Raw genomic sequence first — 144,179 nt, 5'->3', positions numbered from 1 at the left:
ATGTGAGATACGACCTGTAATTTCACTTAAAACCACAAGAAGTGATGGACATAACCACCACATCAGATTTTTGGGAGTAAGGGATTCTCTCCCATTTGGCCATCCATTTCTAAGTCATTTATCATGTATTCTTGGGGGATCAATTAAGAGATTTGTGCTATAGCTTCGTGTGTGCAGCGCTATTTCTTGGTTCTTATTTTAGTGTTTTGGCCTCATTTTTCTTTATCCTTCAACATTGTCAAAACCAAGCTGGAGTCGCCGTTCAACCCACTTTGTTTGGTTGGTCTGCCCCTCAAATTGAGCAAAATACATAGTATCTAAAGGAAAAGTATTTCGTATAGCCGTGGCTTTATAGGGCCACGCCTCAATATGGTTGAAAAACAAAGTATCGATACCAGAAAACATGTAAATGGATTGTCTTCATCTCGACAATCAAGGATCTAAAGAAGATGGATTGATGGATTTCAATTATGCAGCTTAATTGTCCATTTCTTTACTTGATCATTTTCGTTCCTTTAAATTCTACAATTAGGGACTGAAATGGATATATAGGCCAATCATAGGGATTTCCCAGTGCGTTTGGTTTTGCCTATAAGGTTTTGAGCATAGTTACTGGGATCTCCTACTTTGGTAGGCGATCCCTTCTAGAATCTCGAATTTGTTGTTCCCGAAACGGATCTCTAAAGGATTTCAAATTTTAAATTTTGGGATCTTGTACCTCATAGAAAAGGATCTCGATTTTTGCTGTTAGGGATTTGGATCCCAACCTTAAAAGACTAAAACAACAAAAAAACTGATGATTTTTTTTGTTTATGGTCAACTAGTAACAAAAATATTGCTTGCTTGATATAAATAATGAGATTCTTATTTTAGAGAATATACATAATCTTTGATTATAATACACTTTACGGTTGGTATCAAGATCCTCAAAAAATTGGGATCAAGATCTCAAAAAAGTTGGAATCTTGATCCCTAACATATGAGGATCTCGATCCCTGAATGGTGTTCCCAACTCTAGGGATCTTCAGTCATTTCACGATCCCTCGCTCCTGATCTTGATACCATTCCCGCTCTTGATCTTAGTACCATTCTTGTTTTCGATCCGGTTTTGAGGTGCGTCCTTCCTTAATTTGTAAAAGCCACAGCCTTACCCGAACCTCAATTAAAACATAGTTTATATCCAAATTTTAGACTTGTGTCGAAAGTATGTCAGTTACGTTTTTTTTATTCTTGAATGTGATGAACTAGTTGGGACCAGCAAATGTCAATCGAATAATGCGGGTTGACTTATGAGCGTACATTTCAAACTTCCATGACTGACTCGATTGCGGGCACATTGATGTCCTGAGATTTGGCTTGTAAGCCTTTTGTTTCTGCAATCCCTTTCACGGAAAGGGAGTGAGATGGTGGGTTGCAGTGGAACTAAAAGCAGATGCAATTTTGATGTTGGGTGTACTGAATTGCTACCATCATCGCTTTTTTGTTCCTTTTGAGTGTGTAAGCTGGGATTTTAGGTGCCGACCTCTTGTGCTCTAAGCACTAAGCTAAGACTCCTACCTCACATTCACTGGGGAAGTGAGAGGGCACAAGGTAACTCTGATCTCCACTGGTTTTGAAATGACAAAAAATGAGAAGAGATCCCCTCCTCTTATGGGTTTTAATGGGTTAGGATTTCTCTCTCATTCCCTTCTTTTCTTATGAGTTCTTATGGGTTGGACTCTCTCACTCAAAAATTCCAGCAATGATGGCCCATGAGGGTGACAGAAAGGATAATTACATTCATGTTTTCATGACCTCGTGGTGTGCTTATCAATGTGTTACTATATAGGGAACATTTTCCGGCATAAGTTCAATTATAGTCCCCAATCCGGACCCCTTTGTCATGTATTCAAAATAAATACATGAATCTATAACAAAATAAATGAATAAACAACCTAAACAAATAAGATAAAGTTTCAAATTAGGTTGAATCTCATATTTCAACCTATTTCTTTATAATAATCTTCCCTTTGGATAGCAGCCATCTCTTTCAGTAAAAATCTGTACGGGGCTAACATGTAATGCCTATTCTAGCCTCAAGAATGGAACATGCCTTAATGGGCAATATTGGGGGCCTTTTGCAATTATTATTTTTTCATTAAAAAAGACATGCTGCCAAGATAACATGTCCAGGGGCAATGCACCTAGTGGAGAAGCTAAATCTAGGAAATTTTTTGCTGGGTCCTTAGACCCTAGAAGTGGTGGTGGGTCCTAGTTTAGGGTCCCAATGTAGGGTCCTTAAGCCTCAAAAGTGATGGGGAAAACAAGGCTTAAGGTCCCTTGTATAGAGTCCCTAAGCCCCAAGAATATACCTGTATCAGTACAAGCAATTCTTATCTCAAGATTTCTTGTTTGACCCTAAGCAAGTTGATGGTGAAACTAGATATTCATGTTCTCGTGTTGGGTCCTTAAACCCAAGTGGGGCTGGGGGAATATTGACTAGAGGATCATGATGTATGGTACCTAAGTTATTAGAAGTTGTGGAAATTATAGAAACTATTATTTATTTTTTGAAACAATATTTTCTTTCTTTTTATGTGTACTCATATTAGAAAGGTGGTTTATTGCATATGTTATTTTCTTTAGTAGTACACAACTTTATAACCCTACAAATTGAACTCTTGTTCACATCTTTTATAAGAAGAAATACATTTTTCACGGGGTTTAAGGCCCAAATATATAAAATTACAATTTCTTACATGGTATCAAAACAAGCTTTGAGGTTTGTTTTCATGCATGACCAAAGTCCTTTGCCAATAGTTCTTCAAATTACGTAACCCATCAATTTTTTGGTCATTGTTAGTTATCTTCTCCCGTAGGTCTTTGCCTCTTATGCTTTCTCTCTCTTGTTATATGTTGGGTTTGGAGATGCCTTTGAGTTTTCTTTCTCTATTCACCTTGCAAATGTGATTGGATGATCCGTTTATAGTGTGGTTTTGGGTTTCATGGGTTGTTGCATTGTGGTCGGTTGCAAGGTTGGTTGTATCCTTCGGATTCTATTGGGACGGCATTTTGTTATGATGTAATGGTTGGTACAATGTTGGGTGTTTTAGAGGATCTATTTATGTTCTCTTTATATTACTACTATGAACTCCGAATTTGAAATCCGCTCTAAATCCACCTCTGAAAATGGCCTATGAAAACGGCCGATTTGCACCATGTGCAAAACAATTACCAACTCGTGTTTCAACTATCTGATTTGTCTCTGTTGAGTAGTGTTTCACCTCTCTGATCTGTTTCTCTATTGGGTCGTGTTTCGACTCTCTTATCTGTCTCTCTAACGAATTGTGTTTCGACTCTTTAATCAGTTTTGAATCTTACTGTTCTCAACTCTAAATATTAAGTCCTACTATGCTTGATTATCCACTGTTGATTTCTGTTGACTCTTCCAAGGGCCTCCTATTTGATGATTGAATATTTTGATCATGTTTGATGATCAAGTTTTATGTTATTCAATCATGTTTAATGATTAAGTTTTCCATTATTCAATCCTATTGGATGATAGAGTTTTTCGTTACTCCATCATGTGTGTTCTGGACACTTGTTGAAGTGTTGTTATGCAAGACTGCTCTGTTCGGGGCATCAGTTTCTGAGGATCGTTAATTTGCAGATGCTCAAGCTTCTTATGCTCATACTTGGTTTCTAAGGTCTGCCTTCAGTTGTCCAAACTCAAGTTGCTCTCTCTAAACTCAATAGAGTTTGAGGGGGAGTATGGACATTATAGAAACGTGTACTTATTTTTTGATACAATATTTTCTTTTTTTTTATGTATACCCATATTAGAAAGGTGGTTCATTATATATGATTACTTCCTTTAGTAATCACAGCTTTGTAAGCCTATAAATTGGGCGCTTGTTCACATCTTCTATAGGCCCTGAAATACATCTTTTATAGAAGCTTAAGGCCTAAATATACAAAAATCTAATTTCCAGCATAATCGATGTGCTAGATAAAGCATATGGTCCTTATATAATGTTCTAGGTTTCACTAGAAGCCATTTGACATTTCCTAAGGTAACATGTTTAAAATCCACACAAATTGGTGCACAAACTTGATCTAGAGATTCTAGTTCGGAAAAATATTCCGTCAAGACAAATCTCACCCGAAAAAAGAATCCAGCCACTAAGAACTTCGTAAATTTGTCATATCCACCTTGACCAACAAAGATGTGGAAAAAAAAAAGTTGATTTCAAACCGTAAAAATGATGACACTTTCTACAGACACTGCTAGTTTCAAGTTTAAACTCCCAAATGTGCATCATAGTTCCAAGTTTAAACTCCCAAATGTGCATCATTTTTGGAGCTGTCAAATTCCACATTCAAAAGGCAGAAATGGATTTGCAAACCGTACTATTGATTTCTAGGGCCGGATCTTTATTTTTTTTTTGGCAGGGTTTTGAAGTGTGACTGCATGACATCGCGGCCTTATCAAAACCTCATCCTTCAATCATAGAAAGTCGAGGTAATCTTGTGACGGTTCCCAAATCAAAATAATATGTTTGAATCTTGTCGGAGTGGTGGGCAAAATAGATTTAGAGATTTTTATTCTGGATCCACAAAACCAAAGAAATAGTGACGGAACCACCACCATCTCCAACCGCAAGATAGACGTTTGAGCCCAGTCCAATTGTTGGGTAACCTAACCTAGATCTAGAGATTCTCATGTTGGGTCCTCAAAACTTATTAAGTGGTGAGAGAAACAAAGGTCTAGGGCCCCTTGTGTGCTTGTCTAGCCATAGTAGGACATCATGATCCACAAACAGAGGAAAAGCAAGGGTTTTTCAAGGGTCAACCCTTAAAAAGTCAAACATAAAAGATGTCCAGGGCCTACATATGAAACATAACCACATGTTTAATGGCCTAGTGGGGAAGAGAACCGGTTGGCCCAAAAGGGTACTGCCTTCTTGACTACTCAAGGCATATTTGTTCTTTATGAAATCTATTTTCTGATATAGAGCACACATATCAAGACCAGATTGAAGCAGTTGTCTGACTGGTTAGACTGCAGATTGGTGACTTTGCTAGTTTAATTCAGTAAAAATATCAGTTAAAATCAATGTTTGATTAGTTTTGACTTATCAGACCAACCAATTTTATCAGACCAAACCAAATGATATTAACATTTTGACAAGCTAAATGAACTTTTGCAAATTGTTTGAATATATTTTTATGTTTGAAACTATTATATCCATTTTTTTTTTCTTTATTCCAAAATTCAGTCCAATTAATTGGACCAGTTTTGTCTAAACCAGATGCCTCATCAGTGCATTAATTGGTGTCCAATCCTAAAAAGATTGATGGAGAGAGTTTTTCTTCAAATTAGAAATCTATTTCATACCTCTATTTATATGAGATAGATTTCCATCAAAGTTATGCTATCAACGCTTTACAAAGCATATTGATAGAAATTAGATGGAGGGAATTATATACTATGAGACCATTTTTGTGAAACGAGTTCATATTACACCAAGTGTTTAGATGTCAAATTAGATGGCTTGGGGTGTATCAAGAAGTTCTTTTTTTTTTTTTTTGAACTTCAAGTCTAATAAGTAACACTCTTATAATCACCCCATTTGAAATTTGACAGATAATGTCGATTATGACCTACTTGTTCCAAGAGTAAATAGTCTCTTTTGTATATTTTTCCAACTTTATGTATTGGTAAACCAAGAAGTTAGTATTATATGTGTTTCGACCTAAAAGAACAGCTAAATCGAAAAAAAAATAGGAGCATGCTTAAAAGAAGTTTTAACTTTCATTTGGCTTTCTATTCACTGGATTATGTTAAAGGAGTTAACATTTTCTTAGCTGCGAAGCTCGAAGGACTTATATTTCAGTATGCCGCGACTAATTAACAATAAATAAATAAATTTAATGAAATTGTGTCTTTATGCTTTGCTGATAAATTATAGAATATGGTCATCTTTTGTTTCTTCAAAAAAAAAAAAAAAAAACTGATAATTTTTTATAAGTTATTTCGAAATCATGCCTTTCAAAATGTTTTGAGAAAAACAAGAGTACTAGAAAAAATAAACAGAAGAAGCTTGTTTTAAACTGAAATTTTGCCAAGTATGGATGGAATAAACCTAGGCTGTTTTCTACCCAATTAGTTTAACACTATAAACCATTTCCTTTCCTTCAACTTGGGTTGAGAAAATCTACCATTTCTATTTCAAATGTTAGGTATAGGAAGGTGGTCATAAGCATCAAATATGATTTGATGATGGTTAAATTTTGTCTAACCAAACAGGAGAACAGGAGATTTTAGGTAGCAGGGTCCATACAGTCATCAACTTTGACAAGTAGCATTTGGTGGAGGGGGGGGGGGGGGGGGGATTTTTAGGGATAGGAAGATCCTTCTGCGCATGCAATACTTTTTGACCACGGTAGAAAGTGAGAGAGAAAAGGGGATGCGGTTAGCATGCTGCAAGCCCGCATATTGTAGAAATACGGGCTTGGTAATAAATATGTTTTTAAAATATAACTTGGTTTTAATTTTTTCAGAATATATAATCTTTAACATGGAGATCAAAAAATAAATAAATTTAAAAAATTAAAAGTAATAATTATATTAAAAAAACATGTGGACTGCCAGCAACAATTGTTTTTAGATGGACTACCTATTTGCATCCATCTTAAAGATGGATGCTTTATACTTTTAGACCGCATATTGTATAAATGTGGTCCAGCCGCATGAAAAATTGTTCTAGAAAGAATGTCTTATCAATTTACCCAAAGGACTCGGTTTCTATGCGGCTAAGCCAGCATATGTTGAAATGCGGGCCTCTTAATAAATATATTTTGAGATGGATTTTAAGAGTAATTTTTAGGAAAAGTATCTCCTTATCTCCTATTTTTAACTTCTATATCTCATGAGACTTAAGAATTTAAAATATTACTTGTAAGTAAAACATCTTCATCTTTTCTATCTTACAACCCCTTAGATCCCTTTGATCATAAATTTTTGACTTAAACAAACACTAAAATGACGCTCTATTCAAACTCCATCTCTCTCTCTAAAACTCCATCTCTCTCTCTTCGCTTCTTGATGAGTTTACCAGTCAAGGGGTTTAGCTTGAGCTCGAACACAAGCGCACTTTCTTATGTGTGACAGAGATATAGATTTTTAGAGAGAGAGAGAGGATGGAGTTTAAGTTTTAGAGAGAGAGAGAGATAGAGTTTGAGTTTTAAGGAGAGAGATTGAGTTTTTGAGAAAGAGAGAGAGATAGAGTTTGGGTTTTAGAGAGAGATGGAGTTTTGAGAAAGACGTTGATGTGTGTGTGAGAGAGAGAGATAGAGTTTGGGTTTTAGAGAGAGATGAAGATGTACGAGAGAGAGAGATAGAGTTTTAGAGATAGAGAGAGATAGTCATTTCATAAGTTGTTGAGACCAATAATACATGGTCAAAAGGGTTTAGGGGGTTGGAAGATAGAAAAGATGAAATCCTTTTACTTACAAGTAATATTTTCAATTTTTAGGTCTGATGAGATATAGAAGTTAAAAATAGAGAATAATAAGATATTTTCTCTAATTTTTAAGGGCATGTAATCTCTAACATGGAGATCATGAATATGAAAAATAAATAAATTTTAAAAATTAAAATTAATAATTTTAGTAAGAAAACGTTTGGACTGTTAATTTTTATTGTTTTTAAATGAAACACTTACTTGCGTCCATCTTTAAGATGGATGTTTTACACTTTCTGGACTGTATATGTAGAAATGCAGTCCAGCCCACATTAAACAATTTTCCTTAACCCAAAGGGTGCAGTTGGCATAAAGATGCATTCGTAGGTGTAGAGGTAAGGTGCACCTTCAAATTTTATCATGGTATATAATTTTGATGTAAAATGTTCTTAGGATCATCTCAAAATCTATTTTTATCTGTAATTATAAAGTTTTAAATTTAAAATATAGTTAAAATCAAGTAGATCTATAAACATATGAAAATCTTGAAAATGGACAGTGTCGATAATATGTTGTAAAATGCACTATTTTTTAGATTCAAAATATTTTTATTTTTCATGGTCATACATCTCGACGTCGAGATGATCAATCAAAAGATTTTTCAAAAATTAAAACTACACTTTCCAATTGATTTTTGAGATGCATCCGTAGTTCTACATTATAAGGTTGCATCATTAGATAAACTTTTTCCTTACCCAAGAGACCAACATGTCCTATCAATACATTTGACGAGGGTCAAATTCGTCTGACTAGAAAGAGAAAGAAAGAGATTCAATATTGTTAGAGAGAGAGAGAGAGAGAGAGAGAGAGAGAGAGATTTAATATTGCTATTTAATGTGGGTATAGGAAGTTTGTTGAAGTATTAATAGCTTTGTTGCATGTTATGTTATGGAGCGGGAGAGATTTTAACAATCTTGGTGCCTTTTTAGGTTTTGAAAGGTCACTTGTATTATACGTTAGAGAGGGAGAGATCATCAGGATTTGGAGATTAAGACGCGGTGGTTGATTGGCCACAAGTTAATAGTTAAGATTCGACCGAGATGCTCTGGGTCATAGTTACCATCAAGATATGACCGGTCTACGGGGTCCACTTAGTCGAATCTGTGTTGTTCGGAAACTTGGCCAAGGCAGCTTTCCCTCACTCATTGGGGCCAGAATTCGGGCCAAGTTACTCAGACTCAATCGAGTAAGCTCGGCTTAGGCATGGACCGAGTATTCGGCCCAAGTAGGAGATTGAGTAGAATAACAAACCATAGTAACTCTTGTATTAATTGATCTGTAATTGGTATGTAAATGGTGTTTAGTTGAAAACAGGCCTAAACTAATATTTTGATCAATTTTGGTCGGTCCGACTAATCAAACTTATTAAATAAAATTGGATATTCTTATTTGTAATATGATTTATGTTTTTAAATGATTACTTTATTTTTTTATTTTAAAAAAAAATTAATCTAATCAATTCAACCTGTGGTCGAATCAATTTTAACTATACCAAATCCCTCACAATACGAATTGACCGGATCAATCCAGTGTTGTGATTAGGAGAATGTGTGAATTTTGAGGCATGAGAGGGTTGTTCACAAGTTTCTTTTAGATAATCACTTGCACTGAGTGAGCAAGGGAGAAAGAGAGAGAGTGATCAGGTGAGAGTGTTCTACCAAAACGAAGTCCAGATGTCGATTATTTCAATGCGAATACTGTAATTGCACCGCATGGGTTTTACCTTATTTTTATTTTATTTTTGCCTTTAATTTTCCACATGGGCTTTACTATAGTCCTTTTTTAAAAAAACGTTATGGACTTTACTATAGTCTTGGCCGTTCTTTCTTGAGCATTGTCTTAATAACAATTTGGCGGCAGCATCCACTCTGCCGGGGGGGGAGGGCGATCGATTGAAATCTAGTCGGTTTTGATTTTTAGCCCTTTTTTTTTTTTTTTTTAAATATAGCTGTTTGGACTAGAGAATCGCCTATATTAAGCCGGATCAATCAAATCAGACTCCAAACAAGTCAAGGCCGAATTTCAAAATTTGGAACACTGTTGCAATTACTAACTTAGGCCTGGGAATGGGTTCCTAAAAATAGATATATGGGTCTCGAACAATGACCCAGATCCAGTCGGACTCAAACCCAGACCCTAAATTTATTTGGACGACTTGGATGCAGACCCTATGGATTATATATAAAATAAATAAATAATAGCTAAAAATTAAAAATTATCTAAAAATATGTACCGAAAGATTACCAAAAAATAACTAAAAATGTGTAAATACCTAATAAGAAGATTTGGAGAATAATGAGAATGAGGTTCGGATCGTGGTGGTAGCACCACTTGTGCTCCAGTGAAGGTCTTGGCTTCCATTCTCACCTAACGTCTTCAAAAACCACGGATAATCTCAAAAATCGATAGGGGCTCGTCATCCCTACTAAATTATCCAAAAAAAAAAAAAAGGATTTGGAAAATAATTCATCAAATTTCTCATTTGAAACTAATAATAAGATTTGCAAACAAAAAAAAAAAACATATATAAAGTGTATATTAAAATATATATTGCGATATATAACCTTAAAAAAATATAGATATAACCTTAAGAAAGAATATATATTATGTACATGTAAACGGGGTGGGTAAGGCTATAAAAGGAAGAATGCCAAAAGAAGATAAATAGTATGTATATATTACTATATTAAATTTTATAAACTTGTATAAAAAATAATATACAATATTTTAAAATAAAGAGGTGGGGTCTAGAAGCCCACTTGCACTTGGTCCCAACCCAATTTATTATTTGGGTTCAAGATTTGGACTCGAACACGACTCCCAAGTTCAAATCTTTGACCCATACCTGACCTAAACCCAGACTGGGTAGGTCTTCGGGACGCGGTTAGGGTCTTGGTAAATTCCCAACCCTATTCCAACTGAAATGATTTCACTAAACTTTTTAGCAATCTTCATTTTGTAATGGTTTGGAGATATTTTACGTGCACTACCTGCTGAAGAAAGCATAAAGTTTCGATTTGGACATTATTGATATTTAAATTAGCACTAGTCACTAGCTAAGTCCATTTGTAACCTTTCCGCTATTTACTTCCGTACATTTCGTATAAGCACTTATTTCATACGTACCGTACTTTTTTTTTATTTTTAAATGTAGATAATAAATCCGTTTATAATTTATACATAAACGTTCCAACTCATGTTGGGTGGACAAAAAACAGTATATCTATAAAATGAGTGTAACAGAGTTGAAGATATTGATGTGAATGAGTGACAAAACAAAAACGGATGAAATAAATCCATTTGAAAAAGTTTGTGTGTTACCAATAGACAATAAGATAAGATATAATAGATTTAAGTGGGTTGGTTATATGTGGTGTGGACACAGTACAATATCGATTAAAAGGTGAGAGTTAATTTAAGTGGAAAAAATATTAGTACTTATGATCTCACTTAGAGTTTAACCTTAAATAGAACATAATGGCTCAATTAATTGAAAAAATGTTATGATGACAATGTCGAGTATCAAGATTACAACTCATCTTAATCCTTGTAAAATTTGGTGCGTGAAGGTCAAAACCCATCTTAGCCCTTGGATGTAAAATTTGGTACATGAAGGTCAAAGCTCATCGCAACCCTTTTATTTATTGGAATTAGAGGCAAACAAGATTTGCATTTTAGTGTAACCTAGTCTTTTTTGAAGACCTTTATTTTTGCCACAATGAATCATTATAGACCGTCAAATGTGAAATAGGGTGACCGAGGGTGCTTTAAAGTCTGAGAAAAATATTCAAAATAATTTTTAAAAACTATGCGATACACTTTAAACCTTTCGGGTGTAACATTTAATGGCTACGAGTGACTGTGACTTCCGTATATAAAAAATAAATGACTTATAGTATACAATCTCTTATATTAATAACATATAGGTTTTTTCTCAAATATTAGGAATATAATCAATAATATAATTGAATGATTAAACTATGCTTCGAATATTATTTCTTTCTCTCCTGGCTTTATGTTATCAGTTCGAAAATGGAAAGATACTTACAGTTGAAAAAAAAAAGTTAGGAAAAGAAAAAGGGTCATGATATTTTTTCCCCTTTTCTTACCTTTGAATTTTTCTTGCATGATTCCGTAATTTCAAGAACAATAGAATTTTAGAGAACAAATAAAGCAAGGTCGTTCACATTTTAGAGGATGGAGGTCAAAAGACGATCACAATTCACCACATTGCATAGTAGGAAGGTCGAACGGTGGAGAAATCTCGAAAGCACACTCCTTTCATTCTAGCCATCCGATTAGTTGGGCATTGGATGTGTCTCACTCTTATTGGATGCATTCCCATACCCCTCTCTCCCTCTTTGTTCACAAAAGGCAAGGGTAATAAGTGTCCTGCAATATGTCACAATGGAAGAGACTAACAGACATTTACGTATGCACCCTCACTTGATAAGCAAATTAATATTTACTAAAACGTGGATCGAAATTGAAACCGGCCGATCTAGATAGAAAACCATCGACGATGAATTGGATCTCACAGAATATGGAGATTCGGCCAGTTCCCCCCATGATACGATCAGTTATGACTGGTTCTGTAATAGAACCGGCCACAATTGGCACCACATTTTGTATTTTTACTTTTTTTTTTTACTTATTGATTTGATAGACCGGATCGTTGATCCGTCGAATTGAAACGTAAATCTAGATTCACGATTGGGGTCAGTGATGCGGTTTTTGAAACCTTCGTGCAAACTATCATAAGAATGATTTAGTTTAGAAAAGAAACTACATATTTGAAAAATTCATCATTCACAACGCATTCTAATATTAATATTTAAAGGAAATGGTTTGATAGGGTTGCAACGTAAGTAAAGCCTCACCTCATAATTCATGGAAATTTACAATTCAAGCATTGGAAAAATTTTACATCGATCATCTCGACTTGAAGAAAAAAAATAGGACTTCAAGCTTTAAAAATAATGCATATTGTACTAAATTATCTAGCCCGTTCATTTTGCCTTAAAAATAAGTATTCACATATCTGCAAGATCTGTACTATTTTTTTTAGTTTTAAATGTTATTTTTAGTGTTGAAAATTAATTTTAGAGCCACCATGGAGATTTCTTTATCCGAAAGAGCTTTTGAGACGAAGATTTGAGGTGCTTTAGGATGTTGTACAAGGGAGATTCACTTTGCACGGTAGAATGCAACTTCCACCGACGGGCAAGAGATGGGAATTCTTTGGTTGGATAGTACATTTCCGGTCCCCTATCCCTATCCTTCCTCTTTTCTCTTTTTTTCCTCTTGCTTTGTTACTCTCTTTTGTAAGAAGATATTGTATTTTGGATCTTGCTCCTTATTTTTTTAGTGAAAGTTACTGTTAATGTTTAAAAAATAAAAGAAAAAAAAAGAAAATAAACGAGTACATTTTCAGCTCTTGGCGTTGAGAGAGAAAAAGAGAGTTCTCTCCCGCACGCAAAGATGAAAACATTCAAAAAAGGGAATGAGATTGGGGCACCAGGGATTAGGGGGATGATGCCTCAACATAACGTCTCACCTTCTATTCTAAGGGAATGAGATTGGGGTATCTAAGGTGATGATGCCTCAACATGACGTCTCACCTTTTATTTCCACTGTGAACATGTTTTTTTAAAAAAAGAAGAAGAGAGATAGATAAAAAGAAAAAAATTATATAAGAATGAGACCCTAAACAATCAAATTCAGGTGCACCTCGAAAATTTACTAAAAGAGGTTACTTCAATGCTAAAAAACCCTCAAGTTCGATAATCTCGACCTCAAAATGTATGGACATGATAAAAAATAGATTTCAAGTCTTGAAAATAATGCATCTTATAATATATTATCTAGAGCATTAATTTCAGGATTTTCAAGTGTTCATAGATATATTCGATCTGCATTATTTTTTAATACTTAAATACATTTAGAGATGAAAATATATTTCAAGCAGTTATAAAGATTGATGACATTGAAACAAAATATTCCAGCAGTATTTGAAGTTGGCCATGGTTCAGGGCCTCTATAATATTGTTAGCACTCCAAATTGTGGGATGCAACAACCTCAATCTTGTGACCAACCTAAAAAAGAAATATAAAAGAACAAAATAAAATTTTATACGATGTACCTGAAAAAAATTTACCTCTTAAAATCGATGTAGTCATCTAATGTCTAAAAATTAGATGACTATCGACGATTTAAGTGTTTAAAAGCTCAAAACAAATGCCACAAAATCTAACGTCAATTCTGAAGTTTGTCACAAACCCATACCTACTTCCCTAACTTTCACCAAACAAATACCATTTTCATGTTCCTCAAATTTCAAAACTCCAAAAGACTACTAAAGATCCCCTCTCACCTCAACCTGAACTGGTAAACATATTTCCTCCACATCCTCAAATTGGAGACAATAATGAATACTTTAACACACTAGCAATAAAAAAAAAGAAATTATATCAAAATGCATCTCAGAGTTAGAAATAAATAAAATATTAAATAGTTATAAATGAGATGCATTTTGATAAATTCCCACCCACTCTCGTAATTTCCCATCCCATTTTCGTCCCTCCTTATAAAGCCAAGGGAGTTTGTGCTTCCGCATGAGCTTATTGTCTATTTACTCCTTCAAGTAAAACTTGGATGTAAGCTATTCAAGCCATAGACTAGTTTCAATAAAAAAAATTCCAAATTGCTGTTCTATGCATTTGAAAAAAATAGTGTCTCATGATTCAATATAGACTGTCCAATTTTTGGAGGGTGAGATTAAATTGTAAAAGAACTAAAAGTTCAATTTTTCTTTTCAAAATAACCATCTAGTGATTCTAAAAAAATTTAAATAAAAAGAAAAAGTTTATATAAGGTTGACGCCTTAAATCGTAGAATTAAGAGTAACCTCAAAAATCAATCGGAATAGGCTATTTTGATGTTGGAAAATCATCTAATTGATCATCTCGACATCAAGTTGTACGAATGTAAAAAAATAAATTTTTAAAATTTAAAAAATAGTACATCTTGCAACACATTATCTAGACCGTCTATTCTCAAGATTTTCATGCATTTATCGAGCTGCGTAATTTGAACAAGTTTTGAAGTTTAAAATTTAATAATTAAAGATAAAAATAGATTCTCGTGCCATCCTAAAAATTTTCAACATAAAAATTCATCTCATAACAAAGTTTGGAGGTGCCACTTATTTTGATTGTTTAAGATTGCAACCTTATAAAAACTTCACCGAAATGGAAATCCAGTATATGTACAGTACAGTATACTCCCACAAAAGCATATTAGACTCGCCGGTTCACATGAACACCACCCCACTGCGTGAATTCCACTAGCAAACCCTCCCTTTCGCACCTGTAGTTAGGTGAAAACCCCAGACACTTTTGAACGTTGGTATGGTAATATCGAAATTTTCCAGAAATCAGCTCCACTTTCGTAATTTCCACTGAAATGGAACCCATTTCCATAAGCTCCTCCTATAAAAGAGCTTGATTCATCTCTGTCGAAACCCCATCCAAACTCTCCACCTGTTCCCCAAGTAACCCCTACTGTCTGTCTCTTATCCACCAACTGAGAAATACCCAAAATCCAATCGGAAAACTGCAAAACATTGACGGCAAACCGGCCAGACTGTCGGAACAGATCTGAAAGCCGACTAAATCGCAGGAAAAGGAGATAAAAAATCATCGGACATGATTAGGCGATTGCTCCGCGAGCCATCTCTAGCTCAACCGCCCGAACCAGCAGTGGACTCGGACGTTGTGGTCGTTTTAGCCGCTCTTTTATGCACCCTCATATGCGTCGTAGGGTTAGGGTTTATGGCCCGCTGCGCATGGCGTTGTCGAAGTCCGGGCGCCGAAGCCGGGATCCGGCGGCCAGAAAATTCGGCCAAGGGCTTGAAGAAGAAGGCCCTCCAGTCCCTGCCCCGCCACGTATACGGCCAGGATTCGGAGGCTGGAAAATCAAGCGATTGCGCGATTTGTTTGACGGAGTTCGTGGACGGTGATGACCTCCGGGTCCTTCCTGGTTGCGGGCATGGGTTTCATGTGAAGTGTATCGACACGTGGCTTTCATCCAGGTCGTCTTGCCCGTCCTGTAGGCTGATCCTACGGCCAGGGACGGCCGGGAGATGCCAGTTGTGCGGTGGAGCGACCGCAACGTCGTCTGCCGGTGTGGACGGCGGAGATCCCGGGCTCAAGGCCGGAGAAGATGATGCCAATAGGTTCTTGCCCTAGGATACCCCTATCAAACTTTGTATTTCCTTTTGCCCTTTTTTTTTTTTTTATTTATTCTCGATTTTTTCCTTCTATTTCCGCCTTGTGTAATTCCTGTTTCCCTTTTTTTTTTTTTTTTTCTTTTTCCTTTTTGTACAGTATGAGAAAGCATCATATTCATTGTGATATTAAATGCACTAAATGCTGGGAGCCAATTATCGTTATATTTCTATTTTATTTTTTTTACTTGCTAAAAGAAAATTAAAAAAGGCCTAGGTTATTATGGCTATTATCCAAGGTTTTTGTTTTTTCTGGTGTATATTTAAATATACTTTAGGGCCATTTTGGTCCAAAATTTACCTTTCCTAAGCTAGTTCACTGAAAATCTAATTAGGGTGAAATTTCAGATAAATTTAGGGCCGAGTTTGTGGGGTTACGATATTTTGCGGAAGTTTGAGTGAGTGTCTTATCCGTTGGATATGGGCACGTGGCCTCGTCACGTTACTTGGGGAGTGTGGCCTCACTTCACCAGTTAGTTGTTACACAATTATGACGTGTTGGAATTTCATGGAGATTAATTCGAATTGCTAAAATCTCTTATAATTAATAAATGCAATTTACTATTAACAAATAGGAAATGGAAACTTTACTTTGAGCTCTTACCTAATAAAGAATGCAATTTTATATTAATATACTTTGCATCTAATTCTTGGATTTTATATGATGTAAAGATTGAAGCTTGCACCGTTTGCAAGTTGTTCAATGGAAGGAAATAATTTAATTTAAATTTTGAAGTACTTTTGAGAAGGTAAGAATATAGAGAAAAGAGGTGTCCCCAATAAAATAAGTAAATAAAAAGATGGATAAAAGATTGTAGAAAAAAGTTCAAAAAAAAGAATATAGAGAAGAGAGGAGAAAGTGAGGGAGAGAAATGTGTCAAGGAAAATGCTTTGATAGGGCTGCAGCCCTATCAAAATAAGTAAAGCATCACCTTATAACTCGTTGAAAATTGCAATTCAAGTATTGAAAAAAACTTTCATCCACCATTTAAGTCGGACGTTATAATTGTAAAAAATATTTAAGATTTTAAGTTTTAAAAATAATGCATATTGTAACAAATGATCTATACTTTTTTATTTTGCCTTAAAAATAAGTGTTCATCAAAGACTTGTAAGATTTGTACATGTTTTGAATTTTAAAATTTAATGTCAGTGATGGAAATTGATTTTAGAGGCATCATAAAGATTTCTAATACTGAAGGTATTTTTTTATGAAGATTTAAGGTGGTGATTTATTTTTTATGCCTCATAAAAACTTCATCAGTAAAGTAAAGGTATCCTCCACGTACGGAGGTGTATATAAATATCGTGAAAAAAAACAGAAAGATGGGAGAAAAACAGTGTGTACATTTATGCTTGCTTGTTTGTTAAGGAAGAATCCTTGTGTTTGGGGCAAGTAGTGACAATAAGCAACATCGAGATTCATTTACCCAATTCATCTAAGAAGAGGGTAATCATTATTGAGAAAGGTTTTTATATTTTTCTTACAGCATATATGATTTAGGCTTTCCCTACCATTCAGCCTTCCAATTTTAATCAAGAGAGCCATTCACTGATTGACCGTAGATATTATATCTCAAAGTATTTTATTTTTAGTTGTTTTTATAAAAATTATATTAATATGAAATTTAGTACGTGTCATCTTCTCAATGGGGCACACCTATAAAAAATATTAAAAATGATTTTTTGATAAAATATAATAACCAAAATACCCCTTGAAACTTTTTATTTATTTTTATCATTTTATTTTATTGAAAATAATTTTAAAATATTTTTCGCTAGTGCGAGTTAATTAGAAGATTGAAAGTATAAAATTTGGTGTCAAAATAGTTTATAGAAAAAAAATTGAAATAAAATAGTGTAGAGACGTGACATCGTGATTAGGGCAATCTTAGCCCTCCATTTAGAATAGACAGCTGGTTAACGAGAAATATATAAGTTTTATGTTGTACGAAAAACATAAAAAGCTTGCCCATCATTATTTACCCATTCATGTTTGGAGAGAGACATAGCCAAGGCTAAGAAAAAAAAAAAGGGGAAGGGCAAATTTTGGTAAGAGGAAGAAAAAGGAGGGGATTTTTTTATCCTTTTTGAGTTTGGTCCTCACTAAAATCTTTGAACTAATCATTTCGCCAAGTCTATTCAGAATCAGCCTTTTAGAATTGCCATTCTAGACCGATGGAGAGAATCACCTAAAAATTGGTCTCAATTCCTCGACCCTAGTTGATCCAGACTGATTAGCAAGTTCGATCTTAAAATCCGCATTTTTAAACGATGTTTTATACGTTGTGTGTCGAGATCGAGAGAGTCGACACCACAAGATCGATTTTTACCCAGAGATTCGACTTTTACCCTTTCTTTGTTTAATTTCCCACGATTATGTGACCTATGAAAGGAAATGAAATATCTTTCGTTAAAAGCTCATCTATCTTATGTAGACAAAGATTCATTAGAGGTTTTATTAAGTGACCTATGAAAGGAAATGAAATATCTTTCCCCAAAAGCTCATCTAGTTTATGCCGACAAAGATTCATTAGAGGTTTTGATAGTGCCGATCAAAATTTACTTATAATTGAAGTCAGTTACGTGAATCTTGGTATGTCATTCTACTTATTTAATGACCATACCCTCACATTCTTTGGATATATTTTTTTTTGACCACCTAATATTCTGCGCCATAAAACAAAGTTGGTCTCACCGATAGAACTTGTCTTTCAGTTTTATTGGTATATGACAATCACATAAATTTTTAATTGTATATCTCCACTTCACCTACGGAGCTCTAATTTTAAGTGCCACATCTTCCTCAACATCTTTATTTTTTTTATATTTTCAACCCAAAATATGTAAAATATAGAGAATATGTGAGACGGGTCAAAATAGCCTTGATAGGTCGAGTTTACCTTATCTTCCCCTTAATTTATTACCGTCCAACAAGTTAGTAAAAATATCTTCCTGAAAAAGCACAAGAAGCTTTTATGATGGGGTCCATCTATTCAACTATTCCATAGAAAAATCTATCACGTTTTCCTTAGGGTTGGCACGCCAATTATCCCATGCCCCAACATGGTAATGGCACTTATCTTTTCTCACTTTCCAAACTTTTGATGAGTTTAGTCATCCTGTCTCACTAAAGTAAAGAGTGCAATCATTTTGAAAACCTCAAGAGAACGGCCTTCCATTCATTTCCACTTACCCAAGGTGTCCCTTTCTCACTCAGCCTAACCTAAAGCACCTCTTGTTACCCAAAACGATCGTTCCCCTCGTCCTCGGGGTTATCGTTTTCCATACTTAGCCACCGTTATTTTTTACAACGTCACGGCGGTAGGTTGGTAGTACCGTCTGAGTTTCTCAGCTATTGATCTAGGTTTCGATTCTCACTAACAAATTCAAAAACTATTGACTATTTCTATAATGGGTAAATGTATGTATTCCCCACTAATCTACAAAAAAAAAAAAAAAAATTGGTGACTTTGTACAATCTCTCTATGTGGTAATTCATCAATTCCCAAGGATAAAACCTTGATTTCATCTCTCTTTCTCTCTCTCCCCCCTTCCTGTTTTCTCTCTAAGTCAATTATTTCATCATTTCCAAATATACACCTTGATTTCATTTCGTTTGTTTCATCGAGTATTGAATCATCGTAAGGAACAAGCATTCAACAATCGCTGCACACTTTCTTTTTTTTTATTTTTTTATGAAGAGCCATGTGACATTTTCCTTGTTCTTTATTTCTATTTGGAAGCCTCATGTCTAGACAAGTTTATAATTTTGTATATTTCCCACATGAAGTTATGTACAGACGACCATTCAAGAGTTCACAAAATCTGATCCTAAGTATTACTTGGGGGTGAGGTTTGTATAAGGATATTGTAGAAGTCAAGTGCATCTATAAAATTTACTTAGGGATGTTGTTTTGAGGTCAAAAATTTTATGATGGCTTCAAAATATCTTTCTATCTTCAGTTAAAAAATTTGAAATTTGAAATTTTAAAAATAGTTTAGATCGAGCAGATCAATAAATACTTGAAAATCTTGAAAACAGACGGTCTAGATAACTTTTTACAAGATGTACTGTTTTTTTAATTTGAAATTTTTTTTTTTTCTTCATATCCTTTCATCTCAAGGTCGAGATGATCAGTTGAAGGGTTCTCCCATGTAGAGACATTCTCCACTGTAGGACTTTTGAGATGCACATTTTCTCAACAGTATAAGGTTGCAACCTGACACAAACTTTTCCCATTACTTAATTTGGGCTTTATGTCACAGTTATGTGATCAATGGACTAGCCTTTACAGAGATCTCCGAGTCATAAAGAAGTTACAAAAAGTATGCCATGTCAAAAGCAACAAGAGAGAAAGGAAGATAGAGAATAACCTTATTTGGATAATACTTTTATGATTCCAAGATAAAAGGCAAATAAAATTCCCATATATCCAGATCTTCAAGATGGAGTTCCAGTACCATTCATGTTGCTTGGCTTATATATGATGTGAAACAAACTAATTGCCTCACCTAAAAAGCTTTCCAAAGGTAGCTATAACAATATGCCCATCACCTTCTCCACCACAATTAGGGGCGGCAACAAGCCCGGTCTAGCCTGGCTCAGCCTTGGCCGGAGTCTGGAACTCAGTCGCTATAGGCCCAGCTTGGCACGTAGGCCCGAAGGGTCTCTAGCCTGGTTCGGGCCTAATATATTTTTTCTAGTGAAAAGAAAAACAAAGTGGCGGTCAACCCAAGTGTGGCCCTTGAACCATATTTTGTGCTCCAACCTCTACTTTTTTAGGGTCGGGCACTAGCCCATTACCACAATAATTGTTTCTCTTATGCATCTTATTTTTTTTTCTTTATCTTTTGAGGAGAAAATATAAAAAAAAAGTGGTTGAAGCCCCCTTAAAATATCACTAAATGTGGTCAAAAGATTATAAATGACACTTAAGTGTATGGTTCTAAATTTCTATATCAATCAAGTACATCCTCAAAAAATAATGGTAAATTTATTTCAAATTGCACCTATTTGGTTTTGGGAACCAGAAACCTTAGGGGTACTTTAATAATTTTACCTAAAGAGGCCTTAATCAATTGATTAGCAAAGGTAAAATTACCAAATACTCCCTAATTATTCTTGCTTCCCAATATCAAACAGGAACAACTTAAGAATTTCTACACCTTTTTTTTGAGGATGTATCCTATAAATATAAAATTTTAAAAGCATATACCGTCAAGCGTAACTTTTTGACCCCTTTAATGATATTGTAATATGTTTCAATGGCTTTTTAATATTTTCCCTATTTTTTACTATTCGTTCGGCAACATCACGTCTGCTTCACAAGTAATCTCTCTCTCTAGCATATCTTATTTTGTGCATGTGTTTGGACATGGAATTAGTAATGCCTCATTTCCCAAAAGTAATGGTAATTTATTCCCTCTTGTGTTTAATTGAGAAGCCATGAGAGATTCCTCCAGTAACTGTGTTCTTTTTATTAGTTTTCATAGGTGGATTCATACAAGGAGATGATTCGTACAAGGAGATTACATTCGATGTTTTAATGCTCCATTTTGAGCTCACCTGGATTTACTTTTTACTTGATGTGAGTTGTTTGGTTGTGTATCTTTCTTTTAAACAAAATCAAGTGGTGTAAAATAATATAAAAGAAGAGATCGATAACGTAGAAAGAGATTCCAATCCCAAATAAAATGATATAGAATGAGATCCGGATATGCCACTCGTGATTCTAAAGTTTTTTGTCTTAGGTTTGATAGGACTTAAGGCTTATATTAAGTGCAAGTTGTTTGATGGGGTCAAATCTGTAAACCTAGATATTTAGGTACGGGGATCAAAGAGACATGGTGCAAAGAAGGGGACCAGAGAGAGAGAGGGAGATATGGTGCAAAGAAGGGGACCACAGAGAGAGAGAGATGGAGATATGGTGCAAAGAAGGGGACCAGAGAGAGTATTTCTAAAACAGGAATGGATAAGATTGCCAGTGCACTGATCCGGTTAGCCGAAATGGGCCATCTTGGGGGAAAGAAGAAATTGAACAAAGAAATTTATATAGGGCATCTTCCCCATGTATGATCTGTTTATTTGATGATTTCAAAGGTATCGGGATTCGACTTTTGTAGGGTACTCCTCCACCGGCTAAAGTGACTCACTCGTCTGTAGGGGTCGTAATGGACCCGACCAAACCAGGGACACAATGGGGGTAGAGGGTCAAAATTTTGGACCCAAAAGGTTGGTCCAAGTGTAGGCAAAACCTGGATCCGGATACTGTTCAGGTCCAGGTCTACCAAGATAGGTATCTGTGGGTGCTCATAAATATTGCCAATACATTTATTTTTTAGGAATTTCTAGTTGTTACATAAAACAATAAGGAATGTGGGTATTCATAAATGTTGTGCAATACTGTAAATATTGCCAATAATATACATATAGGATGGTAAAAAAAAAGCTCATAGTCATAACCCGTGTGTCTCACATAAAATAAAAGGGAAACACAATTATCTAAAGGAATCCAAAGCCTCTATTCACCTAAGAAAGAAAGTTTATTTAATTAGCGCACAATCACTTTCTCTTGCCAAGGACCATATGCCAAACATGGACTTGTAATGGGGGTTCTCTCTCTCTCTCTCTCCGATCAGGGTCCGGCTCGTTGCAGGAGATGTGGGAATCAAACCAATGCATGGACAATTTTTTTAACCCTTCGAATAAATAAAATAAGGAAAAAGTTTATATGAAGTTGCAACTTTTAAATGTAGAATCACATATGCACCTCAAAAATCCATCGGAAATGTTGTTTTAATGTTGAAAATGCCCTCTAATCAATCATCTTGACATCGAGATCTATAAATATGAAAAAAAAAAAAATTGAATATCGGAAATAGTACATCTTGCAGCACATTACCTAGACCGTCCATTTTTGAGATTTTCATATATTTATAGATCTACTTGATTTTAACCATTTTTGGAATTTAAAATTTTCTAATTAGGTATGAAAATAGATTTTAAGATAATATTAAGAATGTTTTACAACAAAATTACATGTTATGATAAAATTTTAAGGTGCGCCTTAATTGGATTGTTTAAAGTTGAAACCTCGTAGAAAGCGCACCCGTAAAATATATCTTCTTGTGACAAGCTTACCGTGGCATCTAGTTAGACGGTGTGCCGTCTCAACTCAAGCAGCTACTATTGTTCATACCCAATGTCATGCAAAATACTGTTTTAGTTTTTATTTTTTTTATAAAATATTTTGGGATGAAATTTTGGGCGTCCTATCAATAAATTATGGTGTACCTAAGAAAAATAAAAAATAAATATTTTCTATAAAAATAAATAACCAAAATACCTCTGAAATTTTTAGAGGTATTCTGATAATTTTGCTCTTTGAAAATATTTTAATATTATTTTTATCATGTGCGCCCCTATTAGATCCATGCATATCCCAAAGTTTTTTTTAAAATTATTTATAGAATAAAAATAAAAAATAAAAAACTCTAAGCAGTCCTATCAAGATCTGACGATTATAAATCAAATTGTGACATTATGACTCAAGCCATCAACTCAGATCTGATCGCTGAAAGGTCACATATCCTGTAAATATGTGGGTGTGGTCACATAGAAAGCCTTCCCCTAAAAAATGCATTTAAAGATAGGGTGGTGCGGTGGTGTTTGAAGGGGTTTGAACATGGGCACATAAAAAAATATATGCATTAGGGTAGTGTGGTGCTTCAGGGGTTCGAAGTCCGAGTAATGTAGGGTGTACACCCTACTTGGCCTCACCTATAGGGCAAGTCCGAGTAACTGGCCTAAGTGTAATTCGACTCGGGGAGTCGCGGAACATTGAATGATTTAAATCAACACAGATGACCTGATTTGGATGATCTGCATGGTACAAAGGAGATATAATCAACTCGAGGGGGAGCATGTACAATATATTTGTTTGACAATTTGAGTAAACACAAATGGCTTGATTTGGATGACCTGGATAGTGCAATGGAGAGCTAATTCACTCAGCAGCAATTATTTTAAAAACGGGCATCATAAAAGCGGTTCAGATTGGTGAATCAACGGTCCAGATTGTTGTTTTACTGTGCGGAGAAATAATTAACTAGCGAAAAAGCACGTGCAAAATTAGTTAATCGACAAAAAAACTGGTCCGGATTAATGAATCGGCATTTTTAATGTAGTAATTTGCCCGTTTTTTTCTAGACCCGGACAATTTCCTATATATTGAAAGAATCAGTAAGGGGTACCAATTCCCATATCAGACCGGACGATTCCGTATTGATAAGATATTTTTTAAATCACTGCTTAGGAGAGGGGGGGGAGAGATTTTTTTAAAAACACAGACAACCTTAATGGATTAGCTCCCCACTATACTGATCCAGAATGGCTGAATCGTCCATCCCCTCGAAAAGGAGAAAAGAAAACAAAATTTAAATAAAGTATCTTCCCCACCTATAGCATATTTGTTCAGTGTTTTGAATCATCAAACACTGAAGGGGAATAATGCATTTTAGAGAGAAGAGGGTTGGTTCCTGATAATGGGATTGAATTATTAGGCCCTTAAACGGGTGCCTAGCCGAGACAAGGCCATGGCCCGGGCGCCTTTAGCCCCTATAGCATGAACCGAGCTCAAGCAACCTTTATGAAATTAGGGCCTAGCCCAAGCCCTGCCTATCACCAACTGTATGGGTAGATCAAATATTTCCCCCAATGTTTTAAGGGAAAGGTTTCTATACCTCTTTTCTATGTTTCTCTTACCATCCAGCTGTCCAATTTTAATCAAGTGAGCCAGCCACCGTTTGATCTAGATATGATGCATCAGAATATTCTTTTTTATTTTTTTATACAAATTGTATGAATATGAAACTTGGTACGGGCCATCTTCTCATTAGAACGTACCTAAAAATAATATTGAAAATATTTTTTCGATAAAATATAATGACTAAAATAACCCTTAAAACTTTTAGGGGTATTTTGGTTATTTTATTTTTATTGAAAATATTTGTTTTATATTTTTTACAAGTGCAAGTTTAAGAGAGGATTGGATACCCAAAACTTAGTGTTGAAATATTTTGTAAAAAAAATTAAAAATAAAATCATGTAAAGACATCATATTGTGATTGGAGCCATCTTAGCCGTCCATTCATAATGGACGGTTGAATAAGGGGAGTTATATAAGTTTTATGTTTTAGGGAAAACATAAAAAGCTTGTCCATGTTTTAAAACCCCATCGGCTTAGTGAACTAGCCATCTAGGAAACCAATCTAAATTTGTCGATCCAGATCGGTGATATGACCGATTGTTTTCTATGTAAATCAATCTAAATTTGTCGATCCAGATCGGTGATCTGACCGATTGTTTCCAATGTAAATCATAGATTTGCCCAATTCCCTCACATAGACAACCGGTCCCCCGCCGGTCGATTCCTAGATTTCAACAAAAACTAGGTTGCCCATCCATTCCTGATCCAGATAAGCCGATTTCAATTTGGATATGTGATTTTTAACATACTGATTTGCCCTTTATTTCAACATCTTTGGAGATTTTCGATTTTTACTTAACTTTACACTTCTTAAGTTTCGGTTTCTATATTATATTGCACATAAGAAGTTACGACCATGGTCCAAGCATGAAGTATAACTTGCAACAGCTTAAACGCTATTAAGAAAGAGGGCGAGTTATACTGAGAATTGCTTTCAACCTACACTCTTATGCGTTTTTTTCAAAACCCTGACCCTAATTATTCTGCGTGATGAGATGATACACGATAATGGCGTCCATTTCCACTGTCATTTCTCTACTGCATCGTAGTTCCAGTTTTTCATCGGTAAACCCTCATCTCTGTGTTCATTGTCCATTTCTTTTCTCAACATTTGGCTATGTTTTGCCCTAATTTCTTCAAATGTGATTCATTTTTCAGCCTGGAGCTTGTGATCATGGAAATTCGTGGAGATTTCTCGGCAAGTATCGTTACTCATGTTTTGAGCAAAGAATGGGTTTTGTTGGCTGGAAATACCGGGCAAAATATTTTTCTGAGCTTGTATGTATAGGAAGGCGTTGTCATAAGTGGAACTTGGGGTTTTTTGTGAGGGCTAGTGGTGATATTTCGAGGCCTGATGATAACCAGAACAGAGAGCCATGGAAGAGAGCTTTAACTGAATCTAAAGTGATTGAAGCATTGCAAGGAGTGATAAACAATATGCCTCCTCCAAATTGGAAGGTATGTTTTTGTACACCTTCTTGCAATTTTCCGTTATTTTGTTTCTGTTTGATTGGTTAAATGTGATTCTAGAGATTCAGTAGTGAATTAAATGAAGGATATGAAACTGTATTTATTTGAAGCAGTAAGTACTGCTAGAATTGAAATCACAACGTTTTGTTGTGCTGGTGGTTGGCCCTTGCACAAAGTTGCGTTCTTTTTCATTTCTAGTGACTGACATTGACCATCATGGTTTGAAATATGATTGTGGCTTGATTTGTAATGGCTTTAAATGATTTGAGGAGTCAATTAACATTTTTATTTTTAATTTTAGAACTTCAGTTACAATCCCAAGCTTACAAAGGGTTTAACAGAAAATTTTAGATGTGAATGCGTATATGGCAATTTCAGTGCAAAGTGGGCCTTTATCTTGGATATTTTTCAATCAATAAGCATTGGAATTGTATTTATTTTGAATATTGGTCCAGAGTCTAGACTAAGAGCAGAGAACTTGCATTTTAGCTATTTCAAAATTTAAACTAGATGTTCTCATTGCTATTTATACTATTTCTTCTGATTCACTCGGTTCACAAGGTGATCATAATGCAGTGGAAACGATTGTGTTGGTACAGTTTTTTTTATCAATGTCAAAAATTTCACTGATCTAAACAAACATAGTCAAAGAGATTGAAACCAAGGAGACAACAAGATATCATCCCAGTGGCACAACTCCTACTGCAAAGAAGTCCCTCTCATGAAATGGACAGAGAAACTTTCGGATTACACCCTCATTGGCTAAATGTGCATAATTAAGAGTCAATTCACAATGAATTTCATATTTCTATCTACAAATAGTTTTAGCTTCACCTCAAGCTTCAACATATTAATGCTGATAGTAAAGTCCTTGGTAACTTTGTGAAACTCTGTGGGGTAGTCAATATGTTACTTGAATATACTACATAAAGCTAAATTTGCTTGAAATAGGCATCGTATTGATGCTTTTCTTCCTCATTTGTCTAAACTTATACTGTGTTGAGATGAGAGAGGATTGTCTGATGGGGATATAATGCAACATATGAGCTGTCACAGACATAATAATTGAATGCCTTTATCTTTTTTTTTCATAATATCATAACTTGATTGCATTGTAAACTCGTTTGAAATTGATATATTTTTGTTGTTATTATGAACTGAGAATTTTGAGACCCTTATGTTTTCCTTCATGCAGTTTATTAATGGGATAGGATTAACGTTTTCTGTAAGTTTGTGAGGGTATTATCTTTCTAAGATATTACTATCTCTGTTTCCTACTTTCTGGAATATACTGTCTTACTGACAATCTTGGTTTAGTATATAGGTTGACACAGTATCTGTAATTCCCTAAATGGACTGAACAGATGTCTTGTCCTGTGATACTTTTTACTATGATTTGTTGTATGTGTTGTGCTTTCTGGGTATGTTTCTGTTAGGAACATGTTAAAAGTTCATATTACTATGTATGCCAAGGTTTGTGGTTCGTGCAGTTGAAAAGTGGGATCACAATGGATGCAATAGGTTTGGGTGTTCTCATTACAATCATTGTGAGTATCCTTCGAGCATTTTTGGTCATGAAAGTTGGTTCCAAACACCGTGGATCTGTGGCTGATCTTGTAAAGCGTGGACAGATCCGATCCGATAGAAGAGGCATGTATGTTTTTTCTGTCATTTCTTCCTTGGTTGCAAATGCTCATCCTTGATGCCTTCTGCCTGAGTTTAATTGTGGAGCTCATATCATTAGTTGATTGTGAATTTATGATACTCTTTTATTTTACTTTCACTAACTTTGACACTGAGTTTCTTTTGTTGTGTCTATTGATCTCTTCGTTATCTTCCAGTCTCCAGGCATGTTTCTTTTCTTTAAGGAGTTTCCTCTTGGAAAGTCAAATTCTTTGCCAATTGTTTGATTGACTGCTTCTATTTTTTGATATCTGTAAATATAGCATTGGATCAACCTTTCGACTTGTGAAACATGTTAATCAGATAAAGGAGATAATCCTGTCCCATGAATGAGTAAGAAGTTTTATATTTCTAAATTTTGATTAAAAGTTCTCTCCTAGTTGGATGATGCAACTGCCAGTTCCTCCTCCTTAATTACTTATTACCTATGGTTCTATTGATACAACTGCTGCATGTTGTTTTGATTTCTCTATAGAGCTCTGTGATTGTGGGCTTGCAACTTGAAAAAACAGATGTTAATCTTTTTTTATTTTTTCAGAAGGAAAATGAGTAAATAAGTGACCATTCTAAAGTTATGTTAATGTAGCCTAATGCAATATCTTAAACTGAAATTTACCCAGACTGAGCTCTAATTTCGCAGACACTGCTTTCAAAGCTACAATTGTTGGAACTCTTCAGTGACAAAGCTTTGTGTAATTTTTCACAGATCAAAGCCTCTCATATATGATGACCCTTTTAACAACCCATTGGTGAGAGTTGGGAAGGGCAACTCCACTGTCAATATGTTCGGAAAGGTTTATCGCTTGGCCCCTGTAACCCTTACCACAGAGCAACAAAAAAGTCATCAGAAAAGGAGAATGCGTGCATATCAGTGGAAGAGACCAACTCTTTTCCTTAAAGAAGGAGAACCCATTCCACCTGATGTTGACCCTGATACAGTGAGATGGATCCCTGCAAATCATCCTTTTGCAACTACTGTCGATGACATTGATGAAGACTTGGCACAAAAAAATGTCAACCAGAAACATGGTGTTCCATTTCGTATCAAAGCAGAGCATGAAGCACTGCAAAGAAAGCTGGAGATGCTACAAAATGTAAGTATGGAGGTACGTTGCATGCCATGATTGTTTGTAGAATTCCCTAACAAATGGATTTTGTCTTGCTTGATAAGCGTAATGGAATTATAATTTCAGGATTCCATTTGCTTCTATGGCAATTTGCACAACCAAATTTGTTGATTTTTTACCAGATATTGCATAACATGATTTACACTATAATAGAAAGTATTACGAAAGATTTAGGAGGTATGGTCAAGTTCTGAACCAATTGTGAATTGGGTTGAATTTAAAATCTGATAAATGGCCGCCTACACTAAAGACTATTAAAAAATTAAATCATGGATGCTGATAGAAATTGAAGTTTGCACCAAGTTTCTTGTCATTGTCCAATAAATTTTTGACAGATGAGGTTAATTTCCTCTCCATTCTGTGGATCAATATATGTTTCTTTGAAGTGTCCAACTGGTTTACCTAATTGATTTGAAGAAGCTTGCATGATTCCTGTCTTACATAATTTAAATTTTCTTGTCTGATGGATATTGAACCTCATTTTCAGGACAAAAATGGTACATGTCAACATGTATTGTATCGGTACATATATGCATCAATGTGCACATGTATATTCATGTGTACATGCGTATTTGATTGTTGTTCTAATTGCTGCGTTGATAGGGATTTATTTATTTATATATTTATTCCACCTGACACACGCACACACACACACACACACACAGAGAAAGATTGGAGTAACCCACCTTACAGAATCTATGGGAGTTATTTGGTAGTGGCATAAACGCCATTCCACCAGCTATTAGGTCTCTAATCCAATGGTAAGGAACTCCCGGGTAATCAAATACAAGGGATGTCCTACTTGACAATTGCCAGTATATATAGAGAAATGTTGGAGTAGAAAAAGTTATCTGCTATTTCTTCTGCCAGGTAGTGCTGAATCTGTTATAGTCACCTTTGGTTGGATATGGTTATAAAATATTGTGTAGATAAACTTCACAAATTAGTTATATAAGTGGATATACTTCTGTTCACTTAAATTTACTGCTGCAAGTATCGCCCACATATCTATTTATTCACGCATGATCAAATACATTCACATATTCGCCTATCTAAGTGTGCTCTATGTCTGATCCTGACTTGATCTTCAAACTCCTTGTCTCCGTACTTTGCATATATATAAATAACTGTGTTTGTGCGAGGTTGCGTGCACGCACGTGTGTGTGTGTGTGAGAGAGAGAGCGAGAGTTTTAGAAGTTGCAGGCAATACACATATTGTGCTAAGGCTTGACTTTGATCAATCTGTGCCTATCAGGAACAAAAGTTGAACTCCATGACAATAGAAACTGGCTCCATCCGAGAACTCGAGAGGCCTTTTAAACCATCTGGTCGGCTACAAGAGCAACAAGAACAGAGCCTAATTGATAACCCAAGCCCTGATAATCTTAACCCAGAGGAACCCCAATCAACATTTGAGAATAGGACATCACCAACAAACTCCACAAAGGAGCTACTCCCCTAAGACCCTAAGAACAGAAGGAAAAGTTTTCAGTCGATGGTTGTGTACTTCCTGTGATGTGGTGATCATTCAAAGGGGACTGTATAGTCGAGAAGATTAATTCAAATGCAGAGATGCTGCTTGGATTTGTTGTAAATGAGTTCTGTTCTTTTTTGCTTTTCTATGTGAAGTATAGGTATGCCAAGATTGTTTTGTTTGCTGAGTTTGATTTTAAATTTCGAAGTCAAGCATTTGGGCCCGTAACTTTACATTTACTGTTTTTAAGAGAGAGATTTGGGCTATTACCTAGTTATTCTTAGTATATTTGGCGTTAAATTGTACTATTTTGTGTAAAAATGCAAATATGGACAAAAAATTCCAAAGTTGCATGTACTAGATCGAGGAAGGGCTCCCATAAATGCTCTATATATTCTATGCATTGAGGCTGGGCCTCTCACATCTGAATTGTCTAATTGTATTCAATAGTGTAGATCAATTTCACCCGAACCTGTTTGAAAAACTAAAGAGGAATATAACCCTGCAATAAAATCAGTAGAGGTGCAACAATACATCCCATCCCTGATCTACAAAAATGGCGTTCAACTCTAAAAGAAAGAAAGCCCAGCCTACCGCATCAGTTTGCATGGGGAGGCTATAAATCAATCAATATTTCATGCTCTTGTTGCATAAAGATTCCTTGCCTGCTGCTTTGGTACCTAATCAAACTGACTTATTGAAAAATGACTATTAACATCTCTCTCTTTCACACACACACAATCTCTCTCTCTCTCTCTCTCTCTCTCTCTCTCTTCATTGTTTCAGTCATGAGGCCTCCAAACATGCTGTACTTCACAAGATAATTGGCAACATCTGCCCTCCAAGAAAATCTACAACAGATGGCATAGAAAATGTACTTCACTCATGAAATTCTTAATAAAAGGACACTAAGAAAGTTGAACACAACCTCCCAGACTTGTCAGTAACCTGTGCGTAAGAGAGAGAGAGAGAGAAATAGAGGGGGACGTTGGGGGGGGCATGGCAGAAGAGGGAGGCATCTGGTTTAACCCAAAGGTTCAAATACCTTGGAATCCTTTTCTCAAATGGACAGGCCTCAAATTATACTTCGCCTATCTAATTACCACTTCTCAGTATCTATACCGCCACTGGCATCAGTCAGAGTCATCCTCATCTCCATCATCAAACATTGCAGCCATTTTCATGGCCAGCTTTGCAGCCATCTCCCTCCGCTGAAAATCAGGCATCAACCTCAAATTCTCACGCATATGACTAATCTCACACATCAATTGCTCCAAATTCTCATCCCTACCACCCTCTATGATTTCCTCTGAATTACCATTTTCAACCTCCCTAATAACAGGTTCTTGTCTATAATGAGGATCTTCAGTCTCTCTCATAACCGAGTCTTCTTGTTTAGACAGAGGATCATCAGTCACCATAATTCCTGGCTCTTCTTGATTAAAATTAGAGTCTTCAGCCTCCTTAATAATTGTCTCTTCTTGTTTAGAACTAGAGTTTTCAGCCTCCCTATTAGCTGGTTCTTCTTGTTTAGAAATTAGGCCTCCTGTTGCAGTCAAGGACTCAACCTTAGCCTCATCGGTTAAGGAGCGGACTTGTAACTCACTACCAACTTCGTTTATTAGTTCTCTTGAGACCGACAATTCAGTTGGGGTGTTAAAGGAAGCTGATGAGTTTTCCATGTGATCCCATGGTTCTGCAGAGCCATTGGATAGCCGTTCATATTCAATCTCGAACTCTGAGTCATCTGAGAAATCTGCTGATATAGATCACAACAATATAACTGGTATCAATTTTTACAGAGAGTAACAAAACTAGTTTGTCTCTCTCTCTCTCTCTCTCTCTCTCTCTCTCTCTCTGAGTTTAGCGACAGTTTCTTTTTTTATTTCTTGTGTAGTTCAGCGGTAGAATCAAACTTAGGTTGTCTAGTGTTTTGTGGCAGTTTCATCAGAGAAAATATTATTTCTAATTTGCAGTTTCAATAGAGAAAAGCAAGAAGGAAATATACTTACCATCTCTGTCAATAGGAGGATGCATGTCCAGTTTGTTTTTCATAGATTTCATGATCATTCCAGGCCACATGTGGGCAGAAAGAGCTCCTAGGAGTCGTTCAATGCCTTGTAGATCACCATCTATTGACAAACCTATCAAAAATATGGGAAAAAAATCCTTGAAATTTCATTCGACATACTTAGCCTCAAATAAATATGTTTCATTCAACAATAAAGATGGGATGGTACAATGTAAATTAGAATATAGAAAGAGCCCTATGGGCTGCTTGGGTGTACCACCCAGTCTATTTTGACTAGCAGTAAACACCATTATGGTCAAAACCACTCTTTTCTGAAATGAAGTCATAGCATTTAGGGCTTTAATTGTAGTATTTTCCTAACAAGCGGGGTTAGAAAGTATACAAAAACATGTTGAAGAGTTTCCGCAATACTGTGTTACGTTAACATATTAAGCACGTTCAGTGATCCACCCAAGCATGCCCTTAGTGTTTGCGCTTTCTTCATTTTTGCGAGAGATACTCGGTTGATACTTGATAACAACACAACCATAAAAAGCTTCCCACTAAGAAACAAAATAGCAACTCAGGAACGTGTCTTAACAGTTTAGAGTTTATATCAGAACTAGTTACCGCCCAACTATCCAGCAAATCAGCCTCCATAAGCAATATGCACTAGTTCACACAAACAATAGTTACTATCATACATATCCAAGAAGACGAGACAATTTCCTCTTCATGGAATTCTAAATGTCAGGGAAACCATGTCATTTTTCTATAGGTAACTTTCTTTGAAACCAAACTAAGGATCTTCATGATATAACCCCTTCAAAGGCTTGCCCTACTCTTCATGAAGACTTATAAATTTTTTCATGATTTACTGTCTCAAACACAGAATAGACCACATATAAATGCACAAATTTCAATTAAAACTCACATGTGCTTTAAGCTATGATTTCCAGTTCATGGGTGATTACTTAGCCTGATTATTGGGTGATCACTTGGCTAATAGAGTGTTGGGAACTTTGAGGGATATCAATCAATCTGTATGAAGGTCGGATAAGGTCTTTTAACATATGATGAAATTTCACTTGCTTCAAGAGATCTGTGGCACATGCATACATACATACATACATGATACATGCATGTGTGTATATATACATACATGCCTACATACGTAAAGCAAACACAAGCATGTGTACTCTGAATTTATTTTTTTTACCTACCAGAAGACAGAAAAAACTAGGTTCAATGCTTATCATTGAAAGAAAGTAAACTGAGGTTCATTACTAGTACAAGTAGTGTAACAAAGGAATCCTCGTAAGAATCAGTTCTGCATGAGAGCAGCTTATTCTTGGAGCAAGGGGAGAAACTCACATCTATCAAAGTCAGCATTGGCTGCACACGCTTCAACGTATTCGATACCATGTTTTCCACACCATTCCAAGCATGATTTCTTGATCTCTGAGGATTGTTCATCTTCTTCTTCCCCCAACAAGCTGCTTCCATCAGTCTCACGGATTCCGTAGTCCATGAATTCAGGGTGTGGATCGCTGGAGGATTCCCCAAGCTTCTGTAATCGCCTTCGATACTCTGCATGTGCAAAGTGACCGGGCAAAAGATCTGCTTTGTTCCCAATGCACAATAATATATCAAAATTTTCGATGTCCACACCAGAAGAAACCCATTCTCGGAGAACCCCAAATGATGACATCTGCAAATATCGTAATCAACAGCTTAATGCATCATTTACAGAATTCAATTTGAGGATTTGTTTCCCCAACATAATACTCTCATTTTTTGCTAAAAATGGCAAAACTGAATATGAATGTATTTTCCCATGGTTAAGTATATCATATTCCCATGCACTATGGAAGACAGTAGCTCTTTGAGTTCATCACCATTGGACGAGTAACGGCAGTCATGGAGAGAATGGGATGGGCAGGTCTTAATTTAGAGGATCCCACTCTCCACCACCACCTGTCATTTTATCAGTTGGCGTCGACCGCAATGGACTATGGTTTCCGTAAGCCTTTGGAATATAATCTATACTATCCCTTTTATTATATGAAATCATCAAGGGCCAAGGTTCCCAACTTGACAAGGTTCTCTTTGATAAAAACAAGTAGTTGTCTATCTTTGGGCAAAACCAGCTGCTTGTTCGAGTGGAAAAGAAAGTCTGGGGTTCTTACATTGTTCATGTCGAAGACCATCACCAGTGCTGCTAAGTGATTGGCAATTGGGGAAGTATCCATAATCGTTCCAGTTTCAAGATGTGACATCCATATAGAAACATCAGCTGCGTAATACTTTGTATCGATGGTCCACCTTATGGAAGAGAGAGAGAGAGAGAGAGAGAGAGAGAGAGAGAGAGAGAGAGAGAACAAAATTAAGTTGCCATATGAGGAACAAAACATGCGCAAGAATAACTGATTTGCTATCAGTAAATTCAACACATAACTGATTGAAATTTGAACCCCACAAAAACAAAAGTTCATCAATTGAAATAGAACACTAACACTATCCATATAAAGGTAATAGGATATAAGCTACCCATGAAAATTTTAAGAAGAAAAAGAACTTGCATAAACAGAGGTGCAGCAAGTACCTACCCATAGCAAGAAGGCTCATATGACGAATCAGAGACAAAATCTGTTGAAAGCATCCCTGATACACAAGGAAAAGTAATCAATTACTAAAAAAATGATGCCTACAGTCATTTACTTTCAGCATACTAAGATCCATAAATTACTTATCCCGTTTTATTTAGTGAAATCATAAAAAACCCATGCAGTTCATCTACTGAATAGCTGAACCTTTCTCGGCATTCATCATGATTCATTAAAGGGATAGATTTAGCATAAGGTTATTCGAGAAGGTTGGAATGCACAGAGGGGCAGATTCTGATCTTTAAACAGAAAATACAGCATCATATCACAGCCAAAAAATCCATCAAGCTACTTGATTTCAATGAAAACAGTATATTAATGAATGGTAGCATATTATGTAAAGCCCCAATAACGCACATCCATGTAGGAATCCTGAAAATTGCAAAAACCTAGTACAGATTTGATCTTGGCAGCAACAAGATTAACGAAATAGCAATAATCTTAAGACTCTGCTCAAAAGAACTAGGCATCAAAAGGTAAAAGAGTCAATAAAAAACTTCATTTATGAAGTTTTTACAGCCTAGTTTCCGCAAAATGTGAAAGAACAAAAAGAGACTAGGTAAACCATAAGCAAATTTTTCTTAACATTTTTTTGATTGGGTATTCTCTAATGATGCTTGAGAACATAAATATGAAAACCCAATATCAAATCACCAAAAAATTAAGTGAAATATCTTCGATCCGGCATGAATCAAGAATGATGCAAAACAATGAAAAGAGTATAAGTTGAGGGTGAGCTGGAATCAATGAAGGAAATTAGGAGAAGGGTGAAGAATTACTTGAGAGAATTGTGCGCTTTCCAACATTTGGGGCCCCAACCAATAAGATGCCTGGCCTTTCCTCAGGATCTACTGAATCCACCCTCATTTCCCTTCCCATTCTCTCTCTCACTCGCTCTCCGTAGGACCTTTCAGTTTCTTATGAATCCGCGCTCATTTCTCTACCCTATCTCGCTCTCGCTCTCGCTCTCTGCGCAGGGTCTTTCAGTTTCTTTGTGCCTACCTCGTTGTCTCGAGTCCTTTTTGGGGGAAGGGAACCGAGAAAAGCGAAAAGCGAAAAGACTGCAGCTTCGCGAATGAGCATACTGTAAATTTGGTCCCTCGCAGTAAATACATAGCTAAGGTAGTCCCCTTTTGTCGGCGGGGATGTGAATCGTGTGATCCGCTCACGACCAAATGAAAGGTGCTATCTTTTGTCTCCGCGGGAGCAAATTGTATGCTTGTTCTCCCGGACAAAACACGCACATGACGATAAATAAAAAAAAAGAAGCAAAAAATGTGAGTCCCTATAGACTTACACACCTAGATCCACCCTTCAAAATTTTCGGGCGGTTTGTATCCAAAGGCCTATTCATAACAAGTACTTCTAGAGTAAGTGTTTCTATTTTTCTTTTTTAACAAAAGTTACTTAAATTTACTAATATAAGGGAACTACACTATCAAAATCAAAAGAAAACTAACAACAAATATTCCCATTAATAAGATAACCCCAAAAAAATGACGCCTTGTCTAGCCAACTCATCCGCCAAGGGTGGCAATGGGCCGGGCCTGCCTTGGGTACTCGGCCCTTGTTCCCATAGGCCTGGCCAGCCCAGCATACCTGGTCCTATTAAGGCAGGGCCAGGCTAAAAACATATGAAAAAAAAATAAAAATAAAAATAAAAAAAAAAGGAGAAAAAGAGGCTCGAGCCAGCACCGGGCCTAGCGCAGCCCTCAAGCCATAGCTTGTGGCCTGGGCCAGCACTGGCCCTAAGTCATCCCTCGAGCCATAGCTAGTGGCCCAGAGCAGCATTGGCCCTAGCTCGGCTCTCGAGCCATAGCTTGTGGCCCAAGTCCTACTTATTGAGGGCCGAGCCAAGCCGTTCAGCTCATTGCCAACCCTATGATCTGTATTTGCTTCTCTATAGACGTCACTAAAAAAAATATTGAAAATACCAATGAAGTCTGTAATTCACAACCATGCCCATCCGAGTTTGAATTGTCTACTCTATGACAGGATCATATTGCACTTTGTGAATCGACTTCCGCTATAGAGTATTGATCCTGCCAAAAGTATTAACTCTTAACTACTGTAAAAACACACACAATTGAGCTTCATTAGTAGTTGCACTGGCACAGGGACCTGAATATGAAAGAAGTACATGTCCCCAATGATCTCTAATTTAACTATCCACTCTTGCCGGTTACGGGTTTCTCATAGGGATGGAGTTTCTATGAGTCAACTCATATGTACACACGGCCCCCCTCTAAAATTCACTTTAAAAATGGATTCTTGCCAAAATTTTAAGAATTTATCATCTAAGCCAAGCTGATCATAAATATGGGAAAAAAAATGTTTTGACCTTTGAAATGTGTTTTTTTAGGATATTTTTGGCACCATCCGTATCTAATTCAACCCTGTGCGCTTTGCACAACGTCCATCTTTCAGATGAATGATGAAGAGTCAGCGAGCTCTTGCGCACCCGATTCAAAATTTATCTTATGTAAATCATGAAATGGTGATTCCCACATCATCTCCCTATTATTCAATTTTTCTCTTTCTTGTTTAAGGATGATAGCTTAGGTCGAATAATCACATGGATCTTAAAAAGCACTCTATCCTAGAGTGCTTTTATCCGGAGGGGAGGAGCAAATTTACATTGATCCCACCGAAGTGCAGCATTTCTTGGGGAGAAACAAGTGAGCATGCAACCCTAAACCGATTTTTTTATTTGTGTGAGAAAGCAAGGTATACATTTTCTTCCTCTCGTGAAATCCAAGCTAGATCATCTTTATTTTTTTTATATCTTTCTAATGGTAACTGCCCCAAGCTAGAGCATCTTAAGGATTCCAAATAGCTCATCCACTTTACCCTTTGTGCACTCTCTTTTAGGAGCGGCTCCAACGCCTCAAGTGACAAAAGCAAACCTTAAAAAGCTAATCATTTTAGGAAATAATCACGGGAAATTAAAGGTGCATTTGATTCCCTGGAAACAATAAAACTCAAAAGTACTAATGCTGTTTTAGCTTTCATGGTACCTAATGGAAGCCGCAGCTTCCGAAGTTAATAGAAGAGGAGGCTTTTGCAGCAGCACCACCTCTTCTACCCATCGAACACACCCTAATAGTAGCACCCACACTTAATTCTATTATTTAATGTCATCTAAACTTCATCGTAACTATTTAAAGACACCCTAATAGTAACAACCACACTTGATTATATTATTTATTGTCATCTGAACTTCTTCCCAACTATTTAAAGTGAACTAAGCTATTTCTAATTTTATTATTAATGACAATCTGGCTTCTCACAAAGACTCCTCATTTTATTAGCTCGAGACATTGCATCGTGCATTTCACACCATAAGTACTGTAACCACAAATCTAAAAGAGGTTTGACCATTTTCACAAGTCTTTGTCTTATCATTAGCTTGAGACATTGCACAGCGCATCTGTAACCACAACGCTAAAAGAGGTTTAACCTTCATCACATTAAAACTCTAGGTTTAATCATCATCAAATCCCTACCACAAGCCTAGGTTTCAAATCCCTGATAAACTACACCCATAGGATCTCTCTCTCGCTCTCGCTCTGCTCTTGCTCTCGCGTTTGTGTTCAAGCCTTGTGGTCAAGTAGGCAGGACGCCACAACATAACATCTAGTGTTCCATTCTTAGTGAGATCCCAAGTTGAGAGAGAGCCATGACAACCCAGCAAAAGTAAAAAAGATGAAAAGCCTTAGCAATTCTGTGAGGTTACTTTATCATCTCTGTTGTTCCTCAGCAAACTCTCATATCTAATGGCTACATAACTAAAGCATTTGAAAATTCAAATTTAATTGAAACAGAACAAATTAATGGGGGAAATACCACATCTACCTGCGTCAAACACCTTCAAGAAAGAAAAAAAACACATTTCCACCAACCCAAAGACTACAATGCCCAACCCAACATCAAATCCAAACCCACCAGCACCACCATATTTCAACACCACCAAACAGCCGGAAAACCTTAAATGGGGCCCACGAACCCATTAGGAAAATCCCAAAAGAACATGCTTCATCAAGAGAGAGATTGAGAGAAATAAGAGATGGGGTGCATATGCAGATTGAGAGAAAAGAATAGGGTTCTGAGAGATAGAGAGATAGAGAGAGAGAGAGATGAGGAGCATATATATGTAGAGAGAATAAGCGACCTCTTAAATATGTGATCCGGAAAAAAATCAATTTCCGGCAGCCTTCTTTGCTGCTGCCCCTACTGCAAAGAACTCAGTGATAACCTCAAGGGGCATCCCCTTGGTCTCTGGCACCTTCAAGAATACAAAGATCCATGATATAACGCAAACCACCGCGTAAATCCCGAAAACACCTGAGAGGCCAATAGCAGTGAGCAACGAAGGGAGAGTGTACGTTACGATAATGTCTCCAATCCAAAAGGTTAGGGCACAAATGGCAATACAAAGTCCTCGAACTCGGGTTGGGAAGATTTCAGAGCATAGGATATTGGGGATGGGGCCAAAGCCCATAACAAAGAAGCAAAAGTAGACCACAACACCAAGACATGAGATGGCGGCTTGTGCTACACCTTCATCTAAGAAGGAGTCACTTACTACAAGCACCAAGAGTGAGACCACCAGCACAGGTATCGTCGTCAATAACAATGTCCTGTTTCCAAGGGAAAAGAACAGATGTTTGAATAAGTAATATCACAGGCATTGTATGAGAGAGAGAGAGAGAGAGAGAGAGAGAGATTTCCTTTTTATTGCTTTTTTATTTTTTGGGTGCAGCAAGGTGGGGCAGGGCTGGAATGGTTCATATTGTTCGGAATATAGATAAGGGGTAATCGCTGCAGAAGGTTTTAGAGGTAGTGTAGGGGTGGGGGAGATCATCATCATCAAAGCTTTATCATGTATATTGAAAAAGAAATGATGCAGTTTCTATAAGGCCTAGGCTTTATGAAAACAAAGTAAAGCCTCACCCAAATCCTCGTCTGGAAAGTACTGTGGGCATCAAAAGTTTCCATGATGGCTCTAAAATCAGTTTCCAACATTGACTATGAAATTTGAAGCTAAAAAAATAGTCCAGATCTTGCGGATCTATGAACACTTATTTTTAGAGAGAAATGGATGGTCTAGATAATCGTTACAATATACATTATTTTTAGTGTGAAATGGATGGTCTAGATAATTGTTACAACATACACTATTTTTAGGGCTTAAATTTTTTTTCCTTTCACATCCATAATGGTTAGAGCTGAGATGATCGATTTGAAGGTTTTTCATTGCCAGAACTGCCATGTTTGGTGAGTTTTGAGATAAGGCTTTACTTATTTTGATAGAGCTGCAGCTCTATCAAAACATTTTCCAGAAAGAAATTGTAGAATCTACTTCACATTTAAATATGGTAGTTTAGTTCTTGACCATACAAGGTTTTGGTGTTTTAGGCATTCAAATATCATAATCACCATAGCATTTTCCTAATTAATTCGAGTTGGCAACACAAATCCTGGTCTGCCATTCTGCTCGATTAAAGGTCATACCCTTAGTGAGGCCATAAGTCCCCATATCTTTTCGGACTACTTTCAATCATGTCCTTTTGGGCTTACCCCTTGCCCGTTTCAATCCTTCCACTTGAACGAACTCACACCTTCTAAAAGTTGTTGTATTTGGTCAGCGCCACACATGGCCAGCCACCTAAGTCTACTCTCTCTCATCTTATCGCCTATTGGTGCCACACCTAAATTATTCCTAATGAATTCATTTTGAATTCTATCCCTTCTTGTCTTGCCACTATCCATCCCAACATCCTGATCTCCGCTACACTCATTCTATGGGTATATTGTTTTTTGTCCGCCCAACATTCCACCCCATAGAGCAAAGTTGTTCTCACAACTGTCCTATAGAACTTGCCCTTCAGCTTCATTTGTATGCGGCGATCAATAAAATTCCAGTTGCACATCTCCACGTTGCCCATCCAACTCTATGCGACATCTTCCTCAATCTCTCCATTTGCCTAGATTATCGACCCAAGGTATCGAAACTGCGGTTTCTTTTTTTTAACTTCCTGGCCGTCAATCTTAACTTCTTCCTCGTCTCTACTCCTATTATTACTAAACTAGGATTTCATATACTCTGTCTTAGTTCGGCTAATTTTAAAACCTTTGGATTCTAGAGCATCCGTCCAAAGTTCTAACTTTGTGTTGACACTGTTTCGGGTCTCGTCGATCAAAACTATGTCATCTGCGAACAACAAGCACCACAGTACCTCATCCGGTAGGTGTCGTCCATAACTAAGACAAAGATGTACGGACTCAATGTTGACCCTTGATGTAGACCTATTTGGTGGGAAAAATTCTAAGGTAGCCACCTCCAACAAGGATTGATCAGTGCATTATACATAAATAAACATACATAAAGCTTCTGGACTTGGTTATAATATTACAACAATCTTCAAGCTTAGATAACTTTTCTCCAATGGTGCAAACAAAGTAGCGGTAGGGGTGGATTTTGTAACTTACCAAGTACATGTGAAAATACCAGCTTAATGGATGGGAATGTTTCCTTTCTCTCTTTTTTTTCTGTTTTTTTCTTTTTATGAGATCAGCAAACATAACAAAAGTTAACCCCATTAGAAGATGTTTTGCAATACATGATCGGTAAAAATGCAAAGCATACTTTGCGTGGTTCACCATTAAATACATGCAAGTTGGAGAATCACACACATGAACAGATGAGCTCATACAAATATCATGTGCAAACAATCAAGGAAAGAAATAAATACCTTCGTCCAGAGATATCCATGAGCCTCATGGCAACGCCAATACAAGGAAGCATCAAAAAGGTGGTGCAAGCACTGATGAGTAGAGAGGCAGAGTCAGACCCAATGCCCAAACTGGAGAAGAGGACCTCGGCACCTGCTTTCTCAAGGATCTGAGGTGTGTAATAGAGCACCCCATTTATACCAGCAAACTGGGCAAACAGCAAGAAAAAATGAAGCACCTTAAGTCAGGTTGGAACAAACGGAAATTATGATTTCACATGATTCAATTCATGCTGAATTTGTACATGTGCAAACAAAAATTTCAGATTGCTTTTGGCCAGGTTTCAATTTTCAGATAGTTTGAGCCAAATTTGTTCTTAAATAGTATTCTTTTTGTACCAGAAACGAATACTAAGTAGGTCAATGTCAAAACATCGGCCCAGTTGTGGATTTGATGTTCTATCCTTCGTTTATTTTTAATTGATCTTTTGTCAAAATCTAAGTGAGGATTCTTCTAATTAGTTAAGAGGATAGAATAGGTGACGATCAAAACCAGGCCAAGTAACAGGAAGAGTGCAAGGAAACTAGCCCATTTGACAAACAACAAATTCAAGGAATATCTATTGAGATGATAATGGGTCTTTGTGACTGATAAATTAAGCTGCATTCAGGTCAATTTCAGTAGAAATAGCAATACCAGTCTGTAAGACAGGTATCAGCATCCACCAATGTCAAAATCACATAGGCAGGGATTTCAATTGTTCACCAGCCCATCCAATATGAATTCACTGCTCGTATTAATCATACTAGCTTTGGAATGGGCAGTTGATGTGGAACTGGAATCCCCTATACCATAGTCCATTGGATTATGCTACACTTTCCCAACTTCCAATGATGTCCATAATAGAAGAAAGGGAATGGCTACCTGAACCCATGTTTTGCAATATGCACCCCCGTTTTTGCTAACCCCAGCAGAGGGGAGCAACCGGAGCCGAGATGAGTGGGACCCATTGATTAGAACATTAACAAAACTTACACTCGGTAGAGTTTCCACGATGTCTCACTTATAAAGCAAAATATCGTAAAAAATAGCAAACCCAAAAAAGAATAAAAATTTTTTGACAAAACCCATACCTGCTGAAGTATCTGGATCCCAATACCAACAAACAAAGCCTGCTTCACACCCCCTTCCAAGAGATCAGCCCACCTGGGTCCCTTGCTCGCAGTCTCAGATGGGTGCACCATAGCGGGCCCCACAGGATCCTGTGCCATGAGCTCCTTCGAGTACAGTGCAGGCTGACTAACTAAAGCAGCCGCATGCACATACTCAGCCCCTTCACCTACATCCCCTCCACCAGGCAATGAAACAATTGACCCCCTCCTTGAACCAGGCACCCCTTCTTCATGCAAATATATCCTCTTAAAGCCCCCTTCCTTTGTGCCGTCCTCTCTCTCTCTCTCTGACCACTTCCAAGCCAATTGCCAACCCCCTCCTATGCCCATCGACTCATGACCGCCTTGCATTAGACTGCTATGGCGCCTCATGCTTAACACACTCCCATGGACCATGTCTTTGCCCTCCATGCTAGTCGTCTGCCTCGAGAGCAATGGGCTTTGCAAGTTATCATCTGAGTCACCCCCACCTGCATCTGTTTTTAATAAGCAGAACATATCATTGAGTTGAGGAAAAGAGGATAGAGTAAGTGCATATAATAATCCTCAAGTATGGACTCGTTGCTGCCCAGTTGAGATTGCACAATGGTGTAGAGACAGTGGGAACCATGATCAAAGTTACATCACATTTAGATGGGTCCCACTCTCCCCACAACATCATCCAACCCCGTTGACTCATGATCATGGACTCCTTATGTTCATGAGGATTATAGCATATTGTCACTAGAATAAAAGATCATCCTCTTCGCACCTGCATCAGAGGCATCATAGTCTTCGTTGTCTCTTTGGCTTTCCTCATCCCAATGGTCCTGCTTTGGAGGTGCCTGCTCGGCTACGCTAAACATGCTTCCGAAGTTGGGGAAGAGCATGCTTCGCATGCTTCCTCCTGACTCAGGAGGTGGCATCTTTTCATGAATGCTTCCAAAGAGGGTAACGAGAGGATCCATTAGAGGAACACTTGATTGGATTTCCATGCTCCCTCGCCGTGACGTCAGACCAAGGGTGCTTTGGCCTGCAGCAATGGGTTGGGCGACCCATGAGAGGCCTTGCTCGGGGCCGTAGAGCTTGATTTGACCCTTGGTAGCAGCAGGGTCGCGGTCATCATCGAGGTCGGTGCCAGGGCCGATTATGTACTCTTCAATCGAGGTCTCACCTCCCACCCCCAGCCCCTCAACTAATAGGGCCATTTCTCCTGCATGTCAAGGGTGTTATTGAGTGGTTGGACTAGATGTAAAGAAACATAAATCTCTCTCTCTCTCTCTCTCTCTCTCTCTCTCTCTCTCTCTCTCTCTCTCTCTCTCTCTCTCTCTCTGCAACAACAACAACAGAAGTTGAAAAAAAAAAAAAAGGAAAGAAACATCACACAGGATGCAAAAGGCTTCAGCTCTCATTTCATTCAACTCATAAGCAGCATGTACAACATAACAACATTAGGGTAAAAGGAAAAAGTAAAAGAACAAAATTGCCCTTAACAACCCTTAAATTGCAACAAAATTGATGAGTGAAGGCATCTCCTTCCCACCATCTTCGCCCCCAACAAACCCCCCCCCTTTCCTTCTCAAGCATGTATAACCCCTAACCTGTGGAGGTGGAAACGCAAGCGTTTGGTAGGATGGTGATCTGACCAACTAATTGATAACAGGAAGGCTTAGGCTCAGCGATAGACATCCAGGTTTGGGTGAGGGAAGTCAATCATTCAAACCCCTAAAGTTTGATCCAAATTCCATGTGCCCAATTCAAGCAATAACTCCATACATAAAACAAGAAGAATGATAAAGTAGAAAAGATAAACCTCAAACAGGAAGAACATATGAATCAGCTACTAGATGATCTAGGCCATAAATATCCAGCCATAAGACGTCCGATCTAATATTAAAGATAAGATTACAAAGGAGTGGGGAAGGAAAATAGATGTCATGTATTTATTAAACTGTTGGTCTAAATACTTCATATACTAAGGACTCTTTGAACATCGTCTGTTTTTTTTTAATATTTTCAAGTTCCAATGTGAACTCATAGATGCCTACCTTTTTTTTTTTTTTGTTTTTTTTTGAATCTGATCAAAGATGCCTACCTTAAATCTATATTTAAATTTTTTAAGAAATGTGGAAAATAGAAGACGACATATAATGAAAAAAAATAATAAATAAAGCCAGTCTATTATCAGAGTAAAATATTTTCACTTTGGTAATTACTACATTACTAATATATGATTATGACTAATGCCCTTAGTCACTTGCCCCTCGGGACCTGCTCCCAACCAATAAGCCTCTACCACCACCCCCCACCACAACACCCCATTCAAACTATCCTTGACCCACACATGACAAACCATTACTCTCCTCTCCCCATTTCACTCAATGATTCCCAAAAATATGGATGATCTTGGTTTGATTAAACATATTCACTGGAAAACATTGATTATACAAACCACAAGCTAAACCGATAGGAAAGATCCAGCTAATTCCCATTATCCACCAATTGTTCCCTCACTCAAAACCAAACTCAAAGGAAATCATTAAAGAGGATTATCACAACCTCCTCAGAGGATCAAAAACATCACGATACCAATTTTCCCTGGACTCTCACACTCTTTTGAAAATGGAAACACCAGTAAATCAGAAAATGAAGAAAATGAAGAACTTCAAAAAACTGTTTTATTTTCAAATATGAAATTTCAAGATGGGGAAGAAATAATCTTCTCACACAACCAAAACAGGAAAAAATATTTGTTTGTTTTGGGAGAATTTAACTTTCAAGGTTATAAACCATATCACCTTGATTTTGGTTGACACAGGAGCCACCACATGCGCCTGTTGCCCATCGACGTTATCAAAGGCGTAACCAAAATATTGAGTTTGATGGATATTTTATACCCAGAATAGATGTATTAATACATCAAACCAAAGGAGCTAAATATTTTAGTAAGTTTGACTGCAAGTCAGAATTCTGGCAAGTCATGCTAACAGAAGAATCCAGACCCCTCACTGCTTTCAGTGCTCCATACAGCCATTATCAATGGAAAGTAATAACATTCGGACTCTGCAATGCACCGCAGATATTCCAGAGATGGATGGATGGTATTTTTTCAAGTGGCATGGGGATCCAAATCAATGGCCCCACATGTACTACCCAGGTGATCAAGATCTCACTTTGAGGATCTTTTCAAGAGCTACAAGCACTATTTCTATAATTTTTCCTAATTCAGGCTTTGAATCTTGACCAGAAGCCTAATGCATAAATTGGTGATAAATTATAGGTTTAATTACGGACAAGACTTACCCAAAAGGTTCTACTCATTTCCTATTTAGCTGTTTGGGTTTCCCTATGATGATTCGGTCTTTGCCTAGGTCTTCCCTATGTTGCATAGAATCTGTTTTTCTGGCATTGTTTAGAGGGTTGGTCAAGTTTTGGATTTACTCAAAGTCCAAGCGAAAATACAAATGGGAGTCAAGAATGGGCAATGGCCAGGAAATTCTTTGGTTAATGAAATTGCTTCCATCTTCTTTCATATTCCACAAGCCCTTTGTGGTGCTGATTCCACAAAACCCTAGTTGTGTATAATGCCAATTCCACAAATCTAGGTAACCTTAGTTGAGTATAAAATTCTACAAATCCTAGGTAACCTTAGTTGTGTATAATGCCAATTCTAGACATCCTAGTTCATCCATCTTCATCTTCTTTCATCTTCCATCCATGCCCCATCTTCAATAATTTCTCTCTTACATCCACCCTATCTGTCAACCATCTCTTCCTCTAAAACACCCACATCATCACCAAAAACCCTAATCCTCTCAACCAGCCGTTCCATCCACTTCTTGCTTCAACAATGACATCTTTTTATCATGACCAAAACCAAGCCCAATTTATCATGGAACCCCATTCATGCCAACATACCCTCTCTCTTTCTACCCACAATCACAAGCAGAAACCAGGCCCTAGCCATCCTAGCAAGCCCAAATACTAACCATGCCAAAAAGATCGATCTAACCCAACCCATAACCCTTTGAATTGCCAAAGCTAACCCTAACCTCATGCCCTAAACACCAACAAGCCTAGATCTACTTGTATGGGATCATGACTTTGGTCCTAAACAACCATCCAGAAACTTGGTGCCTACTTGTATTGTCATAGCCAAGAAACTCAATGCTCACTTGATGAACATGTTCTCAATTTCAACATTCAAATGTAAGCACTGTTGCCTATTGATAATTAGAAAGTATGTTAAGGAGCAACCTCTGAACCTAGGGGCAAGATGCTACGGATTACAAACAGGCCTCATGAACGTGATCATTCATTCTGAAATAGGACTCACAGCATCTAACTGCTCTTCTGTAACCCATACAAAAAGCAACAAACACCATAATAACAATGACCCTCAAATAATAGAGGACAAAGAAAGAAGACCGAGACTACCAAATAGCTCCTTCGGTGCCTTGAGATTCTCCATTAAAGTCAACCTTGGACTCAAAACTCTTTTACAAATGGTTGCAATTGCAAATTATTAGTAGTGCAGAAGAATTGTTCCTCATATCTTTTTACACATTTTTACTGATTTATGAGGTTTCAAGTCCCAAGATTAGGCCACATGTTAGAAGACGGCATTCAGAGCAGAGATTTTAGGCATAAATCAAGAAAACATAGATGAAAGACCTTGTGAATTCCATCTGCTCAAACAGCATAGTGAGTCTATGAATTGGAACAACACCACTACAAATCAGAGAAGGGATTTCTGAAGATGTCATCTTGAATGGATAGTGATATGTATTTTGAAGTTACATATAGAAAACAATAGATGACTAGATGTAGAAACTTAGGTCTTCACTCAAAGGGCATATTGTGATTTTATCACAGATTGCTTTAAATCTGCTTCAACCAAATAGAAAAGAAGAAAACACAAAGATCAATTAAAAGAAAAGGATATGTTCATGATCCTCAGAACTCAATGACAATGATATAGCAACTTAAACCACCCCTTTTTTATGGTTCAGTAATTCAGTACCTAAAATATTATGAAAGAAAGTCAAAGATTTACTTCAAGACAGACGCGCAGTGGATCAAGGGCGACCACCTGATATTTCATTGTTTAAATCCACATATGTTGCTTAACACATTGGAGTATTGAAACAACTTGAAATATTGCTAATCACCTCTTTTAACACCTAAAAACTATCCATTTGAACAGTGTCAGATACAGATTCTTTCAACACAGTTCAGTAAATCCCGTGTTGGGCTTATGATTATCAATTTCGACTTCTGTTGGTACGTTACAACACCATAAACTCAAAAAAGAAATCCCCATGAGAAAAACTAATGAAAATAACAGAAGAATAGATCAAAACTACAAGTTATTTTTTAAATGATTATCAAATTAATTTATTACTAAACAACGTGAAAATTATTAACTACGAAATTTATTATTAACATTGTGACAGGCATCAAAATTCAAGAAGTAGACCTCCCATTAACTTTTGGAAAATGATTATTAAATAAAATATCACAATGACAATTAAAGAAACCAACATGGCAGTTACAAGAATCAGGCTCATCAACTATTCCATACCTGATACATCTTCCCTTCCTCGGAGCCTTTGCAAGACCTGCTTAGCCTCAAGCATCCGCCCTTTACTCACAAGCCACCTTGGAGACTCAGGCAAGTAAAATAAAGTCAGGGCAAAATAAAACAGAGAAGGAATAAATAGGACCCCAAGCATCACCCTCCAACTGGGGTTGGCCATCAACGACATCCCAAAGACCATGCAATATGTAACGAACATCCCCCCTGACCCACTGAATTGAGGAAGTGTATTCAAGAGCCCTCGTATTTCTGCGGGCGCTGTCTCGGATATGTAAACAGGAACAAGGGTGACAGCCAAACCAATCCCAAAACCATCCAAGAGCCTTGCCAAGAGCAGGACATAAACATTTGGAGACCAGAACATTATCAAAGCACTTACAAAGTAAAGAATCGAAGAAAAAATAAGCATTGGGCGCCGACCAATCCAATCTGATATCGGTCCAGAACATGTGGTGATAATTGTTGCTCCAATGAGTGACATGGCCACAATTAGGCCTTCAAGAGTCGGTTCATTGTCCAAATCAAATTCTTCTTTGATGTAAAGTACAGCCGCTGTAGAATATAGAAAACAATTAGAGTACTCTATCAACCTTTCACTGGTATCATCGCAAACCATCCAGAAAATCAGGTTTTAATGGAAATTGCCTAGTTGTTGACAAGAAAGACAAGCAATTGACTCTTTACTCTTTTATTGAACAGCAACTTCGAACGCAACTAATGAAGTAACATCATGTCACCAATAGCAGAATCGTAGTTTTTATTTTGGAAAAAGAGATTTGATTCAAGCCAATTTACCTGCAATTGTAGCATTATCCCAACCTTGCAGAAGATTGCCAATAGAGGCGGCTATTGCCACAAGCACAGCTCCTCTCATTCTCTTGAACTATAATTAAGCCTCGAATTCACAAAAAATATTGTCCTTGCCTGCAAAAAGGAATCCCTCATATAAGCGAGCATTACAATCGCCATAAATAAAGGACCCAGAACCTTTGATCTATTAAAAATTCAGACATTGAATCAAGGGATAAAGTCTGAGACTGTTACTCTACTGCTGAATCTTTTTCTTCTTCCTTTTTTTTTTTTTTTAATGTTAAGCTCAACTGCTGAATCATAGATACTCGGACAAACGTTACCCATTTAAAGGGTAGAATCCTTTTCCTTCTTGTTCTAGTTACAAAATAAATAAATAAATATACTCAGACAAGGGTGTGAAAAGCCAGCCCAAAAACCATTCAAACCATAAAAACAAGAATTTCAATAGTAATATCCAAAGTTCTTCAAGGAAAATTTCAAACACATCAGTGAAGATAATCTAGGCCAAAAATCCAAGGCTCTCGACCATCAAACAACAAAAGCTCACAGACATAAGCGAAATTATTGCAGAATCATCTCAAACCACATTGATCTTCAACACCTGTTCTCAAGCAATGCAACAAGCCATCAAGAAACAATAATTATATAAACTCCAAAAAAATAAATCTTTCACCTATGAGAGTAACAGAGAAACTCCTCCTCTGTACTTCAATGGCTCTGGATCGAGATCAGGCTATAAAGTTCTCGTTACTAAGTTTCTGTGAGACCTAAGGCTTGGAACCAGACAGATACTGGTACAGCAAGCTGGCTAGATAGGTCCAGACAAAGCCCTAAACAAATAAATTAATACTCGAACTAAATAACAAAGTCTTTAACCCTTGGCGCGCTCCCGTTATAACACCTGCACCTTAAAGCCCACGTGTCACCCTCCAACTCCCCCTTTCCATGAGGAACAGCTGCAGAATACATGCATCGAAAAATCACTCTTCAGAGAAAAGACTGAAACTCTTAACTGGTCACTGTGCTAAGAAAGGCAAACCATCAAAGATCTCGACAAAGTCTGCTTTTATAAGGAGACAGTTAGAAATATCTCTCTTATGCCATGGCCTTTTGGTCGTAAGACTTTCAAGGTTTCCCTAAATCCCATTTTCTACTGCAAATCGCCGGATTGATCAATTGAATTGCATGTTTTGCTGAAATTTTTTAAGATTACTGATAATCAATGGTTTTTTTCATAGTGATGCTGAATATCTCTGCACTAAACGAATGTTTTTCCCACTGGAAACTGTAGAGGATCAGTGAAATCGAGCCGAACAAAATAACAGATAACAAAATGCAATTCTTGTACTCAAGATTTTCAAATGTCATTGGAATATCAGTTTTCTCAAGCTAAAAGTGGTACTAAAAATCTAATGAAAAAAAGAGTAATGGAAATTTAAATCCTTGGAGTTTCAGCAAAAATAGTTGAATGAGAAAAATCCCTTCCTTAAAAAATCCCTTCCTTTAACAAGTGAAGGATTTGAAATCTGTAACACCATTAAAATTCATATAGCATAACGTTCTCTTCTTGATCCTTCAAATTTTCTCAAGGAGCTAAATATGTTACTGAAAATTCTCAAAGATTGGAGAAATCCAAAGTTCTTAAAGAGCTATGAAGTTAGAAAAATTCTCAGTTATCTCTAACCTCTACTGGTAAAAGCAGAATCTCTAGGAATATTCAGCTTTCCTAATCGTTCAAGACATAAGGATCCGTACCTGGATTTCAACTCAAAACCGTTATGTCTTTGATCATCCACAATTTTTCATTCGAAATTCTCAAAAGTTCTGCATTCAAATTCCCACTACTTTACAGATCTCTCTATCTCCTTCTATCTGATCAAAATCAATTAAAAAACTCCGACATTTCTATGCCCTAAAAATTTACAGGTTAGCTCAAAATAACACCTGATTTCTACAGAATCTGGCTCAAAACCAAAACAGCTCCGTTTTTCTCTCAAAAGCCCCTGAAATTCTCTCTCAATTGACCCCCCAAAATTCGCTACACTCTCCACTAGGGAAAACCCCAAAAACCTCTTTATTTCCCCCAGAACCCTAAAACAACTCGATCAACTACATACCCTGAAATTCAACTGCGAATTCCATGCTCCTATACTGAAAACTGTCATGTCAGAAGAGCGTCAGCATATTGATACACCTGGTTATTTTTAAGCGTTATACTTCTCTCTCTCTCTCCTCTTCCTCTCCTCTTCTAATATTACCGGCATTTTTTTCAGCTACCTGACAAAGCGGGGTTGGGTTTCATGGCTCCCTCCTTACCTGGTCTGGGAATGGGTACAAAATAAGCGGAGGTGAAACATGTGATAGCTCGAGAGAGGGAGAGAACATATAAAAATAGAGAGAGAGAGAGAGAAAGATAGAGCGGCCATTTCTGGTGGGTAGCCCCTCTGCTGATCTGTACATCGGTGCGACCCCTCTGCTGATCTGTACATCGTACGCTGGATCCATTTGCCCGCAAAACTGCGAAGAAATATCTTTTGTAGATCGTTCTTTTTTCAAAATGACAAAGGAGTCTGTTTATCTCAAAATGACGATTGTGCCCCTCGACGAACTACTTTTTAATACCATGGATACCCCTCTTGATTTGAATTGGACTATTGTGCCCGTCTTCACTGTTAATATGATGATGGCCTTTGCCTTTTTTCCACATTGCCAATTATTTGCCTTTGTATAAAAAAAAGCCCATGTTTAATAGCCTAGGAACTTTACATTGTAATTGACTATAGTGCAATGGCAATCATTTAAAATTTGCTTTGCCAGTCTAAATCTGGGATTGTCTTTCTGGACAAATCATACCTCCTGACCAAGTTGGTTGTCGGAACCGGGAATTCATTTGCCTGGCTCGAATGGTTCAACCCAAGATGGTCAAGCATGATGATAAATTTGAATACTAACATTTAAGACACGTCCAAAAACTATACATGTTGATCATATGTCAAAATGCCATTAATCACTTGGAAAAAGGTTAAGACAATTCTTGTTATTTTCACCGTAACGCCAGATTCCTTCACTTCTAACATTTCAAATTATTCCCCTATACCTTTAATAATAAATATAATTCCACTTTTGAATCCTTTCGAGAATAAATTCTCCCCCTTCACTAAAATGCTGAAAGCCCTTCTATAGTAAAGCTTCAAAACTCCCAAAACATATTCATAAAGCAAAGATATAGTGCAACGGTTGTATCATAGTATAATGCAACCACATTTCTAAAAAATCATGTTTTTGGCATTTGTATGACTCCAAATTTTATACACATATTCTCTTCATCCCCATAATCAATCTTATTGGGGGGAAAAAAAAAATTTAATTTGCACTCTAGATATGGTAAAAGTTAGTACCCTCTAACAAATTCAAGATCTAGGCCTTGACAATTTCAAAATCACTTTTTTGAAGATCTAAGCCTTGAAAAATTCAAAATCATTTTTGTCTTTTTTAGCATTGTTAATCTAATGGTGATAACACTATAATAAAATTTTGGGAATAACAAATTCCTTTTGAGGCCTATATCTAACCTTCTCACTAAAATAAACAACTTATATTGATTGCGCTAGAAAAACACTTTGTAGGGATTTTTTACTAAATTTTCTTTTTGTGATTATTCTTTAGAATTGAAAGAGTATACATCTAAAAAATTGCATCAAATAAATAACTCTAACATGGTTTTTTAATGTGGTTACATTATATTATGATACAACCGTTGCATGAAATCATTGCTCATATTTATAAAGTTCAATATGAAAGACAAAATTTTCAATTTTTAAATAATTTTAGGAAAAATTTAGGATTGGCAATGGGGGTGGCCCAAACCTAAAACAACAAAGGCTTCAGCCACACGTGGTGTTAGTATTTTTTGTTTGAAAAATACTTATATGTATTTCAAAACAACACTATGATATATTATTCTTTCCTAAATTGCTTTGTAGAGAGAGAAAGATGTGGGATTGAGTCTCACATTGAAGATAGGAGAGTTTGTTGAGGTGTATTTATTGTTGAGGTGTATTTAAGAGCACTCATTCACATACAATATACCTTAAGTACAAATGAGAGAGAAGTCACATGTGCAGAGCATACAAAATATGTGACGTATTTGTGCTTGCGCATGAGCGAGGGAGTGGGTGCAAGGGTGTGGGGTCTCTATATAACAAGGGCCCTCCTACCCATACATCTTTTACACCAATTTTTTAGCCTCTCTCAAGAGACCATTTTTTGCAATCCTAGCAAGCAAACCAGTGGACTAATTCTCTCTCTACTCGATTTTATCTCCAATTTTTTAGCTTCTCTCAAAAGACCATTCTCTGCAATCCTAGCAAGCAAACCAGTGGGCTAATTCTCTCTCTACTCGATTTTATCTCTTTCTTTCTCTAAACTATCAAGACTATGGTGTCTATGGCGTGGGTTCCAAGCTCGGGTGCATAGAGCTCAGGAATATTGCTAAAATACCTCTCGATTTTCATGTATCTCGGGGATGGATTGCCTTTTTTATCCACAATAAATACTACATCGAAAGGGGGCAAATATTGTATTGAAATAACGCTCATCCATGCCCAAAAACAAGAAGAATTCGAGATCTAATTTTGCAAATCGTACCATTTTCTTGCCCCACATTTCACCCACTAATCTCCAATACGTGGTGTGAGCTACAAGGCCCATCCCCAGCCCAAGCCTAGCCCGCTGTCAAGCCTATTATAAATATACAAGATACCTGTAAATATATTGTCTGTGAAATATATTATGGGTGTAATACATTACTGCGTAATGCATTACTTGTAAATGGATTGTCACTGTTTGGGTAGTATTTAGATGCAACTTGAGAAATACATTGCTACTGTTCAGCTATATCTGGAAGAAATACAAATGCATTACCATCCAAATATGACAAATATGGCTATGTTTGGCTAACATGATTAGATTTTGGTTTCAACATGATAAGTCATTGGAATAATATGATTGGAATAACATGATTTTATTGTGAAAAGCCTTATTTTTATTTATTTTTTATAGAAGTCTTTTAAATGTCTCTCTATATATAATTTCAAATCAAAATCAAAATATTTATGGTACAAGTTAAAAAATGGGAAGAAATTTGATTAATAAACTAGAAGGTTTTAGTAATTGTAGTAGAAAATTTTGAAATATTGGATGAGACTAAAGAGATATCTTATTGTACTAATCTCTTATGAGGATTATGCTATGTGAAATTTTGATTATGCTATGTAAAAATTTTTTATTATGATTGTGTTGTGTAATTTCTCGTCGATTACCCATTATTATTTTTATTCTTTTTATTTTTACTAAATTGGGGATAGAAGAATGTATAAATTTTTTATTATTATTGCAGTAGAAAATCGTCCCTCATCAAGTTCTACAACTGTTCAAATCAATTTAGATTTCTTTTTACTTTCAATTACCAATTATTAAAAAAATTTGCTTTTACATTAGAGTCATATGAGGGCTATAACCCAAATTAGGGATGGAGGGATGTAGAATTTTTTTATTACGATTGCAGTAGAAAATTCTACTTACCTTAACAAGTATACAATATAACATATACTTGCAAGAGTGAAATGTTTTCTTAAATGGGAATAGGGTAGAGAGATGCACCCAAAAAATTTACAAAGATTACCCGTCAACCTCGTAATAGATTTTTATATATAATGGATTTAGTGATTTTTGGGGAAATGCCGAATAATATCGATAATGTATTTCTATTTCTTTATTATTAGGGGCGGTTTGGATACGTAGAAATCTATTACGTGACAATAGATTACAAACAAATATGACATTTACATTATTTAGTACACTTTTAATAGTAAAAAAATGGAAAGACATTACCCGAGACTTCCCAAAAATTTTGAAATCCATTACGTGGTAAAGGTGAAAAATCTATTACAAGGTTGACTGGTAATATTTGGAAACCTTTAACGCACTTAAAAAACATTTACCTCTCTCACATATATGTTATATTGTATAATTATTAAGGTGAGTAGAAAGTGAAAATAGGGGATATGAAAAGGGGAATCTAAATTGATTTGAACTGGTGTACGATGACAATTTTCTACTGCGATCATAATAAAAATTTTGTACATCTCTTTATCCTCAATTTGGGTTGTAAACCTCATCTGACTCTCATATAAAAACAAATTTTTTTAATAATTAGTAAGTGAAAGTAAAAAGAAATCTAAATTGATTTTAATAAAAAAAAATTTACATATCTCTATCCCAATTTAGGTTGTACCCCCATTAGCTCTCGTATAAAAATAAAAATAATAATTGATAATCGATGATAAATTATACAACACACTCATAAATAGATTAGTAAAAACTCAATTGAAGTAAGATACCTCTTTAGTCTCATCCAATACTTCAAAATTTTTTACTGCAATTACCAAACCGTCTAGTTTACTAATCAAACTTCTTTCCATTTTTTGATTTGTACCATAAGGATTTGATTTTGGTATTATAAATTTATTGCTTATTTGAAATTATATATAGAGAGACATTTAAAAGACTTACATAATAAATAAATAAAATAAGGTTTTTCACAATAAAATCATGTTATTCCAATCATATTATTCTAATGACTTATCATGTTGAAACCAAAGTCTAATCATGTTAGCCAAATATAGTCAATGCATTTCTCATATTTTTTCATTACCCAAACAGTGACAATCCATTTGCAGGTAACGTAGTACTATTACGCAGTAATGTATTATGCCAGTAATATATTTCATATGCAAAATATTTCCAGGTACCTTAAAGTGTACCTAAACAGTGCAAATATCATATTTCCTTATAACCTAGTGTCACATACGAGGAAAATATGGGGACACCAAATTTTAGTTTTTGAGGTTCTCACATAAACCTTGAAGTGTAATTTTGAGAGGTTCTCGCGAAGAGGCAACAGGGTGGGCCAAGCCCCACCCAAGAGCCTTGGCCCGGTCTAAAAAAGGCCTAAGGCCCCTTTGGCCCAAACCTAATCAAGGCCTTGGCCGGGTAGTGCCTTGCTTAATAAAACTTAAAATAATAATATAAAAATCAAGCCGAGCCAACCATACCCCTTAGCCCAAAGCAGGCCCGGTCCTTTAGCAAATTTCTGTCCGCTCGACCCATTATCATCCCTAGATCTCTCCTGCTAACATGTATTACTTTGCGTCCGGCAAGTACAGTTTCTTACACTCCATTAAATGAGATCTCCCTCCCGCCTGCACATGCACCAATTCTATAATCCGCATTAGTATACGAAACTGTTGACCGCATGAATATCTGCCGTCCAAGCACATTCAATCTCATGGGTTGCAAATTAAATTATTGTGCTCAGCCGGCTACTCATTTTTTTATACAGAAAAAGAAAGGATTACTTTCAAATTCTCCAAGAAATAAAACGACAGCCTCCTAAATGGCGTGTCATTTTGTCGCCTACTCATGATTAGTGATTTTAATACAGTACACAGGCTTTGGCATAATTCTTTAGTTTTATATCTTTCATGGTCCTCCACGAAATTGCTTCCTGATCGATGAGCTATAAAATAATCTCCCCACCTAGGAAAATAAAAATATTCGTCGCTCACGATCATGTTCTCACAATCATATATTTAGTATTTATTAAACTTAATACTGCCCTTGTTTATTATTAATAAACATTACACAACGTTTCCTTGAACCATATGTACCTCAACTCTATGGAAACACATATGAAGTGAACGTTAGAGAGAGTGAGCCGCAAGAATTTTCACTTTAGGGCAAGCTTTCTCTACCTCTCCTAATGTAGGGTAGTTATATACTTCCTCTTATCTAACTGTCTGTCATGTCAGATCTGAATGAATGGCTAAGATAGATCCAATTACAATATCATATCTAGACACTATTTTATTTTAAATTTTCGTCTACAAAATATTTTGACACCAAAATTTGGGTGCCCACTCCTCTCTTAAACTCGTACCTTCAACAAATATTAAACAACTATTTTCGATAAAATAAAATGGCCAAAATACTTATGAAAGTTTTAGATGCATTTTAGTCATTTTATGTCGTTGTAAATATTATTTTTATATTTGTTTTAGGTGCGCCTTATTGAGATGATGGTAAGTATCAAATTTTATATTCATATGATTTGTAGAATAAAAACTAAAAATAAAATATTTTAAGGTGTTGAATCTAAATCAAACGGTCAATGACTTATTTAATCTAAATTGAACGACCGGATGGAAGAAAAATATAAAAATTCAAAAGTATATAAACCTTTCCCTTCACTTTAAATTATCAATCAAGAGAGAGAGAGAGAGAGAGGTGGGTGGTGGATTTGACAAGATGTAGAAGTCCATCAACAAAATCATGCGTCCTCCATTTTAATTTTGGAAACAAGTAGAATATTGCCAACAATGAGGTAGATATTTCTAGGTTGTGGTCTGGTCTTTCAGCATTAGCACATATTGACAGTGCAGATCTAGAAGCATACGCCACAAAGGAGTAATAAATTGTTACTTTATGATTGGGGCAAGTAGATGTCCACCTCTCCTTGATATTTTTTTTGTTGACCCTACAAAGTGCTGAGTAATGAAAATTATGGTTCACTTAATGATATTCATTACAAGACTCTCACCAAGTCAGTTAGACATGACATGGACACATCTTTAGGTTTTTTTTGTGTTTTCTTGTTGGAGTATTTTAAAACTCAGATTGGCTGATTGAATTGGCCATTCAAGAAATTGGTCTAGATCGGCAGCTAATAGCCGATTTAGATCAACGATCTAAACCGATTGTCCCTGGTGAGAATTGCTCAATACAAAAGTTAAAAGAATAAAAAAAAAAAACAATAATAAAATATACAAATCATGGGAATCAGATGATTCAGGTACCCAATTTCCTGATAGAATTGGCTGGTTCACAATTCTGACCAAGAACCCGGTTGGCTCCTACTTATTTTTTATCCAGATCGGCAATCAATGGGTTCACATTGGGTTTTGAGATTCGTGTTCAATTGTGAACCCCCTCTAGCCTCCTACGATTCATACCATAACCTAAATTCTTTTGAATTAAAAACCTAAAATCCCATAACTGAAATTTTATATAAATTTGAGACCTAAAATTCACTGAAAATCCTTAGAGATTAGAAAAAATCCCTGGGCTTGAGAAACCCTAGAGCTAGGAAACCTTAAAAAACCTTGTGAGACTCAAGCCTAACCAAAATCCTAATTCAAAGTTCTCTAAAATTTTCAAAGCCCTAACCCTTTCGAGCCATTTTTCTAGGAAAAGAAAAGGCACAAAGCTGTAACTCAATCAACGATTTTGATATGAGTCTCAAGTATGAGTTTTGGTTGTCTCGGGCCAACTGGCATGGCTCAGGTAAGTTTTTTTTTATATTAATTTTAGTTTAATTTAAATTTTATTTAATTTAGCTAAATTATTCAGTTTCTTCATTTTTTATGTTTTTTTATTGGTTTTTGTGTGTTGTGTGATTTCAAGCCAACACTGCCGACAGTTATCAGAGAAGGCTCATCTTTCAATATCAGTGCCTAGGGCTTATATTTCAATATTATGAACCTATCTTTAAACCGTAATTTGACAAACCCCACAGTATCTATTGGAATTTAATTATTTATTTGAAAGTACAAATTAGAGAGGGTTCCTTCCCCAGAGTCATCCGGTAGTTGTAAACAATAATTTATAGTTTTTATTTATTTTTATACTTACTATTAAAATAATTAGCTTCACCTATAATTTTATTTTTCTTTAAATGGTGTGTAAATATTTTATATCTAAAAACAGAATTTTAACATGGGATTGCATACAATGAGACCATTTACCTTTGACATGAGGTCGTCACAATTGATGTGAAATTTGATAGCTTGGATGTGTCATAAAGTTCGAGAAAATTTCCTTTGAATATTGAGCTAGGTCAATAGAATAATTGCAGCACCTAATTTTACATCCAATGGTCAGATTAATGTGACCATCTTGTATCAAAGGTAAATGGCCTCATTCTATGTTTTCTCTTTTACAATTAATATTTTTGACACTTCTATCCATGTATGAATCTATGTCGCTAAAATGTAGGTCTCATAAACTGTGTACATCTATATTTCAGTCACTTGCAAACTCTTGAGCCTTGAGCCTTGACCCATGACCTGTGGCTCTCTTTCTCTCTCTCTCTCCTGGCTTGAGCATGTGATTGGTACCAAAATTTACGATCTCTCCCTCTTATGTTGTAAAATCCAAAATTTACTTTCTCTCCATGTCATGTCTCTTTTATCCAAAACCAACGAAATGTACTTCTTTTTCTTGCTCCCTCATGTTGCAGGAACTAGGGTGGCAACAGGTCGGGTCCAACTGAACCTGGAGTCAGACCTGAATAGTATTTGGGTTCAAGTTTTGGATTCGAACCTGATTCATCGGCTCCAAAAGTTTGACTCATACCCATACCCATCGAGTCTCGGATCTGGAGAATTTACGGGTATGGGTTGGGTCCAATGAGACCCATACCCAAATAGTATTCAGATAACTTGGATCCGAACTGCCGGGTCCAAATGTTGGACCCCATACCCGGACACATGCTGGGCCCAAATGTTGGATCCATATCAAGACACGTGTTAGGTATATTCGACGGATCCCGAATCGGGTCCGGGTCCATTGCCACCCCTAACTGGAACCGAAAATTTAACAATCTCTCTCATGTGACTAGTTCGAAAATTAGCCATGTGCTCATCTCTCTCTCTCGTTGCGTGTTCCTTCTCTCTCTAAATGCCGGTCCCCTTGGGCATGTTAAAGCAAGTGTAGCACAAAAGGTGGATGCAAAAGGCATGATTGGTTTTAGGAAGTGGCACGATAACAAACCACCGGCAAATTTGTCTTCTTTATTTGGGAAATTTACACACCGATCCTTTTATCGTTTTCGATAGGGCGTCGTTTGTATAGAGCTGAGGCTCTAAACAATCAAAGTAGAGCGCACCGTCAAATAGTATCGAGAAATGTGGTTTTGATATTGGAAATCTTTGTAATAGCCATAAAATATATTTTTATTTCTAATTATAAAATTAGAAGCTTTAAAAATAGTGCAGATCGAACAGGTGTCGAGAAATGTGGTTTCAATATTGGAAATCTTTGTGATAGCCTTAAAATATATTTCTATCTCTAATTATAAAATTAGAAGCTTTAAAAATAGTGCAGATCGAAAAGATCTATGAAAACTTGAAAAATGATGGTCTAAATATGTATTACAAGATGCACCATTTCCAAAACTTGAAATCCATTTTTTTCGAGGATATTTGAGCATCAAAATAGCGTCTTGTTGTGAAATTTTAGACGTGCTCTTTTATTTGATTGTTTAGAGCCTTGGTTCTATATAAACTTTTTTCTTTTCGATATTAACATGGGAGTCCAAAAATTATTATATTTTATAAATGGAACCTAAAATTTTTATTTTTTATAAATAGTAAAGTAAATAATGAGACCATTTGCTTTTCGTACAAAGTAGTCACAATTAATCTTGATTATTAGATATGAAATTGGGTCACTACATTTATTTCATTCATCGAACTTAAAGTTGAAAAGAAATTTTTTCGAACTTTATGATGCACCTAAGCTATCATATTTCACATCGGATGGTTGCAAGAATTGTCACCTCTCTGTATCCAATATAAATGGTCTCATTGTATACCATCCCTAAATAAATTACTCAAATTAATCTCTTTTTGCATCATTTTTTTTTTTTGTTATTAACCAAAATACTCCTAGTTTGACGCTTCATATGTCAAACTGGGATAAGTTCACAAATAGCTAAAAGTTATAAAACCTATTTCAGCAAGAAAAACAAAAAAAAAGGCGACCAAATGTTTAACTCTTTAAAGGGAAGAACTAGCCGAGTTCGACTAAGGGTCAAACTCAAAGTCTCATTCACTTAAAAAGGGAAAGGGGGATGTTATATCCACCCTCTCTCATATTTCATCTCTCTATCCGCATTATCTCGCTTACTCTATCATCTCTCAGTCCTCGTTCGTTACACGTTCCACCCACCCCTTATAGCAATATTGCTCCATCAGAAAATAAGCACTACCCAAATAAAGCGTCAGTTCCACCAACCCTTTCACCAGTTTTTGCTCTGTGCACCTCTATCTAGAAAAGGGGAATCATCTTTGCTTTTGCAGCAGTAGGGCAAGAGACGAAAATAGTAACTGCAAGGTTTCATTTGATGTGAAAGAGACTAGGGGTGGCAATGGACCTGGACTCGACCTGGGATCCGGCGGGTATACTTAACACTGGTCCGGGTATGGGTCCAATATTTGGAACCGCTAATCGGGTCTGAGTTCAAAACCTGGCCCCGAATACTATTCGGGTCTGGGTCCGAATCCGGTTGGACCCGACCCGTATCCGTAAACTGTTGGAGATAAAATACTTCAACCTCTATTCGTTTAGTATATTAATGATCATAGACAATAAGAAATCATAGTCATCTTTAGCTATTAAAAGATAAATCATAAAAGTTAAAATCTAATCGCAGGTGATTGTGACCTTGTTGAGTATATGATAACAAAAAAAAAGGGCAAAAAAAAAGAAGCTCATAATGATGGTGGCAATGGACCCAACCAGACCCGGGACCTGACGGGATACCCGAGACTCGACGGGTACGGGTATGGTCCAATATTTTGGCCCGAAGGGTTGGGTCTGAGTCCAAAACCTAGTCTCGAATACATTCGGGTCTGAGTTCGGGTTCGGGTCCAGGTCCAGCCATACCCGACCCGTTGCCACCCCTAAAAGAGACGCTAGCCTTTGGGTAGAGGGGTGTGTAGAGACAAAGAGAGAGAGAGAGAGAGAGAGAGAGAGAGAGAGAGAGAGAGAGAGAATCGTTTGGAGGGATCGGTGCAATGACGCCTCCTTCCCCCTTAAAATGAAATCAAAACTTTAGGCCGTGTAGTGGGTTCGATCCCTTAAAGATCAAGGAAAATGTTTCTATACTTCCCCTATAGCATAGAATATCTATGCTTCTCCTACCATCCAGTCGTCCAATTTTGATCAAGAGAGCCACGCATCGTTTGATCTTAGATTCGACATCTCAAAGAATTTTATTTTTAGTTTTTTTTATACAAATTGTATGAATATAAAATTTGGTACATGCCATCTTCTCATTGGGGCGCACCTACAAAAAATATTAAAAATATTTTTTTGATAAAATATAATGACTAAAATACCCCTTGAATCTTTCATAGATATTTTGGTCATCTTATTTTATTGAAAATATTTGTTTTATAATTTTCGCCAGTGCGAGTTTAATAGAGGATTGGACGTCCAAAATTTGGTGTCAAAATAGTTTATGAAAAAAAATTAAAAAAAAAATAATGTAAAGATGTGATATTGTGATTGAGACAATCTTAACCCTCCATTCAAAATGGACGGTTGGATAAGGGGAAATATAGAAGCTTTATGCACTTGTCCTTTACGGAGGCCATGAAAGCAAAGTCTGGCCCTTTTCGCTATCTTCAATTGAAAATAACATTTCAACTGCCCCTAAGTCGGTTACAAAGCCATGCACATGGGCCCTTGCACACCCATATCTAAACAACCCGGTGTTGCACACAAAGAATATTAAAGGGAAATATGGTACTAAGTCCTAGCTTTCAAAGGGGTGTCTGTTTAAACAAAATGAGCATGCTTAAAATTTCAACATCACACTTTAACAATCAAAGTCTTGAGCAATGTGACCATGATTCTATGGCTTATATTTAATATGAAATGACTAAACCTCAGCTTAAACAAATTTTTAAACAATTGGCTTGATTGGGAATTCTTCTCTCTCTATCTCTCTCTACTAAGAATCGAAGTCTTGAGCGATTTGACCACGATTTACTTAATATGAAAGGGCTAACGATGCAATTTATATAAAGCCTAGATTTTTATAAAAACAAAGTAAAGTCTCACCTTGAATCCTTGTCCAAAAAACACTTTGAACATCGAAAATCTTCATGATAGCTCTAAAATAGATTTTCAACGCGGTTGTGAAATTTGAAGATAAAAAAATATTACAGATTATGTGGATCTATGAGCACTTATTTTTCGGTGGAAATAGATGATCTAGATAATGTGTTACAATACATACATTATTTTTAGGTATTGAAATCTTTTTTTTTTTTTTACAACTATAATGAATAAAAACATAGTTAGAAGCACTAAGAAAAGATATGGGGACTTATAACCTTATTGATGGTATAACTTTTGATAGAATAGAATGACATACCAAGATTCGTGTGGTTGACCCTCAATAGTTGGAAAAATGTTATGTTGATGATGATGAACCATAATGTAAAAGGTCGAGATAATCAATTTGAAGATTTATTGATGCCAAAACTGCAATTTTTATTGAGTTTTTGAGATACGAGGCTTTATTTTTAATAAGATTACATCTCTATGAAAATATTTTCCAACGTTGGTACAGTTTGTGTAGAGCCGAGGCTCTAAACAATCAAAGTAAAACGCACCTTCAAATAGTGTCGATAAATGTGGTTTCAACATTGAAAATCTTTGTGATAGTCTTAAAATATATTTTTATTTTTAACCATAAAATTTAAAGCTTAAAAAATAGTGTAGATCAAGCAGATCTATGAAAATATTGAAAATTGACTGTCCAAAAATGCGTTACACTATTTCCAAAACTTGAAATGCATTTTTTTTTTCTTATGTCCACACATCTTGATGTCGAGATGATCAATTTAAAGATATTTAAGCATCAAAACAACCCCTAGTGAAATTTTTGAGGTGGGCTCTAATTTTTAAATTTATCTTTCTGTGTAGGATGCAAAACTCAAGAGAACCATGGACGAGAGAGACACGAGACTCCCCTCTTTCTATTATGGGAAAAGCATACCCACGTACAGGGTTCACCATACTAGCATCCTCATTAACACTCTTAGCCAATGGTTTAAAAAACGGATCGGTGACCCGGGTCGGACTTCCAAAAAATCGATCCGGATTGGTGAATCGGCGATTCGGATCGGGAATCGGGTGAATCGGTCAGAATAAAGCTTCAAAAAAATCCCAAAAAATTATTAAAATTCATTATAAATATTGTTTTTTAGAAATTCAATAAGAAATGAGGGTACTCCATTAAGAATTTTCATGTTTTTGAATGAATATGCGAATATTGATATGTTATTTCCCTGCATGAACCGCCATTCAGCATTTAATTTACATCATACAAAATGATAAACATATAATTATCATGGAATAAGTATATCAACATACATGGACTACAATAAAGCATAAAATTAGTAACATATGATCTAAAAATAAAATGATAGACGACGTTATTGTTCTTCTTGGTCACGCTGGTGCCATTGATTGAATTCGTTTAACAATTCATTGATTCGATCTAAAAACGAATCATCGATATTAGCAAGCGTATGACTATTCCCAAATCCCTGAGTGTTAGTGTTTTGTTGTGTTCCCAATCTAAAATCCCCGAAGATTGTCCATCTTTCATGCTCACCTGCACTGTCGTGCTCATCCCTACATTGTTGTTGTTGGGACTCGATATGTGAATAATATGGCTGGGATAGGGTGGCCTCAGAATCATCATCTCTCTCATTTTCTCTTTGAATAATATGGATTAAAAAATAATAATAATAAATTTTCAAAAAAATCGATCATGGATTAAAAAAAAAAATCACAAATTTTCAAAAAATTCTATGATGGATTACAAAAAAAAATTCGATCATGGATTAAAAAAAAAAATCACAAATTTTCCAAAAATTCTATCATGGATTACAAACAAAAATTCGATCATGGATTAAAAAAAAAAAATCACAAATTTTCAAAAAATTCAATCATGGATTACAAAAAATTCGATCATGGATTACATAAAATTCGATCATGGATTACAAAAAAAAACAAACAAAAAAAAACAAAAATTTTAATCGTGGATTACAAAAAAAGAAAAAAACAATTCGATCATGGATTACAAAAAATTCAATCATGGATTACAAAAAACTCTATCATGGGTTACAAAAAAAGCAAATAACAAAAAATTCAATCATGGATTACAAAAAAAAAACAAACATTTCGATCATGGATTACAAAAAAAAAACAAACATTGCGATCATGTATTACAAAACATTCGATCATGGATTAAGAAAAATTCTATCATGGGTTACAAAAAAAAAAAAAAAACAAAAAATTCGATCATGGATTACAAGAAAAAAAAACAAACATTTCAATCATGGATTACAAAATATTCGATCATGGATTACAAAAAATTCCATCATGGGTTACAAAAAAACAAAAAATTCAATCATGGATTACAAAAAAACAAAAACAATTCGATCATGGATTACAAAAAATCGATCAAGTATTACAAAAAAATCTATCATGGATTACAAAATAAAATAAAATAATAATAATAATAAAAATAATAATAATAATTCCGTACGGGACTCGCCGATTCACAGTTCGGACTTGCCGATTCCGTACAGTGAATCGGCGAGTCACTGTACATAATCGTCCGATTCTCTCTAGAACCGGACAATTTCCGATTTTTTAGCCGATACGATCCACTTTTTACGATTTCCAAATCGAACCGGCGTTTTTTAAAACACTGCTGTTAGCTATCGGTTGTCATTGGGCCATCGTCCATTATTGCTACTCATTGTAGTGCACCACATTATACGCCATCTATGTTACATTTTCGCCTTATTTTATACATCCAATGTGATTTCTTCAAGAACCCATTGTTCCGGCTGATTTTTTAAAAATCAGCCGACTACATCGGAATCGATTCCAATTTATTCCGATTCTAACAGTTATATATTCCAAAAAAACATTCCAGTGTACCAATCCGCCGATATTTTGAACCAATCGTTACTAATAAACAAAAATCGGCTAATCAGAAAAAATCACCCAATTTGTGCACGGTTCGAGTGTTAAAAAATGAACACTGCCCTCTATTATTCTAAAGATGAGTTTGTACTCTATTATTCCCCATTTTCTTTTCCCAATGTCGAAAAGAGATCTTGCGAAGAATCTCCATCATTGATATCGAGAGTTTTGTTGGATTCTCTTTCTCTCTCTCTCCCTCTTTCTATTTGTTGGGTTGGGGCAAGTCCCTGCCCCATCCTCTCTCTCTCTCTCTCTCTCTCTTGGGGCAGGTCTAACGTGTTTCACTCTCTCTCTAAAACTGTTGGGCAAAAAACTATCCTACCTCTCTCTCTCCTACCTCTCTCTCTAACTGTTGAGCACGAGAGACCCAACTATGTTTGTAATGTTTTTTTTTTGCTTTTTTTTTATGTGAAAATATAAATAGACAATATATGTAAATTTTTATTTTTTTATTTGGAAATTTTTTACTGAAATTATATTTTTCAGAAAAAACCGGGGCACTAATTGGCGATTTAGTTGGAATCGGTTCAGTTAATCGGATCGGGCCAGGACTGACTAGTCGGCCTGATTCGTTGTTTTAAACACGGCAAGAAACAAATTAAATTATCATTGTTGCTTTACAAATAGGACTCAAAACTCAAAAGATATGACATTACCTATATAAAATAGAGAAGGGAAAGATTTCTATACTTCCCATACAACATAGAAGATCTATGTTTCCCCTATCATTCAGCCGTCCAATTTTGATCAATAGAGCCACTCATTATTTGATCTTAGATCCGACGTCTCAAAGCATCTTATTTTTAGTTTTTTTTATAAAAATTATACGGATATGAAATTTGGTACGTGCCATCTTATCATTGGGGCACATCTATAGAAATATTAAAATAATTTTTTGATAAAATATAATGATCAAAATACCCCTTGAAACTTTCAAAAGTATTTTGGTTATTTTTTTTATTGGATTTTTTATATTTTTCGCTAGTGCGAGTTTAATAGAGGATTTGACATATACCAAATGTTAACGTGCCATTGTCTTCAAAATTCTTATCCAAGTGTTAACATATACCAAAAAAAAACATGACTATTATTTGTGTTCAATATCAAAAAAGGTATGGGGCTTAAAGTTGTTTAACTTTACATGTGTTCGAAAAATCAAACGGGCTTCAGAAACCAGCCAAGGGCCAAATCCAAGTAATCGGTAAACCAGCCAGTTCAACGGGCCTAATTGCCCAGGTCCCCAACTAGTCCAAAACGTTTTAAAAAAATAAAACAAAATACAAAAAATCCAAAAAAAAAATGAAAATTATATTTATAGCATGATTAAACGTGGAATAGGAAAGTAGTGAAAAAATTGATTTTAAAAAATTGATTTATGCCCAAAGGTATTTTAAAAACTTATCAAAAAAGATAGAAAAATGTAAAAATAAGCATTAATGGCCAAAACACTTTCTAATTTTTACCAAAATGATAAAATCCATTCAAAAATACATTACAAACAAATCCTTTATTTTTAAAAATATATATTATTTTGAATTTTTTCAAAATATCTGACTAGGTCACCAAAACCTGATCGGGCTAGCGACCGGTTCGTTCCAAATTAGACTGTCCGAGTTTGCGAACACTACTTTACATATGCTACCAAGAGGCATATTCACATGTCATTTTGCTCGTTTTGGAGTACCATATGAAGTTGATATTATGCCTAGTTATTCATTTGCAATTAGATTTCTTATAATGGGTATTCCACTAGGGGGTGTTTGTTTAGGGTTAAAAAACATAGTCTTATCCAAAGACGATGTTACCTAAGATGGGGGTAATGAGGGGGTTGTGAGTATATGCTGTTTGGATTTCATTTGGATAAAGTTTGGGTTTGTTATTCCTACTAATGGACTCATCCATTTGTAAATATTTTAGGTATCTACTATAGGAACCAGACTTATTCATATTTGCACCAAAACTGGCTTTATGAAATAGTTTAAAACCTCTATTTTGATAAGGAATAACTGTCAACGTTGTTTTTTCACATAACTAGGTCTTTTATAAGACTTTGGTTTTACCCAAGAAACAAACTGCTCATAAATGAAATAAGAGAGTGAGAGCAAACAATATATAAACTTTTAAGAAATATAAATTTATATGTAAACAACTTCCAAGTTTATCTGAAATAACGTTACGACGGACATTGCTAACTAACATATAGTTCATCATCAAGACTAATTGTAATGAAACATTATATTACAATTATAACAAGTGCATCTAAGGAGACCCAAAAAGTGCATAATTATGCAAGGTTGAAAGGCTCACATGCATGCATTATGCACCACACACACTCTTACTTGATGAATAGATATTACAAATTTTTTTTTTTTTGAAAATAAACCATACAATTAGTAAATCCATCTTTCACAACTCATTCTATCATTAACCTATGTAATTTGAAAGGTATAGAGAGAAAATAAATGTGTATGTTTGCGATTGGGATGGAGCCTATGCACATTAGAGATAAGTTTTAGTAGCAGGAATCGAACGTGAGCTATATCATTGCTTGATGTCCGTTGATGTTGGAGATAAGTTTGTTTCGACAATAAGCATTCTCAAAATCGACGATCTTCTACAATTTTCTCATTTACACGAGAAAAGGAAAAATCAACAAATATAGATATGGATTTTTATGCGATGCTGATGCCCAATCAAACATATGTTACATATTATGGTGGGTTAGACGAATCTTGGCACAACGTCCCCTTACTTTGTTAGGTCCATGTTTTGCTAATAATTATTAGAAATGTGTTTTATGTTTTATATATGGATGAAGTTTTGAAAACAAAATAAAGCCTCACCTCAAATCCTCGTCCTAAAAGCACTTTTGGTAACTGAAATCGTCCTTATCGGTCTAAAATCAATTTTCATTACCGATAATAAAAATTTGAAACTAAAAAAATGTACAAATATTGTGGATATAGTGAAATAGACAATCTAGATAATTTGTTACAATGTGCACTCTTTTTAGAACTCAAAATCCTAATTTTTCTTTACATCCATAATGTTTTACCCGAGATGATCAATGTAAAGGTTTTACAATACTTGAAGAGGCTTTACTTATTTTGATATCGCTACAACTCTATCAAACTATTTTCCTTTGAGTGTAGATATCATTGCAAGCAGGCTCGTAAGCTAAAATTGTCATGTACATTAATTGTCATGTGCATTAACATTACTTTCTTTTTTTGTTTATTGCTAACATGCATCCTTTAGCTTTACCAATTGTATTTTCAAAAACTGTACAAAAAGACCATTAATATAAGGAGATCACAATCACTCTTGTCTTTCATATTTCAATTGGGTGATTATGAATGGGCCATTAACTAGACACAAAGTTCAAAAATATTTTTCTCGAACTTTATGACACACCCCAAGCAATCCAATTTGATATCTAATAGCTGTTAGGAATTGTAACATCCTTGCAACAAAGTAAATAGTTCCATAATATACAACCCCATTTATTTTAGATACACTTAGTGTTTGGTAAATCAAAACTTCTAGCGTGAAATGCCAAAACTTATGGTAAGTGTAGCAGTTTATAGTTTGTCAAATAAGAAGTAAGAACTGCTACATGAAGAAGGATGAGTTGGAAGTCCGCACTCCTCGAAGGATAATAAGAGATGGGAGCTTCCACCCCAACCACCAAAGAGGTGAAGTGTGGGGCTTGTTCCTCTCATAAGGGAACAATGACACATTATTTTGGCATTGTACGACACAAATTTTAGACATTTATATACCCTTGTTTTGTAATATAATATTTTCTTAGTAATGATGTTTTTTGTCATTAAGAGGGATGTGATATTGTCCACATGGAATGTCACATCGCTCACATGAAGCATACTAATAGCATTTAATACTCTATATGGATGATATCACACTCCATTTACATGATGTCACACCCCTCATAATGATAAAAGCTACACTTACTAAAAAAAATGCTCTATGTATAAAACAACGGTATATAAGTGTCCAAATTATTTTTAATACAATTATAAAATACTCTATAGTGTGAGACTCTAACATAACTCTTAAAGTTATCATTGATGAGAGTGTGATATTGATTAAATTAATGAGATTTTGAAATCATAGCTCGCATGTAAATGAGTTGAAATTTGAGGTATCCATTCTTTTAGCCCTTATTTTGAGGAAGTCGTGCCGTGATTTTTAAAAACTATATCACTCATGTATTTGTTATGTGAGAGTGGAAGCCACTATTTGGAAGGGGTAGGTTCCCAAAACAACGTCAATTGATGTTGATTTTGGGAGGCTGCCACTTCTTCCACAAAACAAACATGCCTTGTGTTTAGGCTGTTAAAAAATTGGAATTTTTGAACCACCAAAATTATTAAATAAAAAATAAAAAAATAAAAAATAAAAACTTTATGTTTTGACAGTTGGACTTTTTTTCTGCTTTAGACGATTCAAAACTTAGACTTTTTGAACCACCAAAAAACTTTCTTTTGTGCTTTGATTTATTTCAAAGTCTAACTTTGAAACTATCTGGATACTTAGTTTTTTGTGTTTTGGCAGTGACCTGCCTCTCTTAGTATGTGTGTGGATTTTAATTTCATGATATGATTTCATAATACTATAATCATAATGAAAAAACTCGAATAAATATTATATTAGGCATAGCTATGAGATGGGACCATCCCTTGGTTACAGGGGGATTTGGTCAAATCAAAACAATTTAACTGTCGATCTAATATGTTGGACCATATTTTAAAAATAAGACAATAAGTTAAATATATAAACCATATTAGAAAAAAGATATTCAAAATTGTTTAACGAGTCGAACTGTTAAAGCCCAATGGTTTGGTCAAACAAAAAAAAGGCTGAAAGGTGATTTTGACTAGTTCTCAAGTGAGCCAACTTTTATAGTTTAGACCAAATTGATCAAGACACTGTACACACACAAACTTGCTGATATCAAGAGGGAACTGTGCATGAGGAGTGAAAATGAAGCAGGTGACCAACTTATTTGTATTTTTCTCTCAATGGGGAGAGTTTGCGGCTCATTTCCTCAAAGTAGTCCCACTGCTCCCAGATGATTCATTAGGCCTTTTCATCGTAGAACTTGGCAATGGCGTGCCCGTACCTCTTGGAGAGTTCGTCCCGTAGGAAGGTGTATTTGTTATACTGCGCAGCTGCTATGACACCCAAACAAAACATGCCATCTGCTTCCAAAGGGATGATACTTTTTTGAAGGTAGCTCTATTGAGGGTTTTAAAGAGGCATTTCTCGAATTGGTCTTCGTAAGTTTATGGCGGTCCCTAGGTTTTAGGAACTTAGGGAAAATTGCTAATTTTGAAATTAGGGGTCTATAATTGTCCCTATTTGACACACCTTGTCCTTCGATGAATAAGTAGGCAACAAAGAAGTAGACACCTATAGACAATCTCTCTTAAACTTTCTTCGTAATATCAAATGGACAGAGGGCGCATCACTCCATTTTGTGTAGCTATAACATGAGACATTGTGTCATCCACTCATCGACCTAAGGCATTTTCCTTCTAGGATTTTCAGCCTTATTTTTTCTTGTTGAACATCAATCTTCGTGAGGATAAAAAAGGAAAACCCAATCCAACTTCTATTTAGGTGTTCTCTTTTTCCCAAATTCATAGATATTCAATTAGAATCTAAATAGTTTTTCAATGAGGTTTTTGGTAGCGGATGATATTGTATGCTCCCATGTGAGCAAATTGTGCACTTGCTCCCATTGGCAAAACCCCAACCTCGAGTCGGATAGTTGGATTTAACCTACCAAAGTTAAACTCATGTGATTGTTAGACTATTGCAATTGCCGAAAGTACTTTCCGAAAGAGAATTTTAAGTGAGGCATTATTTTGTTTTCATAAAGAGCCTAGGCCTTGTAGAAACTTCATCCGGAAACCAAGCACTATATCTAGTAATCATAGAGCCATTTGAATTATCGATTCAAAACTCCATTTCATATGATAAATTTCAGTGAATGTCATCTCATTTTCAGCTATTAGTTTTTTTTTTATGTTTTGGGTAAGGCAGTGAAGAAGACAGAACCCTACCCGTTTTTGAATTAATTAATGGAATACTGAATTGATCAAAAAAAAATTATGTGAGTGCTCTTGCTAAAGAAAAAGAAATCATAATAGTATGGCTACTCATTATCCACTCAGATTGCAAAGGAAAGGCCCTGTTTGGATGAAGTGCTAAATGTTTTTACTTCTGCATCAATATTGCAGTGCAGAACTATTCCAACAATTTTTGTGTACATCCACTTTCTAACCTTGTTTGTTTGAAAAATACCATGAACAAGACCCTGAACGTGTTTAATCTCATGTTGAGAAAAAAGAAAAAAGAAAATAGGGGGAGTAGTTTTGAGGTTAGGTACGTTCAATATTGGTTATAGTAGTCTCTTGGAAAACACACATATAATTGTATGTTTTTGGAGCCATATGCCTCGATATTATTAGTCCATGATCCATACTGAATCTGCAGAGTAAATTTTTCCGATTTTTTCTTGTGAAGTTTAATGGATGAACATAAACCTTTGGGGATACCAACACATGATTTGATACAATTCGGATTCTTGGAGAGGAGGGTAGGAGCAAGTTTGCTGTAATATGTGGTTCCATTCGACAAGTTAATAATCACAGCATAGACGCACTGCTTAAATTCACAAACCATGGTGTGTTCTCGAGACAAGAATGGAGTGAAAATGGATTTTGTTTTTTGTTTTTTCAGTTTTATAAGCGCTTTGGTGGAGTTTTATAGGTGCCTGCAAATTTTAGCATAACATGTAATTTTGGTGTAAAAAATTCTTAAGATTGTCTCAAAATCTATTTTCACATTCAATTATAAAATTTTAAATTCCAAAAATGGTTTAAAATTTTAAATCAAGTATATCTATAAACATATGAAAATCTTGAAAATAGACGGTCTAGATAATGTGTTGCAAGATGCATTATTTCTTGGACGTAAAATCTTCTTTTTTTTTTTTTCATATTCATACATCTCAATGTTTATATGATCAATTAGAATGTTCTTCAACATTAAAACAACATTTTTTGATAGATTTTTGAGGTGCATATGTAATTCTACATTTTAAGGTTACAACCTTATATTAATAGTGACCAAACGAACTGAGTTATTTATCACTTTTAAATAGGTGGAGAAAGAAAATAATATTTTTACTAAATTTTTTAATCGAAATGGGGCCTATATGTTGAGGGGGAGTTGCAGCATGGGGAGCTATTATTGATGCATTTCTTTCTCCTTTTTTTTATTTTTTCTCCCCTCTCTCTGAGCTGGGCAACAATTCTTCTTTTTCAGCCTGCCTTGTCAATGTCCTCTCTCTCTGCCTGAGACCTTACTAATCTCCATTCATGGTAGATTAGGTTAAAGTGGCCTTTTTCTCAATAAGTTTCTCCCCTCTTCTGGTGGGATCATCGCCGTTGGTTTGTCTGTTTCACTTTTAGGCTTCATTGATCATTTTGTTTGTGCCCAACTCCAAGTATTTGACTTATAAAATTTAACATTTAATTTTGGTTGACAATCTTTGAGCTGAAAACCAAATTGGAAAGTATGCAATGAGAATAAAATAAAATAAAGGAACATTGGGTCCGGTTGCAGATGGAAATTAATGGAGTAGGAGGGAGACCTACTTAGTCATCTTTTTGGTTGGTACCGCTCCCTTTAACGCCATCTGTGCACTCTTCAATTGGATGGTGATGATGCATGTGATTTGAGTTGTCGAGTGACCTGGAGCGGGCTGGGCTGGACTTGATCGAGCCTGCAGACCCGATCAGGCCGACTTAAGCTCCATAGTCAATTTTATTAATTAGGACCCAAACCCAGACCAAGGGTCGGATCTACTTCCAAGTTACTAAAGCTGGTGTTTTAAATATCAGCTCGTATTGGGCGATTTTACATGTTCAAGTTAGGTATGTGGGGGACCTATTCAAGGTTCTCAAGAGACGGAGCTCGAATCTATACCCCCAAAAAAATAAATTTTTAGAGTATTATATCATACGAACTATTGCTTTTAGAATGATTTTAAGTGTTTTAAACAATTAATATTTAAATTTTATAATTTTTTACTTTTTAAATAATTAGCTGAATGGGTTGAGCTGACGCACCAAATTGGCCATTTATCTGGGCCAAACTTGAGATTCAAGAAGCCGACCCAAGTCTGAATTGCCAAATCCACAATTAACGCTCAATATTCAGCGACCCAACCACAACTAGCTCTGGTTGACACAATATTTCAGAAGCAAACCCTAGCCCAATCAACCAGAGTTTTAGCGACCCACCCACAACTGGCTCATGCTGGGTTTGCCTTGGCACTCCAAAATTAAAAAATTGACCCAAGCCCCACCCCATAGCCCTAGAAATAAGACTTGGGCCTCGGTGGTTAGCGCTTGACCATCAAAAATAAAACTTGGATTTGAGTGGTTAGTGTTTGATATTTTAATAAAACAAATTATGTTTTGAGTCTCATTTCTATAATAATAAAAAAAAAAAAAAAAAGACATCAGCTCCGCATCGAGGCCATCCGATTGCCAGCCCCACGTGTGCCCCGTATCCGCGAGACATGGAGTGGAGAAGAGGGAAAATAAATAACGAGTTGTATAATGAGCAACACTGAATCTAAAAGTCGAATAAAGAATCTGGAAAAAATTATAGATATTTGAATCTCTCCGTACATGTAAATATGTAGTACAAAATAATCTTGAGGACCACACCAGACCACAAAAGAAAAAACATGAGTAGGAAAAGTAAGTAGCGATCCAATTGGGTAGAAGCTTCAAAAGGCATATAGTCAAAGAGTTAGAGAATCTCATCAACAAGAGAGGACTCGTGTTTCATTTTAAGAAATCTCATTCCAAGTGGAAAGTGATTTGTGCCCGGCACAAATAAAAGTATCCCAAAAAGCGACCGGAAGGCACCGCCTCCACCTCCATTAATGCTCATTGAGTGCTTCAATTATCGATGCCCAAAATACCTCTGCTTCAAATAGAAAATAGCCATGCGGTCCTCTCACTTCCAAAAATGCCCTTCGTCTCCTAATTTGGCAAGGTGAATCCTGAACATGCCATAAATAGCAAAGGAATAGTTAGGGAGTAATAGGTTAGGTTACGTTGGGTTGATTGGAACCAACGTTGCATTTTATGTGAGAGAGAGCCACGCTATCTTTCTTCCTCACATAAGAGACCCCTCTCTCTCCATTTGGGAAACCTAACATTACCCATCTCTTTTGATAAATGAGAGAAAAAAACCTATCCTTATTATCTAAGATAGCTAAAATCGGCCTATATATGCTCTACTCAGCAAACAATCCCTAAGGAGATTTTAAAGTTCGAATTTCGTGTTCGATCGGTAAGAGTTAAATGCTATAATGGATATTAGGTATCGTCCATTACTTTAAAATTGCCAAGTGGTTGCTAGTTGATTCTAGATTGAGGAACCTTGGAATCGTCTTGATTGTCCCTTTTTTTAGCCTTTCTATTTATTTTGTTTGTTAAATATAGCACGATCAGAATCAAACATGCTGGAGTCAAACAAATAGGACTCGAACACTTGGCGAGTTGGAGGCCGGCTTTTAAAACACATATGTTTTGTCTTCGAGTGCTAAATCTCCAAATTTAGTTTGAGAGAGAGAAACCCACCCCAAACACCGGAACTAACAATTTGGTATCCTCATAACAAAAACAACTCTAAAAAAAAGAAAACTAACCGTTAGTATCGTACCCGGTTCAATAAATGAAACACATGCTTTTCAGCTTTCTGATTGGCCTGTAAAAGTTGAAAAAACATAATTACTTATTCTTAAAACCCAACCAATCAATTGAGCAAAAGAATGGGGAAGCTCTTTGGTTTTAGTTATGGTGTAGCTAAATATTCCAAATAAACTTCATTCAATACCTTAAATTTTGAAGAGGAGTTGATATTTAGAGAGCATGACACGACAAGACGACCCAGTTTGGATATACTCCAAAGAGTTTGGATCTCCCAGTCATTTACAAAAAGATAAGGTTATATTTTAAGTCATTCTCTTTCGACATAAATAGAACTCCATTTGCTCCCCAATAAAGCTTCAGCCCAACATCAAACAGATGTGTGATCCACTGTGAGTGCCCTAATTCTCAGGGAGCCAAGGCGCACCTACGTCTCTCTCTACAAATTTCCACCATTTTCTCTCTCTAAATTCTCTTCCCCATTTTTCGCCATTGATTTTGCAGGATGAGATGGGCTACGTCTTCGTCTTCCTTCACAGATTGGACACCTCATGAGAACAAGCTTTTCGAGAATGCTCTAGCCGAGTTCGACTCTGATACACCAGATAGGTGGGAGAAGATCGCTTATAGGCTTCCTGGGAAAACCCCATTTCAGATTAAGAAACATTACGAATCTCTGGTAGAGGATGTGAATTTCATTGACATGGGGCTCGTTCCGATCCCTTCCTATGCTCATCATGGGCTATGTGATGATTTTCTCGTGGAGGTTTCCGAATTTCAGGTGGTTCCTGGAGGTGGGAGGGGTGGGAGGGGAGGGGACCCTGAGAGGAAGAAGGGGGTGCCTTGGACTGAAGACGAGCACAGGTGCAATTCTCTCCCTACCCCTCTCCTCTCTCTATCGGTGGATGTGCATGTGATATTTTTCGGTCCAATTTTTTCTCATTTTATTGATATTTCATGTTAATTCTTCTTGGTTCATTATCTGTCTCCTTTCTTTTTCTTTGTTCATGCTATATATTCTCTGGTGCAATTCTTGTTCTTGATAGTTTGTGTTCTCCAACGAACCCAAGGAAACAATATAAGAAAGGAAAATGAACAGAAACCAATTAAATAGAGAAAGAAAAAGAAAACAAGAATGGCTAAAAAAATCATTAAGTCAAGAACGACTAGAAAATCAAGAACTCACTAGCCACTTCAAGGCGCTACCTCTAACTGTTCCAGTTCAAGGGTTCTGACTCCTTATAAGACTCAAATGACTCAAATGTAATTTCTTTTCTGTGCTCTGCCAGGGCTACCTCTAACTGTTCCAGTTCAAGGGTTCTGACTCCTTATAAGACTCAAATGACTCAAATGTAATTTCTTTTCTGTGCGCTGCCATCTACCCTACCCAACCCAACCCTCCTTTTTATAGCAACAATTAAGTCATAAAAGGAAATTTGGAAATCATAAACCATAATTCATCCTACTTACTACTCTTATTCCCTAAAATCAATTTGCATGTCATCCTAATTATCCCCCATAAATGGATATGTTATGTGTTTCCATAATCCATATTAATTGATTTGTCGTATGCCCTTTCCTTGTTACATAATTGACATGCATCTTTCCTTATTGAACCCTTACACTACCCTAACCAATCTCCCTACCGTTTCCTATGTTCTCTGTCATTGGTGCATTTCTTTTTCTAACTCTTTCTATTTCTGGATGTTCATGCCATATCTTTTTTGTGCAATTCTTTCTATCTCTTGTTATTTCTGCTCTCTATTGTACGTGCTGCAACTCTGGCGCCATTTATTTTTGTTGCGATTCTTGGGTCATGTTCATCTAGTTCATTTCTTCTCTCAATGTGATGATGGGGTTTTAATTTTGGACCGGCTCATGATTATGGGGAGCTGCAATTTCGAAGAAAGATTATAGGGGTGTGTGTATCAATTATCAAGGGAACTAATGGTGTCTCTTGGATTTTATTTTTTTCATTTTTTGTTGTTTAATCTATATTTACAACTGGATTTTGGGTTCGGGTGATGGGGATTCTGGATTGAAGATATTCAGGTTTCAATTTGGTTGGTTTAGGACTGGCATTTGATGGAATTAGTTAAGTTTCATTCATTCATTCTCTCTCTCTCTCTCTCTCTCTTGTTTGTTTTCCCTTGGATGTTTTCTTCTCTTGAATAATTTGGTGTGGTGTGGTTATTCATCCTTAACACGTGCCATCTTTGGTTATTGGACATGATGTATTTATTTCTGTGGCTTGGTGCTTTTAATCTCTGAATTTTTGGTTGTTTATATTCATTCATGTGGATAGTCACTTGGTGACTTTTGATGTTTCTGTGTTGGTTTTAAAATTTATTGTAGTGCACATGCCTCTGTATATGCCTCTGTATCATCAGTTTTTCTGGTATATTTATACTATACTTTCCTTTGAAGTGATAGTCGTGTGAAAGTAAAGGAGAACAGTTGCAAGACACAAGGGAGTCATCTATAAGCAGAAATAGGTGGAGAACATTTGTCTCTCTTCAAACAATCTTAATTGCAAATAAGTACCCAAGATCTTGGCAGAAAAATATTAAACCTCCCTTAATAAACTAACAAATATCGTGATTAAGACAACTGGATAGGATGCTTCTGAGGGCTTGTACAATAATCTTGCACCCCCTTTTTCCTGAACTTGAGTGATAATTTCCACGATCATTCTGGCAAAAACTCTGCAGTCTACAGAACAGTTTGGATATGATTAGACTGGATTTGTGGCCTTGATGAAAATATTCATGTATGTATGTATCGACGGGGTCCCTGCTACTGAGGCTTTATCCTTAACTGAGAACGAAAAGGACATGGAATGGGATGAAAATCCAAGCAAAAATTAAGATATATTCATACATCACTCAAAGGATGTTGGACTTTGTTTTAGTTCTTGTTGCAGAACAAGAGATAAATAAATTGAGCTGATTTTGTAGTTCTATAAAGTGAAGATGTGCATATCTTATGATTGAAAGTATATGCAGAGATTGTCCATATGAATCAAGAAGATTCAAAGATATGCAATGAGCTTTGGACTACGGGTCTTGTCATATTTTTGCTGTGTCCATCAAAAGCTTTGTTCTACATGCACATCAGCTATAGTTGTCAATTTATGGTCTATGATTGAGAAGATCTCATCTTATATAATCAGACACCATAATGAAGTTTCCATGATTTTCTGACAATCATTTGCTAATTTTTGGTAGCGTCACTTTCTATGCGTAGTTACCAATTTTGAGCATCTTTAGCCTTGTTTTAATGTTCTCAGTGATTGCAACATAATTCTTTCATTATAGCTTGGAACACTGAGGGCCGCCTGATTCAAATGCTATCTTTGGATCTTATATAACCACAGGATAATTGGCCTGATAATGGGAGTAGAAGATGCTTGTGATGTCCAGAGTTAGTAGGTTGAGAATCTCCTGGCTACATGGCTTCATTTCAACCTTAAAGCCTATTCCGTATCTGAGGGAACTAAGTGGGATTATTGGGGGCTTGTAATTGCATTAGACTTGTGGTTACATGATCATCCAATACTTCGTTCTCGGATGTTGCGTGAAAAGTAGGACCCGTGTCGGTTGCTTATCATCATGTGTTCGTTTGATCATCCAATTGCTAGGGGGTTGTTTAAAGGTGATCCATGGAAGATATACATCTTGGCGAATTTATACCAGAGTTAATGGACTGCACTTTCTTTTAATGTAACCTGTAGATGGGCAAGGTGGTGTCTGGATTGCTAATATGATTTGGTCAGGGTGGCGAGGGATACCTATGATATTTATAAATCCGTCTGAAATTATGTTGATTTTGCAGGAAGTTTGAGGTCGAATATGAAACTGGTACCTTCTTTTGTAATTTTAATGTACCATGCTTCCAGGGGCCTGTCATGGCATGGTAGCGCAGGCTTTTTCCTCTCCATAAATGAATTTAATATAAATTAGTAAATTCCATAGGAAAAATTTTGAGTTTCTGTCAAGAGATTGTGTATGCTTCATCTATTGGTTTCAAAACCATGGGGGGTCCATTTAGTAGTCAACCTTGAATTAATTGTTTGTATCCTTATGAAATTTGTTGGGGTTTATGACCATGTGATTTGAAATAATGACTCTTAGAAAGGAAATATCATGTCATCACTTGCATCTCTTTTCGATGTTGTAGCATCATATATTGAGGTTGACGGAAAGTATGTCGTTCTTGCCCTTAAAATAAATATTAAAAAATGTAAAAAATGTGACATCCATGAGTCTTCAGCAATTGTCTGTCCTTCTTAGGGAATCATATCCACCCTCTCAACATGTTATTAGAGTGAGATTACCTATTTTTGGTTTGTTACGTGGCTAGCATGAATATTGTTGGTATTGCAATAAGTGCTTTTATGAATGTGATCTATATTATGTCTTCAACTGGTGTACAGAATTGATGTGAGACATAGCTTGCATATGGATAACTTTTTCTAGTATGTCCTCACTGAAGGCATTGCTATCAGAGATGATTGGCAAACGAGAAAGGCCTCACTGTTCTATGGCATGTGTTTTTATAAGATGTTGCATCTAATAACATGGAGTGGATTTTATATTTGTAAACAAGAATAATTTTGTGACATATCTGATATATTCCTTCTCAACATGCTCTGTTGGATGCATTCTGATTGCAGAAAGACTGTGAGTGCAACTGGGGTGCATCTTTATGGAAGACTGGTGATAATAAGGGGCCAGTTAATGCGTGTGTTGTGTGTGCATTCTAGGTTGTACTCTTTATGTTTAATTGCTAGGAGTTGTCCGAACTTTAATGTCTTACCTTGTCTCAAAGGCATCTTCATTTGGAACTCAGAATATGTGATTTGGAATTAGGAAAAATGCTATTGATATTATTGATTTATATCATCTTTCGCTTAACCAGTTAGTTTTGTTCAACATGTGATAGATAATGATTTAAGTTACACATCAGTCATTTTTTTTTTTTTTCTTTTGCTATGATTATTGTGTTGGTTGCATGTTCCTTGATATGCATATTGATTACAACACTGAAATGAAATATCCCAGCACATTTAATACCTCTTTTACAAATGAATGCTGGAAAAGTTGTATAGATTGTGTACCTACCATACTGTTTTGACTTAATTTGATGTACAAGACAGAATTGCAATGACCCATTACCGCCAGATTTCCACTCTATTGATGGTTAACATTGTTGTTATGATAACTTACAGTATTAATTGAAATTTTTGCTGCCCTTTGGATAGGGAGTACTGCTATTTATGCTCACGTTTTTAGGAGATCATCTAATGAGTCCTTCCTTCGTAGAGTAGGGGCAGGAGGTGGTAATTCCACGGTAGGGTTCATGTGATGGATTCATTGTCCTCCACCAGTTCTGATGCATTTGACATTGTTTATTGGTGATAACATCAACATGGGCTAATGATCTTTTTAGCACGAGGGATTTTTACTTCCTCATTCAGTTATTCTCATAAAAAGGCAAAGTAGACTATGAAGCTTGCCACCTTTTGCCTGATACATTAACTTCAGTTATGCTTTGGGGATCTAGGATTGTCTTTTATCCTTTAGTATTATCTCCTTCATATTTTCGTAAAGTATAGGTGAGTATGGAGATGGTCTTTAAGTGGAGATTTTGAAGGTGTGTTTTAACGGGGTTTCATTTAATACCTGGTACTGGCAGTAGTGGTGGGAGTTAGTTGCTCATTAGTTTGGTGCAGTCAAGAAGGCATCTGTAAGAGCTATTTGGGTGGGATCCATAGAGGTAGATGCCTGAACCCTCTTTAATTGCCTTAGGATGCAGTCATTCTCTTTTGGTCTTCTTATATAGAACATGATTATTGAAATGCGGTTCCCTCAACTGGTGAGGTGGTCGTGGACCATGGAGGCAGTTTGAGGATATTTTAATTCTAGCAGTGTTGGCTTATTGGTCCCCTTTCAACAATGAAAGCTGTAATTTAAAATCAACCAAAGATTTTGTAGGCCCGGCATTTTATAGAACTTCAGAGTATGACCATATTTATTTTTGAAAGTGATGATGGCTATCTATTGCCTTATATAATTAGGTGGTCAGCTGCTTTTGATCGTCTTGCATTATGGTTTGTACTTCCTACTGATGAATTTTTTCATGAGGAGGAACAAGGAGGAGAAGGGAGTTATAAGGAGTCTTCCCAAATCTCAGGTTTCAACATAGGAAGCTGGTGGTGCCATGGTGAAGCCCAGGATAGGCTTGATGTGATAATAATAGGCCAAGGTCCTACAAATGTGTTCCTGACATCGCACAAGAAATTTTTTTTTCATTAACTTTTTAGGTTTACCATTCTGTAATTCAGTTTGTCACCTGTGATGTTTTCAAGTTGATATTATCAGTGATATTTGTTCATGTTGGCATTTGAAGGTTTGGAAATAACTTAATATTTTTTGTCCTTGTTAGGCTTATGAGGTTTTGCTTGTCTGATTCTACTTATCTGGATTTTAGAAATGCTTTAAGCACCTGGAAGCTTTTCTTTAAGTTTCATGGTCAATTGAAACTAATAGATATTATTTCTTTGTATTCCATAATTCTGCATTTCTTGCAGTACTTATATATCATGTTTTAAGCATGATTTTGGAACCTTTTATGAAATTGGACTCCATGAAACTGTGTACTCTTGAAACTGTGTACTCTCATGCATATCTATCGCAACATTTCAAGTGCTCCTTTCTCTTGAAACTGTGTACTCTCATGCATATCTATCACAACATTTCAAGTGCTCCTCTCTTGAAACTGTGTACTCTTGAAACTGTGTACTCTCATGCATATCTATCGCAACATTTCAAGTGCTCCTTTCTCTTGAAACTGTGTACTCTCATGCATATCTATCGCAACATTTCAAGTGTTCCTTTCTCTTTCATTTCCCAAAATTGTGTTCTTGATTATTTATTGAATTTACAAGTCTAATGTTATCCTGGTACCTCTCATTAGCAAAGTTCCATGTTGATACTTATAAATTGACATCATTGTCATCATCATCATCATCGTCTTTTTCCAACTGTTTGGGATTGGCTACACGAATCCTAGTCTGTCATTATGTTCTAAAAATGTATATTTATAAACTCATCTATATAGGAAAAATGAATGACCATCAATATCAATGCAGCCTGGTTGCTGGTTCAGGTTGTTCTCATATTTTGTCCATGCTTGTATGCAAATCTATAGTGAAAACCAGACAAATGTTTCAATGTAATTGCAAATGAATTTAAACTTCTCTCCAAGCTTGATTTTAAACAGTGGAAATCCTATACACTCTCGATGTCAATGCAAATAAAACTCTTTATGTAGGCTGTTACTTCGACTCATAATCCTTGTTGGCTACAGGCTATTTCTGATGGGCTTAGAGAAGTATGGGAAGGGCGATTGGAGGAGCATATCGAGGAATTTTGTGGTGACAAGAACTCCAACTCAAGTTGCCAGCCATGCTCAGAAATTTTTCATCCGCCTCAACTCAGGAAGCAAAGACAGGAGGAGGCCAAGCATCCATGATATAACTAGTGCAAATGCATCAGACACTGCAAGCGCTCCTCAAGATCCTTCTCTCTCTTCTTCTGTGAATTCGAACCAAGTGGTTGGTCCTCAGAGCCAAACGCCTACTCCACAATCTACCTCTGAGCCCTTTGATTACTACTATGGAGGACTTGGGGCTCATCAGGGGGGGTCTTTTGGCTTTTACCAGCAATGAGGAAATAGAGGTCTCATAGATCCTATTGAGCCCTTTGTACACTAATTTACTAGAGGGGTATGTACAGTTCGGGCTTCTCTGTCTGTCTCTTTGATCTGTTGTTTCTCTGATAAGGTTATTTTGCATGTTGGTTGTGCTTTCTTTCCCTGCATTTATTATTTAGTGATGGAATTGTCATCTGATTTGGTTGAAATAAATTAAAGATGTCACATGTCTATATTGTAATGGAAGGATGAGTATGATCGATTCTTGTATAGTGGCAATTTGGATGGTGAGTTGTTGAGACTTGGTGGTTTATAGTAAAAATCAGAGCTTTGATTTCACTAATTATGATGATGGGTTACCATATGCAGCAGATGCCATTTTTTTGGTTGTTTTAGCTTAAGGATTGTATACAATGGGACCATCTACTTTTGATACAAGGTGTTCACAATTCCTTACAACCATTTGATGTGAAATTTGATAGCTTAGATGTGTTACAAAGTTCAAGAAATTTATTTTGAAGTTTGAGCTTAGTCAATGGAATAGTTGCTGCCATGCAATTTCAAATCCAATGGTCAAGATTAATTTGACCATTTTGTATCAAAGGTAAATGGTCTCATTTTATACTTTCCCTTAGTAGAAATGAGCGGTCAGTATTCAAAAGTTTTAGTTCAATATTATCTTTTTTCAAAAATAGAAGGGATCGGGCACGCATGAGGATGATGATGATAATTTTCTTCTCGAGAGAATCATTTGGGCGATTTATGAAATTATCATGGGTAGATGTCAAAACACATCAGGGTTTTTTTCAACGATTTGAGGTCGACTACATGAGTTTTGGTATATATTTGGGGAATTTTATAAAAATTATCATGGGTAGGTATAAGAACGCATCATCATCAGAGTTTTTTCTCAACTATTTGGGGTCGGCTATATGAATTTTGGTCTACCATTTTGTTTTATCAAAAACCGTATTTTTAGTGTTGTCATAAGTTTTTATATCATTTTTCGTTATTTTCAATCATAGGATAAGAATTTATTTCAATATTTATTCAGGGTTTGATGCAAAAACATGCTATAAAGAAGGTTCATCATGAAATAATTGAGAATGAATGAATTCGATTAAAAATATAAACTAAATAAATGCGTACTTGTGTACACGTGTGAAGGATTAATTAATTAAAGTTTTTTTTAGGTTATAGATTAATTAATTAAAAGTTTTTTTAGGCTACACCACTTGGTGGTATATATCTTTAAAGTCCAGACATTTATATACCCTTTTTATCTTATTATAGTGAAATAATTTTTTTATTAGGGGTATTTTAAATAATTAGTTAAGAGTAAAATAGAAATTCTTAATAGAAATAAAAATATTTATTAACAATAGTGAACAATGACATCATCAACATGTGTGAGATCAACCTTAAGATGTTTTTTAATTATTAATAGAATGCCATTATTTTTTTTTTATAAAATATCTATTCTACCCTTTGATATAACCAAATATGCTTGTACCTATATTATTATAGCGTAGTAATTTTTTGATTAAGGGTATTTTAAGTAATTAGTCAAAAGTAAAGTAGAAATTCCTAATAAAAATAAAAATATTTATTAACAATAGAGAACAATGACATCATCAACATGATGTGTGAAATCAGCCATAAGATGTTTTTTAATTACGAATAGAATGCTACTATTTTTTTTTCTACCCTCCTAAATAACCAAAAATGCCTCTCCTTGAAAAAATTCTGCACTATAGGATAATGGTATCTAAGTCTCTAAAGGGTGCGGTTTGTATAGAGCCTAGGCTCTAAACAATCCAATTAGAGCTTACCTTCAAATAGTGTCTAGAAATGTGGTTTACATACTAGAAATCTTTTTTATAGTCTTAAAATATTTTTATCTTTATTTATAAAGTTTAAAGCTACAAAAATAGTGTAGATTGAGAGATCTATGAAAACTTGAAAATCTTGAAAATTGACGGTCTAAATATGCGTTACAAAATATACTATTTCCAAAACTTGAAATCCATTTTTTTCTCCTGTCTATGCATCTTGATGTCAAGATAATCAAATTGAGGACATTTAGGCATCAAAACAATTTATTCAAGTGAAATTTTTGAGGGACGCTCTAATTCGATTGTTTAGAGCCTCGGCTTTATATAAAATTTTCCTATGTCTAAATATGTTGAGGACTTTAAGGATATACACCACCAAGTGATGTAGTCTAACAAAACCCATTAATTAACTCATTAATTAATTGATTAATAATAATCTAATATGGGAGAATTCAATGTATAAATCTGGGATGAGATTTGTATAAGGTGCCCACCTCAAAGTAAGGCGCACTTTTAAATTTTACTGTAAGAAATAGTTCTTGTGTCGAAATTGATGCTTTGAAAATTTATATCCCGTCTTAATTATAAAACTTGAAATTTCAAAAATAATGTGGATCAATTCATCTGTGAACACTTGAAAAACTTGAAAATAAATTATTCATATAACTTGTTATAAGATGCACTATCTTTAAGAAATTTTTTTTTTTTTCTTGACATCTATATGTCTTGTGATCAAGATGATTAATCGAAAGGTTTCTCAACTTTCGAGCACTGATTTCTACTGGATTTTTGAGGTAAACTTTGCTTATATAGTTTAATGTGCAAGTCATAAATAAACTTTTTCCGAAAATGTGTATTCATTAAGCGACAATTAATTTGAAAAAAGTAACAGAGCACGATGTTCAGCTCAATTCGTTAAGGAGCATGATACTTATCGTTGCATTCATGGATGCCTAAGTCAGCAAGTACGAGTTTCTTGCCATTTTCTCTATTCTATTTTCTTCACTAATCTTCAAAGTTTATCTAAGCTTTCTCGTATAAAACCTAGGGTTTAGAAATGCTGGTAGCCTAGTAGCCCAAGTGATTCAGACTAACCCAGCTGGGCTGATCCGGCAAAAAGATTTTTGAGGCTAAAAGAAAGGGACAATTTGCCAGACAATTCCCAACAGTAATGCTATTGTGTTTCGTGAGAGAATAAATATAATTATATTGGTTATGAGATTGTATATTATGAGACTTTTTATTTTTGGTATAATGAGGTTACAATCATTCTTAACCATTAGATACAAAATTCAATAGATTGAAGTATATCGCAACACTCGAAAAAATTTATTTTGGACATTCGCTTAATCAATGACACATTCACATTCCCCAACCACCAGATTTTACATTCAATGGTCACCAGCGATTGTAACTTCGTTCTATTAAAAGTAAAAGGTTTCATTATAAATATTTCCATTGGTTATTTCTATGAATTTGTCAAGAAAACCAAATAGTAAGATAGTGGTTCCCAAGTGAGTTGAATCTTCTTATTTCTTCAAATTGGTGCTCAGATCCACAAAAAATTAGTATAGATTTGGTAGAGCATTGGAAAAAGATCGAAATGATCAATTTCTTGTGAAAAATGGATCCATATCGAGAGAAATTACGCAAGATCGTAGATTAGGGCAGAAAAAATAAAAAAACCCTAAATTTGTTTTTCAAATTTATTCCATTGTTCATAAAAATCTAGCGGCTGATTGAAAAGTCAAAAAGTGCCGCCAATTTCACACAAAATGGACAAAAGATCAGAGAGATTTAAAATGAGGCAATAGAAAATTTAAAAAACAAACCTAAAATTCATTGCTCAAATTTTTCTATATGAAGTGTTGATCTGAAAATCATCTGTTAGTTTGATAATGGATCAACGAAGGAAAAAATGACGAGAATTTGTAGGGTCTTTCAAACATTAAAATACACCCCAAAAATAATTAAAAATAAACAAAAATAAAAGAAGAGGGAGGTTAGGGGGATCCAGCCGGTTATTATATCTTGACAGGAGTAACTTCAGTTCCCACTAATTCTCAATCTGAATGGGGCGATTCCCATTATGCAATTTTGAATACCGGTGAAAAGTTTAAGTGTGCTTGTTGCTTTATTTATCTTCCCTTGTTGATGAGGACGAGCTTTGTGTTTTCTACTCCCTCTCGAAAAAAGAAAGTGATATTTAAATAAACAAAATTACATAATAATTTATAAATCTCTAAAGTGATATTTAAATAAACAAAATTACATAATAATTTATAAATCTCTAATGATGTAGTGATGAAGTGTAAGGCGCTTATTTAAGATTGTTTAATCCAATACCATGTCTAAGAGCAGCTTATTTCGGACAACTCTGTCATGCATGTATGAGACATGTCTTTCTTGTGACAGGCAAGTATATATTATGTATTGGGTTAATATATAAAGTATATATTGCAATCAGTATCTATAAGAATGGTTAATAGAGTATCTGTACTTTACTATAAGATTAGATACGATTTAAGTATCTACGATTCTATTATTATCATTTATAATTTGTCTATAAAAGACAAGTCTGTATATTCATATGAATAATAGACACAATGAGTCTCTTCAGAGCTAGATTCATCTTAGTTGTTTCCATTCCTCGTCTTTGAAGCATTGTCGCCAATTTTCAAGACAAGTTTGTTGTTCACCCAATCGGTGCAATTTTTGTCGAGTCGTGTTTCGACTCTCTAATCAGTCATATCTGTCGAGTCATGTTTCGACTCTCTGATTTGTCTATCTGCTGAGTTGTATTTCGACTATCTGATCTGTCTCTATGCCGAGTCGTGTTTCGACTATTTGATATGTTTGATCTTTTCCAAGAGTTCGTAAAGCCATTTGTTCTCGAGGCTTGTTGATTTGCCACTGCTTTCGGTTCTTATTGATCAAGCAATCTGAGTATGCACTTGAAGATCCAACTGTTCGTTTCCGCAATTAGTATTGAAACTACAACTGCTCTCTCTCGTAACTTGAATTTAGGTGGGAGTGTAAAAGAAAAGTGTATATTGTGCATTGGGTTAATATAAAAAGTATATATTGCATTCAGAATTTATGGAAAGGGTTGATAGAGTATATGTACTTTATTATAAGATTAAATGTAGTTTAGGTATCTCTATCAAAGACAAGTCCGAACATGCATATGAATAACGGACACAAGAAACCTTTTCAAAGAAACTTGAGATTCTTCACATTTCTCTCTCTTGCATTGGGGTGGAAGTTGGGTCGGGTCGCCCTGGCCATATACAAGTCAGAATCTGAACCTAGATGGACTGGACATGTCGGGTGGGTCTATTCGACCTTAATTCAACCCAAGTTGGGTCCGAGTCCAAGTCCAAGATCTTTTCGGGTGGGTTCAAGGCAACCCAGATATTAGTACAAATATATATTAATAATATTAAATATAATATAAAAAAAATATTTTTATACTTTTTTTATGAACCCGGACCCGACCTAATCCCAATCTGAGTTGGTTGTGGCTCCAACTTATGACCCCCGACCCTTAAACAATGACACAAGTGTGGTGTGCGGGCATATTGCCAAAGCCTTTTTTGTCTCTCTTAAACAGGTAGGCAAAGATCAAAGGTTCCTTGGGGCGGCCGTGGTCCATGTTTCGTTGCAAACGCATGCGTTGTGTCCAACTCTCTCTCCTCTCTCCTTTCTCTATACGTATGCATCCTTCTTTATAGCTTTTTGCGCACTCAAATGTAGAGAGAGATCCATTTAAAAGTGAATTAAGATCAAATTCCATGAAAGTGGAAATAAGAACAGTTCATAACCAAAAAAAAAATGGCATTGCATTATCTTCTTCACAGAAGAGGAAAATGAAGAGTTTTATGATGTGGGTGTGACGTGCAAACTAAATGGGGATAACCCGAAACATTTCCTATTCGGACTTATTCCTTTCTCTCTCTAAATACCAGAGGGGTTCTTCCTTGTCTGACTTTCATTCCTTTCTTTCAAATCGCTTATCCCGAAAAGTCGGAAACCTCGTGTAAAATTCCCTGCTAACGTGGACGCATATCACCAACATGAGTTTAGAGAGAGAGAGAGCTGTGAAACTTCAAAACACAGAAACACATAAACCGACCTTTTCATGAGGAGAGAGAATATATGATGGTTGTGTTCAGACCCGCAAAAACCCACCTGTGATCTTTCCCCTAGAAAGGTCTCTGAGAGATTGAGAGAGAGTTCGAAACTCACATGTGAGAGTGAACGAAACTTCCCCCAAAAAAGAGCGCGCGCGAGAGAGAGAGAGAGAGAGAGAGAGAGAGACGCAGTTTAAAACGCATGTGTGAGTCTCCCAGCAAATGGGTATCTGACTGCCGCCCCTTACAAACACTTGAGTTTTGGGGTTTCTTAAAGGTTGAAACAATGGGGATTCATCCTGATTAGTTAGTTTGCGCAGAGATAGATAGATAGATATATAGAGATGGTGAATGATTATATCGTGGGGGAGAGAGAGAAAGAGGGTTTGAGGGTTTTGTCACCTGCGTATTACTATTCAGTATGCACAGCTGGTGGGATGCTCAGTGCTGGAGCAACCCATCTCGCCATTACTCCACTTGATGTCCTCAAAGTTAACATGCAGGTAAGTTCTCCTTTTATTTTACATAGGGGCTCTTTTGTTTCGTTCTGAATATGTTTTCCTGAAAATTTCGAACTTGAAACCGTGCAGATGGAGATGATCTCTTTTTCCTGGGTTTGTCATTTTATTATTTTTCTTTTTTTGTTAATCATTTTTCCAAGAAAGAAATTTCCTATATGTAATGATGAATGGTGATTTATATCACTATATGTTATTCTTATTTGTTGATTGGTTGGCTCTTATCGTTTCTCTCTCTTTATGGTTTATAGAAAAAGACCATCTTTGTTTCTTTAAACTAAGAAAGAAAACCCCTAGAAAATGTTAAAGTTTTACTCACCCAAAACCGAAAACAACCCATGATTCCAAAAATCGGTTTGTTTAACATAAAAAAATGGAAATTTTTGGCCCTTTCAATCATCATAAAATGGAAATTTGGCCCTTTCTTGGTATGAGTGAAACTGGTTCTTTGTTAATTCTTGTATACATTTGCTTATCAAAAACACCAAATCTGTGTTACATGCAAATTGGGACAAACTGAGCAAGTAATACATCTCAATAGCATATTAGAATACTAACTACTGATGAAATTATGATGTTTTACAGGTGAATCCCATAAAGTATAATAAAATGTCCTCTAGTTTGAGTACTCTAGTGAGAGAGCAGGGTCCCTCTGTTCTTTGGAAAGGGTGGGCTGGGAAATTTTATGGTTATGGTGTACAAGGAGCCTTCAAATTTGGGCTATATGAATACTTCAAGAAGTTGTATTGTGATGTTGCAGGCCCGTCTAGTATGAAGCATAGGACCTTGATCTACTTCTTAAGCAGTGCCTCAGCTCAAGCAATTGCAGATGTTGCTCTTTGTCCTTTTGAAGCCATAAAAGTAAGAGTTCAGACACAACCCAACTTTGCAAAGGGTTTAGTTGATGGTTTTCCGAAAGTATATTTAGCGGAAGGGTTATCGGGGTAAGAATGTTATTGTTTTTCTCACTATGTGTTCCACAAATGATTTGTAGCGATTGAATTTTCATTTGATGAGATACGTCTTTTGTTTCTCTGGCAGCTTGTACAAGGGGCTTGTTCCACTTTGGGGAAGAAACATTCCATGTAATTTTCCTTCTCTCTCTCTCTGTCTCTCTCCTCTTTGATATGTTTATCTGTTGGATTTATTTGTCCGAGAATCATGTTCATTGTTTTCTCTCTCTGCCTTCTTTGAGATGATTATCTGTTGGATGTCTTTATTTGAGGATAAGGGCTTAGCCCTCTTTGTATTCATAGCAATAACAATATCTAAAAATAAGAATATTAACATGATAAATTGTAAACATTCCACAATCATCATCATCATATTCATCAGCAGAGTCATACTCTCAGTGAGGTCATGAGTCCCCATATCTTTTCCCATTACTTCTAACTATGTCATTTTGGGCTTACTCCTCACCCTTTTTGAGCCTTCCACTTGAACCAACTTGCACCTCCTAACAGGTGTTGTACGGGGTATGCATTTTGAAAATTGTTTTTTCCTTACTTTTTTTTCTTTTGCTACCTAGTTGTAAGTTGTAACCAAAATAAAAGGAAGACTTTGTATTTACTTATCTCAATGAGATTGTTGTTTATTGTTTCATGTCAGTCAAGGGTGTTATTTTGGATTTTTTTCTTTGCTTGGGTAGCTTGCACATTGATGCATGTTTATCAGGAACTATCCATGAAAAGACATTCTTATTAAATGTATTTTCAGTTTGCATCCAAAAGAGTAAGTAGAAAGTTATGAACTTGTGATCATATTGTTTAATGAAGAACAACCTGTGCATAGAAAGTATGCAGTAGCATGAAAGAATTCATCACATACACTATAAACATGAACTTGTGCAAAGGTGTTAACTAAGGCACTGGAAAGGAACACATAAGAATAAGAATGTATTGAATTCTTGATGGGTCAGCAAGAGGATAATAGGGCCATGTCTCAAATTCGAAGATTCAGAATGTGTGGAAGAAAGCACTGAGAAAATCAATTTGGAAATAAAGCAACGGAATCATAGAGACTAATCACGGTGGGACACCTTATAAGGGACATTGTTTGACAAAATGAGTTGATGCATGCACCCGACATTTTAATGCATATTTTTGTCTCTTCCTTGTTTAAAGTAGATCGTTTCTTCCTCTTTCAAGAGATATTTGATTTCATTTTTATTTGATGAAGGTCTCAAATTTTTTTGTTGGTCAGTTTCTATATTTATGTTTTCCACATTCGAGCACTCTGTGGACCTTTTATATCAAAATGTTGTTCAAAGAAGGCGGGAGGAATGTTCAAAGGCACAACAGCTTGCAGTGACATTTGCAGCAGGTTATGCCTCAGGAGCCATTGGTACTATAGTTTCAACCCCTGCGGATAACATAGTTGCTTGTCTGTATAATAAGAAGGCTGAAAGTGTTTTGCAGGTTAGTAATTGTTATAGTCGATTGATAACTTCTTATTTGTTCGATGATCTGTTTCTGGATAAGGATTTCATTTGTTATCAAACTTTAAGAGGCATATTGTGTTTTTGTTTTTGATCAAAAGAAGCATATGGCGTTTGACACTTTGCATTTTTTAGGCTATGAAAAGTATTGGCCTAGTCAACCTGTTTACAAGAAGCCTTCCAATTCGTTTCACACTTGTAGGACCTGTCATCACTTTACAGTGGTTTTTATATGATACTATCAAATTATTAAGCGGACTGTAAGTTGCATTTCCTTGATCATTTCTTTGACATATATGTTATAATTCCTGTGGTGCCTGCTATTTCTGTTCAACTTTTTTGCAGATCTTTCCTTTTTGATTGGCTTTATGACTGTCCATGTTTGTATGTGCATGTATACCTGTGCATTAATGTTACTGCCCTTTAATGAATTTTTAAGCAGTATGTGATTTTTTTTACAGTGGCTATTGAATGAAACGATGTGTATTATGTCATATAGGTTCCTTCGGTTAAAAATTATTTATGGGAAATTTATTGAAATACCCTTGTTAGATGAGCTATTTAACACTCTACTCATACCTTCTGAGTTAATTTCAAAATACCCATCAAAAGACACACGATCATGAGTCAAATACTTGCAAAAAGATAAAATGCTAAATAGTTTATCTAATGAGTATTTTGATAAATTTCTCATTATTTGGCTCAAAAAGGGTACGGGGTAGGCCTAAAAGGACATGGTTGGAAGTAATGAGAAAATATATGGGGACTTATAGGATCACTGAGGGTATGACCTGTGATAGAGTAGAATGGTGGACCGGGATTTGTTTCGTGTTGCTGACCCCAAATAGTTGGGAAAAGGCTCCGATGATGATGTTGACTCTTGTACATGTTGAGTCTATAGCATGATATCTATGTAGGTAAGTTTATGAGTCTTTATATATTTACATCTTTGTATATATGAATAGGAAAACATTGCAAAACGCCTATAGGTGAAGTTCTACAGGACTTCACCTACAACTTTATCACCGTTCAAAGTTTAGCACATGACCACAGATGTCTGATAATGTTTGAATTTTAATATTTTTTTGTACAAATCATACTGATCTGAAATTTTGTAGGTGTGTGCGCCTTAGTGATAAAAATTACATAACATACCCCTATAAAGTTTCAGGGGCAATTTCATCATTTTATTTTATGACTATTATTTTTTTAATATTTTATTTTGGTGAGACTTGGTCATATGTACACACACCCCAAATTTTATATAAATCTGATTAGTACAAAAATTATAAAAATTCAAATACTACTGAAAACTGTGACCGTGTGATGAACTTTAAACGGTGATGAGGTGTAGGTAAAGTACTATAGAACTTCACCTATTGGCATTTTGTCAATGCTTCCGTATGAATATATGGTTACACATATATATGCATGCATGCATTGCATATATATTTGCAGTTTTGTACATATTGTGTGCTTAACTTTGAAAACAATGCTTAGATGTACTTAAGTGCACACATATATGTATGCATGCATTTTTTATTTATGCATATGTTTGGAAAACGACCCACAATTATCATAGATGTTAACTGGGATAAATTGGGATTTCCCTATGGTAATCTGTATTATATCGAACACTATTTCTCATGGAGAGGATATAGCATGATGCACATCAAGTTTCTAAAGAAGCTCAAGTATTGAATTTGACAAGGTCTTTTGTTAAAATATTTTCAAGCTAATATGATGCTGTCCTAGTGGCACCTAACGTTGAAGAACAAGTATTCTAGCTCAATGCCTCTGGTCTTGCTTTAAAAAACCAACGTTTGGATGATTAACTGATAGAATTTTGATTAATTAAATATGTTATCAAGGTGGAGCAGAAATGGATAATTAATCACCTCATAGTGTTCAACTCCATTTAGCTTTAGCCCTTGAGCAGAGGTGCTTGTCATTATGAATATACCTGTAGATACCTGATTTTAGCAGGCTGGATTTCAAAGATCTTGCAAACCCTAAACCGAGAACTTACCTTACCTTAATCATGCTAAACCTATTTTAACCACTAGAGAAATTCCTGAGCACAAATTGAGCATCCTAGAAACCCTGAAAATAACCTTTTGCCTTAACCAATTTAAAACTTACCCAAATTAGTCTAAATTGACTGTAATCCGACCTTCTATGCCCCAGCGACACATACAATGCCTCTGGAGACGTGCAAACCGCTATGTGAAAAGAATATTGATTATCATTGGTCCTCAACTTTTAGAAGCCCATTGACCTTTCCCAAAGAGAATGGACCCTGAAATAGTAAGTTTGAACTATCTATGAAAAAAAGACCTCATAATAGGGAGCTTCAGATTGTACAAAATCTATAAAATTGGTTTCTGTTGAGATAAACCATTTGTCCAAATCCAAAATCTGAGTCAATTTGGATAGACTAGGTGACCATGACACACTATACATGCCTGTGAAGACATGCATTGCACCTCTGTCATGTGGGAGATCCAATCTCTCTCCAATTTTGGAGAGAGGCTTCTAAAGGCTTTCCAATCAAACTAGGTATGAGATTTGGTCGTTTTGATCATGAAAACCTGCCTAGGTTGCTCGACCTAGGTTCACATAGAAAACCTTATTCCTCAATCTTTCCCCTATTCCAATAATGCCTTTGGACTCTAGGCCTTAAAACACGCTAATTTAGGTCTGCCAGATTAAGCCCCATACCCTAGAAAACCCTAGACCTGGCCCCCACCAGCTCCTTAATACATTTGAATCATAATCAACTTCTCAATCACCAAATTCCTCTAGAATCAATCAATATTGAAGCTTCTTTTCAAATTGGAGAGGACTGATTCAAAAATTTCATCAGTCCGATGTAGGGCCGAACCTGGATGCCAGGCTTTGGGTCCAGTTTAGTAAGTTTCTCTATTGTTTATAAATATATTATTTTTGTCCCCTTTCATGTTTTTTAGTTCATTTTTTAATCATATTAGGTCTATTTTGATTAAGTTTTATTAGGATAATACAAAAATATTAATTTTCTTCAATATTTCAATTTTTAAGGTTTTTCTTACATTGCATACAAATTTGAGAAGGGAGATCATAGATTGTTTTCCCAAATTTGCATATAAACACTACCATTGGTTGAATCTAGATATACAACTTGATATCTTTTATTTTTTTCCTCAAAAAAGATTAGACATAGATCTTTGCAAACTAAGCAAGGCCACAGAAAAACGTATACCCGATGGTAGCCTACCCATGTTGCATCTTCACAATCTCAATAAAAAAGGGATACCATAAATCATCACATATAGTAAGCTATGTCCTAATATTCTCTCCAGTATTCCCCGCTAAATACTTTATGGATTCTGTCTATGCTATCAAGTCGATTTTAGTCTAGGCAGTTTTCTGACAGCATCATCTTTCCATGCTGTAGTGGTCTAGGAACATACTATTAGGCCTTTGAACAGAAGCACTGGGTATGATTTTTAGCAGAAAACTCATTTACCATAGCGGTTTCCATCTCACGAGGTTTTAATTTTTGTGTTGATGGAATGAGTTGATGATTGATGACCTACACATTGATTTGGAGTTTCTTCTTGGACTAGTGGTATTCTCTGGATAACACTAAAGATGGTAGCATCCTTCTTGAAAGGTTGCTTCTGCGACCATTTGTTGTTCTATGGAATCAAATCCCAAGCATTATGTTGTGATAGCTCACGTTTGAAAATCCTTTTTACAGATAAAACTCTTTATGTATTGATGCATGCTATTTTTATAAGACACATCTACATGCATAGATGGGTCATTTATCAAAATATACCTATAGTTCATCTCTTAGGTGCATTTTCATAAATTGTGTTTTGTAGATATGGAAAGCTGGCATTAAATGAAAGCAATCACAACTTCAAAACTACTTAGTGAGGTTGTTGCCTTTCTTAACCAGCAACATAGAGTGCCTCTCCCATCTGGCAATGTAAAATAACTGGTGAAAGGCTTATTTGAAACCAGGCCCTCCATTTGATACCTAAATTTATGTGCAAAATCTAGTCTTTGAGGGAGTAAACTAATAATGGTAGGTGTCAGTAACAGATTGGATCCGCTTCTTCTCATGATCTATATGACTGTAATTACTGATCATTGAACTATCAAAACAAGCAAACAAACTTTTCTTTTCTGTACTTGGTAATTTGTGAATTTAGCATTAAGTGTATACATTTAGTGGTGTCACTAACTAGCAATTACATTTATTATAGAAAAAAAATATCCTACCAAATGTATTTTATTTTGTTTCGTAAATTAATCAAGTGCATGTAATTTAGGTTCCCGTTTTTTAAAATTTACACAATCCGTTTAAGATCAGGTGACGTCTCCAAGAGTGGTTCCAAATGCGTTTAGTATTACAAACACCCTATTTCTTATAGGGTTTAAGTTTTCCTCCTGTATGGAAACCCTATTTGATACAATGTAACATGTAACCTCTAGGTATAATGAAATTTTGGGTAACTTTATGGTACACATTCTAGTTTAGTCTTCTGTTTTCTTTTGTTTCCACTTGCGAAAACACATTTCTACTTATGCATGCATGTGCACGCCCGCACGCGCACACACATAGACCGTCACTTTGAGGAAATCTGATTGATGGCCATTAGTCTTTTTTCATTTTGCAGGCCAACCAGTGGTGGGATAGACAATTACATGGAGCAAGTTGAGAGCTCCAATCAAAATCAATTATTGAATCACAGCCAAACATTTTAGGTATTTTTTCGCTGTGTACCTACACAAGCACCGGATTGTGTGTCTTTGTTCTCTTATTTTGCAATAAATTAAACGAAATAAACAGTTTCTTAAAGGAGTAATCACTAAAATTTGTCACAAGAAATATTCAAATGTATTTACAGATTAATTGGTGAGGGGAAGCGATTGCAGTCTTATATAAGAGCTTGAAGAAAGGGGAAATTTACTGATTCAGCCCTTTATTTAGAATACCATTAACAAGGAGATTGGAATTGATTGTGCAGTGATACTTATGGTCATATTCCACACAACTGATCAGGGAAAGTTTGGATATTTGTGAGAGCATAGAATGTGCATTGTAGGGGGCATTTTTTACGTTATATAAACACCCCCCATTTGCTAATTCATTTTGTTTTATTCCTGATAATTTGTTTGGTATTTATTATTTGTGACATTGGTTCGTTGTATGGACTCTTAAACAATAGAAAGAGAAGAAATTTTACAAGCGCATAGATGATGCTCTCTCTCTCTCTCTCTCTCTCTCTCCAACTCGCATGTTATTTCAAAAAGTCCCCCTCCTATTAAAGTTATTCTAACACGTGAAAAAATATCTTCACGTGAAAATATTCTCTCATAGGGTTAAGTCTAGGAATATATTCACACCAATTAGCTGTCAATTGGTGTGAAAAGATGCACTATGACCAATTTGTGTGAAATACTCTTGAATCTAACCGCATGAGGGAATTTTTTTCGCATGGCAGGAAAATATTTTCACTCAAAACCAAAGGTGAATTTCATAAATTGACTGCTCATTTTGTATTTGATTTGTGAGGACTTATTTCGAATGAGAGCAGCCTAAGGCCATCCTAAAACAAACACTCTCGTGCCGGAAACCAAACCTAAATGCTTCTCTCTATTTAATTTGTGAGGGCTCAATTCAAATGAAATGATACCTTCTTATGTCCCAGGCCAATCCAATAACTTCTCCCCCAATCAAATATTTTATCTGTGAGGGACCATTTCAAATGAATTGAAATTATACTATCTAATTTCGGGAGTCTTTTCCATGTTTCGAATTGATTTTTGAGGAGGGCTCATTCTCAAAAATATAAGCCCTGCCAAAACTAGGCGTATGCCCTCCGCTCTCGGTGGAGGAGAGCAGTTTTGTGGCGTGAGAGGGAAAGAGTAAATGTAAAAGTGGATCGCCATAGATGACTTTATGCCGGGTAATTTACAATGTTAGTCATATTTTAACTTTACAGAATTAAATAAATGAAAAAGTATATAAAGATATCATTTCTTTTTCATACAAGGAGGCCTCTTCTTTGTCAGATTTCAAATGTGAAGGTATGGTTGTAAGAGTGTTATTTACTAGGCTTAAACAAACTTTTTTTTAAAAGTTGACTATGTATTTCATTCCATTAAAGGGTAATACAGAGTGAATTACGTGAAAGAAGAGATCACCGTGCTCGTTTAGCTAACACATCAAAATAAATTTCATCGAATGTAACCTTAAGTCTTACAGAGCAGCTGCTTCAACTCTCCTCTCCTCTCCTCTTGCCCATCCAATAACATTCTATCCCTAAGCGGTTTAAACTCTTCTTTTGTCAATAACATTCGAGAAATCTATTCAAATTTTTATACCTTTCAGAATTCGACCCGATCCGAACCTAACCTAACCTCATTAATTGATTAGTTGTTGTATTCCCACACGGTCCTGAGAAGCGCTTAACTGATTTAACTGTTGTATTTCCACACGGTCATGAAATGCGTTTAAAATGCGGTAGCCTCATCAACTTTTATATTCCCACACTAAAGAGTTTAAAATACAGCAACCTCATTAACTGTTATATTCCCACACAGATTAACTCATTAATTGTTGTATATTCCCACACGGTCATCTTAAAATAAAAAGGTTTTAAAATACAGACGATATCGAGTGATTCCTCCAAAACCAGCTGATTATGGGTTCCCAAAAGAGCTACCACCATCAAAATTAAGTTTCAGACCAGAGAAGGTACAGTTTCCAAATTAGTTCGAGTCCTATTGAAATCCAACGGGTTATGAAAAACCTGACTTTTGGGTATAAACCAATGGTTTAAAAAATGGATCGGTGATCCGGATCGGGCTTCCAAAATACCGATCCGGATCGGTAAATGGGCGATCCGGATCGGGAATCGGGTGAATCAGTCAAAATAAAGTTTAAAAAAAATCCGAAAAAATTATTAAAATTCATTATAAATATTGTTTTTTAGGAATTCAATAAGAAATGAGGGTACTTCATTAAAAATTTTCATGTTTTTGAATGAATATGCGAATATTGATATGTTCTTTCCCTGCATGAACTGCCATTCAGCATTTAATTTACATCACACAAAAGGATAAACATATAATTATCATGGAATAAGTATATCAACATACATGGACTACAATAAAGCATAAAATTAGTAACATATGATCTAAAAATAAAATGATAGACGACGTTATTGTTCTTCTTGGTCACGCTGGTGCCATTGATTGAATTCGTTTAACAATTCATTGATTCGATCTAAAAACGAATCATCGATATTAGCAGGCGTCTGACTATTCCCAAATCCCTGAGTGTTAGTGTTTTGTTGTGTTCCCAATCTAAAATCCCCGAAGATTGTCCATCCTTCATGGTCACCTGCACTGTCGTGTTCATCCCTACACTGTTGTTGTTGGGACTCGATATGTGAATAATATGGCTGGGATAGGGTGGCCTCAGAATCATCATCTCTCTCATTTTCTCTTTGAATAATATGGATTAAAAAAAAAAATAACAAATTTTCAAAAAAATCGATCATGGATTAAAAAAAAAAATCACAAATTTTCAAAAAATTCTATCATGGATTACAAAAAAAAATTCGACCATGGATTAAAAAAAAAAAATCACAAATTTTTCAAAAATTCTATCATGGATTACAAAAAAAAATTCAATCATGGATTAAAAAAAAAAATCACAAATTTTCAAAAAATTCAATCATGGATTACAAAAAATTCGATCATGGATTACATAAAATTCGATCATGGATTACATAAAATTCGATCATAGATTACATAAAATTCGATCATGGATTACAAAAAAAAACAAAAAACAAAAAAACAAAAAATTCAATCGTGGATTACAAAAAAAGAAAAAAACAATTCGATCATGGATTACAAAAAATTCAATCATGGATTACAAAAAACTCTATCATGGGTTACAAAAAAAGCAAAAAACAAAAAATTCAATCATGGATTACAAAAAAAAAAACAAACATTTCGATCATGGATTACAAAAAAAAAACAAACATTTCGATCATGTATTACAAAACATTCGATCATGGATTACAAAAAATTCTATCATGGGTTACAAAAAAAAAAAAAAAAACAAAAAATTCGATCATGGATTACAAGAAAAAAAAACAAACATTTCGATCATGGATTACAAAAAATTCGATCATGGATTACAAAAAAATCGATCAAGTATTACAAAAAAATCTATCATGGATTACCAAAAAAAAAAAAAAAAAAAAAAAATCCGTACGGGACTCGCCGATTCACTGTTCGGACTCGCCGATTCCGTACAGTGAATCGGCGATTCACTGTACAGAATCATCCCGTTCTCTCTAGAACCGGACGATTTCCGATTTTTTAACCGATACGATCCACTTTTTGCAATTTCCGAGTCGAACCGGGCGAGTCCGGTTCGACTCGCCGTTTTTTAAAACACTGGTATAAACAAACACAAATGACTTGATTTCACTGGCTAAAAATAATTATGATTTCTTTGTACGAAAATTAAATAGTCTCACATTATACAATCCCAAATCTAAACCACATTTTTTACAAAAGAAAGGTAGGCTGGAACTTGGGGTTTCAAGCCATGAAGAAACAAACCACTATATAACAATAATTTCTGAATCAAGGGCATTTTGAACGAAAATTATTTGTGTAAATTTAAAATTTGTAGGACGTTTCATAATATACTACAAAAACAAATGTTAATGTTAATTTTCCATCTAAGTTGATTTGAGTGCCTCATTGAACTTAGTAGGGCTTTTTTTTTTTTTTTTTGGCATATTCTACCAATGGAAATTGTTTTTATGAGGTTGCAAATTTATACTATAAAAATACGGTACACCTTAAAAATCCAGCAAAAAGAGTGTTCCTAAGTTGGAAAACCTTACAAGTAATCATCTCGACCCTGAAATTTTTAGATATAAATAAAAACAATAATTTTAAGTTCTAAAATAGTAATTGAAATTTTTAGATATAATTAAAAATAATAATTTCAAGTTCTAAGATAGTAAATCTTGTAACAAGTTATTTGGATGGTCTATTTTTTAAATTTCTAAGTGTTTATAGATTTGTTCAATTTGCATCGTTTTTTCGATTATCAAGCCATAATAAAGTTTTCAATAATGGAACTACATATTCCAACAAAATTTAGAGTTGTATCCATAGTTAGCAAGTTGGAGTCAGCTCACCATAAAATCAGAAACAAATCGTTTTTATTTTAAAAAGTCGGATGAAAAAATTGGATAAAAAAATACGGATCGGCAAAAATACTTCATATAAAGATATCGTTAATATATCAGATTAGACTAAAAAAATCGGATAATTTTATAATATTATAAATTTTGAAATTTTAAAAAATAAAAATTATGTCAAAACCATCAATAACTAAATGATCCATAAAAACTTTACTAAACGAATATAATTAAATAAATTAATTTAGATGCCTCGTGACTCTCATCCAATCATCTAATATTAAATACAAAATTAACTACTATATACCAAAAAAAACAATGTACTATTTAAATCTACCCATTAAATACTTTAAGAAAGATCACACCAACTTATTACGTACCAAAAACAAATATACTATATAAATTTATTCATTAAATGCTTTAACTAGTATGGTGACAAATATGCTATATAAATTTATTCATTAAATACTTAAACATAACTTTTTACTTAAAAAAAGACATGGTTTTTGTTTTCTCACTATAATAATTTAACTATAGTATGGTGATTATGGTCACTCCATAACTTTGGCTCAAATTCTATAAATTTCTTTAATTGAAAAGAGGTTTGTAGAAATTTGGGTTTCACATCCCTGGGTTTATGGTTTAGAGAGAGAAGAAGAATGAAGAGAAGAAAATAGTACTGGGCTCATAGTCGTTAGGGTTTATAGAGAGAGAAGAATGAAGAAGGAAGAGGCCATTGACTTCACAAACCTGATTTTTAGAGAGAAAAGGAAGGGATGCGGATTTGGGATAGTTTGAAGAGGGTTTTTTTCTATGATTTGGGATGTTGTTCGAGAGAACGATGTAGTTTGAGAGAAAGCCCCAACTATTCTGATTTGTTAACGGGCCCTAATGATTTTTAAAGAGAAAAAAGGAGGAGGGTTTTTCATTTTCTTAGAGAAATAGCAAGTAGAGCTGAAAGATTAAGTTTGGAGAACTAATCCTAACGTACAATTGCTTTCTCCAGTAAGTTTACACTATATTGTTCATCTTTGTTATTACATAATAAAAAACAAAATGTTGATTACTTGGTCCTGTAGTCACATTCTTTGCTTCTCATTCAATGGTAAAAGACTATGTTTTGAGCCCTAATTTGTGCCATAAACAGTATTTTCATAAAAACAATTATCACAAATAATCACATAAATTTACTTGTATATGATTTTCTTTACACATTGATGTACTTTACAAAATGATTTGCTATAAAAAGTATTTCATTTATACGATGATTTTCCATAACAATAATTGAAATCTGCATCTATTTGCTTAAGTTTAAAAAAAAAAAAAAAAAATTCATACTTTAAATATGCGACTGTGGCTTTGAAGAACAGAGTGAGAATAAAAATTCCTATTTTTGTATTTTTAAATAGAAAAATGATCATATAAAACCCTTTCCCACCCATGTGTGTAGGACTCTCAAAAGATTACCATTAAAGTTGGTACCGATATCTAAAAAAATCAAGTCCCACACCCATGTGATAACTTTGCTAGAGATATGTCACAATTTTAATAATAATCTTTTTAGAGTCCTACAAATTAAGGTGGAGAGGGTTAGTCTTTTAAATAATATTATAATTTTTATTTTAGTATATTTTAATGATATTATTTTTTTCAAAAGCATGAAAGTAGAATGGCTGCAATGCAATACACGTAACAGGTAATATATATATATATATATATATATATATATATATATATATATATATATATATATATATATATATATATATATATATATATATATATGAAAAGATTTTGATCATTTTTTCCTTTTAGCCTTGTGCAACGATTGTGATCATTTTTTTAAGAGTACGATGCTCCCGTTGGAGAAAATTGTCCATTTACTCCTACAGGCAAAAAATTATATACATGAAAAGATTTAGTTGCATATAAAAATTGGGATCCATTTCAAAATTACCATACAATAATTTTCAATAAAAATAATTAGATTTTGAGCTCTTTAATACTTTAATTGTACTTTCAAAAATTAGATAGTAGACATTCAACTTTGGGATAATTTTTATTGACCTCATAGATTGTCTTTCAGTTTTTTTTTTGTTTTTTTAGGAGTTGATCTCTAGATCCTATAGGATATATCCCCAATTTTTGGGGTCCTAGATACACACCTAGCTTGGTTTTTCCCTCGAGGAGCATATGGACAATTTGCTCCTGCGAGAGCACTAAATCGTTACTCTTTTAATGAGTAGTCTGAAATTAAATGACGCGTAAAATGTAAAGTATTTTGTCTTCTTGTTATTTCGATAAATTTCCCTTTTCTTCCCTCTCCAACCGCCTTTCCCTTATTCCCCTTAAAAGCTCTCTTCCTCTCCTCTCTCTCTCTCTCTCTCTCTCTCTTCTTCCTTAAAATTTACGCTAATTTGAATAATCTTTTGAGGTTGTGGATTGAGAAAGCTTCTGTGAGGTCTTTCTGTACATTTTAAGGTGAGCATATCCATGGTGTCTCAATTTTATTGATTTACTTGATTGCTTCTATGAATATTGTATTTCTTTTAATAGAGTTTTGTTTGATGTTGTTTTTTAATGAAATTTTGAGCTTTGTGTTGATTATTATGCTTTGTTGAATAAGCCCTATGATATCACAGATTTAATGGAAGTTATTTGTTTACTGAAACAAATGAATATATCATGTTGTTTAGTTATCGAGGAAAGAAATTTGTGGTTTCCCGAGTCTTATTATTGAGAACTTTCTATGAAATCGTACTAACTTCGATTTTGGCCCATATTCCTTCTTGTTCTTTTTTTCTTGTTCTACTACTAAGTCTTTTTTTTGGGTGGTAAGTTCTACTACGAAGTTTTATTTGATAAGTGATGAGGTTTGTGATGGTGCTTGTATGTTTGATGCCAATACTCAATTTTGTTGCAGATGATGTGTTGAGCGTTATTGTGTTATTTTACAGGAGTTTCCTGTACAATTACTTTTTGAATTTGTTTATTTTTTTGAACTTGAGTGGAGTACTATTGAATAAAGAGATATTCAAGAAATTAGTCATGGATAATCCCATACAAGACTTGGTGAATGAAAGTGGAGAGGATTTCACATTTTGAATTGTGGTAGGTGTTGGAGAATTTAGTGATAGGCCTGGAAAAGAATTTTCAAGGGAAATCATGGGAGATGTTCCTGGGAAAGAATTTTCAAGGTTTCTGATGCTTTACATACTCCATGGCCTTCTTAATCACTTATTGCCCTAGAATCCATGAGTTGTTAAAGTTAATGAGCTTGTATATCCTCGAGAGAGTGAACAGTCCTATTATTGGGTTGTCTTCTAGAATCTCTACAAAGTAGTCGTTTATGCGTGAGATCATCTTTTGCTTATAGTGCTCATCCATGTATGTTGTAACCATTTATTCCCCAAAAAGAAAAGTTAGTATAGTGTGGACAAAGTTCCATCAAATGGCGATTCATCGTGATACTTATTACTTGGATAATTATAGCTATTTTGTCGTTCTATGATAATCAATTTTTGGATGATGTACTTGGCATGATGACCCGAATGGACGTGCATGGATAGAGGGGAAAGGGAGGAGGCAGAAGAAGAGTGGCATGTGCAGAGGTGGCACCACAAGGCGTGTAGGAGGTAGGGTTGCTAGGACAACAAAGCCATAGGAGATGGAGTGGTAAAAGTTGTGAGGAGAGTTATATGTGTGTTTGTATCCTACTGGAGCACAATGTGCACTTGCTCCCTCAAAACACCTGCGTAGGAAGATTTTCTCAATCTGAAATATCGGTATCCACTTTAGCATCACTAGATAAGTATATTTTTTAACAAAAAAATAAAGGATTTTGAGTTCCTAACTACTCAGTTCTGAACATTTAAAAATAGGATGGCCTCTGTTCAATCTGAGGATGTTATTCTCTTCAGCTAATATAAAGGACTGTTTTGATGGTAGTATTTTGGGGAAATTTTGGATGGATAATGCAAAGTTTTGAGTATTTTAGAAAGCTAAAATTGAATTTCACCTGATTGAGAAAGATACAATATGTGGAGGAAATGGTATGCCACTGATTGTAATTTCCTTGGTTTATCTCCTTGTGTCATTGTGTGCCAAGTTTCTCAGCATTCCTCATGACTCTAAATTATGTCGTACTATGGCTCAGGAAACCATTACTATTGTTTATTTCTTTGCGTTTTTCTAATAACATCTGACTTACAAACAAAGAACAAATCTGACTTGAGATGTTTATTTGTGCAAAAGAGCCCATATGAATCATGTCCTAATTTTGAACTATTTTATAGCTCTTAAAAATCCTAGAGAGTCGATAAAACCTCCTTGCATCCTAAATGGTGCACTCTGGCATTTTTTACAGAATCCAATAAACAAAAGCCTCTAACTATTGGGCTAGCCATTGTGGAGCTTTAGGGTCACATGATTCAAGGGATTTAGCGAGGTCTTCATCAAAACCAAGTTTGTTGTTGTATTGACTCATTTGAGAAAGATACAATACGGGAAGGCACCAAAGAGCTCTTTTGTCAAATTATGACTTTGTTCCCGTCTTTGATATGTTCAGGAACCAAAAGTAATGACTTAAGCTAACATGTTTTGATCCAAGAAGCAAGTTAATTGATGGTTTCATGAGAAACAATGAATTAATGACAGCGTCTCCATTGTTTCTAAAACCTTTTTTCATTTATTTTTTTGTAAATTCGAAAGCTCCAAATTTTTGTTTTTGTTGAAATTTTTCATGATCAATAAATTTGAGAAATCAAATCAAATCCAAGTTTTGGAGTTAATTCTTTGTGAAATATCAAGAGAGGTTACAAGAGAATATCTTCCTTTCTCTATATTGTCGACTTGTGCTTAGGTATTTGATTATTTGAGTTTATGGTCATGGACATGGTGCGATCAGCCATATGACATTGGGAACACTATAATCTTTGTTGTTGTGTTACATGTGTTGTATGAAATGTGATCTACCACTTTCCTAAACAATCCAAACTTTGAATTTAAATATCATTCAGATTTTTCATGTTCAATTGATTTTAACATATACTTTATATCATCATCGCCATCACCATCTGAGCCTTATCCCAACTGCTTGGGTTCGCTACACGAATCTTGTTATGCCATTCCGCCCTATCAAGAGTCATACCTTCAATCTCACCATATATCATCATATCTTTTCTCACTACTTCTATCCATGCCCTTTGGTGCCTTCCCGTTGCTTTTTTAGAATCTTCCACTTGAACCAAATCACCTCGTAGATATTGTTCTGCGTTGATGTTGCACATGACGAGACCACTTCAGTCTACCTTTTCCCATTTTATCGTCTACTGGAGCTACCCATAAGTTCCCACAAATGTATTCATTCCGAATTCTATCCTTATCTTGCCACTCATCCATATCAACATCTTCATCTTAGCTTTAACCATTCAGTATGTTGTTTCTTGATTGCCCAAGTACCCAACATGCTCTCCTATAATTGTGACTTGTCTCATAGCTGTCCTATAGAACTTCCCACTCAGTTTTATTGATATGCGATGATCACATTAGACTTCGTAAGCACATCTGTACTTCCTCCACCAAGCTCTAATTCTATGGGCAACATCTTTGTCAAAATCTCTTTTCTCATGGATTATTAACCTAAGATATTGAAAATAGTCTCTTTTTGATATTTCTTGGCCATCAATGATCTTAACTAATTCCTCATTTTTACTCCTATTTGTACTTAACTTACATTCCATATATTTTATATTAGTCCAGCTAATTTTGAAACCTTTAGAGTCTAAAGCATTCATCCAAAGTTCTAACTTTGTTTTTATTTAAGATATATAGTTATACGCTTGCGTACATTGTTAGAATTGAGTTATCTGCACAAGCTTGGTGAGCTGGTCTAGAGAAAGAAGAAAAAAATTAGATGTATCAAGATTATATGTAATTTACTTGACTAGGTATCTTCTGCAAGCTGGCAAAAAATACTTCATTTGTTTGGTTATTGTATGAGTAGTTGTAGACTTGGTAGGTCACTTGAGCTCTTATCTGAAATAGTAGAGTACTACAGTTACATTTGCATAGGGGGTGCCAAGCTGGTCCATTCTCTTAGTGAGATGGACTCTAAGGAAAAAATTTCATGGATGATGGGCTATGTAACTTGGTTATGCAGGAAGTACGATAATTACATTTGCATTGAGGATGCCAAGCTGGTCCATTCTCTTGGTGTGACATTTTTCTGAAGAACACATTGAGATGGACGCTAGGGAAGAAATTTCATGGATGATGTGCTATGTAACTTGATTACACAGGTCCTTGGTTTTGGCATGTGTCATCACACCACGTATATAAAACATGTGTGGCATTTAGAAAATCAGAAACTCTTGCTTACCTTTTTTTCTTGTAATGCCGCCAATAATATTTAAAGTTACTTTTTAAATGCTGATCCAGGAGGGGAAAACCAATGTATAGGGGTAGGATCTAGATATTTACTCCTTTAGATCAATGGCTAGGCATTGACTAATAAGGTGCTTAGAATTGACTGGAAAGAGCAGATCTACGAGGTAATAAGTGACTCTAAGGACTTGAAGAAACTACAAAAACAGAGTAGGGTCTCAGGCTAGCCCACTATAGTGCCGGCCTCAAATTTGAGGACTAGAATCAGGGTTAGTGGAGTTTGTGTAGCCTTGTCCAAGTAAAATGTTTGTTACGTACTTGCATCTGTGCAGATCGATGCCTAATTGGTGAAGATATAGTGCTTTAGTTGGCTGTGTGCTAAGTGATGTCGTTTAAAGGTTTTCCCAAGTATTTGCCATTCTTATGGTTCTGGGCTAGGTTTGGCTGGAAAAGGTAGTGTGGGCTTGGGGTTTGCATTCTCAAGGGTTTTGCAGCAAAGATAAGAATTCCTATAGTTTGAGATTATGATGCTCGGGAATGTCCTAGTTTTGGAGTTTGCACCATTTGTGCATGTTTGGATTGGAGTAGTTGGTCCAACCTGTTGGACAGGGAACAAGGCCTACTGCTTTTGTTCCATCTTAAAAATGGAAAACCTCAGGACAACTGAAACCCACACAAGTTCAGGGAAGTAGAATGAAAGTCCTAAACCATTTCGATTTTGAGGGAAGGAGAGAGTAGTTATGTTTATCCCCCTTTTCTGAGTGTGGGTACTCATCCGTTTTCTTTGTACACAAAGGGTATTTCCTCTCTGGTGTTCACAATGCTATTGGTTGTTCTCTGTGTTCTTAAGTTCTCGTCATCGTTGTACCATGGTTTGAACATCTTTGCTTACCCCTCTTATTTTTGGATGCCAAAAATTTGTGGTCTGGTATCAGCTTCTGATAATATGCTCTCTTAAAAAAAAAAAAACATGTTCTGTGTTTTGTGGATTTCTTCCTAAAAAAGTGTTTCCCAAGTGGTTTATTTACCCATGTTGTTGACTTAATTATAATGGGTTAATTGAGTACTTGTTTTTTTGTTTCCAAAAGACAATGAACACTTTTTCCTTCTTTTTATGGTTTGGCAGTTTGCTCACTGACTTTTATAATTAATCTTTATTCAATGACTTACAGATTCATCAGCCATACTGAGGAACTCTGTGTTGAAGTGTTAAGAAGGTTTGCAGTTTAGAAGAACACTTCTAGACGATTGCAGGTCCTAGAGCTTCTCAGCGGTGCAATCTGGATGCTACTATAGTTTGGTTTCCATAAATTCACATTCTCAGTAGTCCTTGTTTTGTTAGTTATTTTCATCTCAACCCGACCAAGAAGCATACAATGTCCTACGACGATGTGGAGATTGAGGACATGGAATGGAATGAAGAGCTTCAGTCTTACACATATCCATGCCCATGCGGCGACCTCTTCCAGATAACAAAAGATGACCTCCGAATGGGTGAAGACATTGCCCGGTGCCCAAGTTGTTCCCTTTACATAACGGTCATTTACAATCAGGATGATTTCATGGATAAGAAGGATACGACTGGTTTGGAGAAGCCAAAACAAGCAGCAGTGGTTGTTGCTTAGAGATTCGGTTCAGGGCATTGAGATTCATTTTACCTGTTGTTGCGGTTGTTGCGGAAAGAAGAAAATAAGAAAGAGCTTTGCTAATACGTTTTGTGAGACATAAAAGACCATATGCATTTCTACTATTGAGGCGATAAGAGGGATTTTTCATCGATTTGAGTGATTATATTGCTCTCTCTAGTGGGAGTATTCCTCCGTTCACTAAATTTAACGAAGGAACTGCATGTGGGAAATTTTGGCGATGTAGCCTCTGCAACATAGCCACTAACCTGATAAATAAAAAATAAAAGAAATAAACTCACTCTTAATTTGATTGAAGAAATAGTGGCCAAGTTTAGACAAGAGACTGTACAATCTTTTAATAGGTAAATCCAAGTAACTCGCATCTTAAATTTAATTTTGAAAATAATCATTTGATAAGTTCCAAATGAATTAATAGCTTAGCTTATTTCACCGGTGGGGTATATAATGGGATTGTATACTATAAGACCATTTATCTTCTAATGAATAGATGTTTGGCTTGGGATTTATCACAGTGTTTTAAGTAATTTTTAGCTGGGCTTTGAGTTTACTTACAAGTATATTTATATCCATTTTAATTGAAATTGTTGGCCTTTTGAGTTTAGTCACAAGTACATTTATATCCATTTGATTTGAAATTTGATGGACAATAATGGTTGTGATTTTGTGTTAAAAGTAAATGGTTTTTTTTTATACTTTTCTTTATATAGTATCCTCATACAAGTGCATGGAATAAGAGTTCTTTGAACTTTTTTATACTCTTTAGTTTATAATTAAGATCACAACTGCATTTATATCCACTTGATTTGAAATTTGATGGACAATAATGGTTATGACCTTGTGTTAAAAGTAAATATTTTTTTTGTATATTTTTTTTTATACAATATGCTCATACAAAAATAAATGGTCTTTTTGTATATTTTTCTTTATACAATATGCTCATACAAGAGCATAGAATAAGAGTTTTTGGAACTTTTCTATAATCTTTAGTTTATAATTAAAAAAATGACTGTATACAATGAGACCAATTTTTAGAATTTTTATACAAGGATGCCATAACCATTATTGACTGTTGGATGTGAAATCGGTGGTTGAAAGATTAGTTATTGATTAAACACAGTTGAAAATAAATTTTTGTAATATTATAGTACACTTCAATCTATTGAGTTTTATATCCAATTAGCTAAAAAGATTGTGATCTCGTTGTATCAAAAATAAATAATTTTGTATTACAAAATCTTGAAAGAAAAATATCATTAAAATGGTGAATACTCTTCAAAAATGAAGTACCAGATTAAATTAACATTACTTGTGGAAAATCTTTGCACTTATGTAAAGTCAACTCTTTTATTATAAATACCCAAAGTGCCCCCAATTTATGATTGAAGCCCCTCAAGGGCGACAACAATTTGATAATTTGGCTTACCGGAGTGACTTAAGCCGAATGACCCATGTCTGGTTCAAGTTTCAGACCTAAAAATTAAAATATTTAATTCCTTTGGAACCCAACACAGTTAAGGAGATGACTTCAATGCCCCTAACCTCTTTTGGAGTTCTAGAACCATAACAAAATTTTTAATAAGAAACATTTCCGATTTGAAACTTAAAACAAGCAAAGTATTGAAATCCTCGTACACCCATTGTGATCTTCTTTTTCTTTTCTTTTTTCCTTTTTTCTTTTTCTTTTTTATTTTTATTTTAATATTTTGAGGGCGTGGGGGAGAGGATTCACCCTTTGTGGTCACATTGGCTCCCACTTTATGTTTAATTCATCTTTTGCAAACCCATACTTTATGAAATATGACCAACTAGAATTTTACAGTTATATCATCTTATCGAAGGCATGAACAATCAATTTGATTATCCACGACTTGTGAGATAAAATTAATAATAGAAGATCCAGTAGCGGAAGAAGTTTGTCTTTGATATGTCACATTTGCATGAAAATATCTTTACATTTATGCAAAGCCCGATAATCTAGAATATCGAAAAAATCCATTTGATTCTTGCAGAAAAATATGGATTGCTTCTAACATCAACTGTAGTGTGTAGCAAAATCCTGGCCTCAGGAGATCATTTTAAAAGTGAGATAATACTAAGCTGCATGGAGCAAAAACTAGACAATTTCAGACAAATTGATTGGCCATGCTTATAGGCCCAGTGAAAAAACTATAGCTTGTATTTTCAGATAATATTGAAATCCAAATGAGAAGTTTCACCCAAACTGCACAATTGGCACCTTATTACTTATCATTCCTAAAAAATGGCAGTCACATTCACAAGCTAAAATGTTGCACATTACTAGGTCTACACAAAATTTCTTCTTTATTTAGATTATCCTTGTAGTCTCCGCAAATACAAGAAAATGATAATTAAAATAGAAAGTCAGCATCAGATTTACAAAAAAGGGGATAAAATGTACCAAAATGCCAATAAAAAACTATGCTAAAGAAACTGCATATATATAGCCAATAAGACCCACTACTACATGTCATGTAAAAGTACTTTCAAATTATATATATATAACCAAATAAACACATATATGCTCTCAATAGAAAGCCTAATGAAATCAGAGGTAAGTTGCAGACCTGCAACAATTAAACCCCGAAAGCAAGCTTAACTAGCTTACAAAGATGGGACTTTGGGGAACTTGACCTCTGGATTGCGCGTTGGCTGAAGCCACATATCAGCCACTACACGTGCCGAGATGCTCCACATCAAGTCCTGACCTTTCACCCCTTGCCCCTGTTTTGGTTTTCCCTTCCGTTGCTTTCCCAATCCGTTAGCCACAAGCCATTGAGCAGCTCCAAGCCTCTGTCTCTCTGAATCCCAAACATGGCGTTTGCCCGCACCCACCTGCCTCACCTTCAACCCCCCTAAATGAACACTCCCGACCTTGAGTTTCGGTCCATCCTCATCGTATCCGTGGCTAGTGGCTTGAACCAACACAATGAATGGTGCACCCACTTGCTCGAACCTTCGAACTGGGTCTCGAAGAATAACAAGGACCACTAAAGTGACAAGGCCACCATTTGGGTCAACTTTATTGGTCCACTCTGTTAAGCTTATGGCCTCTGAGAGAACCTGACCTGGTAGATTTTGGAACCCTTTTCCAATTAGTGGGGATACATCGAATGGTGGTTCTTCTTCTGCTATTTCAGCTTGTATCTTTAGGCCTTCTAATGCCATGGCCTCAATTTTTTGAATGGCCATTCCTATCAGGCCCTTGAGGGGCTCGGGTTCTTCACCTGAGTTCCATATTCCGGTGGTTATTCTCTCTTTTCGGCTCGCAGACATGGCATTTGCTAGCTTCTTCACTGATGCAATTGATCGAGCCGCACTGGAGCTCGCCCCTTCTTTGTTTCGCCCACTTATAATGGCTGATGCTATGCCTTCAAAAGCCACTTGCTCAGCTGTTTTCCCAGTTATATCATCCATGCTCATAAGAGCCATAGCTTGGGAAATCAAGGGCTCCACTCCCATGGCTGCCATCTTTTGCAACACCTCAAAACCAGTGGTTCCAGGACTAACTGGCAAGACAAATGGCTTTGAGACCTGCATTGCTAGTTTTGGGGCTTCTTGTCTTGGGATTTCAAGGTTTAATGGATTCACTGAAGCTAGGAAACCTCCATCCTTTGTCTGAACAACTGGACCCAAACCTTTGCCCAAATCAGGCAAGAAAGTTACTGGGTTTTCTTGTTCATCTTCTCCTTCAAGTTGGAGTATGGGAATATCCTGAAATTGAAGCTTCAAATCCTTTTCTTCCTCCTCAAGCATTTGCAAGAATTCTAGCGTTACTGTCTCTTCATCTGCATCTAACCCCTGAGAAGAAGTATCAGGCACCTCAGTAGGGCCTTCTCCAAACATGGACTCCAAAGCTTTAATCTGTTTTGCTATGGAGTCTAACTCATTGAGCCTGTACTGGTGCAATGGGTCATGAACAACCACTTCCTTCACTACCTCGCTTGATCCTGAACCTTTGTCTGAGAGCCCATCATCCCCTTCTACACTAGCTTTGTCTGTGACTTCTTCGCTGCCCTTTGGGATTTCAATCCCTTTCTCCACAACATCAAATTCAGGCATATCATCACCATTATCAGTGTTATCATCTTCTTGGGTCTGTGAATTTTGTTCAGAAGGTTTAGGTTCATCAAGATTTAGGTGTTCGATTGGTGGGTATTCAATCAAATTAGGATTTTGAGATGGGGTTGAAGCTTCAGAGGACCTGTTAATTCGTGGGCTTCCATGACTAGGGCTCGATACACTGAACGAGTTCTTTGATTGCTTTCGAGCATAATAAGAAGAAAGAGAATTACCCATTCTCTCTGACCGAGAACTCTCCATTTGACTGAAAATCCCACCATCTCTCTCCATTATCTGAAATCCTAGCCTCAATACAAGCTCCCCACCTTTGGCCTTACCAGAGAGTGGGAAATTAGCATCCCATTGCCTAACTCTCCCACCATTAAAGCTTTTCTCCAGGGATTCCTGAACCAGAAGACTCAAATCAATGCAATTCCTCCCAAAATCGAGCTCTTCTGCATCGACTGCCACTGCATAAACCAAAAAGAGCCTGGACTCGAACCTTGGACCCCCAGATTTGCCACTACCATAAACATGGCATTTAATGAATAGCGTCTCTTCGAAATCAGCACAACCCTGCAAAACCCTAGCTGGCATGGTCTGAACAGCTCCTTCTCTGGTTTCCTGCTTCCTAACCCTGACAACCATTCGAAGGCCATTCATGGAAGACGAGAGGCCCTGGATTGTGACCACCTCGACAGAGAACAAGAGGCTAAATTTCTGCATTCCCATGTGAGACAAAGCTCTCACAGGTTTCCATTTCCATATCCCCTTCTTCTTCTCTGCAGCTCCATCGAGCTTTGATGCCAAGTTGCTCTGGTCAGAGACTTTTGATTCCTCTTTCTCCTCCTCTTGCTCAGGCTTTGGCCTAGACCTCCATGGACTCAAAGACGTACGCCTTGATCGGCCTTTGACAGCTGCTTTCTCCTTCTCCTCTGTATTCAACGAAACCACAATTGAAGTCGAAGACCTATGCTTTCGCCCCCCTTGATCAGAGCTAGGATGCAAAATCGCCACCCCATCAGTTTTCTCCTCTCTGTCAAGGTTTTCACCATGGGGATCCAAGCTCTTGTGAAAAATCCCCATCCTCTCTCTAGAATCTGCCATTTTCTCTTCAGCTTGAAAACCAACAATATCCGTCGAAGGCAAAGACAAGGAGGCGGCCCTTCTGTTGCGATGAGACTGGTAAAGCGAACTGCTCAGTGCTTCGATCTCTTCTAAGAGCTGACTGCTCGAGTTTTTGCGCCTTGTATCCATCGTATCCTCCGTTAAAGAAGCTCAAGCTAACGCCTGAGAAGAACTTAATGGCGTTTGGTGGTGAATAAAACTCTGAACCGCAACAAAAGTGGCACAAGATAGTGCCTGCAAAACAGCTACAAGGGTTTGGTAGACAATTAGAGTTTCGAAAGTGATAAAAGTTGGAGACAAGAGGGCCTGAGAAACTATGAGTGGGATTTGGTGGAGTATTTGGGGTGTAATAAAAGTTGCAGAGGAAGAAGATTTGAGGTTGAGAAGAGGCCATGAATCCCTTTGGGTTTTCAAGAGATTTAGGGTTCCTATCAACACAAATGGAGACAAAAGGGGGTGGGGTGAGAACTCAGTGGCTGAGAATTGGATATGGCGATGTCGTGTGGGGTTTGGTGTGAATTTATTTCAAAGGACCAGACCTGAACATTACTACCGGGAATACCCACTTATTTAGCCGAAATATCTCTTCTATCCTCCTTGTAATTTGAGCAACAGCGCGTGAAATTTTGGGTTCGTGATAATTCCTTGACCTGCAATTATCACCGTCTATCAATTAATTAGACGGTGCTCCAAGCCTAGTGCCCAGTCTCTTTCCATCATCGTACAGGGAGCTCATTGGACGGTGATAAGCCTAATCGCCATGGTCATGAGTCGGCGAAACAGCGAATGTGGGGTTTTTTTTGGTATTTGAATAAAGATTGGGTCATTTAGAGGGAAGAATAGTGAAAGGATGCAGTTTTGGAGCGTGGCCTGAGGCTGAGGATGGAGTTGCGTCTCATGGGGAAGCGCGTTTTGGGGGAAGAGTCGCAAGGTTTTCGTTTAGGAAAATGTTTATATAAGGATGCAATCTTATAATGTAGAATTACGGATGCACTTCAAAAATCCATCGTATTAATATTGAAAAACCTTTTGATTGATTATCTGGATATATATATGTATGACCATGAAAAATAAAATTATTTTTAAATCTCAAAAATAGTGTATTTTGCAACATATTATCTAGACTGTCCATTTTCAAGATTTTCATATGTTTATAGATCTATTTAGTTTTAACCATTTTTTAAATTTAAAATTTTATAATTGGATATAAAAATAGATTTTAAGATAATCTTAAAAACATTTTACATCAAAATTGTATACCATCATAATATTTAAATATGCACCTTACCTCTACAACTACGGATGCATCCGTATGCCAACTGCACCCTTTGGTGTATCCTGAGATCTCTTGCCTATTTAACGTCCATCTCTAATATAGATAATCTTAAAATCTTTTGCAACCTTAAACAATCCAATTAAATTCAAAACAATATCATTTATATTATTTAAAAAAATAATTTCCAAATTTCCCTAAAACTTTAGATAAAGGACGCAATTAGCATACAACCAAGCCCTCACATGTAGAAATACAAACTTGGCAATAAATATACTTTTAAAATATAATTTGATCATGATTTTAAGAGAATATATAATCCTTCAAATGGAGATCAAGAATATGAAAAATAAATAAATTTTGAAACTTGTAATAATAATTGTATTAAGAAAACATTTGGACCCATTTTTAAAAGGGAAAAGTTTATATAAGGTTGCAATCTTAAAATGTCGAATTACATATGCACCTCAAAAATCTATCGGAAATGTTATTTTAATGTTGAAAAACCCTCTATTTTGAAGATTTTCATATATTTATAGATCTCCTTGATTTTAACCATTTTTTGAGTTTAAAATTTTATAATTAGATATAAAAATAGATTTTAAGATATTCCTAACAATTTTTTAGGACAAAATTACATGTTATGACAAAATTTGGAAGTGCTTGGAGATGTCCCTTAATTGGATTATTTAAGGTTGCAACCTTATAGAAACCACACCCTTTTTAAAATAGATGTTTTATACCTCTAGACGTACAAATACGGTCCAGCCTGCATACCTCTAGAAGTTTCATTTTATTTTTCTAAGGAAAGAGATTATCAAAGGTTTGCACGAGAGAGATCGAGAGACGGCATTGAGTTTGTAGGAGAGAGATGATTAGGGTAAAAAAGATTTGTTTTCGAAAAATAAGTTTCCTATCCATTTAGTTCAAAATATCATTTTCCTAAAAAATAAGAAAGAGATAATATCCTCGACATTAGTTTTCAAGGACATTAAAGGGCCCTAAAAGAAATTATCCAAGTATATTTCTAATAAAGGAAAAACAATATCGTTTTCTTTTATTTCCTGCAAATCATTTTTGAGCCAACAAATTAAGTTTGCATTAATTGCCAAGAAAAAAAAAAAAAGAAGGAGCTCCTTCCCTCTCCCCCTTTGGTGATAGAGGGAATTTCTGCAGAGAAGAAAACATCAGACCAAGAAAATATGTGTACACAATGCCTGAAGAACAGCCACTGAAGTGCTATTTTATTCAAGTACAACTATTTACATTAACAATTAATATTGATACTAAAAAAAGAATAGATAACAATTCAAATGAAGCAAAATATTTGGTTCCTCTACCCCAAATCTATGGGGAAAAATAGCAAAAATAAAATAAAATGAAAACAATAAAAATGAAAGAGGAGAGAAAAAAAATGTGGAATCAAACACTCAAAAATTGAGTTCCCTAGTTGGATTTCCGGGCTTAAGCCGCCTACGTCTCGAGCCTGGTTTCTTATCTCTTGCACGCTGCCTTCTGCTTGAGGTTTTCGCTCCTTTCTCAGGCAAAGGAGGGGCCCTTTCACTCAAGTTGTTATACAAAGATGGAGGATGGAGAATAATAACAGGTAATGCTGGCGGTTGTGGCCTGCTACGTCTACGCACATCTCTGTGATATGCCTGCAAAATCGATGGTGCCCATATTCACAATTCACAAATCTCTCTCTATCATGTTCACAAATCTCACTCTCCATCATGTTTAGGATTATTCTCATGTGTACGATCATGTAAGAAAATTTGAGCTATAAGAATAACAATTCATGTTTGTCATCTCCCTCCAAGGTAACAATTCATGTTTGTCATCTCCCTCCGAGGTAAAAATTCATGTTTGTCATCTCCCTCCTTTGAGAGGAAAGAAATCAAGAGATATGGTTTTGGCTCGCTACTACTAAGCTTGCATTTGGGTTTTCAATAGTTTGCTAGCAGACCCACAACGGGACATCGTCAACAACAAATTCTTAGTAGAGGAACAATCGCCCCAACCATCCATTGTTGATATCAGACAGCTGGGGAGCTGCTAGCAGCGTATTTGAAAACTGAATGCTAGCATTGTATCCTTTTCAATTAGAATCAGCATTCCCAGAAAACAACTCCATCCTCAGATAAAGCCCGCACTTTACACCGTGTGTATGCAAATAAGCAGAGTGATTAGGGAAAATTTGCAAAACAAATCTACCCTCAGACAAAGTTTGCACTTTACACTAAGTAAACACAGAATACGCATGGGGATTAGGGTGTAAGGTCCACAGAATTGTGGTTAGAACCCAAACCAACTCACCCACCATAGGAAAAGGGTGCAGATGTGTGTGTGAGAAAGCGAGAGAGTGTGTGCACCATGCAAGTTACATGATTAACGCAAAGGTGTTTGTGCATGTGATGTGTGAGAGAGAGAGGTACAAGCAGCCTATTTCTAAATTGTGCGTGTGTGGAGAGGGAGAGAGATTTACAAACAGGAATATTTCTAATCCCATGGTTCTCAGAAAATCAACAAAAATGGATTAGGATGACATCTTAAGGAGGAAGGACAGACCTGAATGACAAAATTCCGCCTCTCGCAATCCTGAAACATGTAGGGTACCCAGTTTGTTGCCGTCATGACTTTGTCACGCACGGTCGAGAAGCTGAGTTGGTCCCTCGAAGTGAACCTATCCACTTCATTGAACCAGTTACATGTAAACAGATTCGTAATGGGAATGTGCTCTCTTATGATAACACATCCTTCCGGAACATCTACAAGACACCCCAAAAAAATACAAAAGAGATTATATCACTCATCCATGAAAAATCTACTCTCTCTCTCTCTCTCTCTCTCTCTCTGCATGCTCATCAAGCACACGCGTTTTGAAAAGGGACCCCATCATTGAATCCACCATGAAACAGGAAGTTGAGATTCCCAATGACAAATTTGAAAGGGGGAGAGAGAAAGATGAGACATCCAACAACAAATTTAAGAAAGAGAGGGAGAGGAATTTTTAGTCTGAGTCATCTTATAAAACAGGAAATTATGAAAGATCCACCAGTTGCTCATATAACATAATTTCACAGAATATACGGGTGTCATTGATTTCTTAAAATATAATAAGGACCAGATTACCTAAGGAATATGATGAAATAATGTTACATGCAAAACCTTCTCTCTCATCATGAATTTGCCATGAAGTTTGCAATTTGAGATTTCCAACAACAAATATTAGAGAGAAGGATTTTTATTTTATTTGAGATTTCCAACAACAGATAATAGATAAAAGGAATTTTATTTTATTTTTTGACAAGTGAGAGAGATGCAAGATTTTGCCATCATTGTTAAAAGGAAAGAAGTATACCATAAACTTGAAATCCCAAAAGTACGCTTTGTACTTTACCTTTTGAAATCAACAGCCAGCAGTTTTTATATTTCTACACTAAATATCAAACCTACATGAAATATGTTGGCACCCACACACTCATAGAGATGAAAAGAACTACTCACCACTAATGATTGGAAGCTTGGCCTCTGAATATGGCGTCAAGCCCTCACTCCTGTAAAACTCAATTTGACGATCTATAGAAGAATTGTAATATTTCCCAGCAGCTTTGTTTGCCTCTGCTTCCTCAAACACATTGAAGCGTCTATAATGCTTCGAGATGGAAAAAGTGGCATTCCGCCTCAAAAGGAACCTGCAAATACCCCCAAGACCAAGCACCAGAGAAAAGCACATAAATATACAAAAACTACTCAGAGGCTTTGCGCATACGCACGGGGGCGCGCATGCATGCCTGTGTGCACACACACACACACTTCACACGTGTGCACGTGCACACATGCAGACACAGACACACGTGCACAGGGTTACTCTTAGCGTTAAGTACCTTTCAATAAGTTCATATGGGTCCCGAACAAGTTCAAGCTTCCCATCAATCCATATAGAATACCTAGCATGAAGGAAAAGCCTGTGTAGAAGCAGCTTAGGAACCTGTAACATAATAAAATGGATAGGCTTGTAAGTTGACCTTACCTCAAAAAAAATATGAATAGGCTTGTATCAGAGGTGGCTCTCTGTTCAATCTTTTCATGCAAGTCCATCAAACCAGTAGCCAAATATCAAGGACCTTATCGTAGTTGTGATTTTACAAAATTCTACTGATTACCCCACAAATTAAACAAAGAAATAAGATATAAATGTCAATGTTTTTCAAATACAGCTGATACTTCATAATGCACCCCTATAGAAAGACCCATTCACTTCATAAAATGGTATATGTACACTGAACCAACCACGAGTTAGGGCATGGCAATACCTAAATGAGGAGTAGGATGTGGATAACATGCCTAGGGGCATTATTCTTCAAATATTAACAATTTGAAGTAGCTTTGCACTCTATACCGGAGGCTTAGTACCAAGGACAAGCCCAAGTATCTCCAACTTAAACATAGAGTTCCATTGAGCCCATCACTCAAACATACCAATTCTTAAAATTCCTAAACTTGTTCAACTTTCTAAATCATTTTGATGGATATCTCCAACCATGCCCTAATGGAGACACTCTGACTGTTGTATTATGGAAGGAAAGAAAGCACAAAGAGGATCAGATAGTAGAGTGGTGTGATAGACAATGGCTAATCACCAAGCCCCTCTAAACTTTCAGTCAGTCATGGTTATCATCGAAAAAGGAGAGGGTACAAGCCCGAGGACATCTATCCACCTTAACTTTCTTTTCTCTTCACCCTTTGTTTCTTTTCTCTATTCTAGATTCCAAACCCTGTAAATCTCTTTCACTAGAGGGCTTCTCCTTCACTAGAAATCAAGGTTTCAAAAAACGCTAGGCGGCCCCTAGGCAGCCTGCCTGGCGCCTAGAACCTCAGGCGCCCTGTGGTGCAAGGGTTTCTTCTTTTTTTCCACTTTGGGGGTTCAAAAATAAGCCCCATAACATTTTTATACAAACTTGGGGGTCAAAACAATCCCCTCTGCCCCTTTGGGCTAATTTTAAAATCGAAAAAAGCCTTACAGCCCTGGGCGCCCGCCAGGTACAACCGCCCGTGTAGGGCCGCCTAGGTCAAGCCATGCAGTTTTTTTGGTCAGGCCACCTAGGCACCGGGCGGACTGTTTTTTTAAACCTTGCTAGAAATGCAACTAACAGCCACGACCTCAATGATCCCTCTCCCTCTAAAGAGGGGCTTCTATGGCATGGGTATCTTTCTTTCTCAACCCTTCATCAGAATACATTCGACCCTACAGTCACAGGCAGCCAAAATTTGACCAAGCCATTTAAATTGACCACCTGATTCTTTTGAATCACCTTAGCATTATAGTCCAATCAAGTATGACCCTCTCCAGTGCACATCACAGTGCCAACAATGCTGCAAGACCCAGAACAATTCAATAATATGTTGGCCCAAAGGGCCCAAACACAATCTTTACGCATGTCTCCTGCTCTTATTTGAAGGTAAAAGACAAATCCAAGTCCAAATTCTGAACACGAAGAGCATTAAACAAGAGGGGATACTGTTTATCTTATTTATACATCAAAAGAGTCATCCTAGGAAAAGAGCCTGGGCTTAATTGGTTAGCGCTGGACGATTTGCAATGCTATGTCTTTGCCTCAATTCATATCAAGGGTAGGGGCCCTCTCCCCACTAACTCACCCAAAATACTTACCCAACAAAAAAAAGATTCATCTTTAAGTATCATTATATTCTGTATCATAGAGTCATGAATTCTCCATATACCCTAATTCTAGTTGTGAACTTCAATAATTCTTAAATTTTTTACGTTCAAATATATTGTACAAGTGGCACACCTCACAGCCATAAAAGCGCATGAATATTATCAATATAGGTACCAGGAATGACCCAATAAATTGAAATTTCAAGACATTACAAATCTATTTAAGAAGCTCAAATAAAATACATATCAACCTATGAAAGTCAAGAGCTTTCCCTCATAATAGATCCAAGATTAGCACAAACAAATACGGTGAAACCTTTCATCAAAAACATTGTTCATGCCCATAGTGTCATAGGATATGTCAACTGATTAAGTACTGCAATGAGACCATATTTCACTAATAGCACAAAATGGTCATCACAAAACTCAACGCAAAAACCAAGGAACAAATTTGGCCCTCCAAAATAGCTGCATCAATCTGTTGTCCATTTCTGAGAAAGTCAAATCCAGTCAAATAAAAAGTGTTTTCATTGTAAAAGAACCGGCATATATCATCCAATTAACTTAGAAGGTAGCATCAATCTTGAGAGAAAATAGCATCAATGATGTATAGACGATACAAATTATGGGGTGGATATGAGGGCATATTAATATACCATAAAATAAGCAACATGTATTACTTTTTTTTCGTTCTTTATTTGATAAGCCATCAGCATGTGCAAATGGACTGCATCAAGACCTATATGGTTGTCTAGGCGTGGAAAGAGAATGCAAAGCAGATTCCCACCCACCTTTCCGTTGCGTCTTGCATCTTGGTAAGGTAAATTTCGAACAACAACAATCCTCCATAGCCCCACCTTCTTTGTGTCATTCAGAATAGACGAGTTCACCATGAAATCTCGAGTCACCTCATCAATAAACATGTAAAAGCATACATGTCTCTTTGCAGCCTCACTAATATTCTTGGGCTGTTGAATTTCATCATAGTTGGCTGCCGGTAACGTATAGTGAGAAGAGAAAAAAAGAGATCAAGGAAAATGCAAACAGTACTAACAACCATGAGTACATGGGGAAAGTATACACTAGTCCAATGGACTATGGGAAACCATAGTACATTTGTAACATGACAATCCTATCAAGTGGTGGTAGATGTCAATGGAGAGGCCACTGGACCCACCAGAACAGGACATGACCCCAATGGAGGCACCCCTCCCCAACCTCCCCCTTCACTCCCCACTCACGGCCCCTGCTCTCTCTCCCTCCCCCCTCCCCTGCCTCCCTTCTCCCCCAATGCCAAAGAAAAAAAGAAAAACAAAAAATAAGAAAGAAAACCGCTCCCCTCAAACCCACCCCTAGGCTTCCCCCCCCACCCCCGAAAAACCCCTCCACCCTCCCTCTACATCGAGGTTCGTTTCATTGCATGATCATGACCTTAGTGGACAATAGTTCTCCATAACCCATTGGACTACAGTATATTTTCCAATAAATAAAACAAAATAGTCTCTCTTTTCATCATACCAAATATGGCCGACGCGACGACTATTGGACCACATTGGTCCATTTCATAGAGATCTTCCTCATCAATGTCAAAGCCAGTGTAGTTGCCAGGTCTATTCCCCCCCACAAATCTAGACTCATAAGCAGCAAAATGCAAGAGAAACAACTAAAATTAGAATTGCATGCTTAAACTATCTAAGACAGGATGGAGAAGGTGGAGAAGAAAAAAGAATCTAAGGAAAAAATACATACCCACAATACACTTCCATTGTCTCCTTTATGTTGAAAGACTCATCCCTTTGTTTCAGGGAAGGATATCCACCAAAAACAGAGCCACCTTCGTCAACAGGGTTAACAGACTTTTGAGGCAGGACTATGTTTTGATCAACAACATAACTTAGATGCTTAAGCACTGGAGAATCAGAAGGTGTGGCAGGTACGAGGCGTATTGCCTCCTCGACAGGAACATAACATACAGGACATGCTAACAAGAACGCATATACAATATAAGTGCCTTGTGGTTATGTTAATTAAGCAAGTAATAAAATTGAAGCATAGTATACCATAATCCAGTGGAATATGGTATATGGAACTCAAAAGGAGCATCCACCATCCATTCCTGATGATAAAATTGGATTTAACTGTGCCAGGGTGAATTCCCTAATGAGCCCCAGTATATCTAACCTCCACCATCCATCATTAGAAACTGATCGCCGATGCTGCTTTGGATTCCCAAATATCATAGTCCATTAGATTTATGTTATAATTTTCCAAAATTATTAAAATAATTGAGAATGGAATTAAAGTATGCATGGAAATATTTCGATCTCAGGTAACAGCAAAAGTTGCTGAAGATTATAATGTAAGTAACCCCAATAATGCAAGCAACAAAAATGGATCCTCAAAAACAGAGATCAAACTCACGTCGTGGCCCTGTCCGTTTCTTATCTGCTGGTGGAGGTGGAAATGTAAAATCCTCACAGGGATGCCCAGGAGGCAGTTGCAATGCAGAAAAGTCAGGAGGAGGCGGGAGAGTTTTATTTTCTCTACTTTGTAATGGAATCTCAAATAATGGAACTGACGGTTTCTCAGCTAATGTATTCAATGAATTCCCATTGTTAATGTCAGGTGGTGGGACTAGTGGATTGTCCTTCTTAGTGTCAGGCTCAATAACAGTTTGGGGACTATTGTGGGTATGCACTGTGCTTGGGACTGGTGGATTGTCCTTCTTAATGTCAGGCTCACGAACAATTTGGGGACTATAGTGGGTATGCACTGTGATTTGCTCATGGCCCCTGAAAGGTTTCAAGGGTCGAGAAGGCCTTTGGCGCGTAAGATCCACTTCTGATGCGTCATCCTCTGGTTGAGTATAAACAAGATCGGATCAAAATAAAATAAAAACAGTTCCAAAAAAAATAAAATCAGAGATCAAACAGCATTCGAAAGCAAGGAAACCAAGACACACAGATTTCTCCATGTGTCAAGTAAGAATATAGAAATTCATGGCATAACAAGAAGCAATGCACTCCAAACTAAGTTCTAACCATGTGAAGAAGATAAAGAACAGATAAATCAATAAAATCAAGAACAATGAAATAAAAGACTGTTGCTAATGAAGGGCAGGAATCCACTTAGCAATGTTCTATATATCAGAATAAGCAGAAGCAATGGCGGGAAGAAAAAGAAAAAGGAAACAAATACTGAAGTAAAACATTAGATCTACCAACTAACAGAGCTTACCATTAACTGTATATCCAGTTAGTAAATAAAAGCAAAAAATGCTATTAAGTATAAAACCATTATGATCATCCAAAGAAGAAAAAAAGAATGGGATCCACTCCATCAAAACCATAAAAGGATCCTCTCCATCAAAGTATCCATTGGAATCAAGTTAGACCTCCAATAGTCTTACCACAAAAATCTACCAATCACTTTTGCATATTTCTACATAACACAATAAAAATATATTTTGATGAGTATATACGTTTTTTGAGGAACAGTTCCACATTGTTTTGTAATTTAACAAGCCTTTGTGGTTAAAAAGCTTCTTAACCGAGTTAAGAGGCCACAAGAATACAACCATGAAATTCACTAACCAATTTCAGACCTAAATCAACAGTAGATGGCAAGAACTTGGTTGCACTTAGTTAACCCCAAAGTTTCAAAATAGCTGAAAGTGACCAAGTTCAAGGACTTCACTGAGCAGCGTTATAATCTCAATAAAATGAAATACTCCACAAAATGTTCTAATTTCAAGAGATTCAACTTCTTAAAGTTCTGACACTTCTCTAGCAACTTAAAACAATCACAAGATCATGGGCATTGTGTCTAAAACGGTCTAAAAATAAATACTTCAGATAATTTATAAAACTTGTAACAGGTTGTAAAACTAAAATGTTGTGTTAGGATCAATCCAGGATTGATAACTCTGTTACAAACTGAAAAATAAATACATTACAAATTCAGGCTATCATGCTAACCACAATATGAATGTACAAAACCACACGTAATCATGTAATACAGTAAGAGAGAGAAAGAGAGAGACAGAGGGAGTCCAGGATTCATAACTCTGTCACAAACTGAAAAATAAATACATTACGAATTCAGGCTATCATACTAACCACTATATGAATGTACAAAACCAGATGTAATCATGCAATACAGTGAAAGAGGGAGAGAGAGAGGGAGTTACTGACCTTTATAGAAAGTGGACATGAGAGAGGTGACAATAACCAGAGAGAAGACAACTAGGATAAGCATTCCAGCCTTCCTCCTACCAACAATTTTGAAGATCCAATGGATAAACCTCTCCTTCTCTCTAGAGCCCGAAATGAGCATCTTTGAGGGCTTTCGAATAAAGTTGGGTGAATTATTCGGGACTGGCAAACCGGGACTAATCTTACTCTGATCATGCAGAGATCCATAACTACCTGTGCGTAGACCCAATGACCCTCCAGTCATCGTCCCTGCGCACACTGGCCTTTCATTTCCTCTCAAACGCAATCTATCTAAATCCCATCCAAATAAATTTAGAGAACCCCACCAAACCCACCTCTAAATTCATCCAAGGAAATAACCCAAAATCCGATCTATCTCAATCACAAAAACCAAACCCACCTCTATATTTATCAGAGAGAAAAACCCCAAGATCAATGGCGCACTAAATCAATCTCTCTACCAAAACCATCTCCAATATTATTTCAAGGACTCCAGAGCCACTGACTTCTCTTGAGTCCATTGCAAAATTGATCTATATACAAAACCCACTTTCAAATTCTGCCCAAAAAGCCCACCTTTTACCGCAGAGCGGATAACGAGAACACCTAACTCCAAATCTATCCCCAAATAAATCAATCTCTATCAAAATATGAACCTTAAATTTGGGTTACATCCAATCAATAGCAAAACCCAAAATCATCGGAGGCAAAAACCAATCTCCAATTCTATGGCCAGAAGGTAAATCTCTGTGCTAAATTTCAACCTGAAATTCGTGTGTTATCCCACTAATTAAAAAAACAAAATCTTCACAGTATTAAAATAATCTCTCAAACTACCAAAATGTGCAAACTTTCGATGATCCCAACTCAACCCAACATCCAAATCGAACCAACCATAAATCAAAAACTCAACAAGTAACCATTTAGGACCTCTGGGTTGAATGATGGGCTCGTTTTGCACTGAATAACAGGAGTTTTAGAGAGAGAAAAGATACCGACATTCAATTGAAGACAGATATACGAACCACTTACCAATTTTTACCATATTCCTTCCAAAAGTCCAATTCCATCTCGTTCCTAAGACAATGAAAGTAAATCTTCCAAGAGTGTCTCCTTTGTGGGGCTTTTACTTCTCAGTTTCCTTCTCTCTCTTCGTGACTCTTGGCAATGGGGCTCTTTGCCTTTGCAGTTATCAGGAAATTAAATTATTTATCTCCTTCCATTAAAACATACAAATCTCAAGAGATATATACAAAGCATTATGGCCTGAATCATTAGATGATATGCCCAATGTGCTTTAAACTACATGTAATTGTTTATTGCTATTTGCACCGAATTTTGATAGCCCAAACAACCTCTTATATACCTACTCATCTTTTGGGTGTGAATTGAAAAATATGGGTAAAAACATTGGTCAATATTTGCATTCTCGCGGTATATTAATTTATTATTTTATGATGGGCACAAATCCATGCACTACAGCTGCTCAATTGGTGCGATTCATGAATTATTAGTGCACGCCATACAAATATGTCTTGGGTGCATGCATGAGGGATGGTATCATGCATTACACAAACAGAAACTGCAAACCATTTTCGTACGGCCGGGAATGGGCGGGCCCGGCCATGATTCTAATGGGGGATGCCCTGGCCGAAGATGCCCTAGCCCAAGGTTAGACTCGCCCTATTAGGGCCTGATCTAGGCTAATCTATCTAAAGAAGAACGAAGGAAAGATAAGGAAAAAATGGGGTTGGATCAGTCCGGTTGTGGCCCTGGTCTAGGCCCACCCTAGCTCAGCCTCAGGCCAAGCCCTAGTTCTTCAAAGTCGGGCGTCCAAGCCCATTATTAGGCCTAACTATCTATAGGGGTGTTGATGGGTCGGGTCATGTCAAGGTTGCTTGGGTTAGGCTTGTGTGACCAAGACTGAACCGTATAAGGACCCAGTCAACTCCAGGTCATTGGACACAGACCTAGTCGAATCCAGGCGACCCAACCTACAAGGTTGGGTAACATTTTAAGCCAGGTGCGGGTCTAGATATGGTAAAAATAAATTTTATTATAAATATATTATAATAGACATACACATGTATATATATAGGGTGGCGTTAGGTTAAGTCAACCTTGAACCATACCCAACCCAATAAGGTCTAGGATGGAGCCAAAACCAAATCGGTAGCGGTGACAATGGACCTAGACCCGGACCCGACTTGAGACCCACTAGGTATACCAAAACGAGTTTGGGTATGGGTCTAACATTTGAACCTAGCAATCCAGGGCCGATATCAATTGAACTCGACCCATACCCGTAAACTATTGGAGATAAAATACTTCAAGCCCTATTCGTTTAGGTGTGTTAAGGATTGTATACAATAAAAATTCATAATCATCTTCAGGACAAATAAGATGGCTTGAAATTTAATGGCGAGTTGTGACCTTGTTGCCAATAATTTGAGTATGGGTATGGGTCAACCTTTTGGACCCTAATACATTCGGGTTTGAGTCCGACCCATACCCAACCCGTTGCCACCCCTACAAATCGAGTCAAGTCCATAACATTTGGACCCAAAACTAACTAGGGCTGAAAATGGGCCCAGACCCAACTAGGGACCCGTCGAGAATAACCGACCCATCACAAGTCCAGGTATGGGTCCAACATTTGGACCCAGCGGATCAGGCCAGGGTCCAAAACCTAGACCCGAATACTATTCAAGTCCGGGTTCGGGACCGACTAGACCCGACCCATACTCATAAACTGTTGGAGATAAAATACTTCAATCCTTATTCGTTTGAGTGTATTAAGGATCGTATACAATAAGCTCATAGTCATCTTTAGCTATTAAACGATAAATCAGCTTGAAATCGAATGGTGGGTGATTGTGACTTTGTTGCCAATAATATGGGTATATGATGATAAAAAAAAACAGAAACTCATAGTAATGGTGGCAATGGACCCGACCAGACTCGGGACCTGACGGTTACGAGTATGGTTCAATTTTTGGACCGGACAAGTCGGGTCCGGGTCCAAAACTGGACCCGAATACTATTCGGGTCTGGGCCCGGGTTCAGGTGCAGCCGGATCCAACCCATACGCAACCCATTGCCACCCCTAAAACTAACCCATTCGGTCTATGGATTCAAATCCAAACCCACTTTGGGTCGACCCAACATGCCACCCCTAAGTGTACATGTCCTAATCCGAAACATGTCAATGTGTATGTCTTGCATGTAGGGAAAAGCTTAACCTTATAGTGTAATAGGTGTTCCTCAAACAACCCTTTTTTTTTTTTTGAGGGGGTGGGGGGGGAGGGGGGGGGGCAGATAATATGTCTATGTGTCACATGATTGCGTTTGAAATTTGTTTATACTGAAGTTCTTTTAGGATTTGCGGACTAGAAGTTTAAATATGTTTACTTTTGGTTCAAGAAAGTTGCATTCAGCTTTAGCCATCATAAGAAAACTTGCAGCCAGTGCATCACAAAGTTCAAAAAAAAACTTATTGGACTTTGAACGGCACATTTCCATTACACGTTTAATAAGAAAATATCAAAAGAAAAAAATCAGCAGTATACGGCAAAAATATAAATAGAAACAAATAAACAAAATACAGCAAAAATGGTCAGCTTAGGATGGAATGTTTAAGGTGAGCTTAGGGGGTGGCACTTTTAGTAAGTTCAACGGCCTCCACATTGCTTTTCTTGAACACATGCTGGAAATCACTTCTAAGCCCTCCAACTCCGGTCATTCATTAAAGCTCTACATCTTCGGGGTATAAGTGTTGGGTTTATGTGGTCTTTAAAGGCCTTATGAGTGTGTAATGAAAAACATTTATTATAGTGGAACATAAATTCTGTGAAAATGTGGTCCCTCGAGGATCATACTAAGCAAATGATGGTTGCTGATACCAGATTGTACTTGACAATCTAGGTCAGTCGGTTGGAAAACCCAAGGTACCTAAGCATAAAGAATAAACCGAGAAGGGTTTTGGGTTAGCCCTTGATGAGGTCGGAGCATATACCTGGATGAGTGTTCCGAAAGACTGTGTGACCCTTGTGTGTAATGATAGGCCTACAGAGACGGGGGACAAATCCTCATCGATGTTCCATCACACGACATGCATATCGATAAATCGTTCGGGAAAGCCAGTTATCGATCTTTAGGTGAATATGCATGCACGAGAGAGATACCCTTATACGCCATAGAGCTGTGGGCGCATCATGTCGTGGTGACCTTGACTCGTCTCTAGGGGAGGACCTGTAATCCACAAATTGGGATTGCGACCCCTTGGCTCATTGGTCTGACTTTGGTGATCCACTAATAAGCCTCTGCTTGGACTGTGGGTCATGAGAAGTACTGGGTCAGTTTGATAAAACAAGTGTGGTTTGTAGTCCACAGTTAAAGGTGGAGTATCCCGTGATCGTTGATAGAATTCTTGAACCATATGGATTCACGACCCATCGTATTAATTTAATTGTGTTCATTTTATTATTAAATTATTTTAGATTTATTATTGAAATTTTTATAAGTCATTTGATATTTTATTTATTATTTTTGGAATTAAAAAAATGAAGTTATTAATTTACAAAGTTATAATGTTTTAAAATTCATTTTGCTTAATTTTAAAATATTTATAAAAAAAATACATGGGGGCTTATAGTGCACATGGGCCTACTATATGGGTATTAGGTGGGGCCCCACATGCCATACATGGGTGGCACGCCCCATCCTTGGATACCTTCTCTTGTTGTTTTGTGCTCAAGTTAATTAAATATGGTAAGTATATCTTGTAGCATATGGTCAAATATTGATTAGGAAATATTGACCATATCTTGTCTTGATTATTGAAGGTATATATTTACTTGATATTATTTGATTTATCTTATGGAATATATGGGATGGATTATGCAATTTTATGGAATGCATGATATTTTAATAGATTTAACTTATTTAAATATATTGATGAGAAAATAGTTTAAGAAAAGGGAAATAATGGTTCATGCACCTTCCATAATGTTGATGGCCCATCTATGGAATGGATGGCTCAGATCTCTCACCCTACAAGTCACCTTGATCAACGATCCATATTCAATCTCAAGAAAGAGGCAAACTATGGGAAACCCTAAATAAATCCTAAACTTAAATTTAACTATAAATAGGGGCAGTGGTTTAAAAAGCGGATCGATGACCCGGATCGGGCATCTCAAAAACCCATCCAGATCGGCGAATCGGGGATCCGGATCGAGAATTGGCTGAATCGGTCGAATTAAACCTTAAAAAAAATCTAAAAAAATTATTAAAATTCATTATAAATGTTGTTTTTTATGAATTCAATAAGAAATGAGGGTACTCCATTAAGAATTTGCATTTCTTTGCATGAATATGTGAATATTGATATGTTTTTTTCCTTCATGAACTACTATTTACCATTTAATTTACATCACACAAAAGGATAAACATAGAATTATCATGGATTAAGTATATCATCATACATGAACTACAATAAAACATACAATTTGTAACATACAATCTAAAAATAAAATGACACTGGTGCCATTGATTGAATTCACGTAACAATTCATTGACTCGATCTACAAACGAATCATCCAAATTAGTGGGCACCTGACTATACCCAAATCCCTGAGTGTTAGTGTTTTGTTGTGGTCCTAATCCAAAATCCCCGAAGCTTGTTCATCCTTCATGCTCACCTACACTATCGTGCTCATCTATACCCTCTTGTTGTTGGGACTCGATATGTGAATAATATGACTGGGATTGGGTTGCCTCAGAATCATCATCTCTCTCATTTTCCCTTAGACCCTCTTCCCACTCTCCCTCATTAGGTGCAATATCACCAATATCTCCAACGAATTGTGGATATGTTGGCGGGTTGCTTCATCTTTCATGCTGCTCATCACCTTCTTCAATATCTTCTTCACCTATAGCCTCAAAGAACGCTCTCTTGTGCAACACTGGCTCATCTTCTTCTATTACCCATTGTTATGATGTGTCTATGACAAATATTGTGTCCAAGTCTATCGGCCCATAGTCTTCAAGCTTCCTTATTATTTGTCGCTCTCAGAGGTTTAAGTTGTAATGAACGTAGACTAATTTATGAAGCTTCTCCGAAGCGAGTCGATTCCTTCTAGTAGTGTGCAACCATTGGAACGTACTGCAGTTTCGCTCACAACCACTAGCAGAACATGTCTGGGAGAGTACCTTGATTGCTATCTTCTTTAGGTGATGTGCATCACTACCATATATCTCCCACCATTCAGCTGGATTAAAATGCAAAAAGCATTGTAAGGGCTAGAACAATTCATAAGATTAAATAAATGAATGAACAAAATATTAGTTAGGAGATAACATGGATCCATCTTAGTTCGAGAATGCTTGGCAAGTGTCACACCCCAAGATTTTACAATACTGATATTCCTGAGATGTGGCAGTCAAAACATATATATACATCTCTTTTTAAGACAAATTTACAATGGCGAATTTTTAAAAAGTAACAAAAGAAAGTTTAAGCACAACTTCAATATCTTCCCAAAGTTAATCCTGACGAGCACTCAAATGAAACCGCAGTTATCCTGAAAAATGTTTATCATAGTTTGATGAGTTTGGCTACTCAGTAAGTGATCATCATAATCCTAAAAATAATCATGATTGAAAGATATCAATATTTTCCAAAATGAGATCTATTAACAGAAATGCATCAACAGTTTACCTTTCAAAAAATGCATAATTAAGTATAATCCAAGTAATTGAAATGCTTATAACACTTTTAACCGCAGTGCATAATTCAAAGGATTTCACAAAATACCCTACTGGCGTCCCAAGTAGGTCACCTATATACCCCATCAGCGTCCTGATGGGTCCACTTAATCCCTATCGGCGTCCCAGATAGGTCCACTTAATCCCTGCAGGTCCACTTATACCTCACCGGCGTACTGGATGAGTTCACTTAATCCCTACCGGCATCCCAGATAGGTCCACTTATACCTCACCGGCGAACCGGATGAGTCCACATGCATACTTAAATTATTTCTAAATCTCTTTAAACATTCGAAAGCAACAATATCATGTACTCAACATATCACTGAAATCATTAATATGAATTTCACTTAAACCATTAATAACAGTCACTCTCTATAACATTTCAAAAATAACCAATCAAATATTTTGGGCTCAAATTTAGAAAGGTAGCAGTTTGTAAATGCATTCTAGCATAATTGCCAATTTAATATGTATAGAAAAACTCTTATAGAAATTCAAGAATACGGAATTATCACAATTTATGGGATATCAATCCACAAATAAACATTTCACAAAAATACTATAATCAATTGCAAAAATGTCAATTTTTAAATAATAAGGCAGTCATTTGCACATGAATTTTACAATGTCTAAATATTCAAAACAGTAGAAAGAAATATCACAATTTTACTAAAAGCAGAAATATCACATTTATTTCTAACAATAGACAAGAAAAATAAATAAATTTATTTTTCTAATTTACAGCATTTAAAATTTCTAACATAGATAAAATATCACAATTTTTATTAAACAGATTATTTTTCAGGAAGATGATGTCACTTACTCACAAATATTTGAGAGGGAGCTTCTGATAAAAATTCAGCTCGAGAGAAGACTTCACTGTGTTTCGACCAGAGAAAAAATCTCAAAAGTTTTATAAGGTAGGAGTCTTCACCTCTCTGAATTTAAATTCTACTAACATATTATTTTATTCTTTTATTACGTTACAGGTGTGAGCGTTAGTTTACGCTTTAAACACCTCAAGCTTTTATTACGTTACAGGTGCACGCGTTAGTTTACGCTTTAAACACCTAAAGCTTTTATTACGTTACAGGTGTGAGCGTTAGTTTACGCTTTAAAAAACCTAAAGCCCACATCCTTTAGTGGACATGGCAAGAGCAAGGAAACACAAAGCTTTTAAACGAAAAGCTTTGAAAAGTAGCGATGGTCCCTAAACACCATCATGTTCAAACAAATCATCATGTATTAAAAGTTTATTTTCTTTTCTTTTTTTTTCTTTTTTTTTTTTTTTGAAAGTTTAGGATTGTTACAGCAAGTCTAGTTCCGAAAGATCCTATAGCATCCCTATACATAGCAAGCTAAAACAAAATATTTCGTTTTAATGCATTATTTCTCACAAATATAACAACTCAATCAAGTTTTTACAGAAATATTAAATAATACCTCTTGTATTGTTGCTACCTGGTTTCGATGGCTTCTCTCCAACCTGCAGATAATGTATCTGACCCCTTCCATAATCTTGTGGGGATGTTCAGGTGTCAAATAGAAAAATTTTGAGTTGAAGTAGTAACCTGGAAAATATATAGATAGAGAAATGTCATTTAAAATTTCATAAAAAAATAATTTACAATAAAACATTCTAATGATATAAATATATATTTACTTGCATAATGAATTGGACGTCCAAATTTTGTGTTTCACATTCTTTCTATAATCTCGATCACTTTAATAGCAAAACTACACTTCTCCCCAATAGCTGATTTGGCCCTCTCGATATCTTCATAAACAATGCCCATGGTCGCTTTCTTCACAGACATCAGTCATTCAATCTCAAAAATCAAGCTCATATTGAATAAATCAGATCAAATTGAATACATGTGATGATAAACAATACTATAATGAATCAAAACCCTTCAAATTTAACACATTATTTGCAAAATATTTATTGAAATTGAGAGAATGGCGGAAAAAAAAAAAAAAAAAACTCAGCCCATTTTTTTTTCACATACATCAGTCTTTTTTTCTCAAAAATCCAACTCAAATTGAATAAATATAATCAAATTGAATGCATGTAATGATAAACAACACGATAACGAATCAAAACCCTATAAATTTAACACATGATTTGTAAAATATTGACTGAATTTGATAGCATGGTGGAAAAAAAAAGAAAACACATAGTTCTTACCTGTTTTTCATGCACACGTGCCTTCAAATTCAAAATTGATATGTATTCCTCCAAAATAATCACAAATTATAAACAAAAACTTCTGAACAACACTCTTACGATCAATGACCTTGAAATTTTACAAAAAATGATGCCCTCTTTCCCTTGAAATCAGTGAAATGGCAGAAACCATAAAACGTACTCTTCGATCCAAAATTTTTTTATCAAAATCGGTGATTTTTACTACTTTTTATTGAGTGAAATGGCTGAAAAATTTGAATTAAAGCCTGCAAGATGCAATTTTAAGGCTGAAAAATATGAAAAATGATAACAAAATGACAAAAAAAGATGAAATCTGTGAAGAACACTGTGTAGCCCGTGTTATTGGGCGAGCCTCGGCGATTCACTATTGGGAATCGCTCGGTTCTCTCTAGACACGGGTGATTCCCGATTTTTCGTGGAACCGACTCGGTAGCTGACGATTCCCGAGTCGAACCGGCCGAGTCCGGCTCAAACCCTAAATAGGGGTATTCTCCCACATCTACACATACCTCTCTCTCTCCCATAAACTCTCTCTCTCTCTCTCCTCCCTAGGGGTCACGCCCCTCTCTCTCCTCTCTGACTTTCTCTCTAACTCTCTCTCCTAAAAACCCTAGGGGGGTCACGCCCCTCTCTCCTCTCTGACTTTCTCTCTAACTCTCTCTCCTAAAAACCCTAGGGGGTCATGCCCCTCTCTCCTCTCTGACTTTTTCTCTAACTCTCTCTCCTAAAAACCTTAGGGGGCACACCGTAACCCTAGAGACTCTCCCTCTCTCTCATGGCCTAATATAATCTAAGGGTTGGGAAAATTAGGGTTTGAGCCTAATTATTTTGAAGTTAGGGTTTTATAGAGATTCAAAGGTGGTTATCTAGTTTGGCCGAAATTAGCTTTCCCAATTCGAGATTGAACTAGACCGCTGATCCCGCGCCATTGGATGTGGTGACTCAGTGTGGGGTGTAATATGCCTGGTTGAGGTAATCTTCGGCATCTTCTCTTTTACTTTCTTGTTCTTTCATTTTATATTCTCAAGCATAGTGTTAAGTTGTAAAAATGACATCAAGTAGTTGAGTTTTATTTTTATTGTTGTCCTGTTTTATTTTGAAATATTTATTGATTGTAAAAAGGACCATCTGTAAATGATCCTTTCGCCAAAATATAAAAGGGGTGATTATTATCAATAAAAAAAAAATTTGTATTCCCCGACAAAAGATCACACAGGTCTAACTTTCCGTAGGTACTACCTTATCATATTTTCGGAGTTGCCTTCTACAATGATACTTTTGTATCAACACCAAACGGGAGGCTCTTTTTACTCGGGTAAGGAGGCTTAAGGATCCCTTCTTTGAGCGCCTGCAATTCAGCCTCCTTACCTGAGCCAAAAGAGAACCTCTCCTTACCCGAGTAAAAAGGGAGCCTCCCGTTGTAACCCCAGATTGTATCTCCTCGATGATCTCTCCAAAATCCTCTGAACCCTGAAGTAGAGATCGACTCTCTTACGCTGTCATCAAAATTCAGCTTCACCTACCCTTAAAATACATATCGAGGGTGGGTATAGCTATCATAGTGTGTGTGTGTGTGTGTATATATATATATATATATATATATATATATATATATATATATATATATATATATATATATATATAGGGAAATGACCTTGTGAGACCCTCCCACACCCATGTGTGTAGGACCTCAAAGGCTTACCATTAAAAGGTGTGTATATATATATATATATATATATATATATATATATATATATATATATATGATAGGTTTTATTTTGCAAGTAGATTGAATTATCAATCATTAGAATTAAAAAAAATAAAAAATATTACAGTCAAAAAAAATAATTAATCATTGAAATTTTATCCTTTGTGAAATCATGATTGAGTGGAGGGAAAGAAAATTTGCATTTCTTTAAAATCATCGTTGATATATTAATCAAAGGCTCACCTACCTAAAAAACATTAATATTAATTGAAAATCCTACTTACCAAAAAAGTTTAACTCAAATTGTACCGATAGTTTCATATCTTACGTGAATTTCTTCCCTGAAAGGGGGACAACTGGTGCGAAGGTAGTTTAGGGATCGCTTTGTGCTTTATTTGATATGGATCGCTGGCCAAATCTGTCAATTTCAAACAAATAAGTGCGATACTACAGAACATTAAGTACAGTACAATCTCATGACTATGAAAATTCTCTAGTCCTGAACGTGAGGTCATGAAGGTGATCACCCCATACTAATGGTTTTGCGAAAGCGCAGTGTTATCAGATAACGCTTCGGAGGATTCTTCATTTTGGACAGGAAAGATAGTATCGATACATTGTTGTGAAATTATCACATCTCATTGTGAATATTGAATATATAGAGAGATTGTTGAAAGTTTTGAGGGTATATTTGAATTCACGGGAGCAATTCATCGCTTTGATTTGGGCTTGAAATTGAATAGTTCAGTCGATTTTGTTGAAGCGAAGCGAATCTGATGACATATTGCTACAGAGAGTGATACTCACTGGGACGTGAGTAAGAGCAGTAGCATGCCTATTCTCTATGCATCAACTCCCAACTATTGACCAGACGACGATGATCCCTTGTGTAAAAGAGAGCATTTTTTTTTAAGGCATGATAAATATGGGTTAACCATAATGTAATCTATACATCACCTAATACTGTCAAGAAAAAAAAATGATCTCCACCGTCTGATGTCTTGAATGGATGGTGTACGTCATAACGTCCTTTTTTATCCAGAGTGATAAATGTACCACTTCGCCGGTATTCATGGTAGAGCACAAAGTTTTCAAATCTAAACCCATGTATCTACAAAACACTGACACAAAAAAAAAAAAAAAATCACAAATCACAAATCACAAATCACAAATGAGAATTATCTAATTGCTTATGGAGTAGTGCTTCCAGAGTAAGGGAATTGAAAGTTATAGGACCATGTCCCTATAAGGATGTCACAGTCGCCCTTTTTAAGAGTGACACATGCAATCAGGATAGTTATGGGTGTGTCACAATTACTAAGGGCGTGGTTGAACAGGCGTTAATGGGAGGGCTTTCTATGTGACCCCACCTACATATATCGTATATGTAACCTATGATTTCAGCCAACCCATGATTGCAGCCATCATCCCTGATTTCAGCTATCATATTTGAGTAGATGGCTGAAATGGCTTGAGTTACAATGTGACAAGTTAGCACCTAATCGTCAGATCTTGATCAGGCGACTTATAGCGTTTTTTTACTATTATTCTACAAATAATTTTGAAGCAAAATTTGGGGCATGTTTAGATCTAAGGGAAAATTGCTAAAAACCACCTAAAACGTACTCTCTAGACGCTCTACCCTCACCCCAAACCTTCATCACTTCTTTTTATAAAAAACCATTTTTTATAAATAAAACCCCCCAACCTAAAAAATATAGAAATTAGGATAAAATTACCCTTCCTTTTAATTTACCTTTTTTCTTCTTTTTTTTACCCTTACCCTACCCTTACCTTGCGTCCGGCGATTCGGCACTCTAGCATTGTAATCGTGGCAGTCCGGAGATTTAGTGGATGGACACATGGTGGTCCGTCAACGTCACGCAGAAGTCCGACAACTCTTGGGCATTTTGGCATAGGCACTGTTGGAGTCCAGCGATTATCATCCTGGATTCATGGCACCCCGGCACAATCACGCAGCAGTCCGGCGATTGTATTCTTGGATTCATCGACACTCCGGCACAGTCACCTCGGCAGTCCGGCGATATTCTTCCCGGATTCATGGCTTCCAGGCAAAGTCACCGCGGTGGTCCAGCGGTGTTCACTCTAGCAAACATCAGTCCGGCTATAGTTTTGAGCAGTCCAGCGATATCATCGAACAGTCTGGCGTTTCTGTATCCGGGTATTATTTACTGAGATCATTGGTTCGGCTTTTGTTAACATCAATCCGGCGGTTTTCTTAATCATTCCGGCATTTTGTGGGCGCGGTCCGGCATTTTTGGTACTATTAAAGAAGAACTATGGCGTTGTAGAGCTGCGCTCCGGTGGTTTTTAACTGGAGATGTAAGTCTGGCAATTCATTGTCTCGGTCCGGCGTTTTAGATACAAGAGTAGGGTTCTTTGACGTTAGTAATCAACGGTCCGGCGTATTAGTGTCTAAACAAGCAATCCAGTAACTTAGTAATTCAGTTCGGCAAATAAGTACTGCAGTCCGGCAAAAGTATTATTGGGGTCCGTCGTTCATACAATGAAGGTATGGGAAGGGGTATTTTCGTCAAAAAAATTACAACTTTTTGAGTTGGGGGGTTTTAGTTATAAATATGGTTTTGTATAAAAAGAAGTGAGGAAAGTTTGGGGTGGGGGTAGAGTGTCTAGAGAGTACGTTAAGAGGGTTTTTAGCAATTTTCCTTAGATCTAACAAGGATGCACATGATAAAAATATTAAAAAAATATTTTTGGAGATGAAAAATTACCAAAATGCCCATGAAAATTGGATGGGAATTTTGGTCATTTATTTTTATATAAAATATTTTTATTTTATTTTTTCTAGGTTCCCCCTAATGTTTCCCGAAATTTCAACAAAAAATGTTTTGTATAAAAAAATAAAGATAAATTATCATAAATATACCCTAATTTTCACTTAATTAGAAAAAAAAAACCCCAAACTTTTGTAAAAAAATGAAGGGAAATTATCATAAATATACTCTGGAAGCAATACTCCGTAAGCAATCAGATAATTCTTATTTGTGATTTGTGAATTTTTTTTGGGTGCAGTGTGTAGAGGTAAAGTGCACCTTCAAATTTTATCATGGTATATAATTTTGATGTAAATATTCTTGGGATTATCTCAAAAACTATTTTTATATCTAATTATTAAATTTTAAATTTCAAAAATGGTTAAAATCAAGTAGATCTATAAACATATGAAAATCTTGAAAATGGACGGTGTAGATAATATGTCGTAAAATGCGCTATTTTTGAGACTTAAAATCTTTTTATTTTTCAAAGGCGTACATCTCGATGTCGAGATGATCAATCAAAGGGTTTTTCAACATTAAAACTACCTTTTTTGATGGATTTTTGAGGAGCATCCGTAGTTCTACATTATAAGGTAGCATCCTCATAGAAACTTTTTCCATAAAAGAATAGCTAGATATAGTTTGCAAGATTAAGGTTTCACGTAAAGCATCTGAGGAAGTGGCATAGCCTCAAGAATTCAAGAATGAGAGCGTAGAAAAGGGGAAGTTTGTATGAGAATGATAAGCACAAAGAAATATTTTAAGGCATGCTTATGGAAGTTATTTGGATAGAGAGCTTGTGGAGATTGTCAAGTTCACTAGATTCTTAAAAACAAAGAACAACTAAATATGGTTTTCAAAAAAGTGTGATTTCATATCAAGGTGAAGATTGTTTTGTAAGGTGGTCAAAAATCACCACCAATTGATATAACTATTATTGTTTAAGAGTATTTTAGTAATTGTGTCAGGATCTTGAAAGCTCATTTTGTAGAGAGAGAGAATAGATATTGTGAGGGAAAAACTCTTGTAAAGATTGCCAATGGGAGTTTTTGGTAAAACCCTAACTACTGTGTTACCCTATTTCAGGTGATTTCATCAACATTTTTCATGAGTGGATCTATGGTGATTGAGTCAAAAATGAAAGTTAGTTCGATGGTTCTTTTGTGGTAATGGAAAGGGGGAATGGATGGTGTTGTGAATTGTGAGGCAACATTTGTATTTACCTAACCTTGTAATTCATTTATGGTCATGTTGAAAGACAGACCTATATAATTTTTTGCCAGAGAAATACAATTTTTTTTTTTTTAATAATAATCACTTTTTATAATTTTGGCAAGAAGATCACTCACAGATGGTCTTATTACAAACAATATAAATTCCAAAAATAAATAACACATTAATAAAATAAATCTCAACTACTTGATGTCATTCATACAACCTAATACTGTAGTTGGGAATATAAAATAAAAAAACAAACAATTAAAAGAAAAGATGTCGGAGATTACCTCAACCGGGTTTTTTACACCCCACACCGAGTCACCACATCCAATGGCGCGGGATCAATGGTCTAGCTTCAATCTCGAACTAGGAAAACTAATTTCGGCCAAACTAGGTAACCACCCTTAAATATCTATAAAACTTAACTCCAAAATAATTAGGCTCAAACCCAAATTTTCCCAACTCTTAGATTAAATCATGAGAGAGAGACTCTCTATATTGGTGTGTGCCCCCTAGGTTCTTATAGGAGAGAGAGAGTAGAGAGAGAAAATCATAGAGTAGAGAGAGAGAGTTTATGGGAGAGAGAATGGTGTATAGAGAAGGGTAGAGCACATCTATTTATAGTGAAATTTAGGCCTAGGGTTTCTTTAGGGTTTCCTATAGTTTGCCTCTTTCTTGAGATTGAATATGGATCGTTGATCAAGGTGACTTGTGGGGTGAGAGATCTGAGTCATCCATTCTATCGATGGGCTATCAACATTATGGAAGGTGCATGAACCATCCCCCTTTCCTTAAATTATTTTCCCATCAATATATTTAAATAAATCAAATCCATTAAAGATACAGTGCATACTATAAATTACATATTCTATCTCATATTTTCCATAAGAATATTTCAATAATATCAAGTCAAGATATTCCTTCAAGATAAGATATGGTCAATATTTCCTAATCAATATTTGACAATATGCTTACAAGATATAGTTACCGTATTTAACAAACTTGAAGACAAAGCAACAAGAGAAGGTATCCAAGGGTGGAGCGTGCCACCCATGTATGGTATGTGGGGCCACTTAATACCCACATGGTGGGCCCATGTACACTATAGGCCCCATGTATTTTTTTTAATAAATATTTTAAAATTAAAAAAATTGAATTTTAAAACATTATAACTTTGTAAATTAATAATTTCATTTTTATAAGTCCAAAAATAAGAAATAAAATATCAAATGACTTATAAAAATTCAAATAATAAATCTAAAATAATTTATTAATAAAATGAACACAATTAAATTAACATGATGAGAAGTGGATCCATATGGTTCAAGAATTCAATCAACGATCATGGGGTACTCCACCTTAAACTGTGGACTACATGCCACACTTGCTTTATCGAACCGACCCAGTGTTTTTCATGACCCACAGTCCAAGCAGGGACTCATTAGCGAGTCACCAAAGTCTGATCAATGAGCCAAGGAGTCGCAATCCCAGTCTGTGGATTACATGTCCTCCTCTAGAGACGAGTCAAAGTCACCACGACCTGATGCGACCACAGTTCTATGGCGCATAAGGGTATCTCTCGCACATACATATGCTTCACCCAAAAGTGGATATTAGCTTTCCCGAACGATTTATTTATATGCATGTCATGTGATGGAACATGGATGAGGTTTTGGCCCCCGTCTCTATAGGCCTACCATCACATACAAGGGTCACACAGTCCATCGGCTCACTCATCTAGGCATAAGCTCCGACCTCATCAAGGGCCCTAACTCAAGGGCTAGCCCAGGTCCCTTGGGTTTTCCAATCGAGTGGCCTAAATCGTCAAGCACAGTCCGGTATCCGTAAATATCATTTGCTTAGTATGGTCTTCGAATGACCACACTCCCACTAAATTTTTGTCTGCCATAATAAATATTTTTTATTATACACTTATAAGGCTTTTAAATGCTATATAAACCCAACAAATGAAACCATTTTTTTGCCGGTTCCCATAGCTCATTCAAGTGAATTACGTAGCGGTGATCGTGTTATGGTTTGTAATGTTGGTCATAATTTTAGATTTTTTATTTTGCTTCTCTTAAATATTTTTTCCAAATCTATTAGATATTTTTAGGTGTTTGGACGTATCGAATTTGATTTGCCAACGATGAGCAAGTTGCTTTTGAGGTTTTAAATTTGTTACGGTAGGGGTCTCACCACAACCTGGGGAAATCAAGCAAATCTCGGTACTTCGAACACTTAATGGAATACGATATGCTTGTCATAAATAAATAGTAAATAAAGATAATGATCGATCAGGTACCATGTGATTCATTACCTCTATTGATCCCTTCAATGAGGGTTGAGATGATTGGAAGCTTTTTTTTGTCAAAAAAAATTCAAGCTATATATGCAAAGGTATGATCTCCTTAGTTATCATAATAGACGAACATTAATCGGTGAAGGATGAGGTCCAATCAGTTCAATTGCAGTAGGAATTGATAGATCATATTTTTAAAAAACTTAAAAATAAAATTTAAATTTAAATTGCATTTAAAAAAATTTGCTTAATTTTATTTAACTTTGTTTAGTTGGTTAGACCAATCAAAACCGAATGGTCTAACTGTCCAAAAAAGATCAAATGCTAATTTTTACTAATTTTCGATCAAATCAGATTTTGCTTTAAGTCAGACTAACCAAAGTACGAGTCGACAATCTAACTATGTGCTTCGGTTCATTCTAGATAAATATGCTTTCCACCGTTCATAATATGGATCATGGTACTATATCATCTAGAATATTACCTCACAGTGTTCAAGGACTCGACCAAGTCCACTCGGACTCGGCCCCTTGCCAAGCTGAGTAACCATGTAAAAATTAGGCTAATTAAAAAATTAAAAATTGTATACAATTATAGAATCAATGGATAAGAATTATATGTATTCAAATGTTTTTTAAGATGAATGGTGAGTTTTCGTACATGCCCTATCTTATATTTTCATCTTTTTTATATTTCTAAAATATCTCCAACTTAAATTAGTTTTTTTTTTAAATTTATGTTTTATGTATTTTTCAGTTTATTTGAACCGTTTATATTATCTTTGTTTTATTTCATCTTTATTTTTATTTTTTATTTTAAATTTTTTTACTTTTAAGGCTTATTGGCCCTTCACATTACTCAGTTAAGGGTACATTGAGTTGCTTAGAGACTCAGCCCGAGCCCAGGCCCAGGCCAGGGCCAA

At 36.0% G+C, this 144,179-nt stretch overlaps 10 protein-coding genes across 36 annotated transcripts in view; 6 read left to right on the top strand and 4 right to left on the bottom strand.

Annotated features, from left to right (window-relative positions):
• Positions 1-496, top strand: part of LOC18445450 (outer envelope pore-like protein) — a 17,347-nt gene extending 16,851 nt beyond the window's left edge. For both annotated transcript variants that reach the window (XM_006855588.4, XM_011629221.3), the window contains one exon: positions 1-496. This exon is cut by the window's left edge and continues 64 nt beyond it. In XM_006855588.4, coding sequence (XP_006855650.1) covers positions 1-20 — 20 coding nt within the window. In that variant the 3' untranslated portion in view covers positions 21-496.
• Positions 497-15,017: 14,521 nt separating this feature from the next.
• Positions 15,018-15,958, top strand: LOC18445449 (RING/U-box superfamily protein). The gene has a single exon (XM_006855587.4). It carries the CDS (start codon positions 15,213-15,215, stop codon positions 15,753-15,755), a length of 543 nt encoding a protein of 180 aa, XP_006855649.1. The 5' UTR covers positions 15,018-15,212; the 3' UTR covers positions 15,756-15,958.
• Positions 15,959-25,465: 9,507 nt separating this feature from the next.
• MCD1 (multiple chloroplast division site 1) lies at positions 25,466-30,584 on the top strand. Of its 4 annotated transcripts, none has more exons than XR_016041098.1 (5): positions 25,466-25,629; positions 25,723-26,022; positions 27,525-27,684; positions 28,424-28,811; positions 30,100-30,584. XR_016041098.1 is itself a non-coding variant. In XM_006855586.4 (5 exons), the coding sequence occupies exons 1-5, from the start codon at positions 25,573-25,575 to the stop codon at positions 30,304-30,306; spliced, it is 1,116 nt and encodes a 371-aa protein (XP_006855648.2). In that variant the 5' UTR covers positions 25,466-25,572; the 3' UTR covers positions 30,307-30,584. The 4 variants fall into 4 exon arrangements, 2 of the variants coding, with proteins under 2 accessions (XP_006855648.2, XP_011627521.2); XR_016041099.1 differs by having other exon boundaries at positions 28,424-28,823; XM_006855586.4 differs by having other exon boundaries at positions 27,525-27,688.
• Positions 30,585-30,990: 406 nt separating this feature from the next.
• LOC18445447 (GTP binding protein) lies at positions 30,991-35,998 on the bottom strand. 2 transcript variants are annotated; one of them, XM_011629218.3, is made up of 6 exons: positions 35,775-35,998; positions 34,939-34,993; positions 34,519-34,654; positions 33,704-34,040; positions 32,331-32,462; positions 30,991-32,077 (listed from the first exon to the last, which is right to left on the bottom strand). In XM_011629218.3, the coding sequence occupies exons 1-6, from the start codon at positions 35,872-35,874 to the stop codon at positions 31,452-31,454; spliced, it is 1,386 nt and encodes a 461-aa protein (XP_011627520.1). In that variant the 5' UTR covers positions 35,875-35,998; the 3' UTR covers positions 30,991-31,451. The 2 variants fall into 2 exon arrangements, with proteins under 2 accessions (XP_011627520.1, XP_006855647.1); XM_006855585.4 differs by having other exon boundaries at positions 30,991-32,074.
• A 2,793-nt stretch (positions 35,999-38,791) lies between these two features.
• Positions 38,792-51,790, bottom strand: TMT1 (tonoplast monosaccharide transporter1). Of its 8 annotated transcripts, XM_020674317.2 has the most exons (9): positions 51,411-51,790; positions 51,049-51,117; positions 49,967-50,249; positions 49,276-49,404; positions 48,466-49,032; positions 43,654-44,094; positions 42,864-43,378; positions 41,751-41,938; positions 38,792-39,635 (listed from the first exon to the last, which is right to left on the bottom strand). In XM_020674317.2, the coding sequence occupies exons 4-9, from the start codon at positions 49,352-49,354 to the stop codon at positions 39,194-39,196; spliced, it is 2,232 nt and encodes a 743-aa protein (XP_020529976.1). In that variant the 5' UTR covers positions 49,355-49,404; positions 49,967-50,249; positions 51,049-51,117; positions 51,411-51,790; the 3' UTR covers positions 38,792-39,193. The 8 variants fall into 8 exon arrangements, with proteins under 8 accessions (XP_020529976.1, XP_011627518.1, XP_020529978.1 ...); XM_011629216.3 differs by having other exon boundaries at positions 51,049-51,790; XM_020674319.2 differs by lacking the exon at positions 49,967-50,249.
• A 24,458-nt stretch (positions 51,791-76,248) lies between these two features.
• On the top strand, positions 76,249-84,030 carry LOC18445445 (transcription factor DIVARICATA). The gene is made up of 3 exons (XM_011629215.3): positions 76,249-76,363; positions 76,476-76,835; positions 83,343-84,030. Exons 1-3 carry the CDS (start codon positions 76,350-76,352, stop codon positions 83,701-83,703), a joined length of 735 nt encoding a protein of 244 aa, XP_011627517.1. The 5' UTR covers positions 76,249-76,349; the 3' UTR covers positions 83,704-84,030.
• A 5,633-nt stretch (positions 84,031-89,663) lies between these two features.
• PHT3;3 (phosphate transporter 3;3) lies at positions 89,664-97,857 on the top strand. 14 transcript variants are annotated; one of them, XM_088847320.1, is made up of 7 exons: positions 89,664-90,158; positions 90,934-91,117; positions 91,215-91,258; positions 92,376-92,590; positions 92,746-92,870; positions 97,281-97,368; positions 97,632-97,857. In XM_088847320.1, exons 2-6 carry the CDS (start codon positions 90,945-90,947, stop codon positions 97,366-97,368), a joined length of 645 nt encoding a protein of 214 aa, XP_088703446.1. In that variant the 5' UTR covers positions 89,664-90,158; positions 90,934-90,944; the 3' UTR covers positions 97,632-97,857. The 14 variants fall into 14 exon arrangements, 12 of the variants coding, with proteins under 12 accessions (XP_088703446.1, XP_088703445.1, XP_088703443.1 ...); XM_088847319.1 differs by having other exon boundaries at positions 97,512-97,857; XM_088847317.1 differs by having other exon boundaries at positions 97,263-97,368; positions 97,512-97,857.
• Positions 97,858-109,449: 11,592 nt separating this feature from the next.
• Positions 109,450-110,003, top strand: LOC18445443 (CSL zinc finger domain-containing protein). The gene has a single exon (XM_011629209.3). The coding sequence runs from the start codon at positions 109,601-109,603 to the stop codon at positions 109,847-109,849; it is 249 nt and encodes an 82-aa protein (XP_011627511.1). The 5' UTR covers positions 109,450-109,600; the 3' UTR covers positions 109,850-110,003.
• A 2,175-nt stretch (positions 110,004-112,178) lies between these two features.
• On the bottom strand, positions 112,179-116,113 carry PMI1 (plastid movement impaired1). Its single transcript, XM_006855580.4, has one exon. It carries the CDS (start codon positions 115,208-115,210, stop codon positions 112,496-112,498), a length of 2,715 nt encoding a protein of 904 aa, XP_006855642.2. The 5' UTR covers positions 115,211-116,113; the 3' UTR covers positions 112,179-112,495.
• A 1,459-nt stretch (positions 116,114-117,572) lies between these two features.
• On the bottom strand, positions 117,573-127,588 carry LOC18445441 (putative hexosyltransferase MUCI70). Of its 2 annotated transcripts, none has more exons than XM_020674346.2 (9): positions 127,284-127,588; positions 124,459-124,893; positions 123,787-124,018; positions 123,556-123,665; positions 122,829-123,028; positions 120,242-120,345; positions 119,862-120,049; positions 118,923-119,122; positions 117,573-118,012 (listed from the first exon to the last, which is right to left on the bottom strand). In XM_020674346.2, exons 1-9 carry the CDS (start codon positions 127,294-127,296, stop codon positions 117,785-117,787), a joined length of 1,710 nt encoding a protein of 569 aa, XP_020530005.2. In that variant the 5' UTR covers positions 127,297-127,588; the 3' UTR covers positions 117,573-117,784. The 2 variants fall into 2 exon arrangements, with proteins under 2 accessions (XP_020530005.2, XP_006855641.2); XM_006855579.4 differs by lacking the exon at positions 127,284-127,588 and adding an exon at positions 126,231-127,142.
• Positions 127,589-144,179: the final 16,591 nt, after the last annotated feature.

The sequence above is a fragment of the Amborella trichopoda genome, chromosome 9 (genome assembly GCF_054954075.1).
Source record: "Amborella trichopoda isolate Santa Cruz 75 chromosome 9, AtrichopodaSantaCruz75HAP2 v2.0, whole genome shotgun sequence".
NCBI classification, from domain to species: domain Eukaryota; kingdom Viridiplantae; phylum Streptophyta; class Magnoliopsida; order Amborellales; family Amborellaceae; genus Amborella; species Amborella trichopoda.
This window is presented reverse-complemented; position numbering and strand designations above follow the sequence as displayed.

Excerpts from the sequence above, each read along its gene's own strand:
- LOC18445449 (XM_006855587.4), top strand. The coding sequence starts at position 15,213 with ATGATTAGGCGATTGCTCCGCGAGCCATCTCTAGCTCAACCGCCCGAA.
- MCD1 (XM_011629219.3), top strand. The coding sequence starts at position 25,573 with ATGGCGTCCATTTCCACTGTCATTTCTCTACTGCATCGTAGTTCCAGT. Across the intron at positions 26,023-27,524 it reads TGCCTCCTCCAAATTGGAAG|TTGAAAAGTGGGATCACAAT; the intron begins GTATGTTTTTGT and ends TGGTTCGTGCAG. Across the intron at positions 27,689-28,423 it reads CGATCCGATAGAAGAGGCAT|ATCAAAGCCTCTCATATATG; the intron begins GTATGTTTTTTC and ends AATTTTTCACAG.
- LOC18445447 (XM_011629218.3), bottom strand. The coding sequence starts at position 35,874 with ATGGGAAGGGAAATGAGGGTGGATTCAGTAGATCCTGAGGAAAGGCCA. Across the intron at positions 34,041-34,518 it reads TGGTCTTCGACATGAACAAT|ATGTCATCATTTGGGGTTCT; the intron begins GTAAGAACCCCA and ends CGATATTTGCAG. Across the intron at positions 32,078-32,330 it reads TCCTCCTATTGACAGAGATG|CAGATTTCTCAGATGACTCA; the intron begins GTAAGTATATTT and ends GATCTATATCAG.
- TMT1 (XM_011629216.3), bottom strand. The coding sequence starts at position 49,354 with ATGAGAGGAGCTGTGCTTGTGGCAATAGCCGCCTCTATTGGCAATCTT. Across the intron at positions 43,379-43,653 it reads CTATGATGCCTCTGATGCAG|ATGCAGGTGGGGGTGACTCA; the intron begins GTGCGAAGAGGA and ends TATTAAAAACAG. Across the intron at positions 41,939-42,863 it reads GGATCCAGATACTTCAGCAG|TTTGCTGGTATAAATGGGGT; the intron begins GTATGGGTTTTG and ends CTGTTTGCCCAG.
- LOC18445445 (XM_011629215.3), top strand. Across the intron at positions 76,836-83,342 it reads TGGACTGAAGACGAGCACAG|GCTATTTCTGATGGGCTTAG; the intron begins GTGCAATTCTCT and ends TGTTGGCTACAG.
- LOC18445443 (XM_011629209.3), top strand. The coding sequence starts at position 109,601 with ATGTCCTACGACGATGTGGAGATTGAGGACATGGAATGGAATGAAGAG.
- PMI1 (XM_006855580.4), bottom strand. The coding sequence starts at position 115,210 with ATGGATACAAGGCGCAAAAACTCGAGCAGTCAGCTCTTAGAAGAGATC.
- LOC18445441 (XM_006855579.4), bottom strand. The coding sequence starts at position 126,495 with ATGACTGGAGGGTCATTGGGTCTACGCACAGGTAGTTATGGATCTCTG. Across the intron at positions 120,346-122,828 it reads ATGCAAGACGCAACGGAAAG|GTTCCTAAGCTGCTTCTACA; the intron begins GTGGGTGGGAAT and ends ATTATGTTACAG. Across the intron at positions 119,123-119,861 it reads CAAGCTTCCAATCATTAGTG|ATGTTCCGGAAGGATGTGTT; the intron begins GTGAGTAGTTCT and ends GGTGTCTTGTAG.